Raw genomic sequence first — 143,722 nt, forward strand, 5'->3', positions numbered from 1 at the left:
ACTAAGAGTGTAAGAGTGCCGTGACACTTTTTTTTTTCTTTAAAATAAAATATCAGCAATGAAAAATGTATTGAATTTTCATTCTTATTGCAGTAAAATAAGTAGAAGTCTTATTACATAGGAAGACATTTTGTGGCATGTACATGCATTACAGGTATGTATAGTAAATGTAGAAGCATCAAGTAATCTTGTGAATAGACATGTATGTTGCTCTGGCACACTGCCCATAAGTTACATCTGGGATACACAAGCCCCTGACCCACTGAAATATCACTAGCATAGTTACAGTAGTCTTACAGTATTCTCTTACTATACGTTCCATAAAATAGATACTGTGAAGAACTAGCCATAGCTGCTCTCATGTGGTGCTGACAGGAACTATACACTGAACTCACCAGATTTGCAAGCAGGCCCAGCCAAATAGGGTGTCGTCAGTCTGGGAAATACTGCCCAGAAAGCTGATGTGTGTGTTGCTGAGCAGAGGTCTATCCGCCACTTCTGCTTTAGGCAGTGAATTTCCCATAGATCTCTATAAGTAACGTGGTTACAGTACAGGCACTAAGGGAGGTTTTTAAAGTTTAGCAAAACATAAGTATATGTCACATCTTTCTCTCTCCAATCCGATTGCCTTGCTTGGTGACTGCAATAGGCATAGTAAAGTGCTGGATGAACTTTGGTGCCAAAATTGTTCCCTCTCTTACAAGAAATTATTACATGCACTTTCAAAACCTATACAGTACTAGTCCAGTATATACAGAAAGTTTTCTAACTAATTTTGTATTAAATAATAGGAATAATGAGGACTTTATTTAGATGGTAATTACATGTCTGATTACAGCAAGATTTCCAACAGAAAAGCATGGTATTCTCCAGCAATGGCTTTGCTAATGAGAGGAGAATAAATGTGCACACACCTTCATGGGTTGAGAAGGAAGAAGTGGTGGCTTTCACCTCAACAGTAAATATTTCACTTCCTGTTTGTGAAGTGGATACAGAGTGCTGTGCAAATGGTTGTGCAATGCTTTCCTTACAGGACCTTTATGAGAAACGGAGCTTTTAGCTGGAATGGTACTCTGTTCTCTTAACAGTTTAAACCACAAGACTTTCCCTTCCCCCAACAAATGAAAGTAAGAAGTAAATGGCACAGCAGGTAAAATGCTCCATGCCTACAAAAGGACATAAAGTACACTGTGGCATCATACAAGGCGAGCAACACACAATGTGTCAATACGGGAATCCTTCAAGACTACCCATTTCAATATTTCAAATGTAAGCCCTTTATATTTTGTCTCTTAATGTGCCAATATATACCTTGCAGTCCTCCAATTAATGGTCACAAACTGTAAATGAGTCTCGAGACAGTGGGTCATGCAGCAAGACAATGATCCTAAACACACAAGTCGTTCTACCAAAGAAGAATAAAATGAATGACAAATAGTCAAAGTCCTGAACTTAATCCAACTGAAATGTTGTTGAAAGACCTAAGGTTTTCATGTGAGGAAACCACCAACATCCAAGAGCTGAAGCGGTTCTGTATAGAGCAATGGTCGATGTGCAGAACTGATCAACAGTTACCAGTGTCTAGTTGCAGTTATTGCTGCACAAAAGTGTCACACCAAATACTGAGAAAAAAGTAAGTGAATACTGATTTACGTATTTTTGCCACACGCAGATATGTTATTGGTAGGGATGCACCAAATCCACTTTTTTGGATTTGGCCAAACCCCCCTGAATCCTTCACGAAAGATTCGGCTGAATACCGAACCAAATCCTATATGTAAATTAGGGGTGGGAAGGGGAAAACATTTTTTACTTCCTTGTTTTGTGGCAAAAAGTCATGTGATTTCCCTCCCTGTCCCTAATTTGCATATGAAAATTAGGGTTCGGCCAGGCAGAAGGTTTCCACAGAATCCTGCTGAAAAAGACTGAATCCTGGATTCGGTTCATCCCTAGTTATTGGATCGTGGTATTCAATAAATACATGACCAAATATAATAATTTGTGTTTCATTTGTTTTACTAGGATTCCTTCATCTACTTTTAGGACTTGTTTAAAAAATCAGATGATCACATTCATATACAAATATAGAACATTTTCAAGAGTTCCCAAACTTTCAAGCTTTCTCTGGCAGATGGGGCTATAAATGTAGGGATTGCAGTGGGTAAAGCATTGTTGCTATCACTGCCTCCACAACTGTCATGCAGCTAAGATCAGTGCTGTTCAAGTGAAAGAGTGCATTCCAGGCACACAGAATAGCACCACACTGTGCTTTATGAATATCAATACCTGCTGCCAATCTGGGCATCTATACACAGTATAATATTCACTTGGGTTTAACTGTACTGCCAGTGCAACAATGTTTATCTTTGGTGTTAATGCTGAGCAACCTATATTCTCTTTTGTCATCAAAGTTCAGTCTATAATTAAAGAAAATGTTCTCCCTTGCCTTGTCTGCACCTTGGCTCTTCTTCTTTCTGCCTGTCCCTGCCAGGAGCTGAACAGACTTTCCCTCCAGCAACTCCTCTCTTCACTATTTCCACCACCCATCTTTTCTTTTGAAGGCTGCCATTTCCCTTCCCTGCCTCCTAGTAAAATGATTAGTATGCGGTTAGGTGTATTTTAGGACATATAGTTCTGTGGATATAACTGGCTGGCTGTTTATGTTCTTTGGAAACAGAGAGCTTTTTGTGAAGGCACCAAGCAGTTTACAAGTAGCACACATTTCAGTTACCTCTTTCCCAAAATGACTCAGAACTCCTGAGCTCCCTTAAACAAGAAGAAAGCCGAAGTAGTTACACGTGGGGCCGCCTTATCCCACCAGGAGCGCCTAAAGAATATCTTGTCTGCCTAAGCCAAAAATATATGACCGAGATTGATTTCCTTTTTCCAGCATTTTAATTGTTTTCAGAAAAGTCTGTAGTTTTTGAAGTCCCTCCAACAGTTTTATGTGTTCGACAGCTACAAAGATCCAAACACTTGGGGATTACATATAGAAGCCTGAAATTCTGCCAACATTCGCACAATAAAGAATTTGCATTAACCCTTTATGTTGAGTTGACTGTCGCTTTCAACAGTTTGATATATATATATACTGTAATACACAAAAGCCATGAATATCTTGTAAATTTATCCTTATAAACGATGAGTTCTGATGTCATTTGTGTCACATGACTCACTGAAACTTGTGCATTATAATAAATAAAGTACCCCCAGTTGCAAAATATGAGGATATTAGAAGTCACCTCGGAGTTCCATGACCTGTATAAAAACACGAGGCCGAGGTCATGAAACTCCTCGGTAACTTATAAATATCCTTATATTCTTTATACTTTATTCACTATATATATCTATCTCAAGGGAAAGTTGTGCTCACCACTAATTTTTAAAACCATTAAGCAGGGGTGCAATGAGGCTGTGACCACAAAATACATTTTTAAGACATTTTGTGCCTTAAACTACTAAAAATGCTTTACTCTTTAAACAAAACGGGGATTATTTGTCCATATATTGCTACATATTTAAGATGGCTAACTATTTGCTTATACAAAATACAGGCTGCCTATATAAAAGAGTCTTTTGTCACCTACCCCTAATCAGGAGGCCCTTGTCCCCCCCCAACTTCCAAAGTCCCCCCCAACATCATTTTGTCAGAGCAGCAAGGTAGCCGGGTTGCCTAGGTTTTGCCCAGTACTGGGTGCTAGAGTATGAAAGAAGATATCAGGTTGGTTGCTACACAGGCCTTACACACTCTAACTAATGATAAACCCCCAAGCCTAAGATAAACGGACAGTACAAATATCTGGAAACCTTGTCTTAGTTTTTGTGTAAAACCGCTGCTTTAGATTTAAGCAGCTGGATGCAATTTACTGCACCGCCAACTAATTAAAATTAGTTCCATGAAAAAGTTTGACAACTTTTAATTGTACAGAACAGATGGCGTCATTTGTATTTGGTACAGACATAAAATCCTTCCCACAGGTACCCGCCCGGTGAATGCTTTTGCCAAAATGGGCTGTTTTTCTCTCTTAGTAAAGATTAAAGACACGCTAATTGAAAAGCGTAGGATACATTTTTTGGCACACCTAAAGAAAGAATACAGTACAATTACTCAAATAGCTTTCTGAAATGAAACAAGTACTCTTTTTCATTGCTTTTATCCTATTTTCAGTGTTCCCCTCCCTGCTTAAAGATATAGCATAGGTGATTACATATAAATTATGTACTTCTGTATAGTTTTCACTTACAAAAGAGTTGCAGTGCTCATAGGTTTTATTGCTGTTCTTATCTCTTGCCTAAATCCTTGTGGAACCAAAGGTTCAATTTAACGTTTTACGTTTTTGCAAAAGCATTTTATAATATTTTTAATGAAACTATTACCATTCCTTCATAGGAATTACAGGAGGAAGGGAAAGGGTTCAACCCGATTTTGCCTCCCAGTTACCTACTAAGATATAAACCTAAAAAAATACCCCAGTTAGGGTAATAAAGGGGACTCATTATGTTTTTCTCCTACAATATTTGGGGCGGAATGTATTTTGGGTCAAACAAAAAGATGGTCTGTTAGAAATGTTATTTGCTCATATAGAACACATGTTTACCTGTGAACATATAAATAAATCACCCAAATGCCTTAAAGGAACAGTAGCACTAAAAATGAAAGTTCTTTAAAGAAATGAGAATATAATGTACTGTTATGATGCTCTGGTACAACTGTCGTGTATGCGTCAGAAACTCTTAAAGGGATACTGTCATGGGAAAAAAAATTTTTTCAAAATGAATCAGTTAATAGTGCTACTCCAGCAGAATTCTGCATTGAAATCCATTTCTCAAAAGAGCAAACAGATTTTTTTATATTCAATTTTGAAATCTGACATGGGGCTAGACATTTTGTCCATTTCCCAGCTGCCCCATGTCATGTGACTTGTGCCTGCACTTCAGGAGAGAAATGCTTTCTGGCAGGCTGCTGTTTTTCCTTCTCAATGCAACTGAATGTGTCCCAGTGGGACATGGGTTTTTACTATTGAGTGTTGTTCTTAGATCTACCAGGCAGCTGTTATATTGTGTTAGTGAGCTGTTATCTGGTTACCTTCCCATTGTTTTTTTGTTTGGCTGCTGGGGGGGAAAAGGGAGGGGGTGATATCACTCCAACTTGCAGTACAGCAGTAAAGAGTGATTGAAGTTTATCAGAGCACAAGTCACATGACATGGGGCAGCTGGGAAATTGACAAAATGTCTAGCCCCATGTCAGATTTCAAAATTGAATATAAAAAAATCTGTTTGCTCTTTTGAGAAATGGATTTCAGTGCAGAATTCTGCTGGAGCAGCACTATTAACTGATTCATTTTGGAAAAAAATTTTTTTCCCATGACAGTATCCCTTTAAGAATTCTCGTCAGCACACTTACAACTCAATTTATGATTTGGTCACACGTCGGGTTACCACCGTTTCTGGAACAAAATACCGGCCTTCCTAAATATCTATCTTTTTTCCCTATTAATAACATTGGGATCAACCATCATTTTTACCGGACAGGCTGGATAAAATACTGGCCAGGTGGCAACCCTAGTCACACGATGGCCACATCCATCTGCCAATCTAGTATACTGCAGACAGACAGCACCAGCAAGGGAAAACCTCTATTAAAAACCTTTATTGAAATATGAGCTCATATTTCAATAAAGGCTTGTAAAAGAAGACTTTCCTTGCCAGTGCTGTCTGTTAACAGTATAGTGCTTCAGAAACACTACTATAGTGTATATAAACAAGCTGCAGTGTAGTTATGGGGGCAGCCATTGAAAGCTGAAGCTGAAAAAGCACAGGATACACAGCTGATACCAGATAAGCTCTGTAGTATACAATGGGGATTCTTCAGTAATTTTCCTATCCTGTGCTTGAATTACTGCCCCTATTGCTACACAGCAGCTTGTTTATATTTACCAGTGCAGGGCAACACTACATTATATTTTCAATCCTTTTAAACACTTTCATATTGTTCCTTTAATAAACCTGGCATTCTTGTAAATAATATGACAATCATATGCAAATCACAAAGGGAGTGTTAAAAACTCTCATTTTTAACTGGAGCCACTTCTGTGGAATCTTGGTTGCTACATATATACTGTAACTCACCAGCTATTTCTGCCAATTTCTGGTAGTTGTTTCCGAGAAACAAATTCCACATGTACCAAAATCCTTAATAGCATGAAGTAAAGATAAGAAAGCTTAATTAAGGTTTAGGAAACAAAACTACAGTTCCAAGTACTGTACATCATTGTGTCCAAATTGGAACTGTTATTTGTCATGCTTTTATGTGACTAATTGCACTCTTCAAAAAGTCATAAAAATGATGGTATCTAATTATTGAAATCAAAATATTCAGTAACCTTTCACTACCAGCTTCATATCACACACACATTTCAGCTTCTTTGCATTCTCCATGCAACTGATGTTAGTGCTCTCCAAGCTCCTGGCCCCAGAAATCACATCTGCAGTATTGTTGTCTATTGAAGTTCTATACAATTTCTGGATGTGCTCAAACTATTGATCCATAATTAAAAGTGCAGAATAAGATCCTCAGTGAGTTTAGAAGCTGGCTTACCAGTACTTTATTGTGGGTAAATCTAAAGTTGGCAAAAACATGGACTGGTAGGGTTCTTACAAACAGGTGTTTTCATGTGTGTTAAAACAGGCGCAAGTTTTACGCCACCCCACTATCATTACAATCCAGTTCAGCAGCACTACACAATTCAGGGGGCTGGGGGAAGCACATACACCCTATGACAGGTAATAAGCACAGGGCTGTCATACCCCTGTTGATGCTGCTCTCCCTTGACACTGTCTGCAGTTAAAGTGCGTTTGGGAACCTTCCCATCCACCCATGGGCGTCCGCAGAAAACTTTGCGGGGGGGGGACAAGTAAAATAGTAATAAAAGTATTACAAATATTAATTCTACCAATATTTTGGTGGCAAAGACACAAAGCATGAGTATAAGCCTGCATTATTTCTAGGAGACCTTCATTTAATTTCTCATACCACAGTGTTGCTGGGGGTTTCTTGTAGAAGGAAGAGTAAGACTAGCAGCAGGCCAGTCTTGCATTGACCTATGCCAGTCTCAGGGTCCACAAACTTTCAAGCAGTTTAGGTCTTTCGGAATGGCAAACTGTTTTTGTTCTTGTAATACTGTATATGTATGGCTGTTCCTCCTGGTAAACCCTGTGGAGAGAAGAGGTGTGCAGGGGATACAGCTGAGAGAAAGCAAAGTTATTCTGGGGAGAAATAGAGGAATGTGAGTGAGGGTGGGAGCCTATTAAGTATGTTAAGAGTACTTTGTGGGTAGGAGGAAGCAAGAGGCAGGGGAGGAACAAACACAACACAGGGAGAGACATATCAGCAACTTTCAGTAGGTGTCCGGCAAGAGATCTCGGCCGAGCCCAAGGGTGCCTGATAGCACCCCACCTCCCCCTGCTGGAATACACTGGGCAGCACCGAAACACCCGGCCAGGCAGGGCAGGGCAGCCCTGCAGCCATCAGCTGTGATAGACAGGGAACAAGAACCCCCTCCGTAATCATATAGGGGAGCCTCCCTCCATGGGTGTTCACATATAGGAGCAAGGGGGGGGCACTTTCCCCCTGGAACCTGTACCTCAAGGGATGCTCCACGTGTGATAGGTCACTGACACACAAATGAGCTGCAGGGGGCGCTCACAAGGAGGCAAATTCGGGACCTTGAGCACAGCCTGCGGATTGGGGAGCACAGGGGTCTAGCTGAGCGGCGAGTTACTTATTTAGCGCCCCAGCCTGGTGTATCCTGGGGAGGGAGAGTCCGCTATATCACTGGAGGGAGTACAATTCTCTATGTGATTGGGGTGATAGAGGGCTGCCTAGACTGGTGTATTACACAGGTCACTATATTGAGTTTGGGAGGTAGGGGGGCAAGTCCCCTATAGGACTGGTCTGTTATATAGGGATTGGGTTTATTACAGATACAGAGTGTATATGTATTACTAAGGAGGGAGGGGGTGCTGCCCTGTGTAGGAGGGGAGGAAGGACTACAGGGGAGGAGAGACTACAGGGGAGGAGAGACTACAGGGGAGGGATGTCTTTGCCACCAGAATATTGGTAAAAGTATTATTTGCAATACTTTTATTACTACTTTACCTACTGTACTTGCCCCCCCCCTGTTTAATTTTCTGAGGACACCCGTGTGTGTGGACGCCCATGGTTCCAGGAATATGAATAAAGGTAGCCATACATGTAGAGATCCGCTCGTTTGACAATTTTGCCAAATGAGCGGATCTCTCCCCGATATGCCAACAAGGAGCTGAGTGATATCGGGCTGATCTGATCGTGGGCCCTAGGATCGGATTATAATGTAGCATATACGGGCGATTGGATTGAGGGACTGCATCAACGAATAGATGTGCCCCGATCCAACGGGATTTAACCCTGCTTGATCAACATCTGGCTGACTTTCAGCCATATATCGATCTGGAAATCCTGTTGGAGGACCCTACACACTGGCCGATAAGCTGCCAACTCGGTCTTTCGGCAGCTTTTATTGGCCTGTGTATGGCCAGCTTAATGTAAGAAAATCTCTCTAAAACACAACCTAATTATTCACTGTAGATATGTCCCATGCTATTAAATAACATGTGCCATTCAAACTGGAAATTCAAATAATACAATTTTTTAAACAGGATAAAAACTTATATGTTCTGTAACAATTTTTGAACAAGTGCAATGTGATGTACAAAGAACCAAATGTTCCTTAATGCAAAAAGAAGGGGCAAACCTCGACCTACAGTTAAGAAACAATTTACAGCAGAATGCCTTATTATATTTAGGACAGTATTTTGGGGGATGTACCGGCATTCTCGTGATTAATCCTATTTCTAATCTAAACCCAGTTAGAAATGAGTAGGGGTGACAGTTGCTTTCAATGTCTGTGGATTACAGTTCTGGCAGTTCTGAGGAGACTATTATTCATGAGTCTGGGGAGAGTGCCTGGATCACTGAAAGTATAGTGATATCAGGGCTCCTGTGAATTGATGTAGCAATCATTTTTCCCCAGATGGGAGTACAGAGTTTCAGTATTAAGGTCCACTGGATATGAACCATCATGGGCGCCTCTTTTCAAAAGAATTAGCAGTGATCCCCAACCAGTAGCTCGTGAGCAACATGTTGCTCTCCAATCCCTTGGATTTTGCACCCAGTGGCCTCAAAGCAGCTGCTTATTTTTGAATTCCAGGTTTGGAGACAACTTTTGGTTGTATAAAAACCAGGTGCACTGCCAAACAGAGTCTCAATGTAGGTTGACAATCCACATAGGGACTACCAAATGGCCAATCACAGCACCTATTTGGCACCCCAAGAACATTTTTCATGCTAGTGTTGCTCCTCAACTCCTTTTACTTCTGAATGTTGCTCACAGGTTCAAAAGGTTGGGGATCCCTGGAATTAGTATATTTTTGCATATTAGGGTGAATATGTACTGTATGGTCCATTGTATAGCTGTTTTTGAGATTTTGATAAAACCTTGATAGACTTTCTTGGCTATGTACTCCAGGTTTTAAAAGCTGCATATGTTCCACTATTATTATCCTCTCATTTATACAGCACAAATATTTTCTGCAACATTTTACAGGGCCTGTAGATTTAGATCCTTCTCCAACCATTTTTGTAGCACAGGTATGGGATCAGTTATCCAGAAAGCTCCAAATGTAAACTCCATTTTATCAAAATAATTTAATTTTTTAAAAATGATTTCCTTTTTTCTGTAATAAAACAGTACCTTGTACTGGATCCCAACTCAGATATAATTAATCCTTATTGTAGGCAAGAACAGCCTATTAGGTTTATTTAATGTTTAAATTATTTTATAGTAGACTTAAGGTATGGAGATACAATTACAGAAAGATCCTTTATTCAGGTTCTGAGCATTCTGTATAACAGGTCCCATACTTGTACAGCAATCTTTGCACTTAGTGCTACCACTGATTTGATCTGCATGGAAACACTTTAAACTATCAGATCACTAAGCCGTATTCAGTGCTACTTTGAAATAAATCTTCTGGGATTCTCAAAGGGCATTGTGTACATCATTAATAATTTAAGCCCATGTTGTTCTTTAATTAAACCAGACATTATGAGAGAAACCATATCATAGCTGTTGCTATGCCCCCTGTATGTCATGACAAGGATATGCGTTGATTTATAAGCACTTTGATTTATAAACACTTGTTGGCTCATGGCTAATGCAGGTCCAGCTTACTACAACAATAAACATAAAATAGGTTGGAATTTCTCTAAGTGCTTTCAATGATAGGAGCTTTCATTGTGCAGATAGTTTTTTTTTTTCCTTGAGGGCCTGCAATAATTACAGTAAGATGCTGTGCATAACATTGGACATTTGTAGCTGCAGAAAAAAAATGTGATGATAAACACTTGATTGAATGGACGAATAATACTGGAACTGAAGGAATAAACACAAAGCAAGAATTGACTTCAGAAAACAATAATCAAAATAATTTTTCTATAGATCGAGTCTTGTCTGGTAATAAGGGATCAAGTGTGTCTGCAGGCTTGTTAGGGTGGTTGCATGTCAAACAAAACATCATGCATGGGAGTGTATAAGGGTCTACACAGATGTTTTCGGCGCAATCCGACGAGCTGTGACAAATGCCTGCAACAGAAATAAGGTAAAAGATAGAAATGTCGGATGAAGTTTCAGCGTTGATCTGACGCGACATGACTGTCGGATGCAGACACAGAGGGCAGAGTCGGATCATCGTGTTTTGTCTCAGCGTGTCGGATCGCGCCAAAAATGTCCATGTAGTCCTAGCCTAAGTTGGGCCAATAACCCAAAGGCCAGCCCTGGAATCTACAAGATACTGTATGTATCAAAGGGTATTTAAATTAACTTTTCGGATACAGTGTATTTTTTGTGAATTTGTATCCAAATGTGGACACAGAAAAATACGTTTTTCAAAGTTGATGTCCACTCCAGTAGGCACAGACCCACAGGTAGGGTTGTCACCTTTTCTGGAAAAAAATACCGGCCTTCCTATATATTTATCTTTTTTCCCTATTAATAACATTGGGATCAACCATCATTTTTACCAGCCAGGCTGGCAAAATACCCGCCAGGTGGCATCCCTACCCACAGGGCAGAATAAATTCAATTATCTTTTGCATTGACTCTCTGTGGGACCCGTAAATATCAACCGTACATCACACACATACGCCCTTAGATACTTACGCTAATAAAATCCCTTTGTAAGGCAGGTGTCTGCAATATATCAAGAATATATAAAGCAGATACGGAACTCTGTGTTCTCAACCCTATCCATGTAGCTGAGTTCAATTATAAAAACATTTTGTTCTGCTCAAGAAAATCCCTCAGTTTATTTCATCTTCTAATGAAGAAAATGTGTGCCAGGATCCCTGCAACTGCAGGCAAAGAGATTTAGTATAAGCATTGCACATACACATTCTCTGAATCCAATCAAAGCCATATAAGTAAGTCTGGTCTGGATTCTATTGTCTGTGCTACATTCATCTGTATTTTTAACTCCAGCTATCCCCATACAATTAGATTCTGTATTTTTGAGATAAGATCCTGCTTTTGGCTTTTTCAGGTAACATGATCCAGTCTATGCAGCACAGCCCTTTGCTTCATTTTTGCATGTGTGCTGCTCTGTCTGCACTGGTCTCAGACTTCTTTCTTTCTTTACAAAGCAGCTGAGAAGTACAAGATGCTGACAGCTTCGCTTATTAGTCCAGCTGGACTTCTGGATCACTTACACTGTGTCACAATGGAAAAATGGATGTGGATTGTTAAAATGCTTTTACAAGTTCTGACTGATCTGATATTAAATAAATATCACAGGAATACATTTTATACACTGCTGTGAGAATGTGTTATTGTGCAGTTATACAGTTTAGTTGCCATTTTACTCATTTCAAAACAATGCCAGGTTAAGGCTATGTGGGGACTACTGGCCCTCCCATTCTCTCTTGGGACTGGAGACTTGTCCCTTGTTGGCGTCCTGTATTTAATGAAATAATGATGTGATGGGATATTCCATAGCAGTTATTTAAAAAAAGCAGTGGTAGCAGGCCTGGGCCATCAAAAACCCAACCTAATGTAAATTGGATTGATTACTGCCTAACACAAGATGAAGGAAAATTAGGTTTTTTTTACACATAGACCATTTCTGAAAGACATTTAAGAATGAGTGGGTTGAAAGGGGTCATGCTACCAAACCAGCACTAATACTGTAAGCGACCTGTCATCCAGAATGATTGGGACCCGGGGGTTTTCTGGATAAAGGGCCTTTCTGTAATTTTTTTCTAAAAACAAATGTAAAACATGAATTAAATCCAATGGGATAGTTTTTCCTCCAGTAGGATTAATTATATCTTAGCTGGGATCAGATACATGGTATTATATTATTATTAGGGAGAAAAAGGAAATCATTATCAACTCCCCATTATTTCAGGATAAAGGGTTTCTGGACAATGGATCCCATACCTGCACTACTTATAATAGGCACAACACTATAAAATATTTAATAAAGGTTTTTTAAGGTACAGGATCTCTCCCTGCCTTGAGTGGAATTTAATCAAATTGAATAAAAGATGTGAAGTCAACCAGATGTACAGTGGGGTGCAAGGTGCAAAACTCTTCTTCACTGTAATTTGTTATTTCTAGTCTTAGTCTAAACCCGTTATCCAAAGCTCCAAATTACAGAAAGTCAGTCTCTCATAGACTCCATTATAATCAAATAATCCAAATTTTTAACAATGATTTCCTTTTCTCTGTAATAATAAAACAATACCTTGTTCACTAAAATATAATTAATCCTCATTGGAAACAAAACCAGCCTATTGGATTTATTTAATATTTACATGATTTTCTAGTAGACTTTAGGTAGGAAGATCCAAATTACAGAAAGATCAGTAATCTGGAAAACCCCAGGTCCTGAGCATTCTAGATAACAGGTCCCATACCTGTAGTTATATACACTGAATGGGTCATTTCTGGATGCAAGTGCATTAGCACTAAGGGAGATATACCGATATACTGATTTATCCACATTATATAAAAACATTTTTTTGCATGGATTTCCAGCCTTATTTGGTGGCATAGCAGGTTAATTTAATTTCCAGCTGAATTCCTGTTTTAACACCTATGTAAAGGGCTAACAATACTGAGATAGATGCATTGTCTATTAACAATATGAGTGTCTTGTAATAAAGGAGCAATACAGGTATGGGACCTATTATCCAGAATGACCGTTGGCCTGATCTTTGCATAGTTTGGATCTCCATACCTTAAAAAAAATCATTTCAACATGAATTAAACCCAATAGGATCCTTCTGTCTCTAATAAGGATTAATTATATCTTAGTTGGGATGAAGTATTATTATTATAGAGAAAAGGAAATATTTTTTTTAAAAACATTTGGTTTTCAAAAACTATTTGATTAAAATGGAGTTTATGGCTGGGAGATGGCCTTTCAGTAATTCTGAGCTTTCCGGATAATTGGTTTCCAGACAAGGGATCCCATACCTGTTTATATTCAGTTCTAATGTACCTTACATTCTCCAAAGGTACACACTGTAAATGCAGTGCAGGTAAGGGTAGTCCAGAGAAATCCAGGGCTTTCATGACTAGTGCATAGAGGTATCTAACACCTCTTTTCCCATCTGCATCTGTTTAATATTGGGGGAATACCCTTGTCTATAGTATATATTAATAATTACTTTATAGCCTTAAGATTATAGAGAGCATTTTTACGTTAAAAAAAAACCTCAACTCTTTTGATTTACGTTTCATAATCATATATAGGTTCTCATATAACTCATTGTTGTTCTTGCTGTAGTTCCCTTTTGTCTGTATCTGATCTAGGGATATGGTTTCACATTATTAATCATGCTCACTGTTTAGTGTTATGCACGATACATTTATTTGCTTTGTCACCAGCAGTTATTTTGTTTAAAAAAAGTACTTTCCACAAAGGTTTTTCTTTTATTTCTGTGAAAATGTGTTAACAGTACACATATTTTTATCACATTGTGAATTCCCCCGTAGGAAATTGTGTTTTATGTGTGCTTAGTCTATTACCACGAAGGTGAAATATGTTACAGCTTGCTGATTCCAAATTTGACACCAACGTGAAGTTATTTCAATGTACTGTGCTTCTACCCTGAGCATTATAAAACCCACGTCCCTGCTAGATTTGTGCACTGAAGTTACAGACGTATAACAAGTTACAATATTAACCCTGTACTAGGTGCTAGTCCTTTTCTATTCTAGACTTAGACAAAATAAGGTGGCTTTTTTTTTATGTTGCATTTGCTTGAATTCCAGTTTCAGATGCTTTAAACTGCAAATGTCCCAGGGTGCTTTGGGGTAGAGCACAGCACCACCATCTTTGTTTATATTGCAACTTTTTCCTTGTACTGCCCTTGGCGTACATGTGCAATATAGCAATAATAAATTGGCACCCCAAGTGCACATGTCTTTCATTGTTTTTTAAGTAAGGATAATGCAAGAGTTATTTCAGTTATACTCAACAGACTATCTTATGGCCTACTGAGTTACCTACTAACGGAAAGGAATGCTTATATTTTAAAAACTCTCATTTGTTAATGGCAATGGAATATTGAATTATTCAATTTTAATTATAAAAGCAATGTAATTATACAGGTGTTTAATTGCTCCAATGAAGAATTCAACCTCCGTAAAGGAATTTTGCTTTCATTTTTAGACTGTAGAATAGGGATCAAAACTAAATGGTGATTGGTTGCTGTAGGCAACTGCAACGCTAGTTGGTCTTTAAATTAAGTATTTATTGTGTAACAGTGTGATGTGTAATAATGTAACTGTGTACTTGCAATTTGGCATCTTACACATGGGTGTTTCTGCTCATGTTCCCCTGTGGTAGATCTTTCATGCATTTCAAAGCAGTGGAATGCAGACCTAGTCAATGTGGTGGTGGCTGCAATGTTGAATACCAGGCCAGAGGAATGCACCAAGTTGAGTTCCACCTGCGTTCAGTGTGATCTTCTAGGAAATACATTAAATTCAGACAATTGCATAGTAAAGTAACTCTCTCAGTAACTCTCAGTAAAGTGACTCTCTGAAGTAAGCCTACAGGAGCTGTGGCAGCCTGGTTCAGACTTAGGGGCACATTTACTATTGGTCGAATATCAAGGGTTAATTAACCCTCGATATTCGTCCGTCGAAGTAAAATCTTTCGACTTCGAATATTGAAGTTGAAGGATTTAAAGTAGCCAATTCGATGGTCGAAGTAGCCAAAAAAATACTTCGAAATTCGAAGTATTTTTTATTCTAATCCTTCACTTGAGCTAAGTGAATGTGCCCCTTATTGTTAAAATAGGGGGACCAAAAGAGTGTAAAACTGTGGTTGCAGTGACATGATTTAATGCTGCCAGATTTGGGTAACTTTTTTTATTAGAGGAAAAGTTAACTCATACGCCAATAAATAGATACTCAGACTCTGCAGTCACGCAAGGTATCGGTTAGTTATAATAAAGAAAAGAAAAGAAAAAAGGAACCTTTTTTGGTAACTGTATCAACGCTACACCTCTGTATTTCACCCACCTCTCTCCGCGATTAGTTTCAGTTTGTTATGCAATTTAAAGGAAACCTTAATTGTTACAATAACCCAAACAGAAACTATGTTGACAATCTTTGGAATGAACTGATAACACCAGATTAACACGTTACAAAGTTGCTTATTGTTTAAAGTCTGGTGAAACTGACTCTTCTCTGCAGAATATGACAATTCATATGCCGTATTCACCTTCAAACACCTTTAACAATTGATTCTAATAAGACCCTTTACACTTGGTATTGTCCATTATTTTATTCCAGTTTAACCCACACGGTCAATAGCCAGTTGAACTAAAGATTGGGAGTTCGTTACTCCCTATTCAATCACTTATGATTAAAGGTGCCGTTTGTCTTGTGAGGATTCAAGTTCATTCAAAGATTCAATTCACTCTCGATATTCTTAACCAGATTTGGGTAACTGTCTTTTGAAACAAAGTTCTGGCCTAGGCTATACCAATAGTGCACAAAGGTTGTGTTGTTGTTAAAGGGGACCCGTCACCCAAAACAATTATTCAAAATCCTATTTTATCACATTAGTCAAGCAAAATTAACTTTAATTAGACTGTAGAAATTATTTGAATCTTGTTTCCTTCAGTCTGGGAATTCAAAATGATAGCAAGCAGGCAGGAGCCATTTTGTGGACACTGTTTTTAAGGAAAGCCTTGTATCATCTCAGAATCTTGTTTGTGCACCAAAATGGGGGCCCTGATGTCCATCCCCATGTCCTGGTTACACAATTAAATGGTTAAGAGAACGGGGGTAATGTGGGGAGAGCAGTGACATGTAGGAAGTGCTGAATGGAAAGTGAAAGTAATTGTCTGCCCCGCCTCTATGCCCATGGCATAGAGGAGGGGCAGACAATATTTGATTGACAGCTGAGATTTTTAAATGAGCTTACAACAGCTATGAATGCTTTAATAAAAAATAGAAATTGGATTTCATGTTTAATTTGAAAAGGACTTTTATTATACAGATTTTTGTGTCTGGGTGACAGGTCCACTTTAAAGGGGTTGTTCACCTTTAAATTAACATTTAGAGGCACATTTATCAAGTGTCAAAACTCGATTTGAGTTTTTTCTCCAAAAAAAATTTGAATGTCAGGAAGGCTACAAACAGTTCCAGATCACTGCACCTCTCCCATTGACTTTGACCGTAATTTGGCAGCGTTTAGGTGGCAAATAGACGAAATTTGTATTCTTAAAGGGTCAGAGTATGATAAATCTGATTGCTAGGGTCCAAATTACCCTAGCAACCATGCACTGATTTGAATGGGAGACTGTTATATGAATAGGAGAGGGCCTGAATAGAAAAAGTGGCAGTAACTTTTGCAGCCTTACAGAGCATTTGTTTTTTAGATGGGGTCAGCAACCCCCATTCGAAAGCTGGAAAGAGTCAGAAGAAGAAGGCAAATAATTCAAAAACTATACAAATTTTTAGAAGTAAAAATTGATATGAATATGTTATTCTATAACAAAGGAAAAGTTATAGAATCCAATCCTTTAAAGCCAATAAAGCAAATAAAGAAAAGCCTCTGCAAATGACAGGTGTAAGAAATGCTTCTCATGCTAACTCTAGCACTGATACACTTGGGCGAGGATGAATACTTTGCACATTGTACTTAATTTATAAAAGTCCCTCTGCCAATATTTTTGCCTAATATGGAAAGGGGCTCTTTCAATATTTGGAGCAGATGGGATAAACAACAATAAAATAATCCCATTATCTGATATTCAGGAGCGTTGGGGTATTCACCCTAGAGACATATGGGAGTATAATCAACTACATGGGTAGATTTAAACTAGTAAATCGTTAAACCTTATACCATTTGGGAACAAGTATTATCAGCATCATTGGAGGTAGATAAATTGCTGTCTAAAACATATAAAATTCTCTTAAATTCCTCCACCCAACCTAGAAGCTCTTTTTGTACTTTGTGGATAGTGAATTAAATATAAATGTACTGGATCAAATGTGGGATCAAATATTTCAAGCGATTCATAAATCGTCTAGAGGTTCGAGGATAAGGGAAGCCTCGTATAAATTGGTTACTAGATGGCACTATACACCGGCTAAATTGAGCAGAATATTCCCTAGCTCCTCATTAATTGTTGGAGATGTAATAATGATAAGGGAACACACTGTCACGAGTGTCTTACATGTTCGGGCTTAAATTCCTATTGATCAAAGTCATTAATAAGGTAACTAAGAGTGAGTACGGGACAGAAAACCATTCTTTGATTTTGTTGAATATTCTCCCAGGGTTAAATGAAGTAGTTACAGACTCACTAACACAACATCTACTTCACTCGGCTAAAGCATTAATCCCACTAAAGTGGAAATCTACAACCGTGCCAACTTTTTCAAATTGTTAAAAAAAGTTAAAGAAATTAGACGCCTGGAAGAATTAACCCATATTATACACAATAGTAGTATTAATTGACGACCATGGATAGAATATTTAGATGGTTTGGGAAAAGAATCATATGGGCTATGCCCATTAAATAACAACTAACCCCATGACATTCTGACACTCTGATATTCTGTGATTTTAAATATTTCTTTGTTTCCTAACGGTAGAACATGTTTTTCATATATTTACTATCAATACCTTATACTACAGAGTTACTTGTAGGATAGCGTTTGGGAGTCAGCTAGATACTATCTATAAAAGACGTGACGTTATAATGTATGGAGCAGCTAAAACATTTGTGTTTTCCTTCCCCCCCACTTTTTTCCTCTTTTTCTTTTTTTTGTACCCCACCCCTTATTTGTACTTAAAATGATAAATAAAGATATTACAAAAAGTCCCTCTACCATGTTTGAATTATTGTTCAATCTTTACTGCTTTATACAGCCAAGCTGGCACTGTTTTTAAACTAATTTGCTCTTTAGTCTAGAAAGCCAGTTAAGTGGGAAATATGGGACATATTTTATACATACTAAGTAGTCCTAGTCCTAATGCATTCGTTCTTGCTCTCTCATATACATTGCCAATTCTCTGAATATCCCAACCATAATAGTCTCCCTGGTTTTATGTACTTATCTTTAGCAATATTGGTATATGTCTTTTCCCTGACCCAATCACAGGCTCCTACACGAACTGTATGTGGTTCTCTTACATGATTTGACTTCACACAGGCACCTTTCATCAAACTTTTTATAATAATCTCTAAAAATTTTACACTTTTATATTTTCGCAATGCTGCTGGGAAGAAATGAAAACATAAGCAGATCCTGTAAAATGTAGTAAAGGGTTAATGCTCTATTTTCCAGAAAAAGAGAACGGTCCACCCACATCAGGGCCCATGTTACTGGTACCTCTGCAGGCCAGTTATCTCTGCATAGATAGCGTCCACTTATATGTATATGATTAATGATCTTAAAACTGTGACTGTGATTTTTTCATTAGAATATACATACATATATATTATGAAAAGCACAAACTTAACTAAGTCAGTTGTGCTTAACTACACCAGATTTTATATTTTTTTTTCGTCTGCATCAGTCAAAGAAATCCAGAATAATCAAGTTATTTTTCTTCGACATTTTCTGAGGCCAGTTTCAGACAGGGTTGCTTCGGGCTAAATGCTAAGCATTCAAATGCAATTAAAGATAAACATGAAGGCTGTTTTGTGCATCTCTGTGGAACTACAGCATTGTGTGTCACACTGAATTATACGATTCAAAACAGACGGCTGGGCAGAAGCCAACACTTCAGTGATATAATTAGTGGTACCATGGGTGGCTTCTAAATATAGACTGGATTCGGGGGAAATATTTATTGAACATGATGATTAAGACTTCCACTCGCATTTCTTTTCTTAACCCTTTTGTGGGTATAAAGCCTACTTGGTTTTCTTACCAAAATGCAAATTCATGGTGTTTTTCAGCTCTATCGGTGTGGGCTTGATTTCTGATCCTCATTAGTTATTGGTTATTCATGAAATCAATTGCACTGAAAATATGTTCTAATTCGCTAAAAAGTTTTATTTAAAAGTTACTTTATTTAAACCACAATACAGAACAAATCAGTATTTTAACACTAATGTATTGCAATAGTATGATAACTTTTTAATGAAGATCTTCTAAAAGAAGCAGAACCCTCACAGCTATATATATATATATAGTACATCCCTTTGTACAGTTTGAAAGGAAACCATGATAGTATGTTTGTGCATGCAGGGACCATCTCCACACCCTCTTGAGGCTCACAGTTTTGTTGTAATCAATTCTGGAACTTGAAGACCCTTTTTATTCCATAGTGGATGGTGCAGATTTCTGGAAAGCAGAGGGATATCAAGTCCCATAACCCATCACTTTACAGTAGGACTAGGAAATTAGAGAATGCAGGGAAATCAGCAGTACCGTGCAGCAGGCCCAGATTAGAGGGGTTATTTATTATTTATTTATTGAGCTCTGAATTTTTCTGGTTGGATTTTTAAAGGGAAAATACCTTTTTTTTTTCAGAGAAAAAAGCGATTTTTTCAGGATTTATTAAAGTCCAAAGGCTATGGACACACATGTGGAGAACGATATCGGGTTCCAGTTTAGGCTATGGCGATTCCACTAGCGTATTTTACTCAGCGGTTGGCTTTTTTAAAAACCGCGACACGTACCGCAGTGGTTCTCCACATGTGTGTCATAGCCTAAAAGTCTGAATAAAAATGTTTTCCAACTCAGACCTGCAGAGTAGAAGTCAATGGCAAATATCCCATTGATATCCTGTTCTGCGCTGGGTTTCGTACATTAATCCGAAGATTTTGTGGTTTTTGGGTGTCAAATCCGAATAAGTTTCTTGACAAATCCAAAAAACCCATGGGCTTCCCTGTTTCTCTGTCCTGCACATTTTGAAGCTATACCTAGCACTATACCAGGGCACACTTGTTGGAGGGGGCCTTTGTCTTTCTCCTGCAGCCAATGTGAGGCTTCCTTTAGTAAAAGAGATCTTTAAAACAACCATAGCAGTAGCAGCTCAGCATTAGAGGTGGCAGCACACACTGTGAAACATTTGGCAATTGCCTTGACTAATTTACCTTTTTTCAGTAAGAAGAGGGGGTGCATGTCTTATTATGTATAATTGACACTATAACCCTATAATCAAAAATGTTCCATGGATCTACCCTGTATTACTATAACTGGAAAGTTACAATTATAATAATGTTATTTTACATTGTTATTAGTTGTGACATTGTTCTTGCATAAGAAACATTAAAATCAGTTTTTGATCTCACTAATAAGAGTGGTGCAGTTGTGCAGTGCCAGAGCACTCTCTCTAGAAATCAGTGGGAAAGCTTCCCAGACTTAAGCCTATTCTTTAAAAACCTGGAGAACTGGGTGGTATATATTACCGTATGCTAAATGAAAATATATCCTGAATTAAGCTATGTTTAGCTTTATGTATTCTCCTCATGTCGGATATCTGCAAGTCAAGCCAAGCCAGATAACTGTACCCACTCAAAAATATGAAAAAGGAACATCTTCCGCAAAGCATATGACCCATTAAAATGTTGTTGAGTTTTTGTCTTTTCTTGGTTTAATTAATGATTACTGATTTGTAGTGCAATGTGTGGCTATTGGCTGGTTGTGTCTACTTTGATGTGTGAGGTGCAGAGCAGTTCAGTACAGGGAATTGCTGTATCTAAAACTGCATTGACCATAAGGTAAGTAAAAACTGTAGCTCCCTTTGCATGTTATGACTAAAGGCATTCAGTGCTGCTCCAGCTGAATCCCTTACAAGTGTACACTAATCTTCCACTCAAATTCTGCCTCTTCACACACAGGTGAAAGTCATACTCACTTGTGAGCAATGAACTAGCCACTGCATATTTGCAAGTCTGGTATTTGTTACATAACTTCAGTGGGTGCAATTATGCCTGCATTCTGGGAAATAATATTACATTGAGGCTTAAGGCACTCTTGCACTCTTTAGGCTGAGTCACACTGGGCTGATTCTCTAATAATTCTATTGTTTCATTATACATTTTACAAAGGGAATAAGTTTTACCTGCAACTTACTAGCTGCTTTCAAAATAAAACTCCCAAACTTGGCTGCCCTTTTATTAGACACCAGTGGGATCACCTGACTATCGCTGGGAAGGGTGGGAGCTACAACATGGAGCTGGTCACTGCTCCTGTATAACTATAACAAACAAGGGAAAGTTGTGCTCACCACTAATTGAGCATAGGACTGGCCAGATTTGGGATGACTTTGACGTAGTTGGCCAGCTTAAATATATTGCAATATATGGACAAACAATCCCTGTTTTGTTTAAAGGGTAAGGTATTTTTCAGTAGCAGTATGCACAAAATGTCTCTGTCTTAAATATATTGATAATGGGCTGAGTGCAGAGGAATCTTGTATTTGTCTACTGGGCTGATTCTCGACCTGGGTTTATCCACAGGCCAAGAATCAGCCCAGTGTGGCTGTTGCCTTAGGTGTTGCTTCCAAAGCCTCAGGCAAGATGAATAATGTGCAGCTGAAATGCACTCTAGCACAAGGAGGTGGGGTTCTAAAGATTTTTAATCCAGTACAAGATTCAGAGCTCTGCCTGCAAAGTTCATTGGCATATGTGCAAGTATGTGCATTGGTCCTATAAGGAGTGCACTTTTGCACCTGTAAGTGCCTGGGACAATGTTAAATGGGGCCCTTATAGTAAATATATATATATATATATATATATATATATATATATAACCAGCGAAGAGCCAGCACTCTCGAATAAAGTGTTTGTTTGCCTGGGTGCACAGTCAATATAATATCTCCATCCATCCAAAGAAGATCAGCACTCTCAGGGCTTAAAAATATGAAAAAGGTTTTATTGAAAACAACACAGCATAGGACTAACGTTTTGGCCTTGTCCAGGGCCTTTTTCAAAGTGCTGAATCTATCAATGTACATTGATATGTATACACTTCAACATTAGCTCACATATTTCCTCATATATGTACTCCTGGGCTATGATGGGTTTTGACGCATAATTGGATGGCATATGAATGTTCCACTTACCTGGACAGGGGAGTAATCAGTTACCATTAACAAAGCTTATGAGATTTGAGCATGGAGGTTGTGTTTGTCTATGTATTTTTTCAGCAGCATTACATGTGAGCTAGGGGTCACGAGAATATTATATAGTACTTATAAATTGATTCAGTAATAGAGGAGATAGATCATATGTTAGACCCTCAGCACCATTCAGAGATTGACACATTAGTAACAGCATGAACCAAGTGTTTCTTTTAACTAATCTGTGTATAATTTGATACAAAGTATACTTGCTATATCAACAATGCAAGCTGTTTTCATTATCTATTTTGTTGAAGATAACACTGTTACAATATATCTTGTTTTTAACTTGCTTTTACTTTGTACTTATATTGTGTAACATGAAAAGGATTTTAGTATAGCATAAAGATTTTAGTGTTGCAACAAGAATGTAATTTGAGTAGTACAGCAACAGACTTGGCTCAGATGCTAATTAAGTTATACCACTACAGCTGTTGTTTTTCCCACCAGTTAGTAGTTATAAGGCATGTACATTGATAGATTCAGCACTTTGAAAAAGGCCCTGGACAGGGCTGAAACGTTAGTCCTATGCTGTGTTGTTTTCAATAAAACCTTTTTCATATTTTTAAGCCCGGAGAGTGCTGATCTTCTTTGGATGGATGTGTGTATATATAGTGGATAATGTACCCCCTATTGTAATTTATAAAGTTATTATGTCACCGAGGAGTTATGTGACCATATAAATGCACGAGGCCGAAGACCGAGTGTTTTTATACAGGTTACATAACTCCCAGGTGACTTCTAATATCTTTATAAATTTCAGTAGGGGGTACATTATGCATTATAATCTACATTTTGTGTGAAATGTTGGGAGGGGAGTGGAGGGGGTTGGCGTCCAATTCTGGTTGCCGGCGTCCAATTTGGGCGTGCCGGCATTCAATTTGAATGCGGAGGCGTCCAATTTGGATGTGCGGCGTCAAATTCGGTGGCCAGGGACCCCTGTTATAAATGGTGCATTCTGATGTCAAAACACACCATTTATAAGGATATAATTTACAGTCTGGTCCCATAGGGAAATGACCAAACTGTAGATTATATATATATATATATATATATATATATATATATATATATATATATATATATTGTATATAATTATATAAACTTTTATGTTAGAGCTTGCAATTTAGAGATGAATGTACATGTGAATTTTTAGCTCCCTTTTTCTGGAAATTACACTCTAGTATTGTTGATCTCTAACAGTGTTCCTCTCCTAACAGCTCTATTCACCCACTCACTTTTTATTTTGTTTTTCTCAGGTTATTGTCTCATAGGCCTTTCTTTGTTTTGCATAATTCTGCACTATGGCATGTCCCAAATAATAAGGGAAGTTTTTTTTTTACACACAATTATAAACACGAACTCAACATCAAACTCTTTATTTAGCTTGCAAAGCCTTGATTCCCATATTCGAGACCAGACCTGCCAACTTCTGTGTTACCGATGGCCGGAATTTTTCTGGCCTATGTGTTGGAGGGTCGATAATGGAAGGCAGTGTTAACCACTCCCTGTTTTTAAACCACACCCATTTAGACCACACCCATGTTACCACTGTAACTTTTTTGACTATGCCCACATTAAAGGTGGTAACACACCAAAAAAAAAAACAAATGGTTGGTGCTCACAGCAGGGATATCACTCATCACTTATGTGACACAAGCAGAGTAGGGCACACACATGGGAGCATAGGGCAGGAAGAATATAGCACACAGGCAGCATATGGCAGGCAGAGTATGACACACAAGGAGCACAGGGAAGGCAGAGTATGGCACACAGGGAGCATAGTGCAGGCAGTGTATGGCACACACTGGGGGAATAGGGCAGGCAGAGTATGGCACACACAGGGAGCATAGGGCAGGCACAGTATGGCACACACAGGTAGCACAGGGCAGACAGAGTATGACACACATAGTGAGCACAGGGCAGGCATAGTATGGCACACACAGGGAGCATAGGGCAGGCAGAGTATGGCACACTCAGGGAGCATGGGTCAGGCAGAGTATGGGATTAGGAAAGACAAAGGGGCTACACCCCGAAATGTTGCATCCGCAATAAATGAGCAAGGGGTTTCCCTGCTAGAAGTAACCCAAGTTGTGCCAGTGTTTTCTTGCTTTTCAGGCAGAGTATGGCACACACAGGAAGCATAGTTCAGGCAGGGTATGGCACATACTGGGAGCATAGGGCAGACAGAGTATGGCACACAGGGGAGCATAGGGCAGACAGAGTATTGCACACACAGGGAGAAAAGAGCAGGACGAGTATGGGACACACAGGGAGCATAGGGCAGACAGAAAATGGCACACACTGGGAGCATAGGGCAGACAGAGATTGGCACACAGGGGAGCATAGGGCAGGCAGAGTATGGCACACACAGGGAGAAAAGGTCAGGACGAGTATGGCACACACAGGGAGCATAGGGCAGGCAGAGTATGGCACACACAGGAAGCCAGGCCAGGATTTGTGGTGAGGCCACAAAGGCCTGGGCCTAGGGTGGCAAACTATTAGGGGCGGCATGCCGCCCAGCCGCTTGCTTAGGAGCACTGAGGACACGCAGCTCCCCAGTGCTCTGGCGCGTGCACTCATGATGGGGGTTGTGGGCGGCAGGCACTAGGACTGTGCGGCTTAGGGGCGCGCCACAGTGGAAATCCATCCCTGCAGGGAGCATAGGGCAGGTAGAGTGTGGCGCACACAGGGAGCATAGAAAAGGCAGAATACAGCAGGAGACAGGGAAACCTATCAGGATTCTAAGGTGGACAGTTCATACTATGCTACATATAGTGACACAATGCTGGTGACCCTCCATCAGTTTGTATGAGGTGTGAACAGGTGAACAATGGGGGCACTTTCAGTGTGGGTCTGAGGCGTGAACAGTACAGGGATTTAGGGGTGTGATCAATAGAGGTGTTACAGGTGTGAATAATGCAGGGGGATTACAGGTGTGAACAATTCAGGAGTTTGCTGTCTGAATTTGAGGTGTAAACAATGCAGGGGCTAGTCAGTTTCAGTACTAATACCTTTTAATTGTTAATGATAACCATTAAATGAACCAATAGTGTACATCTTTGGAAAATGCTTAAACCTACTACAACTTGACTATACTAAAAAGTTAAAAGATTTTTTAAAACAGCGAATCCAGTGCCCATGGGAAAGAGGTAACACACTTAAAAGACCAGGCAGTTGCTGGCAAACTACAAGATGTTGATTGTGCTGGAACTGAGTATGCTTTTTGTTATAAGACCCAGGAGAGACAATAGCTCTTCACAGCCAGGGACCTATTTGATGCAAGATGTTTGCCAATGAGAGTCCTGTCTGCTTTGGGTACACCTGACTCCCTGTTAAGGCTATAATCAATGGAAGCATTAAACACTTTTTTTGCACTGAGAGTGAGGAGGTGCACATGAAAGACTTTTAAATAAAGTTATGCCCCCTTTAATGAGAGTTGAGCCTGTGCCCTGTTCATTTTATACATTCAACCCTGAGAAGTTTTTTTCCTGGTTTTCTTCCAATATGTGGTGCCAAAAACTAAGCTTCCATGTCTAAGAAGTCATTCTGCATTGTTTCTGTTTTATTGGTAATGTTCTTTTCATTTATATAACCCTTTTTTCTAACTGCTCCTCGGTGGGTGTAGTGCCTGAATTTCTGTGAAATAGCTTATCCAAATGCTGTATGCCAAGAAGGTTTTAGATGAAGCAATCTAGACTGGCTGTATATTTCCACATTAATAGTTATACAGGGTGGCACTTGTTAGATGCAATAACATAAACATTCAGCATTTAACAATGCATTTAGAAGGCAAGTTATCAATATATTCACTGTTACAAAGTCAGGTTTAGTATTGGGAAGGACCTTAAAGGACTCTAGAGAAAAACAATGTCAGAATGACATGGTCATACTATTTAATAGTATACAGTATATTGGAATAAATAGACATCCTATAACTGAGAATACTGTATTTAAAATACAAATAAGTGTCAGCAGCCATCCTACTAGTAATTTTCTGATGCCCTTTTTCTTCAAAAACAAAAATATACACTTGGAATCTCTCTGCATGAAATGTCACTTGAATGAGGCTCAGCATTATAATTTAGTGTTCACTAAATCAACATTTCAAAGAAAATGATACTGACCAGACTTCATAACTAAGTCAGCCATGGAATTCAGAATGAGGTGAAAAACCACTGTAAAGTCATCTGCTGTAGGAATATTTCAAAATAAAACATATCAGAATGGAAAAAGATCCAGGTTGGTCTTCTTAATCAATACTTTCTAATGTCTTTCCAAATAGTTTCCATTGGAATTATAACATATAAGCTGGAGGACTCTACATTTAAAATGATATGGTTAATGTGATACTAGAGTCAGTACACATATTTTAACAACCACAAATGTCTTAAAAATTTGTGGGGGGTTTTTTGGTGTGCTCTCTGCAAGTTCATGGTTAAGTTAATGACACACAGATCTACTAGTAGCAGCTACTTGCTGTGGCGACAAAATGCCAAAAATACCCTGCCGTGGACAATATTGAAAATTTCCTCTGCTAAAACACACACATAGGGGGTTATTTACTAACCCGTGCACATTTTCACCATATTTATCAATACATTTACTTGAAAGAACCTGGTGAGGGAAAAGAATTGCTAAAATAGTGAATCATGCAATTTTTTCCGGATTTGTCACCCGAAAACTACAATATTTTTAGATTATCAGACGAAAACCATGAATTCTTCAGATTATTGTATGAAAACCAGTGCAGATGATTATATCTTCTAATTTTAAAATGGAAATCTGCCATTGACTTCTACATGACCTCAGCAGTTTTGAGATGGTCTTTTTTATTCTGACTTTTAGCAGCCTCTGGGTTTAATAAATTTCGAAAAATTCAAGTTTTTATTGTGTTTTCCCCAACCAGAAAAAATCAGACTTTAATAAATAACCCCCATCATTCTTAGAAGAGACATTTATCCATATTGTCTGTTTTGTAGCCGTGACAAGTAGCTGCTACTACTAGCTCCATGTGTCACTGCCCTTATACCTGTCAAATTTTGTTACCCAAAGCACAATTCCACTGCTTTTATCCATTATAAATCCCTAATTAAAATAGCAGAAGGAGTACCCAAGGGCATGCTGTCTTTGGTTAAAAGGGCATTTAGGTGACCCAGCTTGTTTCTATAGAGAGAGAGCGCAAAGGAGCAAAGTACCGTGCAAAATTCATTTTTTTTTTGCACCAAGTGGTTAATATTTACACTTGGAGTAGGGTGTCATGTCACTCACCTTGTGATGTCAGTCTTTTTTTTTGCCATACACAGTTTATCAGGGATCGGGGAATTCTGTTTGTCTTTCTGCAACTTTGATGAAGGCTGTGAATGCAGCCCAAATATCAGTTCCACATTTAAAGGGGACCTGTCACCTTAAGACAGATGTTAGCCAAGCAAAATAAACTTCATTTACACTATAAAAAATATTTCAATATTGTTTTTATTTAGTCTTAGAATTCACAATCACAGCCAGTTGCCATTTTTTAGACACGATTATTAAGATAAGCTTTGCATCATGCCAAAATCTGGTGAGGATGGGGAATGTGAGACGTGCAGTGGCATGGAGGGAGTGCAGAATGGAAAGTAAAAGACCCATCCCTATGCCTAAGGCATAGAGAGGGGCAGGCAATATATGATTTACAACTGAGACTTTTAAATGAGTGTGTAACCGGTATGGATGTTTTAATAACAAAAAGAATTAGGGTTTCATGTTTAATTTGAAAAGGACTTTTATTATACAGCTTTTTATGTCTGGGTGACAGGTCTGCTTTAAATAATCTTCACTTTGTTTTAAGTTATTTGAGTTCAGTACTTTGATCCTTCGCTACACATTATTAATTTAGGACTGCACCCAGGCTGATATATTTATCCTTTAGACCTTAGTGCCTTATTTTTTCCTGTTTTATGACCACGTAAAGGCATGAGACTGAAGGTTGAGTGCTTTAATACAGGTCAATGGAACTATGGAGCTCTGAGGTTTAACAGGAGCTTTGGCTTTAAGCTCAAGAAAACACATGTGCATGCATTTAGAATGGTGTTGCTTTAGTGAAAGTCATTCAGCTTGTCATAGTAGATAAGGCCCAGAGTGTGTTGGAAGTCTAGATATCCAACATATGAAAATCTGAAATAGCTCTGAAATCACTTTTATTTGCATCTTTATTCCCAAGTATTAATTTGATAAACATGGTTTAATATAGAATAAATGGGACTTTTGGTGATAGAGAATTCATAGTATTTGTGCCATTTTAAATTCGCATCTGGGCATACAGGTTTGTAAACGTTTTCCTGGCATAACCATCGGGAAAGTTGGAAAATTAATTTGGAACACGTAATGCTCTGTCTGTACATGATATCCCAAATGACTGTGTATACTAAATACTTCTGCATTCAGTAGACTCCTTACTAAATATAACTACTAATGTTGGGTGAATTTGTCTCGTTTAGTTTTGCCACGAATTCTGCGAAATTCGCAAAACTGGTGAAAAATTAGTGAAATGTTGTTTTTGACACGAAAATTTTCAGCGTCAAAAAAAAACTTTGACGCCAGCGTCTAAATTGTCACCGGCTTCCTAATTGTTTCGGCCAGCAAATTTTTGCTGCAAATTCACAGACTTATTCGCCAGTGGTGAAACAGGGGAATTCACGGCAATTCTTTGCCCCTGACAAATAAATTCGCCCATCACTAATAGCTACATTATACAGGCTCTGGGGACAACATTCTGGCCAGAAATACAATGAAGTAAATTTGAACTGCTGACTAGTTCACTAAGAACCTGAGAAACTTCCAACGAAATGTGTTGTATGTGTGATCAGGCTTTGCTGGATCCCTGTTCTTCAAAATAAAACAGGGTCTCTCACTCACACCTGATTGTAATCCCATGACTACAAAAAACACCAGACTCTGATTTCACCTTCAAATTATATGATAATCCTATGGATTCATTTACTTCAGAATTCTTTTGAATCATTTTTTAATAAATACATGACCAAATATAATATTTTTTGTTAAATGTGTTTATCTGGGTTTTCTTCATGTACTTCTATGACTTGTTTAAAAACCAGATGATTTTTTAGGTAACAATCAGGCCCGGATTTGTGGTAAGGCCACAAGGGCCGGGCCTAGGGCAGCAAAATATTAGGGGCAGCATGCTGCCTGGCCTCTTTCTGAGGAGCACTGAGTATGTGCAGTTCCCCAGTGTTTCAGCACATGCGCTTGCTGGGGGCAGGTGGGCACTAGGACCGCTTGGCCTTTCAACAATATAAGAAAATATTAAAGGGTTCGCAACCTATTAAGCACAACTACATTTTTTAATTTAGGAGTTTATATGGCATGTGCTGCTTAAGCACCTAATATTCTTGGGTAATTATTTTTCTGTAGTGATTCCTGCCTTAGCCTCATCCTTTGCTACATTACAGTTTCTAGGCACCAGTAATTCATACAGTGTGTGCCTGAAAATAACCTGTATAGTAATGCAGAGTACAGAGTTATGGTATAACGACATACTGCATTATTTGTATATATGCAGTTACTTACTGTAGTAGGGGAGCTGTTCTTTTGGGCACTGGTGATGGTCTTTTCCCAAGCAAGCAACATGGCAGCTCTTTCTAATGTAACACAAGAAAAATGTTTGTTTTGTGAACAGTTAGCTATCCTCTAGCATTTTACTTTCCTTACAGTAGGATTTTGCACCAGTTCTGTTGGGTGGAAAATCTTTTGCACCTGCTGTTTAATATTGCATAACATGCGGTGTTTGACACTGTCCCACATGCCACTCCTGGTGGATAAACCAGTCACATTGCCAAGAGCTCTTTACCCCAGGTAGCTAGGGATGGGCGAATTTAAACCGTTTTGTTTCACCAAAAATTCGCTGCCGGTAAAATGTCGCCGGCACCCATTAAAGTCTATAGGCGTCAAAAAAAAAGTTTGATGCGTGGCAAATTTTTTTTGACGTTTTTTTTTTGACACACAACGCCATAAAAATCTATGGGCGTCATTTCCACAGCAAAACAAGGCAAAAAAATTCTCCCATCCCTACAGGTAGCGCTACCTTTTCTTTGGATAGAGGCATTAGCTCCCATGTTGCAGGAACATGATCAACACCTGTCCTCACACAGGGGACACACAATGGAGCCATTCCAATACCCTTACTCACAGAGCTGGTGTAGGCATCCACAGCACCTCACAGAACTATGCAATTTTCAGGCCTAGCTCCAACACTCATTCAGAGTGTGAGCAAACCCAAGCCTATTTCACAGGAATCCATTACCAGGGCTTTACTTTCTCTGCTACCCCTGAGCTCCAGACATCTCCTTCCAGTCAAGCTCCACAATACTTTGGGCCCCATATCCTGAGCCCACCAAGAGTCAGTTCACCCTTGGGGTAACCCATGCTCCAGCCGCATACAAACCCAACTGAGGGTGGAAGGGAAAAGAGTCTTAGCACATGGGAGGTCTGCTTTATAAAGATATTTCACAAGAGTGACACTTTCTGGCCAAATCTGGAAATGCCAGTGCTCACTTCACTTGGGAAAATGAATCACTCCCCCTCCCATATCCAATTTAAGCCCAACACATAGCTGGCCACAACAGGGGATTGCTTACCATGTGTTGATTTTCAGACCATAGGGGAACTTTAAATTACATACCACCTGCTGTAAGATATTAGGATATTAAAAGTGATTTGGTGTTCAATGACCTGTATAAAAACACTTGACTTTTGGCCTTGTGCCTTTATATGGTCATGGAGCTCCCTGGTGACATATAACATCCTTATATTTTCAATAGGGGGAACATTATTCCATACATAATAAACAAAATTTACATGATATATTATTATAAATCTTTATTTATGTGGTACAGGATATCTGCTGTTTAAGTTAAAATAAAATTATGAAAAAAGCCTATCATTATGGTATACTAGGGCTTATTTACAAATCTGTGCAAATTGCCTTTTTCATTTACAGCTCCGCACACTATTCACCAAAGCACAAATAAAGTTGGATCTAGTTTCATGAATCATGTGACAGCAATTGAGGGACCTTCAACGGGCCATCTCAACAAACATCTGGCCAAAAATTGATCGAGCAGGTTTAACTTTCCCATCAGATTGGGGACCAGTGTCAGATTGGTACAAGGTGGAAGGTACATGTAAAGGTGCAAATACCTTTGTTAATAGCATGCATGTGTGCGCACTTTATGTATGCGTTTGTAAATTGGCCTTTTTTTGTCCTTATCTTTTTGTTTGAGACAAGGATTTTAATATAATAATTTAAAGCCGTTCTTGCAAGGAAATCATTCTTCCAACACAGAACAGCAGAATCATGCAATTTGATCGCCTAGAAAAGAAACTATTAGAGTTGAGGTGAAGGTCACAGCCAGAACAAACTGCCAAAACTGCAATGTGGGTCTTAAGGTTCTTATCACAAAGCAACAGTTTTTCGGTCTTCATGGAAAAAAGGAAACACACACACCCTTCCACTCTTTTGTGGCAAAAACAAAAAAAATTATTATCAGCTCCTGTGTGCAGATCAGCTTAAAGCATTACCCATAGTGTTCTACTTATAAACAGGTTGTCCTGAAATTCTATTAATAAAGATGATTTCTGAACACACATTCTCCCCCACAGAAAGTCCTGAACAGGCACGCTAAGGCCCTGAACGTTATTTCCCTCTGGTTTCAATTCCTCTGCCTTCTGCTGTGCAGTTTCAGTAAGTTGCCCACAGATTAACTGTTGCTGCAAAACCAGAGCAAATGCGTGAATTCTGTGGAAGCTATAGCAAACCACGTCCATTTACATAATAGAAGAATATTTTTATTATACTATATAATAGCAAGGACACCATGCAGCATGTATGTGTGTTTTACAGCAGCTAGACTTTATTATTATTATTATTATTATTATTATTATTACTAGCAGCTGCTATTTGCTTGTATATCTTTACACAGTTCAAATACATGTCTAATAATAATAACAATCTCTTAAAGGACCCAGGACTTTCTCGTCAATTCTGGTTAACTATACCCCTTTGAACTCCCAGTATGCCACTAACAGCTGGAGGGCCAACAGCTGTATGCCATTGATTCTGATAACCAGTAAAGCATAGTGTAAATATGGATCATATGAGAAACTCTAATATACAGCTACTAGGACTGGTCAATTTCAGCACAATTGTGTCTGATTTATGTTCAAGCAAAAGTGCTATTGTGTTTTTTTTGTTGCTTTGGATGCAAATAGGCATCTCCCTATCTCCCAATACTAGCAATTATGCTAGTATTGTGGGGACAAGTTCTCCACTGTGGGTAAAAAATATAGCGACTTGAATCCAAAATTGCATTTTATACACTGCACTTACATTGTAAATGAACCAAATTTTTTTAATCCCAAAAGGAGCACTGGTTTGGGATTTAATTCCCCCTACCCACTACCCTACATAGTCCCCCCTTCCCTGATTCCCCCCGCATAGGTGATTACCCCTGAAAGTGCCCCTAATTCATTACTCACGTGTAGGTGCAGAGTAAGTGAAGCAGAGCTTCTGGCTCTTTGGTATTATTCTGGTTCTCTTCCTTCCCTTTGGCAATTTCCGGCACTTTTGAGGCATTTGCTACGAACCAGAAGACTGCTCCAACTGCGCATGCACCAATATGGAAGACTGTTCCAACTGCGCATGCGCCATTATGGTGTTCACTTCCCCGAAGAATACAGAAGAGCCGGAAGATGGCACCCATGAGCTCCGCTGTGCTTAGGATATTGTGCAGCAGTGAAAGGGAACAGCTTTGGATATATCCCATTCGAGCTGTAGCCTTAAAAAGGTCTTTGATGTGCATGTAGTGTGTTTTAGTACTTGCCATTATGCAGTATGGCCTCTTCTTGCTAAAATTCTAAAAAGAAAAAAAAAGTAATTTGGGGCAACCCCTAGATCCACTGACCCTGAGATTTTACAACTTATGTTATGAGTCATTTGCATTGTGGGAAACAATCCTCTATTAAATACTGTTTCACTTAAAGAATAGATTAATATCTCGTAATTGCCGGGAAAGAATATATTGCAATAAAGCAGAAGTTTTTTGTGAAGGTTGTAGTAGCCTGTGAAGCACGCCTAACATTTTTATATGTGATAGATTCTCTCATGCTTCCATCCTAAAACCGTTTTGCCTTCCAGTGAATTAGGAATGCAGAATCACGATAGGTTTCTCTTAAGGAATTTTTTCCTAACTTCATTTTTCAGTTTAGGACAGCACCCTTTAATCCAGATTACTTGCAAACCAATACCTTTCCACTGCTTAACCCACATCCCCCGTTTGTCTTGTTCCATGAGTGACACTCTGTCCAGAAGCTTACTTCATTATACTCTAACATTTTATATCACCAACACATGGAAGGATAATTAAATGTCTATGAGTCAGTTTTATTAGTCTGAGCACTGAGCAACAACAAATAACCTTTTACATTATTCCATTGACCAGCATTCTGACATAGATTCTCTCATGTGCTAATATGTCTAGGCATGTTTGCCTTCCTCTGCATTTGTTTCTCTGTGCTTTCTAGGGATGTAGCGAACTGTTCGCCGGCGAACTAGTTTGCGCGAACTTCGACTGTTCGCGTCCGCCGCAAGTTCGCCAATAGGCGTTCGCGTCAAAATCGTTCGACCATTCGACCATTCGATCGCTAAAATCGAACGATTTTCGTTCGATTCGAACGAAAATCGTTCGATCGAACGATTAAAATCCTTCGATCGTTCGAATCGAACGATTTTCGGATGTTCGAAGTTCGCGAACAGTTCGCGAACTGTTCGCATTTTTTGCCGGTGTTCGCGAACACATACTCGGCGGTTCGCTACATCCCTAGTGCTTTCCTATGTTTCTTTGCCTCTCCATGTGTTTTACTTGGTTATGTAATAAAAGGCAGTAAATCTGTGCATGCCTATGAGTAAGTGCCCCATTAAGCATGAAACGTTTAAGGCTTCTCTGTCTCTCATGTCCAAATAAATGTTTTATATTTTATATAATTATATTTGCTTGTTTTTATTAAAACTCACATTGTTTTGCTTTGACTAGGTGCAACCCATAACACCCTATCAGCAGGTAGCATTTAATAGTTCTGTATTTTATTAGTGGCTATGGATTGGTGCACCTAGGCAAGCTTGGTGCCTTTAATTACATACGGGAATATAATGTCCTCCTGCTGAGTAAACTAATGCCAAATGTTAGGCACTCTCAGTAATTATATTTGCTTACCTGATACCATGTACCCATACTTCTGTAGAAGCTGATAAGTGATAAGCTAAGTGATTTGATCACTGGGGGTTGGCTAAAGTTTTGACACTCCTCAGTGACTTTAAATTTAGTTCTCCTTTAATTATGAGTACAGGAAGGTCCATTAAGTGCTAAAAAAAAGGGTGTAGTTCATAGCTTGTGCAAATACATAAAGGGATAATAACCCAAGACAATATAGGGTGGAGAGGGTCCAAGTTTTTTGTTTGGGGCCCGAGTCCATGAAGTTACACCCTCTGTAAACAATTCTATGAAAATAACTAATATCTTACTGTACAAAGTGACTTCTTTTTCATCTTGTGAAGCACCACATATAAACACAAACAGCTATGTGTAAATATGCTTACAATACAGGGGCACGTTCTTTACAAACAAATCTACATATGCCAGACAGAATACAATTTTGAGGGTTTTTTGCCTTAGGTAAAGAAAGCAGCAACAAGAAAAAGATAAAAACATGCAAATTGATACTCACAGGAGGCTAACACACAGCTCCATGACAACTTGGATAAACAGAGAGACAAGAAAGGATGTAGCTTATCTAGGGACTACAAAAACATAGAGAAATCTTAAATTGCAGATTAATTATAACACACATGGGGATGGTATACATGCCTTGTCATTGAACTGTTATTAGCATATAATTACATATAATATTCTATTATAGGTAAACCAATCTTGATCACACAAAAAAAATCATTCAGTAACAAACATCACGTTATGTTTGTGCTATAACTTAATCCACCATAAATACAACAGATCAGGATGGAGACAAATGGAAACTATGACAGGCTCTTTCTCACCAACATACATAGCAGTCAATGAATAATGAGACTCAGCTAGTTTGGTTATTTCATCTCTTAGGGGGATTCCCTCTGCAATCACCGCAAAATGCAAATATGTAGAATGTTCATCTAATTTTAAACAGACCAAAGCATATGGTAATAAATAGTAAGCATATGAAACTTAAAGAGGAGAAACAATAAGGGGCAGATTTATTAAGGGTCGAAGTGAAAATTTAATTAGAATTTTGGAATTTTTTTGGGTCAAAACTCTCAAATTCGAATTGTGAATTATCCAAACTCGATTCAAGTTTTAATTTGAATTTCGAGATTTATCATACTCTGACCCTGAAACCTGCCGAATTACTGTATAAGTCAATGGGAGAGGTCCAGGGATCAATCGGGTAATGTTTGCAGCCTTCCTTTTAAGAAACTCAAATGTCAGCAAGGCTGCAAACAGCCTTTTTAAAAGGCTTTTTAAATTCGATTTGTCTTTTTCGGGTTGATTCAATTTGTTCGAGTTTAAAAAAAAATATTTTAATAATACATTTTGATTGTTCGAATTTCAAATTTATGGGAGTTTATAGGAGTTTTAAAAAACGAAATCTGACCCTTGATAAATGTGCCTCCAAATGTCCAAGTCATAATGTACCAACATTGTTGTTTTTAAAAAAGGTCCGAAATTTATGTGTGTTGTTCTTCGTCTTTATGATGTTCTCATGAAATATCCATCATGATCCACAATATTTGGTTATTTCATGTGTTTGCAAAAAAAAAGCCTATCATTGTCAATGGAGAATTGCCTCCATGCCTTTTTCACAGTGTATGTCTTTACACTCACCAGATTAAGGTTCTTTCCTGTATGTAGTTACAGAAATGCTTGCCAGTGTTGCATGTTGCATATATATGGATTAGAGGTGGAGAGGACATAGGTGTCCCGTGTCTCACCCCATAGCATACGCATCATTTAGATATGTGCACTATGAACAACCATAGCAGGAGAGCCCTTTATTAAGTTAAGTGCAAGGTACAGAGCCAGTTGTGTAACTATTATTGGCCAGGTCCAGTGGCATAACTAGATATTACTGGGCCCCAGAGCAAATAATTTTTCAGGCCCCCAAAATGTCTAGAGGTTTAGCTGTTTTACCAATATTTATCGAAAATTGTACGGTATATGAATTAGGCCCCCCTGCAGGCTCAGAGTCTGCTTCTTCTGTAGTTACTCCACAAAAAAAAAAGTCCCACCCCTCTCCTTGTCCAGCGCTTGCCCGCCCACCACTTGACACTCACTTACTGGCTAGTTTAACTTCTTTTATGAGGGGGACTACCATACAACAGACCCACCCCCAAGCCCCGCTGTTCCCTGGGCCTCAGTGCTGCTCTGGGGTCTGCTGTATGGTAATGACTCCACTGTGCACAACCACTGACCTGGACACTAGCGCTCTTTGCATGGCACAAAAGGAAAAACTTGCACATGTGTTTGGAGCAATAGTAAGTTAACCCATAAGACTTATCCATTCTCTTGTTTGTAGTACACTTAGAAGGTTTTACTGAAATTTTATGTTTTAGCACTTTGCACTTATGTATTTCTTGGTTAAAATAAAGGGATAATTGCCTAGTTAATAGTACTGACCTATAATTATATCATTGTCTACCATAATTTTTGATGTCTAAATTATACGAGGTGTTCTTTTAGTAACAGAGTTTGTATTGTCCCATGTGATAACATATGTGTTTTTATTCGGTAGGCTGTAGAAAGGTTTAGTGAATGGCAAATATCTCCTGTGAAATTCTGTGCTAATCATAGTTTTGACCTTTGTATAATGAGATTGGAAAATACTATGAGAGAAGAGTTTTCTACTCTATTTCCCACACTCACTCACTGGATTTTGCACCCTATAACTTCCTGTCTTCAAAAGAATGAAAAACTATAGAACTGATAAGGTGAAAAACCTTTTGAACTAACCATAGTTCTAATTCAAAAGTACTACCAATGTAATTTTGAAAAGTACTGTTTTAAAGGATATAATTTGCAACATATTTATGGCTTTTGAATATTATTACAAAATTAATATTTGACTTTGGCAACATCATCATCATCATTTATTTATATAGTGTCAGCAAACTATGCATCACTTTACAATAATATTTAAAGGAGAAAGAAAGGCTAAAATTAAGTAAGCTTTATCAGAAAGGTTTATATAAATACACTAGTAAACCCTCAAAGTAATGCTGCTCTGAGTCCTCAGTCAAAAGAGACACAGCATTTCTTTCCTTCTATTGTGTACACATGGGCTTCTGTATCAGACTTCCTGTCTTCAGCATAAACCTCCAGGGCAGGGCTTGAGCATGCTCAGTTTGCTCCTCTCCCCCTCCCTCCTCCCATCCCTGCTGTAATCTGAGCTCAGAGCTGTAAGTGAGCACGGAGAGACTCAGGCAGGAAGTGATGTCACACCAAGCTTATATGGCAGCTTCTATCCTAAACAAACAGAGACAGTGTCTAGAGCTGTTTACTCAGGTAAGGTAAAGCATTCTGCAGAATAAATATAGCGTTCTAGCTTGCACTATTGTGGCTAATCTGTTGCCAATAAACTGTTTTGGAGCTTTCCTTCTCCTTTAATGAACAAGGGACTCACAGAGGTTTTATTAAAAGTGACTCTACAGGGCAAGACTCGGCTGTCTTTCGACACCTAAAAGACAAGGGACACTCCTTTAAAGATAGCAAGGTCCAAATATTGGATAAAGAAGACGCTGGTTTGAAAGAGGCATGAAAGAGACGATTCATGTCAAGGTGGAGAAACCATCCCTGACACCACCTGTCTGCTACCCCGGTAGTTTCAGAACACTCCACTCCACCATTGAGGCGAGTTGAGACACTAGCCTCAGGCGACAGTGCCCCCCCTGCCAGGTGGCAAAAAATGGTAATTTGGCTCTTATAGTGCAGAGAGCACAATTGCGCTCTCTGCACTAGCGATGTGGACCACCCCCTCCGGCGCACTGTGGATCAACCCCGATCCCTTCCGGCGTAATGTGGACCGCCTGACCCCCTCCGGCACTGAAAAGGTGAGTGCCGTGGGGAGGGGTGGTTGGTGGCAAAAGGAAGGTCGTCTCAGGCTGTAAAATGCCCAGGATCGCCCCTTGAAACATTGTTTTAGAATTTTATTAAAAAGTTATTACTCCTTAAACCTAAAGAGTATGGTCAGCAATTCAAATGTCTCTTATAAGCTTGCTTAGCTATTGACTGCTGGAGCAGGGTAGTTGCTCGGGTAGCCTGCAAGACAGTGCTGATACACAGTCCACTCCTGATGAACAAATTCCATTCTGACACTTGGCAGAATATTTTTTTTTTATTACCAATAGCAGATGTATGGGATACTTGATGGGGGAGTAATTCTAGCCCTAAGCTAATCACTGACTCTTATTCATGCTAATACTAACGGTCAAAGTTCAAATGTACTCTTAAATAAATATAACCCTTAATCTTCAGTGAAACAAAACATTTTTCATGAAATGAAAATAAAAATGTAATTAATGCACCGATGCATTCAGTCAGTGCAACTCTCAGTCTCCCTTGGCATGTTTATCTGGTTGGAGGCACAATGGACAACCATATAATAAGTCCAGTCTCTGTTATAAGTAGATAAGTCCACATAGCAACATTTTGTGAACGATTCTGTTTCTGTGTGTTTATTTTCTTGTTTATTGCCTATATATATTGATGAATACATGCAAAGTAGTGGCAAAAATCATGCAAAATGTTACTTCTTTTTGTGTATTGCCACCTCTTCTGAGCCATGAAAGGAACAGTTCAATAGTAGATTTGCCCCGAGTTTTAAAGTTGATTGTAATGATTTAAAGAGATACTGACACCTTTTATCAAATCTATCATAACATTGTCTATGTTATTTATAACTGCCATTAAAGTATTTGCCTAATGCTTTTACATTATCTTTCTTACCCCCCATGTTCCTCTATGATGGGGCTGGCATATTTGTGCAGCAGTGGTCCGTAAGCATTAGAAACTCTAACAGACAGGTTAAGAAGGGACAGTCAGGTTGGCAAAACAGTCAGGTTTAGGAACTTCAAGTAACAATTACTTATAAAAGCAGACTTTTCAGTGAAAAACGATCAACATGACCTATAGGCAACGTTCAGGGGGTTATTTATTAAAGTCTGAATGCCAAAAAACCCAAAAATTTGTGTTTTTTTACTATAAAATCCAAATTTTTAGTGAAAAAAAAACCTTGAATTTTTTGGGAATTATTATACCCGAATAATACTAATATGAATCTGAAAATCCGGCATCTCCGAACTGCCGAGGTTGCATATACGTAAATGGGAGCAGTCCCGAAGATATATTGATCTGTGCTAAGTTTCATTCAATAATCCAAAGAAAAAGTCTGAGTTTTCATGCTGAAAATCCAAAACATTTGTACAATCTGAAAAGTCAATGGCAAATGATCCCATTAACAATTTGAAGATGTTTCTTGCCTTCATGATCTTCTAGGGTTTTGGGCTGGCTTTCAGCCCGAAAAAGTCACATATTTTTAAACACAGGCCTGCATTCATGAGTCTTTGGCAGATAAATCCAAAATATTAATTTGCATATGATGAAATAAATAAGTTTGACTTATTTGCAAAAAAATCACTGAGCGCAGAACTTTATTTTTTATGTTTTGATTATTTTTTGTTTTTCCTGCACCAAGGCAGTTATTTTTTACATTGGTTGTTATGCACCCCTGTGTTGTGTTTAAACAAATATACACATATATATAGAATTTGTATATAAGCAACTCTTTAAGGCTGGCTTTAGATACTAGTTATTTTCTCAGAAACAAATGTGATATATATATGATGAAATTATAATTATCAGGGAAAAACACTGGGTACTATACCATCTGTTGCTTGAACTGCAGCTCCTTTGGTAAATGATCTCTATGGGACACGTTCTACAACAGCCAAAACAGACATTCTTGCTTATTCCTACTTAATGAACTTCTCAGTGCAAATGGGAATATGTTTATGTTTACAGATAACTATAGAGGAAGGATTCAGTGGTCAAATTGAACATATCTTTTTCCTTCCTACCTGTTTCCTACTTTGCTCTTTGTGTGTATAAATCTAAAGGAAGGCTTAAAACCAATTGTTTGTTTTTCTAAATATACATATTTCCTTGTGGAAAAACTATAATGGTAATGGAAAAGGCTTGTATGCCGCATAATATGCTAATATTGGTGAGTTTATTTAATCATGTGTTTTAAAAGCTTAAGGAGAATGATATTGAAAATTCAATTTAAATACATTTAAATTAAAATTAAATAAAAGAAAAATGGAAACATTTGATGTAATTGGCATAACCATTCATGGTTGTATTTTGTGTGCCTGAAAAAATTCTTTTACATTTATTAAACTATAGTGCGACATGTGTGCAGTGTGGTTTCGGTCTCAAAGCAGGAACTGATTATTATTATAATTAGAAAAGCACTTCATATTCTGTTGACATTTAATATAATCTAGTGTTGCAAATTATTTTATGTCACATATTTACCAAGTAATCCATGTGCACAATGTATAGACCAAGTACATTTAACCATGACTGTGAATCTCTATCAGTGTTTGTCGATCCTATGATTGTTTCCTTTACCATTGGTTCCTTGCTCAACAGATGCCTCAAAAGCAAAATACAAAAAAAATCCCATAACCTACATAACTGATTTCAAAACTTGGGGCCGATTTACTAAAAGTTGTTTTTTTTCCCACAAATCGTAAAAAATTTTTTGCTAGTAATTATCTGAAAAAATTGAATTTTTATTGTTTTTTTCCTGTTCATACTTTTTAAATTCATATCTTTTATAACCTCATAACATTCATGGTTTTAGAGGAATAGAGTTTAATCATGCTTTCAATATCTCCACAGCCACTAAAATTCGACCTTCAATAAATAGGCCGCTGAACAACTGAACTGTATGGCTAGAAAAGAGAAACCACCATCCTAGATATGGGGCTTACTTAGGGTTGCCATCTGTTCTTGTATTTTATCAGCCTGGACTTGGCCAGTACAAATTATGCTCAATGTCAATGCTATTAACAGGGAAGAAAGCTTAAAATTAGGGATGCACCGAATACAGAATTCTGTTCGGTATTCATCCTTTTTCAGCAGGATTCAGATTTTTCCGAATCCTCATGCCTGGCCGAACCCAATACTTAAAATCATATAAATGTTTGTCTTTCACCCTTTCTGCTCCTAATTTGCATATGCAAAATAGAATTTGGATTTAGTTCGTATTTGGACAAATCTTTCACAAAGGATTCAGGATTCGGCAATATCCCAAAGTAGTGAATTCTGCATCCCTAATTAAAATACAGGAAGGCTGTTTTTTTCCAGAAAAGGTCTGAAAAACTGCAACAGTTACCACAGCCTTCATTTTTCTTTTGGTTGACAAGTCTACTACTGATTTACTTGTCCATCAAATACCATTGTATTCTACCTAGTTCTCCTTCACAATGTTGTTTCTAAGTCCCATGCTCTACCATAGCTTATATTATTTTTGTGCAATATTCTGCAGAATTCTGATCAGAATATTTTATAAAGGCGATGTATACAGTAGGAATTCAGTGTGCTGTGCAATGTACTGTAGTGCATCTTTATGTAATGTATTGTAAGGATAATGGGTTGTAATGGGGTAGTTTCATGTACATTATTTTTTTTAAAAAAATATTAAAGGGAAGCTAAGGGCTTTGCAGTAGTCTGAAAAACTAAAACCACCTGTGTATTTCGTTGAGGCCACAGAAAAGATAAATTATGTGATATGCACTTTGTATAGTGACCCTTCTTGCCAGAAATCCTGCAAGTTAAATCAACTTGCCAAGAACAGAATCAAGCCCATTGTTTGATCTGCTGCATGTGAGGTTTGAAGAACCAAAAACAGATGGCGCTCATTTACAACTTCATTCCAAATAATGGCCACACAGTCTATTATTCATGGTGTAATGGAGTAAATATAGTAGTAAACTCATGTTATCCATATTTAGCATTTTTGGAGAATGTTTTCTAATCATAAATATGATGCAATATCTTGGCTCCTTATTTACTTCAGTTTTGTTATGGTAAAATAATCCATATGAAAATCACTCACAGCCTAGACGGCTTATTTTCACAAACTACAATGAATGGCTGCTGAAGACAGAGCCTCTTAAATGAACCTCAATGTAGAGGCTGACATGAGCACCATAATGTAACAGCTGAATTGTTATTGCAAAGGCCTATATAGATGTTACATGCAGGGGGGGGGGCAGGGAACCGTGCATCTGTCATTTCTGACATTTTCAAGAGCTATTACTGATGTAAAGCTAAACTCCTTTGGTGCCAGCTGTATAAGAGCTCAATATGAGATATGGGATTGTCAAAAGGAACCCTTTGAGCAAGAACCTGTGTTAACTAACTCTGCTAATTCCACATGGAGGAACTATGGAAAAACAAAACAAGATCCATCGGACTTATATTACAAAATGACTTCTAAATAAAGAAGAAGCAGAACACATTTTAAGTGCAAGCCCAATATTACACTCACATTAAGCTGGGGAATATATGTATATGACCTACTGTATAAGGGCATGACTACTAGTAGAAATAAAAAGATCTCCTTCCAGCTTAACATTGCCTATTATTGACTGCATACATGTTGCTGCGCACGTTTGACACAGTTATTAATGGTTTCCACTGATATCAATAGTGAGCAATGCTGTTGATGCAGTGTCAGACTGGCCTACCGGGATACCAGGAAAACTCCCGGTGGGCCCAGGTGTCAATGAGCCTCTTGCTGCTAAACATTTGGCCTATTTCATGGTCATTCCCTATTTATTTATGATAAAAAGAGGCTTAATAATGGAAGAATATAGCATATCATGTAGAAACTAGGAGAATAAAGAGGTTGTGTGAGGAGAGGAGGTATAATAGTTTGGAAAGCAGGCCCTCAGTCTAAGGTCTCTGGTGGGCCCCTGGCATCATAGTCCGACACTCTGCTGATGTAAGATATTTTTGCATTGTACCTACCACTGCGATTATAATATCCCATACTGAATGAATGCTTGGCAAAAGTGTTTTTTTTTTTCTCACCCTTTTGTTTTGTGAACTTGGTGCCTGAAGAAGACTTGTTTTTTCTGGTAGTAAACACATGCACACCAATTGTCCCTAATAGGTGGGGCAGGCAGTCCCAATTTATGGACCATAAAGGAGATTACTAGTAAGTGACCATGGTTTGTAATATGTATGGGACATGCCTAAAAAATAATGGTGCTCTTATCAGATTAGGGGCATGGTCTAAAGTGTCCAGCTTTTAAAATTAGGAATGTTAGGAAGTACTTAAACACAGACTAGCGTATGTATGAGACCAATAGATCAATGTATTACCAATGTATGATGCTCTGTACTTATTTAATAATACTTATTGTATTGTGTTATGGCCCTATGTGGGCAAGTTGTAAGTTTGACTAAATGAAAAAATAAGAATAAAAATATAAATAAAAAATAGAGGCTACAGCCTAGTGGCCCGGTGTGACCAGAGGTCCATCTAGATTTTTTTCAATTAGTATTTCTATTTCCTTTAATATATCTTTTTATTTGTGCTGCTGGGTCCAGTAGGTCACACCTGCTGGCAAAAGGAGGCATCAAAGGTGTGTTTGAACTAAGGTGTAGAGAGCCCGGGTGCAAGTGTGTCTAGATCTTCTTACCAGCAGTAGCCTAGAAGGGGAAACTGTCTGGATGGAACCTAGGAGCCCCACATGACATTAATCCACCACTGCCTAAACGCCTTTTAATAAGAAGCATTGACAAAAGCCTCAGATGTATGGCTACTTACTAAATGTACCACACACTAATATATTTTAATACAGATATAGGATCCATTATGTGGAAATCTGTTATCCAGAAAGCTCAGAATTATGGGAAGGCCACATCCCACAGATTCCATTTTAATCAATAAATTATTTTTTTTAAATTTCTTTTCTTTTCCTCTGTAATAATAAAACAGTACCTTGTAAAAATGAATCCTTTTTCGATGGAAAACAGTACAATTGGGTTTATTTAATATGTAAGTGATTTTTTAGTAAACTTAACGTATGGTGATCCAAATTACAGAAAGATCCTTTATCTGGAATGAGCTTTCTGGATAACAGCTCCCATAACTTTATTTAAAATATTTTTGTTTTTTAACAATAAACCTTTCATTTTTATGCAAGTTCAAATTTTGCTATAAAAAGAAATTGTTGCAAACAAAAAAGTGATTACCTGTGTCATTTTCAGAGAAGACTGAAAACATCTATGCTATATTATGTAACTCTGATTAATAGCAAAATGCAAGTGGTGGGCATGCTAATATATAGTAGGGCAATCACAGTTATAATTAGGATAGGCATGCTTAAGCATTCTTCCTATGCACTTTGAAAAATAAGAGAGCTGTGTGTTTAATATTAGTATCATCCTGTCATTCTGTACAGGAGCTTGCTGTTGTAATGTTATGTCAGATACGTAACAGGTCTGAGAGCAAGTGGAAAAAGAGCTACTTACAAGGGGAAGTAAAGGGGTTTTCCTTGCAGATGTGGGCAGCTCAGGGGACTGCTTTTGCAAAACAAGCTATGGGATCTGTTGGTTACAGGTGCACATGCTGAAATATAAGATGATAAATAAAACATAAACAATTTTTTAATGCAATTGTGTTTTGCTTGTTCTTAGGTTTTGTTCTTAGGTTTGCCACCTTCACTCTTTTAGTAGACACATTAGAATAATGTTTGATTTATAACTGCCTGTTTAACTAGATTGATACTACATGACTGCACAGAAGCCTTGGCATTATACAGAGCTGGCACTTGGTACTAATATGCAAAATGTTTTAAAGCAATGGGGAAGTAACCCTACTTTTTGTTCACAACAGAAAGTGATGCAACAACAAATGAAAGCAGCCCACCACTACATACAGTTAAGCAACACATTGGCATTGTAATTATTCCTATTGAATTATTCCTATGACCTGGAGGAGGGCACTGAAAGTACTGTTTCTATTTTTGCTGATGATAAAACATTGTGCAGAACTATAGGTTTCATGCAGGAAAAAATGTTGATTTGCCACTTTGCAAAGTGATTTGACTAGAAAACTGGGCAGCAAACTGGAAAATGAGGTTCAATGTTGATAAAGGCAAGGTTGTGCACTTTTGCAGAAATAATATAAATTCAAGTTATACAATAAGAGGGTTATTTATCAAAGGTCGAATTTTGAATTAATGTGAATTGTTTTTACTCTAATAAATTCAAATGTACTCACAACTCGAATGGGAGGTTATTTATGAAAAAAACTCAAACGTCTAATATTCGATCGAATAATCCCAACCCCAAAAATTCGAATTGAATTGAATAGAGTCCCCCGAAAAAAAACTTGAATGTCAGGAAGGCAATTAACATACTCAAATGGTTCAAGGGACCTCTGCCAATGACTTGTAAATGAGCTTGGCGGGTTTTAGGTGGCAAATATTCGAATTAGAACTGTTTCCATGGTCGAGATGTGGTAAATTTCACAATCACATTTACTTTCGATTTGGTGCTTTTAAATTTGAATTTGTGAGTTTTGACACAAAAGAAAATTGAAAATTCTAATTCAAATTTACCATTCAAATCTTAATAAATCTGCCCCTAAATGGCAGTGTGTTGGGAGTTTCCTTAACTGAGAAATATCTAGGGGGTTTTGTGGATAACAAGTTGTCTAATTCTGGGCAATGTCATCCTGTGGCCACTAAAGCAAATAAAGTTCTGTCTTGCATAAAAAAGGGCATAAACTCATGGGATAATTGATTCATTTTTAATTTTGCCTCATTATAGGTCCCTGGTAAGGCCTCACCTGGAGTATGCAGTGCAGTTTTGGACTCCAGTCCTTAAAGGAGAAAGAAAGGCTAAAATTAAGTAAACTTTAATAGAAAGGTCTATATAAATTACACCAGTAAACCCTCAAAGTAATGGTGATCTGAGTCCTCTGTCAAAATAAACACTGCATTGCTTTCCTTCTATTGTGTACACATGGGCTTCTGTATCAGACTTCCTGGTTTCAGCATAAACCTCCAGGGCACGGCATGAGTTAGTTTGCTCCTTTCTCCCTCTTCCCCACTCTTTTTATCCTACTTCCTCCCCTCCTAGGTGTAATCCGAGCCCAGAGTTATGAGTGAGCAGGGAGAGACTCAGGCAGGAAGTGATGTCACAGCAAGCTAATATGGCAGCTGCTATCCTAAAGGAACAGAGAGAGCTTCTAGAGCTGGTAAAGCATTCTGCAGAATAAATATAGTGTTATAACTTGCACTATTGTGGCTAATCTATTGGCAGTAATCTGCTTCAGTAGCTTTCCCTCTCATTTAAGAGGCTATAAATAAGCTGGGAAGAGTGCAGAAATGTTCAACTAAACTGGTTAGAGAGATGGAATACTTAAATTATGAGGGTAGATTTTTCCCAGAGCTTCCAAACCAAACTGGATGTGGTTGGACGGCATGCCTCCCCTAACATCCTGCCAGGGTCAGTTTGTGTATGTATGGATGCTGGGTTTCATTTGGAGGGGTTGAACTTGATGGACTTTGGTCTTTTTTTTAACCCAATCTAACTATGTAACTATTATAGCTGGCAGTAATCAAACACTTACAGTCAGTGAATGTTCCCACGTGTTAATTTACATCTGAAAATGGCGGACATATGCTGCAGATATGCGCCTTTTCATTAAACCATTAAGCGATTTCCTTTCTTTATTCTTCACTAGTAAAGACTAGTCAAGCTAATTGCATAAAGAACTGTTTGACATATATATATATATACATATTTATATTTATGTGTGTGTGTGTGTTTCTTTTGATCATTTATTAGTTTAAATATTAGAATATCCTGGTAAAAGGACATTCATCTTATGTCTTTTAAATTCAGGTATGTTTCTCAGTGCCTTATTTTTCCTTCACCCAAATTGTATTTACAAGACTGATTTCCAGTCAGGGGAAATTACATATTAGGGAATGTGTGCACTATGGCAACGCTGCCCTGTTATTACCTTCTGGTTTTTGGTATTCTTTTTAATTTAACTTGCCAATTGCAACAGTGCAATCAGTAGGGTATACTCAATTCTGAACAACATGTAGGTAAACCTCACAAATCCGTTGTAATATTGTTATAATTCACACAAAGAGGTCTAATGTTATTCCAGATTGGTATCCCTCAGCAGCCTATAAAGAATTAGCTTGGTCAACAAAATTAAAACATAATGCTGACTGATAAAATTGCGCTTTATTTGACAGTTTTCCCCATTACTTTTGAGACAGGGGCCCAGGGAATGTGCATTAAAACTAGCACTTCCATTATGTAAGGCCCGAAGGCGCAGTTGAAGTAAGGACCAAAGAGGAGGCAACAATCCAAGATCGCGGTACAGAAAAGGGTTTATCAAAGAATGGTCGTAAAACAGGCAGAATGGTCAAGACAGGCAGTACAGATTCAAAGTCGATAACAGGCAAGGTTCAAACACGGATAAGCAAGACAGAATATATCGCACCCAGGAACTATATGAAATAGACCTATAATTGGGCAAGGTCAGGATGGAAATGAGGGTCTTTATAGTCCAGTCTATTGGCGCCAAAATTGACGCGCTGGCGTCAGACGCAGACGCCAGCGTCCCCACGCTGACGCCTTGACGCCGGCGCCCGATTCTGACGCCGGCGTCCGTTCCGTCGCCGGCGACCAATCACAGGGCAAGAAGGAGATGATGCAGGATGATTGCGACCACCCGGAGCCATGTGCAGGGAAGAGGAATCGCCATTTTGGACGCCATCTTGGAGCAGGTCAGTAGACTCCATTACAGTACCCCCTTCCTTAGGGGGGGCCTCAGGACCACCGGGACCAGGACGGGAAGGAAACTGCCTATGAAACCTGCGAACAAGGATGGGGGCATGGACATCAGACTTCTTCACCCAAGAGCATTCCTCGGGACCGAAACCCTTCCATTCGACAAGGTACTGGAGAGCGCCCCTGGAAAAACGAGAGTCCAGAATCCTGCTGACTTCAAATTCTAAATGGTCATCGATAACAACAGGAGCTGTGGAAGAAGAAGAGGGGGAAGACACTGCAGGTTTAAGGAGAGACACATGAAAGGCATTAGGGATCCGCATCTCGGGAGGAAGAAGAAGACGAACTGCCACAGGGTTGATGACCTCGATGATGGGAAAGGGACCGATGAATTTGGGGCCAAGTTTAGGAGTGGGAATCTTGAGGCGAATATTCCGTGTAGACAACCAGACCTTGTCACCAGGAGCATAGGGTGGGGCGGCAATTCTTTTCCTGTCGGCAAACTTCTTTTGAGAAGATGAACTCTTTTCCAGATTAGCAGTGGTGGCCTGCCAGATGGCCAGCATATGAGCGGCTTGATCATTAGCAGCAGGAACATTTGTGAGTAAGAGATCCTGAGGGAATGCCAAAGGATTCCGGCCATACACACAGAAGAAAGGAGATTTCTGGGAAGAAGAATGTAAAGAATTGTTATGGGCAAACTCCGCCCAGGGAAGAAGGTCCGACCAGTCATCTTGACACAAAGACACATGGCAACGAAGAAATTGCTCCAAGGCCTGGTTAACACGTTCAGCGGCACCATTGGACTGAGGATGATAAGAAGAAGAAAATTGAAGAGAGATATTTAAAGCATTACACAGTGACCTCCAAAATTTAGACACAAATTGGGGACCACGATCGGACACAATTTCTGCTGGAAAGCCATGGAGGCGAAAAATATGTTTAATAAACAGTTCGGAAAGTTCAGGAGCAGAAGGCAGTTTGCGGAGAGGAGTGAAATGAGCCATCTTACTGAATCTGTCGATAACGACCCAAATGACAGTGTGGCCGGAGGAAATGGGCAAATCGACAATAAAGTCCATGGCGAGGTGAGTCCAGGGTCGAGATGGGATGGGCAGTGGAAGAAGAAAACCCTTGGGAGGAGAATGTCCGGATTTAGACACAGCACACGTGGAACATGAGGAGACAAAATCTTTAACGTCCTTTCTTAAGGTTGGCCACCATACTAGACGAGATAAGAGCTCGGTCGTCTTCTGAATTCCAGGATGTCCGGCCTGTTTGGAACTATGAGACTGAGACAAAATAGCAAGACGAAATTCTGGAGGGACAAAAGCAACACCAAGAGGAGTTTCCGCAGGAGCAGAATCTTGAGCGGACAACAATTGGGAGGCACAGGAAGGGAACAAGGCAGCAATAATCTTGATGGAGGGTACCACAGGTTCAGGTTCCTCGGACACAGAATCTTCAGGAATAAAGCTTCTGGATAAGGCATCGGCCTTCCTGTTTCTGGAGCCAGGACGAAAGGTAATGACAAAATTAAAATGGGAAAAGAAAAGTGCCCACCTGGCTTGCCGGGGATTCAGGCGTTTGAGGGTTTGGATGAACTCAAGATTCTTATGGTCGGTAAAAATTGTCACAGGAACCGAAGAACCCTCCAGTAAGTGTCTCCATTCCTCCAAGGCTAATTTGATGGCAAGTAGTTCACGATTCCCCACATCATAGTTCTGTTCTGGGGCAGAAAATTTTTTAGAAAAGAACGCACAAGGGTGGAGTTTACCGTCAGAAATGGATCTCTGTGATAAAACTGCTCCAGCTCCGACATCAGAGGCGTCAACTTCCATGAAGAAGGGATGTAGGGGTTCTGGGTGCCGAAGAATTGGAGCGGAAGAAAAGGCCTCTTTGAGGGACTTGAAGGATTCCAGGGCTTGAGGAGACCAGTGTTGAGGTTTGCCCCCCTTACGAATCAGGGCCAGAATTGGAGAAAGTCTGGAAGAAAAATTTTTTATAAACTGTCTGTAATAATTGGCAAAGCCAACAAACCTCTGAATGGCTTTGACACTGGTAGGAAGAGGCCAGTCCAGGATTGCAGACACCTTGGCAGGATCCATCTTGAAACCTAGAGGAGAAATGATATAGCCAAGGAAAGGAATAGACGAGACTTCAAAAGTGCATTTCTCCAATTTAGCAAAGAGATTGTTCTTCCTTAGTCTGGAGAGGACTTCACGTACTTGGGCACGATGTTCCAAAAGATCTTTAGAAAAAACAAGAATGTCATCCAGATAAACGACCACACATAGACCCAACAAATCCCGAAAAATATCATTAACAAACTCCTGGAAGACCGCAGGAGCATTACAGAGACCAAAGGGCATGACCAAATACTCATAATGTCCATCACGGGTATTAAAGGCGGTCTTCCACTCGTCCCCTTCACGGATCCGGATAAGATTGTATGCCCCCCGAAGATCCAGCTTTGTAAAGATATTGGCACCCCTAAGCTGATCAAACAGTTCAGAAATAAGAGGAAGAGGGTACCTGTTTTTAACTGTGATCTTGTTGAGTCCTCTGTAGTCGATGCAGGGCCGCAAACTACCATCCTTTTTCTCAACAAAGAAGAAACCTGCTCCGGCAGGGGAGGTGGAAGGACGGATGAATCCTCTCTGAAGATTCTCCTGGATGTATAACTTCATAGCAGAAGTTTCCGAAGGAGAGAGTGGGTAGGTGCGGCCCCTGGGGGGCATAGAGCCGGATAGAAGTTCCACTGGGCAATCGTAAGGCCGATGGGGAGGAAGAATCTCAGCAGAAGACTTGTTAAATACATCGGCAAATGCTTGGTATACAGAGGGAAGAGAAGAATTAGAGGACACAGAGGAAATTTTGACAACCGGAACAGTGGGTAGGCAGTTCTGTAAACAAAAAGGACTCCATCTGGAAACTTGCAATGTGGACCAGTCAATGACTGGATTATGTACACATAACCATGGCAGTCCCAGGACAACCGGAGTGGAAGGGCAATCAATGAGGAGGAAGGATAGTCTCTCCAAATGCATGGTGCCCACCTTAAAAGAAAGTTCCTGAGTAGAATGTGAGACGAAGGCAGACGACAGAGGACGATCATCAATCGCCAGGACACGAAGAGGAACTGCCAAGGGTTGGAGAGGAATGAAATGACGTCTTGCAAAGGATCGATCCATGAAGTTTCCTGCAGCACCGGAATCTAGAAAGGCTTGTAAGGAAAACTTTAAAGAGCCAAACTGGATCTGTACCGGAAGAAGGAAACGTAGAGTAGAGGAATGGGGAGAATGACAAATCCCACCCAGGTAAGTCTCCCCGAGCTTACCTAGGCTTTGGCGTTTCCCGGCTTCACTGGACACTCCTGGGCAAAGTGGGCTTTACCCCCACAGTAAAGGCACAGGCCGGCAGCCCTTCTCCGGAGTTTCTCCTGTTCGGACAGGCGGGCCCGCCCAATCTGCATGGGTTCTTCAGCCGGCAAGGAGGAAGAAGCAGAATCCATAGGAGCAGGAGGAAGCACAGGGGAACTGGATTGAGAAGCAGGGGTCTCTGGAAGCGGGGGGCCAAAGAAGGTTGGAACCGGGGGTACCTCTTTGTACGCTCTCGGTCGAGTTCAAGCTGGAACTCCCTCTGCCGGGTATCCACCTTCACCGCCAATGCCACCAGATCCTCCCACCGAGAAGGAATTTCCCGGGAAACGAGGTCATTCTTAATGCGTATAGCCAAGCCGTTGTAAAAGGCCGCGTGGTAACCATCGTTATTCCAGGAGGTCTCTGCCACCAGGGTACGAAATTCAATGGCATACTCGGGAACTGAGCGAGTGCCTTGTTGAAGCTGGAACAGTCGAGCCGAGGCTGCAGTAGTACGACCAGGAGCGTCAAACACCGTCCGGAGTTCTTGGAGAAAGGCCCCGGCGTTGTCGATCAGCGGGTCTCTCTTCTCCCAAAGGGGAGACGCCCATTCCAAAGCCTTCCCCTGCAGACGGGAGATGACAAAACCAACCTTGGCTTGCTCGGAGACGAACTGGCCTGGCTGCAGAGTGAATTGAATTTCACATTGGTTAATAAAACCACGACAAGCTTCTGGGTCTCCGCTGAAAAGAGGTGGAGCGGGAACACGAGGTTCAGACACCTGGAGAGGAGCAGGAATGGCAGGAACAGGCACAGCCGCAGGAGCCGCTGGAGACATGGCAGTCAATTTCTCCAGGATAACATCAATTGCCTGGCCAATTTGAGACTGCTGGGCTTCATAGGATTTCATGCGAGAAGCCAATCCCCGAATGGCCCCTCCGACATCGAGGGGTACTTGGGCCTCCTCCGAGGGGTCCATGCCCCAATTATACTGTAAGGCCCGAAGGCGCAGTTGAAGTAAGGACCAAAGAGGAGGCAACAATCCAAGATCGCGGTACAGAAAAGGGTTTATCAAAGAATGGTCGTAAAACAGGCAGAATGGTCAAGACAGGCAGTACAGATTCAAAGTCGATAACAGGCAAGGTTCAAACACGGATAAGCAAGACAGAATATATCGCACCCAGGAACTATATGAAATAGACCTATAATTGGGCAAGGTCAGGATGGAAATGAGGGTCTTTATAGTCCAGTCTATTGGCGCCAAAATTGACGCGCTGGCGTCAGACGCAGACGCCAGCGTCCCCACGCTGACGCCTTGACGCCGGCGCCCGATTCTGACGCCGGCGTCCGTTCCGTCGCCGGCGACCAATCACAGGGCAAGAAGGAGATGATGCAGGATGATTGCGACCACCCGGAGCCATGTGCAGGGAAGAGGAATCGCCATTTTGGACGCCATCTTGGAGCAGGTCAGTAGACTCCATTACACATTATACTTAAATATACTATTACTTAGCCTTTAGAGTGCTTCCACACCCCTATTTTGTACATTGTATTGTTGCTGAAAGCTGTGGCTGAGCTTCATGTGGTTTTTAATAGCACTCCATACCCCCCCTTAAACTAATGGGGCCCTATACTTTTAAAAATGGGCGTTGGTTGGACAATTCCTCTCCCTTAAAAGCCGCATACTGGCGGGGGAGGATAGATCCTTTTTACTGAAACCAAGGTTCAACAGACACTGATTACACTGAATGCTACTATGCAGTAAGACTTTTTATACTATGGCTGAAAGGCAAACAAGTTAGGGACCGCCATGTGGGGTTTACCTTGACGTGGTATGGTGGCTTTTCAACTTTATGATCATAACTTTGTAACTAAAAACCCCTGTTTTGTAAACTTACTTTTGAGACAGGGGCCCAGGGAATGTGCATTAAAACTAGCACTTCCATTATACTTAAATATACTATTACTTAGCCTTTAGAGTGCTTCCACACCCCTATTTTGTACATAGTTTTCCCCATGATGTCATATAAAGTAATCAATCTAATGCTACACTGTTGACATTTAATCAGATAAAAGCAGCACATGAATATTAAAGACTGTATGGCTGCATTTCAGATAGGGTTGATCTGGAACATTCTGCTGGCTTAGATGGGAAGGAGAGCATTACATGTTCCTACCAAATAACAGCAATCGTGCCTGTTTAAAACAAAAAAGGTGGCACTTAATTTATAGTGTATATGTGACTTCATTCACCTGTGGCCAACTAAGTAAGGAGGTCATCCTCATACCTAAACATGTTATACTAATTATTATTATAATCCTAAATATATTGTTTCCTATTTAGGTGTTCAGCCTTCTTAATAACCTGTTGAGAACTTTTGTGAGTGAATGCATGCATCTTGTTGTTGCTCTTCCTCTGTCTCCACTACCTTCAGGTATCTTTTCCAGTGATCTGGGCTTCTCCATTAGAAAACCACCTCAGTCTAGTTATTTGTGCTTTTAGGGATGGCCTGTTTAATTTGGTCAAAGATCCATTTCACTATTTCAATTTATCCACTGATTCCTTACCATCCATAGAAGTTTTCATCAAGGAATCCATGCTTTTTCTGTCCTGAGTTTTTATTGTCCAGCATTTACATTCACTGATGTAGTCAATGAAACACACTTTGACATCCTTCTTGTGTTCCTTGGCTTTTTCCCATTATCAAACATCAATATTCCCGGCCTTTGCTTAATCCAGCTTCAACGTCTGCCTATTCTTTTTAAATTAAGGGCTGTAATCTGCGTTGAATTATTTTACTGGCATGTGATACAAGTGAATTGTGAAATAGTTTGCACTTTCTGACCTCTTCGAATATAATAGGAGTCAAATTTGTTGGACTATTTCATATAGTACAAAATTAGAAACAAATTATATTTTATTATATGACTGCTTGTAGTTTTTAATGTGAACTCACAGTTCGGGATTCGGCCTTTTTCAGATGGATTTGGATTCGGCCGAATCCTTGTGCCTGGCCAAACCAAATCCGAATCCTAATTTGCATATACAAATTATGGTATGGAAGCGAAATCACGTAACTTTTTGTCACAAAACAAGGAAGTAAAAATGTTTTTTTTGTAATCATTTAAATCATGTAAAACAATAATGTAGCACCAGGTCACAAGTGATACTTAAAGGAAAGCTATACCTCCAAAATGAATATTTAAGCAACAGATAGTCATATTAAGTGACATATTAAAAAATCTTACCAAATTGGAATATATATTTCAGTAAATATTGCCCATTTACATCTCTTACCTTGAACCACCATTTCGTGATGGTCTGTGTGCTGCCTCAGAGATCATCTGACCAAAGATCAGCTCTAAATCTAACAGGAAGAAGTGTGGAAGCAAAAGGCTACAAAATAATGTTATCTTTAAAATTAGCCCCTTTATTTGAGGTCTCTATGTTCTCTGGTCCTTGTCTGTGTTTCAAATGAGGGATGGGCGTGTCCTATGGTCCCTGCCAGATGCACAGTAGGAAGGGGACAGCCAATCACAATCCTGCAGCCACACAAGCAAAGACAGGCTTCAGTTCCCTATCAGGTCCTACTAGCTGCTGATTAGTTCCTATCCTACAGTGCAGTGATGCCGGCTCCCCTGCAGAGCCTGGGAATTCAGGGAGCAGGAAGTGGAACAGATGGGCGGGACTAGAGGGGTTTTTGTAGAAATTTACAATAAAGTAACCAGAAACACAACTTTATAAAGCACATTCCTTCTATATCTAAAAGAGTTTAATGCACCTTCTTGTTTTTTACATAAAATGTCTCCTTTAAAGCAATAATGTGCAGACATATATGAGCTGCTATAATGTGTCCTATATGACTTTGGGGTAAACCCCCCATTCTTTCATTTCCTGAACCAGAGTATTAAAATCAACCATACCTTACATTAGATAAGAATTTTAATAGGCTCATTATTCAATCTAAATTGAATAATCCCTACAAAATCTAACCAGCCCAAACATCCTAACTTTAAAATAGACTAGACATAGGAAAAAAAACATTCAAGATGAACCAGAGTATTAAAATCATTCAAGCTGAAAGATTCAGTTCCATCCAAAATTACAAAATGTAACCTTTAGATTATCATTAGGCCAATTAAAAAGCAAATAACCATTCTGTACAAAAATGTCTGCACATTTTGAATAAAGAGAACATTAGTAAGCGAAATGACTCAAAGAGAAGCACTACTTTTTAAAACCCTATTGACTGCATATGTTGCCTAAATTTTGCAATTTTGTGATTCTTTAATTATTGTGAGTTTTTCGGCAAAGCAAAACATTTATCTTTTTGATCAGTCTTTCAGTTCAGGTTATACATGATTAAATAGAAAGGCTTGTTCAAACACCAATATTCAGTTCAGACACCTGTGTGTGTTTTGGGTAACTGTCATTCTGATACAAAAGGGCTCAAATATTATATGTCTGGATTTGTAGTCATATCTACACACTGCTTGGTTATTCATTAAGCTGGTAAGTCAGTACTGACAAAATGTGATTGTACATGGTGAGATACTCAACTCTGAACTTCCTGCCAATTGTCAAATCATGTTTCAGCTCTTTCTTGTCTGTACTGAAGTAGTTAGTAAACCATAAATTAGACACGAGAGGATGAATTAGGGATATAACAGTTAGAAAGGTTATAGCAGCAAAGGCAGCTGCACACCACATAGGGACAGGGCAAGACACTAGAGTAGACATGCTGGAGACAAAAATGAGAGTATAAGGTAGGGGACATAGAAAATGTGTAAAAAACAGAACCAAATTAAACTGCTTGTTGATCCAAAGGAAGGTTAAAAAAATTTGAAGCCATAGCCATCTCTAATTTGCCTTGAAGGGGGGGGGGGTCTTCCTTCCTGATTCCTGTCAAACACCCACCCATTTTCAAATACAAGAAGAAGCTTGTTGTTTGCCCAACACAAATATGACGGTAATACAGTGATGGCTGCACACATAGGAACCAAAATAATCATTATCACTTGTCATACTACAGTTGTATAGCATGTTATCACCGTTTTTGCACCCATGTTATTGCCTAATGTAGTCAAGATGATCCCTAATGTAAGAGAAAGCAGAAATGTGGCTTATATATTTTATTTTGCTTCTTTAGGTGTTTCTTTTTCTTCTATAACCTAGAGCAGGGGTCCCCAACCTTTCTTACTTTTGTGCCACACACAAATGTAAAAAGAGTTGGGGAGCAATGCAAGCATGAAAATTTTTTGGGGATGCCATAAAAGGGCTTTGATTGGCTATTTGGTAGCCTCTGTATGGATTGTCAGCCAATAGGTGGCTCCATTTGGTGACTAGAAGGTTATGGTGCAGATTGTACTGTGAAATCTGTACACAATGTTTCTGCTTCATGACATGTTTATTTCGGTGCTCATCTTGACTAGAAGGGAGAGAAAAAGACGCACTTGATGCTTAGCTGTGTTTGATACATTTAAATAATATAATGTAACTCTATCTACATGATAAAATATACATGTTAGTACAATAGCCAGGGTCATATGTAAAGATCCATGAACCCAGTGCTTCATTAAAGGGGTTGTTTACCTTCCAAACACTTTTTTTTAAAATTCAGTTATTTAAAAAGAGTACACCAGTAGACTTTCTTTAATTGCTAATTGATTTGACTAATGTTAAAGATTAAAGTTTCATTAATTACCATCTCATGTCTCCCAGCAGCAGCTGGGGGGGGGCATAATCCATACGTTCCATTAGTTACAGTATAAGTGATACAATAGTTGCTAATGCTCTGGCTGCTCTGGCAGGGAATTTTTTTCCTAAACATTTTGTTTTTTATATTTATAGGCACCACTGGGCTGTATCTCTAAAACTGACACCATAGGTAGGTCCCACAGATGCATACTGTATATTGACAGCAATGTAGAAGACATAAAGTTGGTTTCTATCATAAAATATTGTAATAGTAATTATAAAAGTCTATAGGTTTGTGGTGTTTAAGATAGGATCATGGGCCTTCTTGACATAACAGCTCGGCTTTATTTTCAAGACAGGTTATCTGCAACAGGTGTTATGTTGATGTACCCAGTTCTAAGGGATTATAACACGATTTGGGGTTTTGTGCACCAAGGCTCTGCAGATGTTTTCACAAACCTGCATTCTCTCTCTTAGATTTCTGTGACCCTAGCTCACTTTTTTTGTACAGTGTCTGGGGTTGTATTCTGCTTTTAAATGCATTGCTTGTGCCTCTTTCTCTTTAATCAAAGGCGCACATACATGTAAACGGCAAAAAGCATTCATCCATCTTAACAGATCTGGACAGGTGTTGATTCAGCACTAATGTTTGGGTGCTTTCAAACTATTTTACTGTGATTACATTTTACCTGTCATATATGAAAAATGTATACAAGTTGCATGAATAAATCACCATCTCCAAATTGCCATGTGTTTTTTGTTTTTTCCACAATTTCCTACAGAACTTACACTACGTGGTTCCTCATCAGCAGGACACCCAATAGCTTCAAAAGCAGGACTTTGTAAAATGCAGAAAAACAAAAGTGCTATGAAGGCAATATATATATATATATATATATATATATATATATATATACACACATACATGCACAGATTTCCATGAGTTATATGTCTACAAAATCCTTTTTTACAACAGCATGTATTTGATCCACACCTAGTCTCCCGCAGTTGCTTTCGTTTTCTTGCCATCCATCTATGGTGGAAAACAAGCACAGCCTCAATCCAGCTGTGTTTTTTTGGCAGTGTATTTAAATAATGATTTACACAGCCTCAGTGCTTCAATTCCTAGCCCTGTGTTTCCACTGCCCTATCTCCCTGTCTGTGTGTGTGTGTGTGTGGTGCGGTGGGTTGACGTCAGTCAGTTGCTAATGCTGTCCCACCCACTCACGCCTGCTACAGTCCTGCCTGCAGTCCCAGCAGTGACGTATATAGAGTCAGGTTCCATTAATAACCTTTTCATTTCCAGAGAGCATGTAGACCAAAGCATATATAGCCACCCACTACTTCTTCTTCTTGTTATCTATTTTAATTGTCATTTACTAGAAAAATACTTCACAGTTCCCCAGTTTCAGCCCACAAGAACAGTCCGAAATGTTGAGTTTTCAAACCAAAACTATACAGTACATTAAAATCATATATGTTCTTGCAGTAGTTACCTGTTCAATAAATGGTTAAATGACCAAGTCACTACATATGTGATGTGTCAGATTACATACTGTATATATATCAGGTACTGTATATCAGGTAACAGATGCACTCCAAGACTTCATAATGCTGTGAAAATAAATACTTTTTGATTTTCAATGTTTTGGTGTCATTTCGAACTTTATACTGTACTTATATAAATCAACAAAGTAAAATTTAAAGGAGCAGTATACCACTTTTTAAACATTATTTTCAATGAATATTGAATGAATGAACCTTTTTTATGCCTGTTGTTTAAATGCATATGTACCGTATGGTTAATGTTTTTTTTAGCTAGACAGACAAAGGGGGCTTGTTACTAACATAATAAATAATAATAAATAATAAATAATAATAAACATGAAATAAATATCACCAGTTATGTTGGCGATCAGATCTTTGCTTTTGTTTATTCACTTGTAGGTGACTGTTCAACTGTAATTTCTGATTGGTTGCTATGGTAAATATAAAAACGAACACTTCCTCTCATCTGGGAACCTCCCCCCCACACACATTACAACCACACATGGTGATCATTCGCATGCAGGGGGTGGTGGAGCTCCTGGCTGGTTTGGTGTTGGCACTGACAACAGATAAGTTGTCTCAGTACAAAGAGCAAAGAGTGCCTTTCCCAGAAGTGATAACAATCATGAAAAATTATGGGTTTTCCTATTTTTTTAGTAGTAAACTGGACAAAATCTGAAAATGAAATCAAAGTGACATTCTACTTCCTGACTTGTATGAGTAAATCATTTGCCCATGAAGAAGCTTTCCCCTTTTGCACAAAGGCTTCCCTGTTTTGATTGTCAGGAGTTTTTCACTCCTTGTATTGGTTATTGGTTATCACGGAAAGGGCCAAGCCAGCTGGGCACCCTAGGCAACCTGGCCAGCCACCTTGCCCGCTTACAACACGGGGGAAGGTGGGGGGAGCGTGGTGACATGTAGTGGCAGGGAGGGGGATTAGTGTCCAAACTAGGAGCACGCACATGTTTCTTCTTCCTACCTCTAGTTCTGACCCTGTTGCTTGTTTTTGTATGTGCTCTTATACACCCATCTACACAACACTGCAGAAGATGCTGGTGCTTTAGAAATATGTAAATAGTAAATAATAATAATAATAGTGATGATTAAAATAATAGAAAAATAGTATGTTAAGCACCAAAAGGGAGTAAGTTTAAGTTTGGACAGATCAACTAAAATTAAAGGATCACAGGATGGATTTTCTTCACTTCCATACATCCCCAGACTGTCCAGTCATGTGGTTTCACACATGCTTAAAATCTCAGTGAAACCATACATCAAAAAATATATATGCCTCTCGACTAAAAAACATACAGAAACTCCAGCAAGCTGAGTAAATTGCTTGGCAAGCCGCTTCACATTAACGATCCTGGCAACCAGAGGTGATGGTCATCTACCTGCACAACTTCTGTTAATGTTTTACGTTGTCTACTGATATAAACATACTTGTGTATAACAATGGTATCAGTCCTTATTGTTAATTGTTCAGCTAAATATTTAACTTTCTCAGCTATCAATCAATTTAAAATCAATAATAATTTTTTAAAAAAAACACACCATATTCATTTGCCATATTTTCTTTCTCATCAGGTTGCTATAGAAATGCAAATATAATCGTTGATTTGCTCAGGAGGTCTAGTATCTAAATCACCTGCAGACATATTCTACAGACTTCAATCATCTGTCACTTTTTTGAGCAAGTAATCCCTAGATGTGTAGAATGCAAATGGATGAACTGCTTTTGTCTTGTCTCCACTTGCTTCAGCAGCAGGTTATTACCTTGAGACAATCTCCCATAGCCAGAAATTTCCAACAAATCCATTATGAAGGATTTTGTTTAAGAATGTAAATGCCACTTTAAGAGATGCTGTGTAAAAGGACATAGTAAGAGGCAAGAAAAGTAGCAACATTTCAGATTCTTTAAATAGAAAAAAAGCAGCAGGGAAAAACCTCAAGCTACAAGTATTGATGCATTTTGCAGTCCCGTCTCTTATGGAGACCTTACTTGCAACAATACATTAAGGTATTATGGTCTATTCTGCATTTACTTTATTGCAGGTATGGACTCTTCAACAGTCATTTTAATAGAAAAACCTGCAAGGTAGCAGCTGAAGGTATATGCAGCATAAGAACATATAGGAATCACATGGGCTGTTCCCCTTTCCTACTTTTCTTCAGATCTGTATTTTGGGCCAATGAATTCTATTTGTTCATCCATATGTATAGCAAGAGTGAACAGTATTTGACCATTCAGCCCATGGGCTGTTGGGTCAGGGAAAGTATATGTTGCACTAGCATATTTAACTTTACTGTAGGGTTATACAAAGAAACCTGCTTTGTATACAATGTTCTCTATGCACAATTTTCAGCTGTCCTGTGTCTTATTTTTCAGTTTTTAGCAGTTGAGGGGGTGGGAGAGGAGGTTGTTTAAATGACAGTCATGGCAGATTACATTGGTGTTAAAAATTATGAAATTATGAAAAAAAATAAATGCCCCAAAGTTTTCAGGGCAAACTATAGGAGGTATGTCTATTTTTACCTGGCTTAGATGTTTTCCACTTGAAGGAAATTAAAGCGTCCTCTTATATCTTAGTGAAAGGACAAATTCGTCAGTAAGACGGATCTGTGTGGGCAGCGGAAGCTTAGGGATAAAATAGATTTATCTTTACAAATGAAACATAATGGAGAAATACTAAACACATTAGAAGGAATGCAGTATATATATATATATATAACGTTTCGGCCCACATTAGGGCCTTTCTCAAGTACGAAAGGCCCTAATGTGGGCCGAAACGTTGGATAGGCATTAAATAAACACATTTATTGTTCACGGAAATGGAGTGATGGTCCTTCAATTAAGATTTATGGCAAACTTTGACCATTGCACCCAGACAGTGACTTTAATCCGGTAAGAGTGCAAACACTGTACACGAAGTATATATATATATATATATATATATATATATATATATATATATATATATATATAATACACAAATATACACGAATATCTTATAAATGATATCCTTATAAACGGTGAGTTCTGATGTCATCAGTTATAAATGGTGAGTTCTGACTTCATTTCTGTCACATGACTCACTGAAACTTGTGTATTATAATAAAGTACCCCCAGTTGCAAAATATGAAGATATTAGAAGTTACCTCGGAGTTCCATGACCTGTATAAAAACACTCGGCCTTCGGTCATAAAACTATTCGGTAACTTAGAATATCCTTATATATTACAAGAGGGGGTACTTTATTCACTATATATATATATATATATATATATATATATATATATATATATATATATATATATATATATATATACTGTATATATATATATATATATATATATATATATATATATATATATATATATATTCAGTGAAAAAAGACCGCACTCACAGGACTTTGTATGAAAAAAAAGCCACAAGGGCTGTGATTTTATTCCTCAACGTTTCGGCTATCAAACTCTAGCCGTCCTCTGTCTTTCTGAAGCAGCTCTGAGGGGAGTTCAACGACCCTGTTCTAAATTGATACATTTTGTTGATACGTTTCTTATCTTTGTCCTTGCTGAGCAAAATCCCTGTGTCTCATTTAAGGCAGAATTGATAAAATAGTTGCTAATATTCCAAAGAAGCTTTTGAAAAATGTATCAACTAATGTAGCAAATTGTAACAGTTCAGAATCTACACCTGAATCGCTGATCTGCCAGACTGAAACACCAGACAGGAACGTTAAACATCAATTTTGGAAAAACAGTCAAAAATAAAAAATGGAAAGCAATTGAAAAAAGTCTTTATTTCTGGCAAACAATTTGAAAACAACCAAACTAAAAAAGTGTTTAGAAGGTGAACAACCCCTTTAATATGAGCAAAGCAATTTTGATGTGATATGTGCTGTCACATTTTTGTCTGTGCCTGGAGCAAGCACCAATGCATGTCTTCCTCAGCTTGTTCCAAATAGTAAGGTATTTATAAGGGGCAAGCCACTACTGCCCATAACCTTTTAGTCAGGGCTGCAAGCTTCGTTGAAAGGCCCCAGAGTCTGGGTTTATTGGCCAAGTCATATTTAGTAAATACTGTAAATCTGCTCAGACAGATTCATTCTTTCCTTGTGGGTCTCTCTTACCTCTATTTTGCCTGACGTAGGGGCCTTGGTGCTCCAAAGCTTGCAATGTATTTATTGTTAGCCAATATAGGTATCACTTCTACAATACTTTTTGTATTTGTTTGTTTTTATTTGTTATTATCACCTCTCTACAATTCATGGCAATGGCAGACAAGGAAATTTGCCATTAGCATGTCCCTGGAAATCTGCTCTACTTGTGAGCAACAAATCTTCTGAAAAAATTCTTTACCAGTAAATTTGTAATACTGGTGATTTAATAATACCCTGCAGGTGGCAACCCTATGTGTGTCCCAGAACTACTATGTTTAGCAGCTTCTATAAGTGTGTGAATAGGAATTAATGTGTACTCAGTTTGTGATTCTATTGCTTAAAATACAGATGGAGCAAACATTATCTAGATAGTTAGATCAGATGGCTCTCTGTGCATGTTTTTATGCTGGGTGCTGTTGTGTAACAGTGTGTCATGTGATCTTATAAAGAACCCTTGCTCCATCTTTATAAGCAGATGGTTTTAAAGAAAAACATTTACAATTGTATGTGGCATAGAAGATGCAACATTACTAGACTTTGCCTTACTACATAGAGGGATCTAAAACTAAGCATTCAGATTTAAATTGTAGGATTAAAGTATGAAAAATAAAAAATCAGACGATGTTCTGGCCATTTTGACAGAAAGCAATCATACAAAAGTTATTTCCTGGATGTAGTAGTGGCAGTTACCTCAGGGTACAAATAATAATTCCACTGGAGAGCTGGTTACAATGCAGTGTTGTGTTTTATTGAAGATGCATAAGCACTACATGTTTCGGACCTCTAGGGTCCTTCCTCTGGTGCAGTTGATCTCATGATTGAGCGATTGACACAACTACACTAAGGAGATATCCAATTTGTGTTTGAATCTTGTTAGTGGCAGTAACCCTTGGATATTGTCAGAAAGACACATGCAATGATATAATTGTTACCCGACAAAAATTTCCTAACCTGTCCAAGACAAATCGTTTTGTACAACTATAACTGTGCATATATCGCCAGCTTAAAGTGGTGGTTCAAGTGGCTTAACTAGATATTACTGGGCCCCATAGCAAATTATCATCTCAGGCCTCCAAAATGTCTTGAGGTTGACCTGTTTTACCAATATTTATAAAAATTGTATATGAACTAGGACCTCATGGGGCCCCTATTCCTCCTGGGCCCCCGGTCCAGCTGCAGGGGTCTACATCCCCTGAGTAGTTCACCTCTACATTAACTTTTAGTAAGTTATAGAGTGGCTAATTTTTAATTAGTGTTCATTTTTTCTTTTTTATAGTTTTCTAATTACTTGCCTTCTTCTTCTGACTCTTCTCAGCTTTTAAATGGGAGCCACTGACCCCATCTAAAAAAACAAATAAGGCTACAAATTTATTGTTATTGCTATTTTCTATGAATACTCTTTCTATTCAGGCTCTCTCTAATTCATATCCCACTCTCTTATTCAAATCAGTGCATTGTTGCTAGGGTATTTTGGACCTTTGCAACCAGATTGCTAAAACTGCAAACTGGAGAACTGCTGAATAAAAAGCTAAATCACACAAAAGCCAGAATAAAAAAAAATGAAACCCAATAGCAAACTGTCTCAGAATACAACTCTCTACATCATACTAAAAATTAATTTAAAGTCGACCAGCTCCTTTAACAGCCTGTTTAACACAGTTCTCCACACCAAGTAATATGTCAGATTATTATGTTTATTGAGGTAAGACTAGGTCTCTTGGGAAAATTCCCCCCAATCATTAACTGTCTCATTAGCCAACAAATTATTAATTTAATCTATTACAAATAATGTCACTGAGAACACATTCCTATTCATGTTGTTTCTTCCACAGCGCCAAGAGGGGTCTTTCATGTGAACTACACACGTACAGTTGTCAAAACAAATGCCTGTGCCTTCATTTGTGAAATGCCATAATCACCCTCGTTGACACCGCTCTAAAAATAGTTTCCAGGCATAAGACAGATTCTAATTTGCCCTGTCTTTGTTGGGCATTCATTTCCAGCTCAGGGTGACCTTCTGTTTTCATTTTATCTTATCACTTTGGGTAACCAAGGAAACATTGTGACCTTTTACCTCTGCCTGTTATATGCACACTTTTAATGGGTATTGCGAAACCTACAAAAAACAATGGGGCCACAAAGGAAAAAAACAGTTTTCACACTGTTTGTGAAATATTATTTTGATACAGACATTTAGAATTAATATTCAAAGTAGGGCTCATTTCTCTACTGCAAGGCAGAATGCAAGGTGCAAAGAACAGGTGGAACTTTTTTGCATTTTCCACCCTGCCTACCAACCTGGTCCCTAACATCAGTATTCATTGTAACTTCTCCCATTTTAGTAATTTCTGCCATTTTGTTATCTCTGCTCTTTCCCCCAATTACCTGCATTGTATGGTCTATGTGTTGTCAATAGCCAGACAGGAAGAAAGACATATAATTCGCAGTGGCGTAACTACCGGGGGAGCAATGGGTGCGATTGGGCCAGGGCCTGCCGGTAGCTCGCGCGCCACTCTGTTCTGCGGCCATTTCCCCTCTAGTTACGTCTCTGATAATTCGTATATGGAAACTAAACCTTTTCTTGTTCCCTGATTTCTGACCCTGATACACAATCTGACTCTATGAATGCCTATGAATGAAGAGGGAGGAGCTAGCTGTTGTAGCCTCAGATCTGGTAGTTTCAAGTTGATCCAGGGACACCAAAGAGTTCCCTTCACCATGTAAAATAACATGGTATTAAGAGAATCCATGCTCACCCCCCATCTCTTGTACTTACCCAGTTCATATACCAGACCCCCTTTTAACAAAATACACAACATGGGTAACATTGGATCAAAGAAGGCCACATCATTTATTAACATCAAGTCCCCTGGCAGATGGCCCATGCAAAGCACCACAAATTCTGTCCTGACTCCAGTCTCAGTCTTTTTACCACAACTAACCCAGAGGCAACTCTCCAGCTGTCCCCAACACTGGCTCAGCATGCACCACCACAATTCTCTCTCTCTTCACTATCCTTCCCAAGACCACAGCCCGGGAAGGACACCCCAAACTGTGGGAACCACCCAATTTTCTTATCTTTACAGCATGAGCCATCACCACTTTGACCTGCTGTGGCTCCGATATTCCCCATTTTACCCCCCACCCTTCCTGACCCTATACCTCATGGCTTATAATAGGGAGGCGAGGTCCTCTGTCAAAAAAAGCTGCTGCTCTCCTAACTTTTTATTTCATCCTTACCCAACCTACTCTGTAACCCCTAGCAACTCCTGCCACCTTAATCCACCAGTGGGCTAACTCAGACACCAGAAACATTTAGAAATTAAAACTAATTGCAAATTAGAATATCACTCTCTATGTCATACTAAAAATGAACTCAAATGTGAACAACACCTTTTAATAAAAATTGGAAAATTCTTTGGGCCTCTACAGCAGCCCTTTTTATGAGTGCCAAATCATGTCCACTTTAGGAAACGAATGCAGCTATTTATAGAACTAAGGTCTGTGTTTTTTTCTTCAGTCATGCACAAATGCCAGGCTACATGAGACTTTGGAACTGCATAAGGTCTCAGCTATATTATGCCTCTTGCTAAGAAGCAAGCCTTTGCTGGTAGATTTGGAAGTGGTATAAAGTGATGGATATTCCTCTTGCTAAGAAGTGAATGATTGCTGTTAGATTTGCAAGTGATGAATGTGAATTAAACTTGGTTATTTTCTGTACATTGAGGGTGGTGGCAGACGTGCAGATTTGGGTGACTAATCTCCCCAAAAAGCCTTCCTGCCGGCAAGAATGTGAATCGTCAGCGGGATGGCATACGGATCTCTTCGGTTTTCCGAAGACGCCCAATTTTTCCTTCGGAGACAATTTCGTTCGACTTGAAAACCGAAGCAATCGGAACACTATCCCGTTTTCGTGAGATTAGACACCCAAAGAAAGGAGATTTGTCACTGGGCGACTAATCTTCCCCGAATCTGTACATCTGCCACCACCCTTAAGGGTAGACAAAATTACATATCACATATCTCACACAGATTAAATGTCAGTAGAACAATTGGATGCTTGTATAAATGCTTAGTAAAAGGCATATCATCCATCTTAATACTAAATATGTCCCTTATAATGTTTATTTACTTTAAAATTTCTTGCAAATTTCTATCCCTCCTCAACCAACCACAGCAAGCAATGTTTTTGGCTAACCCTCCATAGTTCTATGGATCATTCCTTGGCACATGAAAGGTGTTTAAGAAAAGGTTGATCCAAATAAAATCTATAACTGTTGCCCAGCATGTGATTTACAATTCAAAATAAACACAACATGTTGGCACAACCACTGGTGAAATTATTCATCAAATCTTATGCACATTCACCAATAAACAAATGAATAAAACATTTCTGCAAAAACTTACATTCTTAAGGATACAGCTCTCTTGGCTTTTAACCCATATTAGTTCTCTCAGTGAGAGCCATTTCAGTCAAAACCACTACGCAGCTGTTGTTGCAAAAACCCTTAAGAATAAATAGAAAGTGGTTGAATTTTACTATGGGGAGCTGTAATTTCACACATATAAATCTGCCCCACATATTTCTGAATACACCTACTTGTGGCAGCAATCAATATGGCACCACCCATCCTATGACACTTCCCAGCAGCTGCAATTAACACTTGAAAATGTGCTAGAATAGAGGAGGCATCTTGGGGCATTTTAATCTTCACCACAAGTAAAGTTAAAACAATGCTAAAACAAAGCACAAACCCCCATATGTAATATCTGGCACTACGTTTGCCCAGGAGCAGCAAGCCATAGCAACCAATAACAGGTTTGCTTTTAAACAGGTGACCAGGAAATGCTACCTTCCGATTGGTTGCTATAGGTTACTGCTCCTGGGCAAACTTAGGGCCTTTTATTACATAACCCCCATAGAGTGTTATAGTTTTCTTAAAAAAAAATATTAAAAAGCAAGTATTAATTCCCCACAGAAGGTAGAGCTACCTTTTGAGGCTCTTTATTTTGATCTGATTTGCTCCAGGTTGTTCACGCTTATCCATCACAATTATCAAATAATGCAAACAGTGAATATCATTTTTTTTCCTACCATTAAACAATGTCACATAAAGAAACAAATTTTTCAGAGAGTAACATTTCAATGTGTTATTCAGTAGAATGAGAGAATAGACAGTGTATGAATAATTTTGCAAGGCATTGTATATACTGTGTTTATATATATATATATATATATATATATATATATATATATATATATATATATACACACACACGCACATCTTCAAATTTTCAACACGCTCAATTATTTAAGAGTAATCCGATGTGTCAATTCTCATTACAGAAAAGATGCAGTTACTGGTTAGCAGTGGGTAAATTGTCTGGTGACTTCATGACTGTAGTGGGTAAGGGTGGAGGGAGGCAACGGCAGAATAAGAAGTGTGACATTTCAGACAGCGGCATGGCATCTAATGTTCAGCAGCCTGAGCTTCTATGAGTCATTTTTTACTCTCACGCCTGCACTGTGTTTGGGGGCTTGGCTGGAACTTCTGCCCTTGTGTTACTGACAGTAACCAGAACGTTTTGGCTTTTTCGTTTCAAGGAAGTCACGAAAAGCCAGTGATAAAGCTGTTTGTAGAGGTCAATGTGACAAAGAACCCACTACAGTTTTGTGAAAGAATAAGACGATAAGAAAATCAGTATTAAAATAGTGACACAAACTTGCACCTTAACTCAGTGATTTTATTACACTATTATAACAGCACAAGCGAAACCTAAAATATATTGGATCTTTAACACATAAAGTACATTTATCTATGAAAATTCAGATAATGTTTATGCACTGTATTTACATAAACCCAACCGAAGAAAAAGTGTGAATTTCTGTTCCCTATACATTTGCTGAGGATTATTTTCTCTAGTGTTTTATTAGCTCTGCCAGCATGAAAGTAAATCTTCTGTAGTGCTCAATTATATATTGATTGAATGTATTTTGATCAGTGATTTATTATGTTTCCATTTTTAATCCACAAGGTCATCTAATTTCACTTGGATAATTTATCATAGTGATCATATCAACCGATAAAATTCATAGTATCAGTACTATCCCATTTTATGCCTAAGGGCAATTCTGAACCCCATGCTGCCTTGAGGCACCCCCCTCCCCTTAGATTATTTGCACTTCTACAGGGACTAGGGGGGACCACATTGCTAGTGCAATTGAGAGAGAAATTGCATTTTCAGCACTACAAGAGCCAAATTTACAGTTTAAGGGTGGTAGTACACGTTAAGATTCAGGGGAGATTAGTCACCCATCAACAAAAGTTCTTCGTCTACTAATCTCAGCGGGATGGCATTTGGATTGCTTTGTTTTCCGAAGTCGTCCAAAGTTGCCTCACGAGGCAACTTTGGGTGACTTCAAAATACCAAAGCAATCCATATGCCATCCCCCCCGGTGATTCACTTGACGGAAGGAAGGCATTTCTGGGAAATTAATCACCCGAAGAGAAGATTTGTTGCTGGGCGACTGATCTCCCCAGAATCTTAACGTGTGCCACCACGCTTAAAGGATAACTAAACCCCCTTTCTAATAAAAGCCCCTACCCTCCATAGTCCCTCCTCCCTGCTCACGCTGCACTGCAGTTAAGTAAATACTCCTAAACCGGTAATTACCCCTTGTTGCAGAGTCAGCACTGTGAAGCTCACGGGGGCCATCTTTAGTCGCTTCAGTAATCCACAGGTATTCTTCCCACTCTTCGGTAATTTTTGTCACTTTTTGTGCATGCACAGTTGTAGTGAACCTGGGAAAATGCTCCAACTGCACATGTGCCGATACGGAGCTTCCTTACTGAGATTACCGAATCGGCTAAAAATGGCCACTTTGAGCTCTGCTGCGTTGACTCTACAACAAGAGGAAATTACTGGTTTAGGGGTTTTTACTTGTGTTAACTGCTGTGCGGGGGTGAGCAGGGAGGGAGAACTATGGAGGGTAGGGGTTTTTATTAGAAAGGTGTTTAGTTCTCCTTTAAAGACAAAACTGTGGCTTTTAAATTTACAAGGAGCAGCTTTTTGTTGGCCCTGGTAACCTGCTGTCTGAGGCAAGGGTCTCAGCTTAGTTCATGGCCTTTTTGGCCACTGACAGTTATGGCAGAGGCACACGGCAGATTTGGGGAGATTAGTCACCGGGCTACAAATCTCCTTTTCATCGGGGCGATTAATCTCCCCGAACTGCCTTCCCTGCCGGCTTGAATGAAAATCACAGGCGGGATGGCACTCTGAGCCATTTGTTTTCCGAAGTCATCTGAAGTTTCCTCGTGAGGCAACTTCAGAAACGATGCTTCCACAGATCTTTAAAGGATGAGTACAGGCCATGGGAATATTATTTAAAGTACCGCTCACTGCACGTTATTTGCATTGTGCAAAAGGAGCCCTAAATAGGTAATAGGTATCTCTCCCCAGGCACAGACTGAGTGAATCTGAGCGATATGCTGCTCATTGGATATAATAAGACAGAGGTCTTAATGGAAGTTACACTGGTGTATGGAAAAGTTGGTGTTTAATATCGTTTATCTATATCACGTCTGCAATGGCTGATAAGTATTGGCACTACCTAACATGATCTTATTCAATTCATGTTTTTAGAGATTTTCTGGGGTTTTTTTCGAAAATTCGCCAGCTTGACGTCAGTTTGGAACATCGCCGGTTTCCTAACGGGTGCAGGAGTCACTTTGCTAGCGAAGGAGATAAACGCTAGTGTTGCTTCACACTCTAACGCCAGGCGAATATTCGCTCTGGCGAACGGACCTAACTCCGCAAATTCACTAAGATGCGGCTTTTACTGAACGTTACCTCGCCTGCGAAGCTGTCGCTGGAGAATTTTTACCAATTAGGGAATTTGCCCCATGCCTCCAAGAATGTGTATAAAATAACTGCTCTCTGTGATATATTTTTGCATATAATTTATGTATAATTTTAGTATAAAAATATAGGGAACTCAATCATAGTAAATTTGAGATACAGTAGAAGTCAAATATATGAAAACTGAACATGAAAGGTTTGATGATAGCATAGTGTAATGTGTTGCATTTTTATTATGTGGAGTTTTATTGAAATGGATTTAAGATGGCAAATAGGGGCTAACCATCCCCATAATAGATTTACATGTGAATGGGCTATGAGACCTCAAATCAGATTGACACAGATGCCATTTCCTTCTTGCCATCTGCATTCAAATGCATTAAGTCTGCCCTTTACTTTAAAAGTAATAGGTCTGAGGCTTGTCTCTTGCCACTCCTACATGTATACTAATTCCCACCTTTAAGGAAATAGATGTATCTTTTTCCTCAGTATGGTAATACATATTAAATATTTGACATTTGACACAATCTACTATGCCACATTTAGGGGGTTATTTACAAAAATTCCGAAAATGTCTATTTCCTTAAAAAACACTTGGACCAAACTCCTGTGCACATTTTTACCATATTTATCAATAAATCTACTTGAAAAAATCTAAATTGAGCAATTTTTTTCGGATTACCGCCTGAAAACCACAAATGATCTGGATTATTGTATGAAACTCAGCGCGTTTTAATCACAATATCTTCTAATTGTAAACGTGACATCTGCTTTTGACTTCTATATGACTTTGGCAGGTTTGAGATGGAGTATTGTATTTTTTATTTGAACTTTTAGCAGAATCTGGGTTTATTAAATCATGAAAAATTTGAGTATATTTTTTCCCACAAAAAATGGCGTTTCCCCTTTTAAAACTCTGAAATTAATAAATAACTCCTTTAGAGATCAGTCGCGCAGCTGAACACTAATACCTCATTAAAAAGTATGACTGTCTACTCAAAATAGTCACACTGGGATAATGGAAAACTGTTTGGAAGGCGATAAAAAAATTATGGCTGTGCATAGGAGGACTGGAAAAGAAGAAAAGTTGTAGGTATTCTGCCTCTGCAAGTATGGGTTAGGTAATGCTTTCAATCTATCGTCTTTTTCCATTGATCTTATTGGGGTGAGGCTCTCTGGTGGCCCCCAGGTACCCCAGTCCAACAATGATGGGCACCGTTTTTTAGGGACTAGCACATTAGCGTCAGAGCTCATTAGTAATTTCTCAATCATACACCAGGCAGCTTATTAGGTGTGCTTTAATATCAGTTTAACACTAAACCAAAGTATTTAACTATTACTTATCAGGTTTAAGTAGCATTTATTTTAAGGATTAAAAGATTAATTTACTAATGAAATGTGCAAAGCTAAAAAACAAGTGCAAATTGTCATTTTTTTACCCACAATGCACCATTATAGCTAAAATTTATTTATAACAGTAGACATGCCAAATAGCACACATTGCAACCCTCCCGACTATATGCATCAGCACCCACAGCGGTCTAACCTCACCTGAAACCAGAAGGGTGCAATAGAGAATTATGGATAACAGGAATTCTATAACATAGTCTAGACCTGGGCTCATGACAAGCAGCAGACAGCATAATCTGAACAGTTGTCAAATGTCAGGACAGTGCAACCCAATAGACAGAAAAAAAAGCAGGAGCACAAAAAAACTTGGTGGGATACAGGGCTAAGTCTCACAGTGACCTGCACCCCATTGTTTTATGAAACAGCAGCCTACACTGTACAGCAAGTTCCTCACTGATACCAGCTACATAAGATAGGGTCTTGCTGAATAACTTATTCATTCATAAGCACCCAAACTTGCAGAGTTTTTATAGGAACAAAAATGTTTACTTTCCTCTTGTTTACACAAGGTGGATGTTAAAGGAGAAAACTTACATGGGCACTAATATAGAAAGATTGTTCATAGTTACGATTATCCTGTTTGGATTGTATTTATATTTCTTTCAATTCATATGTGACATATACAGTTTCTGTTTTTAGGAGGGCTATAATGTGACTGCATAGTCTAGGGAACATCTTCCTAGGCACCTCTTATTCTTGGTTGACTGGGCGGCCAATCCATATATTTATTGGTTTTCATATGTTTACAATTTGCAGGTGGGTGGGTTACACTTGAAATTTGGAGTCAAATTTATCAAAATGCTAAAGAGAACTTACCACAGATCACCAGAGAGGAATTTCTCACAGGACTGACTTCTGCTACATCCTTTTAAAAGTCAGAACCAGAAAAAAACAATGTGACAATACTGCTTATAATCATAATTACAAATAGCCTTACAACAATTGAATCATTTTAATGGAAGCAACCCTGACACCAAAGGGCAAATTCACTAAGATGCGAAGTTGCGCCAGGCGCAACTTCGCCGCACTTCGCCAGGCATGGTTTCGCCAGGGCTCCGCAAATTCACTAAAATCCAAAGTTGCGCACAGGGGTAGCGTAAGGTTGCGGAGTTGCGCTAGCGTTGATTCGCTATATAAAGCGAAGTTACGCTAGCGAAGGCTAATTTGCATACGGCGCGAAATTCAAATTTCAATGGAGGAACACGTATCTGCACTACAAATGCCTAGAAAACCTTCAAATCAGCAAATAAAAATTTTATTTTGCCCTACACATGTGCCCACTGTCTAGGTAAGTTGCCATGAGTCAGGAAATGTAGGGGGGAGGAAGGGGAGCCCCAAAAAATTTTCGATCTTTTTCAGCCTATCAGCCATCATGTAGAAAACACGCCAGCGTTTTCTGGGACTTTTTTTTAAACAATCCCTATCTACTCTATTGCGCTTCGCCAGGTCTGAGGTGGTGAAGGAAGTCTAGCGTAAAAGGTAGCGTTCAATACACTGCGCAAGTTAGTGAATTTGCGTAGTTTCGTCGCTAGCGAAACTTCGCCTGGCGTAAGGTTGCAAAGTAACACTAGCGAAACTACGCCAGCGTTCGTTAGTGAATTTGCGCAGTAGTGAAAATGCCAAACGCTAGCGAATTAACGCTAGCGTTCGGCGCTTCGCGGCTTAGTGAATTTGCCCCCAAGACTGAAGACATGCAGGGGTGACATGCCACAACCTGATGTCTCATAGATGGAGAATCCACGGAGACTGAAGTCATGTTGCTCGGACTTGCTCCCAGAAATAATGATGACTTCTGGTCCTCTGTCAAGTATTGGGGCTCTTTGTTGGGGTCCTGAGGATCCTCCACCTCAATTTTTCAGTTGTAGTATCATTTAAAAAAAATTTTACTATAAAAAAAAAATGTAAAGGGAACAACTGTATTCACAGTAGGGTGACACCAAATTGGCAAATTGCTACCTCTCAATAAATATTCTCTTTATTTGTCTTTTATAATTCTTATAAAGTCTTTTACAATGTTTCAGTGGTATAAATAGTCAGATGAGACAACAGTAAGAAACAGACAGAAACTGCTTTCAGTTGCACTTACCCCGAAGCCTTTGAAAGCTGTGAAACTTTTCATTAATGCGTAATAGAAAGTTATTTAAGTGTTGTTTTAATTCATGAAAAACATGTGTTTTTTTAAAACCTTGTTGCATTCTCAGGAAAAAATTGTCTGCCAAGAATTTGTGCTTTTTGGGCAATTGTCGGAGAGCACAATGGAGAGCAATTTGGGGCATTCTAACTCTGCGTGTTTGGTTTACTAAAAATGAAATGTCCTAGTGTGCCTTTGTTTTAAAAGCAAGAAACATTTATCCAGCAGCTTTAATGAATCATGTACATTGTTTGAAGTTAAAAATATAAACTTCAGTGGATCGTGTCCCTTATGCATGTTAAACAGGGTAGAAGTTTTTACATTCATTGGAAAGGGCTGAATATTGTGACTTTACTCTTTTATGGGGATGCAACTTCATTTTAAATATCAGCCAGGTCCCAATAATACAAACACCAGGCTTAAGGGGTTATTAGGTAGCAGTCAGTCCATCACACACACACATTAGGGCAGAGTTGCTGAGATCTGTCTAGGCAGGAAATGGCTTGTCTACCTGCCCCATGTGTGTAAGCAGTTTGTTAGAATGGCAGAGACTGAACTCTCGCATATACATGCTCTGGCCTGCATGACAGAACACTCCCAAGTTGATCTTTATTAATTATCCATCTTAGCCTGAGGCTTAAAATGCATTTCTATGTGTGTAGGTCTCTGAATCTCTGGTTTATTGAAGAAGCCTTTATTGTTATAGTGGGTTGTAGAAGGTTTCAAAGATTGGTTAGAAACTAGGCCAAATTAGCACATGGTAATGTAAACTCTTTTGCTATGCATTAAATTAATAATTTTTCAGTTTGGCCAAATACCAAATCTTGCATAAATGATTCAGCAGAATGAATGAAATCCAAACCCTAATTGACATAATAAAATGTAAAAAAAATTGTCAGGTTCAGTTATTTAGAGATGTAAATAGAAGGGTTCCAATTCGGTTAAGGAGGACACCTTGGATAGAGTCCTGCAGCGTGTCAGTTTCCTGCAGGTTACTCACAAAAAAAAGCAGGTAACCTATAGGTTTCAGTTAGGGATTTTGGGTGCGGGGATTGCGGGTCTTATCTATAGCAAGTTTTGCATCTTTAAACTTTTGTTTCTGCCACCCACTTCTGTTGATGTTACTTCTAGTTTGCAGCAGCAACAGCACTTCCTGTTTAATGGTAGTCAGCGGGTCATGGATCATGTTGCGGATAAGACAGTTCTGGGTCGGTTAGCAAGTCCAAGCATGTAAAAATGTGGGTTGTGGGTGGGTTTACCCAAATCTGAATCCTGGGATTTTGACATATGATTCATACTATCCCTAGCATAGGTCCATATTGCCTATAACAATTCTCATTTGTGAACTGGGAGGCCTATATTTCAATATTCTAATTTGTGTAGTTTTAGAGTTTTTTCAGCCTCAATTAAACTAATATTTTAAAAAAGCATGAATGTCTACTTATTTATTAAAAAATCTGAATATAAACAGGATGAACAAATACAAATGTGGAATAAATTAAAAAAATAATTCAAAAACCTCAAAATCCTTGTTTTCAAAAGAATATTCGTATGATTATAAACTAAAAAAACATAACCTCTAAAATCAAAATTTTAAAAGTACAGCTCTCATTGACTTCTACACTAGCTCGACCAACTTTTAAATGGAGACGTTTTGTACAGGTATGGGACCTTTTATACAGAATTCTCTGGACCTGGGGTTTTCTGGATAACGGATCTTTCCATAATTTAGATCTTCCTACCTTAAATCTACTACAAAATCATGTAAACATTTTTTTTTGCTTCCAATAAGGATTAATTGTATCTTAGTTTGGATCAAGTAAAAGGTATGGCTTTATATTTACAGAGAAGAAGGAAATCATTTTTAAAAATGTGAATTATTTGGCAAAAATGGAGTCTATGGGAGGCCGCCATTCTGTAATTCAGAGCTTTCTGGATAACAGGTTTCTGGATAATGGATCCCATACCTGTATTACAGTTTTTCTAATGGTTTTCATAGTTCAGAGCAGTGATCCCCAACCAGTGGCTCGGGAGCAACATGTTGCTCCCAGTGACCCCAAAGAGTGCTTATTTTTGAATTCCTGGTTTGGAGGCAAATTTTGGTTGTATAAAACCCAGGTGTACTGCCAAATAGAGCATCCTGTAGGCAGCCAGTTCACATGGGCTACCAAATGACCAATCACAGCACTTATTTTGCACTAACCAGGAATATTTTCCTGCTTGTGTTGCTCCCCAACTTTTTTTTACATCTGAATGTGAGTCACAGGTAAAAAAATGTCGGGGACCTTTGGTTTAGAGTAATTAGTTAAATACATGTTTTTTAGCACTAAAAGTTCAGTTCAGGGGGAATAAAAAACATACCAACATAAGTAGAACAACCCCACAGTGTGTATTATGTGGAAAAAAATCAAGCTTGATAAAGGGCCTGGTTGGCTCGAAACGTTGCCTTTTTGTATGCTATGGGCTAAATAAACTCTGCATTTGAGCACTTTTGCAAATTTAACAGTGTGCTGCTGGATTTTTTTCCATGTATTGATGTGACCCTAGGACAGGATTGGGTCTTCTAGTTCAGCACCTGACACAATAACAGTGTTTTTCTGGGAAGTACGGTAAGTGCTCCATGTTTTATGACAGTGTGTATTATCTAGCACATTTAACAAACTTCCCTTTTCCAAGTTATATGTTGTAAATTGTTGTAAATTTTAACAGCCTCACTGGTGTTCACACAAACTAAAGTTTCAAGCACTCACAGGTGTGGACATACACAAATCCCAGAATCTTCTGTGGTGCTTACGCTTGTCTCCTGGGAGGGGGTTCCCTCATCCTCTCTCTAGTACTTTGTGGAGCTCTCTCCAACTCTTTAACTCAGGGGATCACACTCTTTTCCCAGTTACACACAAATCTCCTTTCACAGCCCCTCACTCTTCTTCACTCAAGGAGGTCTCAAGGGGGAAGCACTGAGGTGTAGTTTCACACCTCATTTTAAAGGGATCCTCTCATCGGAAAACATGTTTTTTTTCAAAACGCATCAGTTAATAGTGTTACTCCAGCAGAATTCTGCACTAAAATCCATTTCTCAAAAAAGCAAACAGATTTTTTTTATATTCAATTTTGAAATCTGACATGGGGCTAGACATTTTGTCAATTTCCCAGCTACCCCCAGTCATGTGACTTGTCCCTGTACTTTAGGAGAGAAATGATTTCTGGCAGGCTGCTGTTTTTCCTTCTCAATGTAACCGAATGTGTCTCAGTGAGACATGGGTTTTACTATTGAGTGTTGTTCTTAAGTTGGCCATAGACGCAAAGATCCGATCGTACGAATCGTGGATTCGTATGATTTTCGGACCATGTATGGAGGGTCCCGACATTTTTCGTCCGTCGGAGATCGGTCGATCGGACAGGTTAGAAAATTTCTGTCGCCTGCCGATAATATCTCTGCGTGTATTGCCGATCGTACGAGTTTCAGTGGGAGACTGTCACTAGTGTTGTCAGACATAAGTATCGTATGATTGCTGTCAGGGGCAGAACATTGGGTGATCTGTTCTTATTTGATCGGAATGGTAAAGACTTTGATCTGAATGGTTAGTGGAGGGTCGGGAGATGGGAAAGTCCGATTGTACGTTGATTCGTACGATCGGATCTTTGCGTCTATGGCCAGCTTTAGATCTACCAGGCAGCTGTTATCTTGTGTTAGGGAGCTGCTATCTAGTTACCTTCCTATTGTTCTTTTGTTTGGCTGCTGGGGGGGAAATGGGAGGGGGGTGATATCACTCTAACTTGCAGTACAGCAGTAAAGAGTGATTAAAGTTTATCAGAGCACAAGTCACATGATTTGGGGCAGCTGGGAAATTGACAATATGTCTAGCCCCATGTCAGATTTCAAAATTAAATATAAAAATTCTGTTTGCTCTTTTGAGAAATGGATTTCAGTGCAGAATTCTGCTGGAGCAGCACTATTAACTGATTCATTTTGAAAAAAAATTTTTTCCCATGACAGTATCCCTTTAACTACAACTTAATTAGATAACTACCTCTACTTAGGCAGCTGCAAAACAAATAACGGTGCGTGGAATGGAAGGCCTACCCTGCTCTCCTCCATTCACTCCAGGGACCTATTATCCAGCTTTTCCTAAAACAGTACACAACTACAGCCATGCTTGCTGCAGCAACACACACTTTCCCTGGAGTTTAATATTCACCAGCCTAACACTGGTGAAATGTACACAATATTGTGCCCTTTTACACACATATTTTACACTTAGTTTGGATCAAGCATAAGGCACTGATTTATTGTTACAGAGAAAGAAGAAATAATTTTAAAAAATTTGTATTATTTTTATGGAGTCTGTGGGAGACGGTCTTTCTGTAATTTGGTGCTTTCCGGATAATGGGTTTCCAGATAATGAATCCTATACATGGACCATTAAGAACCAGACAGCTCAGTTACAACAATTTAGAACAACTCAAGGCTTGTGTAAGGTTTTTTATTTTACTCTTTTGCTAACATTAATATCAATTTCAGAAAGATGCTTCAAAAAGGGTGAAACTATATATTTTACTCTAATTTAATGTCCCATTTAGCTTTACCTAGGCAGCCCACCCTCAGATAAATGTTTAGTTCACCTGTGATCAAACCGCAAACCACATCTACAATCCAGTCCTCAATCAACAGGATTTTACAACAGAAAAAAACAGATTTGTCATATACATCATAGATATTATTGTCCAATTTAATACAGTGTAGATCATTTCAATAAAATCTGATATGCCAAGATTTAACCCTTACTCAACCGATGCCAATATATTGTTAGATTCAACAATTGTGCAATACTGTTTATTTCCAGTTAGTACAGGTAGACAACCCCACTCTCCGCAAGATACTGTATGCATTCCAGACTTGCAGGCTTGGGCCTCCATTCCATTTAAAGATCTTTTATTTTTTCAGCTGACTCTTTTCAGAGCAGCTGTCAAGAGCCAAGAATTTGAAACCTAAATCTGTTTTATGGGCGGAAGACAGTTGGAGTACTTCAAAGCTACTAATTAAGAAGTATTCTCTTCTAGATTCCATCACTGTCCTCGAGAAAATAGCAGCTGTAAAATATTAAGGCTGTTTTAATGTTGCTTTGGAAAGATTTGTGTTTTGTAAGCTTTTACACTTTCTTGAATTTTAAGTAGGTTTATTATAACACACACACACACCCCTCATTTGAAACAGGGAGCTCCAATAAAGGGACTATTTTTAAAGATATTAATTTTTAGCACCATGTAAAAGCAACAGCATATATTACTTATAATTACCTACAAAATGAGTAGTTTTTCATGTATCCTATATGTCTCCTTTCAGCACAGCACCTCCCCAACAGTGTCATGACACACATGCACCCGCATCTGCACAGAAAGAAAGTGTATAACACTAAAACTAAACGTTGGGGGTGGGGGAAGCAATCCAGAGACGCAGGCTGGCTAAAGAGACCGGAACAAATGAAGAGAAGTAGTTGCTGTGCAGGAGAAGGTCTGGGAATGTAGAGAAAGGACCGGGGCACAAGACTGGAGGAATGAGGGAATAGGGATCGCTGGAAGACACGCTCAGGCAACTAGGCACTCCCCGTACACGTGTCTATAAATATCCTCTGACGTATCTGCTTAGGCGAGTTTTTTTTTCTTTCTTTCTTAGGTTAAAAAAAAGGCAACACGTGACACACTTGCCACCCAATTAGGATAAGCGTAGCTCTGCGAGACACAAAGGGGTTAACGAATGACCTCAACCCAGCCTGCCTTGCTGCCTACAGGACACGCCCACTATGCAAACGGAGCTATAGCTCACGTCATGGCGGACCAATCTGCTTGTCGGTAGGTGACATCATGTTGATGGGGAGGGTATATATAATTGAACTGGGGGAGAAACAGTTTAGTGTATAGAGAAAGACCGGAGGTTAGCAGCCTTAAGCTTTGTAAACACAGAGGAGGCAGCTATCCCGTTACTGGCATGCTTGTAGGAACAAAGCGACAACTCTGAATCCAGCCAAAAACCTGGAACTTTATGAAAGCGAAGGACTTTTTGTTCAAGTTATAGCTGGGGTTCTCGAAAGCTGACGGGAAGAACATTTTGCAACGACGCTGGCGTCGCTGGCAGCAGTGAAAACAAAGAGGGATCCTGTCAGCTGAGGGGGACACAGACCTACAGGACTGTAGGACACAAAATTGCTTTATGACTCTCCCAGACATTGGATTATTCTCTGTATGGTTCGCCTTGTTGTAATGGAAGTCCCTCACGGGATGTCCCACTTTTAAGCGAAGAGAGGGGGGCACTTAGACCCTTTTGGGACAGTCTGAGAGTGAACAAAGGCTCCTTGGATTGATTTACACTGCTCCATTACTTTGTAACAACATACTGTAGTCTGAGTGGGTGGCAAGAGGAAATCTTGATTCCTTTCAGCATTTTCCCTTTGGCAAAGCATCAGAACTTTTGGACTTGTAGTCAAGGGGTGTAGGCAAGAAGGGGTACATTGTCCCCTACACACCCAGTTATACTTAAGTTTGTCAGGGGATGATGGAAATACCCTTCTATCATGATGATGTGTTGAATGTTCATCAGGCTCCCCAGTACACTTCTGCTTTTGACGCTATGATGAAAAAGGATCTGAACCTTAACCTGAATGACCAGGTTGTAGCTAATTTAAAGCCACATCTCCGTGATGCGGATGGCATACTTACATCCCCTGATCTTGGACTACTGAAGTTGGCTTCTCCTGAACTGGAGAGGCTTATCATCCAGTCAAATGGCATGGTCACCACCACACCTACTACTGGCCAGTTTGTGTACACAAAGGTGGCTAGTGAGGAGCAAGAATTTGCAGAGGGCTTTGTGAAAGCACTGGAAGATCTCCATAAGCAGAACCAATTGGGGGTTCAACCAAATAGTTTGGATATAAGCTCAGTTCCTGTTGGACCTAGCCTTCAGCCTCCACCAACATCCGAGTCTCCTATCTATGCCAATCTTAGCAGCTACCCCAGTGGGGCTATGGGAACCACTGTCAATTATAGTACTGATACTGTGCCATACCCACCACCTCCATCAAACATGATACAGCAACCAGCACCTCCACCACCCAGATTGCAGGCTCTGAAAGATGAGCCACAGATTGTACCAGAGATGGCCAGCTTTGGGGATAGTCCGCCAATGTCCCCTATAAATATGGACACCCAGGAAAGGATCAAAGCTGAGAGAAAGAGGCTGAGAAACAGGATAGCTGCATCTAAATGCAGAAAGAGAAAGCTTGAGCGAATCTCCAGACTAGAGGAAAAAGTGAAGAGCCTTAAGACACAGAACACTGAGTTGGCATCTACTGCTAACCTGCTGAGGGAACAGGTGGCCCAACTAAAGCAAAAGGTCATGAGTCATGTCAACAGTGGCTGCCAGCTTCTGCCCCAACAGGTCCAAGCCTACTAAGCACTAAATATTTCCTCTACTATTCTGACCTATCCATTGCTTTACCTTACACCTCTAACAAATTTATTCCAATTTTAAGAAGCTCACTAAGTATAATTAGTTGGGACTTTGTCATTTTTGTAAAGATTATTGACTCAAATGACCAAAGACTGGGGTGGCTATACTTTCGGAAGCATCAAACCTCTCCCATTACTACTGACCATAACCAAATAGCATCATCTAATGTAGGGTGACCTTTTAAAATAAATGTAAACACAACCATAGTGGAGGATCATGGTGTTGGAATGATATTAGGACTGCATATTTCTTGAGACTGATAGTTTTGAGATACAGTGTTGCTGCAGATGTTCTTTTGTTTGTTTTTCTTCATGTAAACCATCCTGACTTTGCATAGTACAGATTTACAAATTTACCCCATAACACAACCTTAAGGAAGATTGAAGAGGCTTAAGACAACAGTGACTACTATTATATAGAGTGCATAATTAGCATGACTTACAGGATGTTATGTGGGTTAAGGTTTTGTTTCTTAGACCCTAATCATACTGCTCACTCCAGTGTTCTCTCTTGAGCTGTACAGACAAGTTCATTCATGCAGTAATGCCTATATCCAGAACATGTTTAAGACAAACTTGGTTGGATGTAAATGCCAAGTGCAATCAATGCTGATTTAAATATATATAAACTGCCTTAAATGTTTACAATGTTTCAAAAGCAGAGGACAGCATAGGCGGCAATAGCCTGCATTGAAACTACTTAGCTACTGGACAAATCCACACATCAGGGAAATTCCAGTATAAAGTGTATGAGTGCACTATGTCTGCATCTTCTAGGCCGAGCAATACTTTGTATGATAATTTAAATGTAATATTTTACAGAACTTTTGGTTGAAGTGTTCAGTTTGCTATAATTAAGTTATGCTGGGAACAATGTTTTCAAACCGTTTTTTTGTACTACACATTCCAGTATATACAGTACTCCAGTGCTCTTATATATAATAAAGTATTGTTAAAATGAATTGGCTTTGCTTGGTGGTTTTCCTATGACATCTGTTGGACCCGGCTTAGTCAAACGCACTTTATAAAAAGGTGTTTTTTGTTATAATGTTAGTTTTAGCAAGGCAGTAGAACGATCTTATGTGTATTTGCATTTGTTACCAAAGGTTCATATTATATGTCTTGGTGCATTAATGGAGGTAAGATATAAAAAGAGTTTATCTATACTGAAGGGCACATAGGATGATTAAAAATGCTATATTAAATTAAGGAATTTTATTTTTTCAGGTACTACAGGTCTGTGACCCAACTTCTATGTACAATATGTTATATACAGTAGAACCCCCATTTTATATTTTTCAGGGGACCAGAAAACAAAATGGTGTAAATTCCAGGAAAATGTAAAATCAGGGAAATGTATTATGCATAATATATAGGTGGGACCACAAAACAACAATGTAAAATGAAAACTTAAAATCAGGGGATGTAAAATGGGGGTTCTACTCTAGTTAATGTGTCTTTATCCTCAGCACACATGATTGTAGTTGGAGTATTACAGTACAGATCTTTATATATATATATATATATATATATATATATATATACACACACACACGTTGTACTATAGTATACAAACTATAAGTGTATATAGTATACAGTATATGTATAAAAATAATTTGATATTGGTTTTCATCTTTTTTTATTTGTGGGTTTTGAGTTATTTAGCTTTCTAATCAGCAGCTCTCCAGTTTGCAATTTCAGCAACTGGTTGCTAAGGACCAAAATGCCCTAGCAACCATGCATTGATTTGAATAAGAGACTGGAATATGAACAGGAGGTGACCTGCATAGAAAGATGAGTAATAAAAAGTAGAAATAACAATACATTTGTAGCATTACAGAGCATTTGCTTTTTAGATGCGGTTAATAACCCCCTTCCCATTTAAAAGCTGGAAAGAGACATGAAAATGCAAATAATTAAAAAATATGAAAAAAAATAATGAAGACCAATTAAAAAGTTGTTTAGAACTGGTCATGCCTTCTCAGCACACTGAGAGAGACCTTTTTTTTTTTTTCCTGTCCTACCTTAGGTAGGTGTGCACCGTAATGTTTATGTTCTAAAAGGGCTCAGTGCAGTTCTCTTTCCCCATCCTATAACATTCTACAAGTTAACTTAAAGGTGAACTGCCTTTTTAACTCTATGGAGCATATTTATCAAAGAGTGAATTTAGAGATTGCCACAGTCTACTAGAATGAAATTTCAAGTGGATTTTGAAAGGCTTATTTATCAAAGGTTGAACTTTCTCTTTCATCCATTTAACCTATCAGTGGCGCTAAGCGTGCCAAATCTTTTGACAATGAACATATTATGGCCACACCCCCTAATGACCATGCCTATTTTACTAAATTTAGCAGGTTACAAAAGTTTGAACCCATTTCTGGGAGTTTTAGGGCCATGTTTTATGTGTTATAACAGTTTTGCTAATGAAGGTGAAATTACTGTGAGTCTCAGTTCTCCCAAGAGACCTGCTTATGTTAAAGGGTTTGTTCACCTTCAAACAACTAGTTAGTTTCAGATAGATCACCAGAAATAATGACTTTTTCCAATGACTTTCTATTTTCTATGTGTGACGGTTTTTCTAATATTGAAGCGAAAGTGTAATTTCTCTCCTTTTGAAGCAGCTCTGGGAGGGGGGGGTCGCCGATCCTGTAAACTGTTCTAAATGGATACATTTAGTTGATACATCTCTTATCTTTGTCCCTACTGAGCAGAATCTCTGGGTTTCATTACAGGCAGCTGTTAGACTTGATACAATTGTTGCTAATACTCCAGAGATGCAGCTGAGAAATGTATCAACTCAATGTTGCAAAATTGTAACAGTTTAGAATCTGCACTTGAATTACTGAGCTGCCAGACTCAAACACCAGAGACCCGAACATTCACCTTTAAACTTAGATTTTGGAAAAAACGTAAAAAATAAATAATGGAAAGTAATTGGAAAAAGTCTATTTCTGGGGAACAATCTAAAAACAACTGAATTGAAAAAAGTGTTTGGAAGGTGAACCACCCCTTTAATGGGGTGGTTTACGTTTAAGGTAAATTATTATGTTCTAAAACAGCCAATTCTAAGCAACATTTCAATTGCTTTTCATTATTTTTTTATAGTTTTATAGTTATTTCCCTTTTTTATCTGACTCTTTGCAGCTTTCAAATGGGCGTCACTGACTCCCTTGTAAAAAAACAAAACAAAAACAAATGCTCTGTAAGGCAACAATTGTATTGTTAGTGTTATTTTTTTTTTTTTTACTGATCCTTCTATTCAGGCCGTCACCTATTCATATTCCAGTCTCTTATTTAAATCAATGCATGGTTGCTAGGGTCATTTGGACCCTAGTTACCATATTGCTTAAGATGCAAATAGAAGAGCTGCTGAATAAAAAGCTAAATAACTCAAAAACCACAAATAATAAAAAATTAAAACAAGGTGCAAATTGTCTCATGATATCACTCTCTATATCATACTAAAAGTTATCTCAAAGGTTATCAACCCCTTTAAATGGTTACATTTATATCTTTTCTTATCTTAAATTGTCACAAATGTATTGAAGTGCAGCTGCTCAGTGTTCTTATTTTAACAGGGTTGTTCACCTTCAAACACTATTTTCAGTTCAGTTGGTTTCAGATTGTTCACCAGAAATAAAGATTTAGCCAAATTCCAAGTACTTTCTATTTTCTATTTGTGATGGTTTTTCCAATATTGAAGTTTACTTTTTTTACCTTATAAAACAGCTCTGGGGGGGGTGCCAACTCTTTTAGGGACACATTTACCTAGGGTCGAATATCGAAGGTTAATCAACCCTCGACTGCCGAATTGAAATCCTTCGACTTCGAATATTGAAGTTGAAGGATTTAGCGAAATTCGATTAAATCCTTCGAATCGAAGGATTGTAATCCATCGATCTAAGGATTATCCTTCAAACAGAAAAACCTTGGAAAGCCTATGGGGACCTTCCCCATAGGCTAACATTGGCCTCGGTAAGTAGATAGCTGCATTTTTTTTATTTTTTTTCAACTATGGCTTCATTGTAGCAAAGGCTTGCTGTCATTATAGTATTGATTGCTGGTGTCTGTTTGTCATCTAGCTTAATAAATGAAACTCCAAGCATCTCTTGGCCTTTAGGATTTGAGATTTGTAGTTCTAGAACAGCTGGACAGCTGAGGTTAGGGCAGTGGTTATCAGACGTTTTCAGCTGATTCCCTGTTTGAAGTTCAAACGTTTGTTCAGAACTTTTTCCTTATAAGATAACATATGTGCATTGTTCAAGAATATATGTAAAGTAGGAAATAAGTGTTTCAACTCAAATTTACCATAACTTTCTTGTAAAGTGGGCTTTGAGGTGTATTTAAGAGAGCAAACAGGAATTCTTCCCACTGCTTTAGCCCCACAGTTTGGGAACCACTGGGTCAGACTTTCTTGTATATGGTCACTTATACATGAAATTGTTATTGCTCTTAAAGGACAAGGAAAGTTAAACTAAAGAAGTAGCTAGAAATGTTGTGCATGATGTTTTGGGTTTCTGTATCAGCCCAAGGCAACTACAGCCCTTTAGCAGTAAAGATCTCCAAAGATGCCCCAGTAGCTCCCCATCTTATTCTCTGCACATGCTCTGTCCTGCTGTCAGTTACTGAGCTTAGGGACTAACTCACAATATACAGTACACATAGAATATAAATGTCACAATATAAGGCTGGTTAGTAATTAATACAGATAATTACTACATGGCAGCACAGAAACCAGTGCAACTAGCATCAGAATTTAATAATCAGCCCTGTAACATCATCTTATATTACAGGCAAACCTCGTTTTCTGCTTGATAATTAGTGACGACCCCTAAGCTTAACTTCTCAACAGCTGCACAGAGCTCACTGAGCATGTGAGTGTCGCAAACACTTTCACAGATGGCGACCCCCTATGACAAGCTTGAAGTCCTGGATCATTTCTGCTATTGACAAACTGGTGCAATAAGTTCAGTATATAAAACATGGTAGTTTTAGCCATATTAATTTGTAGGGTTTAGTTCTCCTTTAAACAGATTTTATATTTAACTGTATAGACGCAAATTCTTACATAGTTTGGTTTTCTCTTGCCATTTATGGGGAATGCTGTCATTTTTTATTTTCTTGTCTTTAAAAAGTCTTGGCAATTGTGGGCACATTTTTTCAGCAAAATTTTCTTACATTTTTTTTATGTTCAGGTTGCCTGTAGTTTAGGAAAAAAACATGCAAAGGCACTTTGTAGTTCTTTATATTATCAATAAGTATCTACAACACCTTTTGTCTGTCACTCCTGTTTTATCAAGGACTACACACAACAGCTAACTTGTCCATGTGATGTGACTAGCTCTGGAAATTGCATTGGCTCTCAAGAGGTGAACCCCTGCAATGTCACATGTTGGGAAGGGACATGACAATTTACTTATTTGGTGAGAATCGTGTTGCTAAATATCTGTCTGATGTACTTTAGCTACATCCATGACCACACACTTTACACGGCTGTTGCTCTACGCACAGCCAAGAACTTAACATCAGAATACACTTTTCCTGGAGTAAGTGTGGACACATATCCATTAAAAATATAACCTTTCACACAAAACCTAACTTTTCATTTTATTGCAGTTTATCTGGTACAATGACATAGCTTAAGTTGCAGAAATAAATTCCAGTTGTATTTAAAACATGCTGGACACAGAGAGTGCACACCATTGTGATTATTTTAGTCAAATGTAATATGGGAAGTTGTACCTTCACCATCAACAAATACTTTAAATTTAAATCTCCATTCCATGGATCCATGCCAAAATAAGAGCTGCAGTCTGAATTGTATCCTGCTGTATCCTGCAGATTAATTTTCATTGAGTCCAAAAATGGGTATATAGAAAAATGTTCTGCCATGTTTGGTCATATCAAATACTTTTTGAAAGGTTTAAAATAGATTATTAAAGTTGTAGGTTTCCTTTAAAAGCTTTCCTATCCATCCACATAATCATCCCTATTCTAATGAAGCAAACTCAACCTATTTGCCTATTTTCTCGTTCATAAGGTAATAAACAGCAGGTTGTTTATAAGCCCCGTTTTGGACGTTTGAGCTGGATATAACAAGCAGGCTTCAGACTGCAACTTCCATTCCAGGAAATATAATTATAATATACTGTATGTACCTGTGGTTTTGATTTACTATGTTACATTTGACTAATACTGATATATTGTACTGACAACAACTTCTTGTGTAAAGGCAAAATAATAACTTAAGGGGCAACCTTACTGATATGGACAAAGTTTCAGAAAATTCATGTTCATGGTCTTTACATGCTACCTAATTTGGGTAATATGCATATACATAGTAAGCTCAGACTATTCAGAAGTCATCTTTAGATTGTTTTTTTACATTCATATTTAGAATGTTCAACGCCAGCAGAATTTCACATTTCATTTGCACTCAGTGCCAGACATTTTTTGAACATTTTGTGCTCCCTCATTTTAGGGGCATTTCCTGGTGGTGAATTTTTAGTTTACCTAGGAAAACTATACATTTTTTGGGAGAACCTGAGTGTGTATTTTTACTTCTGAAACAAGATTTAGTGCTTTAATTACCAAAAAAATAACAGAAAACTATATTTTATTTTATGCACAAAAAATCTACTGATTTGGAAAGCCTCAAGTGTCTCGAATGTGCCAATACCAGATATCTACATCATAGATTTATGGAGATTTCTGTCTTGTATAAATCAAAAACACATTGCACTAAATTACCACATTTTTAAAGCACTACAGTAGAATATGGCATAACTTTGCAAAGTCAAAAATCCTGGCACAGTAAGTTTACCCCAGGAAGCCATATATTTTTGGAAATGATACATATTGTTGAATCCAAAATGGGTAACCAGGTCTTTCTTCTCCTAATTAACAAACATCAAAATTTTTCTGAACTTATCGGTTTCTATGAAAATTCTGAAAAAATCATCTCAAAATATTCACTTTGCAAGTGTGTTTCTCTCACATACAGTAGGATTAGGTACAAAGAAATAGCATCCTTAATATGAATTCAAGGGGTCCACTGAACAGTTTCATGTCCATTGTGCATAGGAATTACCAAAGTATTTGTTGTTTAGAGACCCCAAAATGAAGTTAGGGCATGCAAATTGCTCTGGAAATCACTTCAGATACTGAATAATCTAAACATTTTTTGCATGGTAAAAACACAAAAAATACATTGACCTCCAAAAGCCATTAATTTTTAGAAAGTACATATTTGGGAAAATCCAAAATGGGTAACCACGTTTTTCTACTCCAAATTACTGATTTGCAATGCTTTCCCAAAATTGTCAGTTTTGATGAAATACCTGAAAATCGCCTTAAAGCTTTCACTTTGCAGCATCTTTATCTCCCACATAGCATTAGGTACCAAGACAAAGCCTCTTTAAATATGAATTCCCATTGTGCATTGGATTACCAAAGTATCTGGCATTTTGAGACCCCAAAATGAAGTTAGCGCATACAAAATGTCCAATAAGTCACTTCAGCTACTGAATAGTTAACACATTTATGGCATTTTTGGGGGGCACGCTGGATGGTCTGGAAGCAATGGTATAACTACCGGGGCTGCGGGGGACTGCATCCCCTCTGGTTCCACCGCAGAAGTTAGAACTATGCAGTTTCTGACACACACCCTATCCGCCGGTAAGAAAATTTCTGTCTGGAGAGGGTAGGGGTGAGTTAGTTATGCTACTGTCCGGAAGCACAAGCAGCAGCAGGACACGTAGTTTGCACATGTCTGATACCCCAAGTATCAAGTGGAATGATGGTAGGTCAGCAGTAGCCATAGACAAAGCAATACAGAAGTGCAACCAGCTACTATATCCTGATCAAGAAAATTCACAAAGGTATCCAGATAGTAATCCTACCTATATACAGGGCCTTATTTACCATATAGGCACCTGAGGGTCTCTGTCTAGGGCAGCTGCTTTAGGGGGACAGCCCTTGGGTGCCATGGTAAAAAAAATCCTAAAAAAAGAAATCTCCCCTGCCACTGACAGATACTTCCCTACTAAATCCATCGAACCAAGGTGGGGGTGAGGTGTAGGGGGTACTTGGCAGGCCTGTGAGCCAAATATAAGGTAGAGCTTTGTGTTTCACCCAGAGTTAAGTTGTGGTTCTTTATGTAAGCTTCTCTGCAATTACTACCAGGTCCACCTTCCTAGTAATTCTAGTTACTAGTGTTTGCAGAGTAGCATATATGGATGCAAACATGGCTGTATTTAGGTTCGCTGCCACCTTAGTCACTGGTGTGCATGATGTCACTTCCTATAAACGTCACCTCCGGTTTCCACTTTCACTCAACCCCCCAGCTGCTGCAGGCTTTAAACAGTAAATCTCCCAGGGTGGCTGGAGGATTCTTTATTTTTCTTTAAAAAATGCATTCAATTATGTAGGTAACTGAGGGAGGGCTTCCCCCAAAAGCGGCTGCCCTAGGCACGGGCACTCGGCTGCCTATAAATAAATATGTAACTTTCTGGATATCACAATAAAGCATATTTCAGTGCTATAAAGGTCTAAACTTATAAATGGAGAAAACAAATCGAAACCATCATAGGGGCAAATTTACTAAAGGGCGAAGTGGCTAACGCTAGCAAAAATTCACCAGCGTAACATAATTTTGGCACTTCACCGATTTACTAACGGCCCCTAGCATAAATTCGCTAGCAAGGTAGATAGACTCTAGCCGTACTTCACATCCTTACGACAGGCAAAGTTGCGCTCTGGTGAAGGGACGTAACTATGCTAATTCACTAAGTTTCGGATTTTACTGCGCCACACTTTACTCAGACCAGGCGAAGTGCAATAGAGTAGATAGGAGCTTCTCTAAAAATAGTTAAAAAATTTTCTAAGTCCCAAAAAATGCTGGCGTCTTTTACTTTTTTCTGGGTGATAGGCTGAAAAAGATCATATTTATTTTTTGGGGTACCCTCCTTCCCCCATAAATTTCCTAACATATAGAACCTAAACTATACAGTGGGCACATGTGTAGGGCAATATAATACCTCTATTTTATTTTATTAAGCTTCCCTGGGCATGTGTAGTGTAATGTATTTGCTGCAGCATACTGTATACGTCCATTGTACTTTAATTTGGCGCTGTATGCAAATTAGGCATCGCTGGCATAACTTCGCTTTGCTTGACGAATTAACGCTAGCGCAACTTCGCTACCTTTCGGCTCCCTGGACGCAACTTCGGATTTTAGTGAATTTGCGCTGCCCTGGCGAATCTACACCTGGCGAAGTGTTGCAAAGTGAGCGAAGCCGTCGCTGGCACAACTTCGGAGCTAAGTAAATTTGCTCCATAGTGTAGTAAATGTTAAGATATGTACATTCAATGTGATCCACTCATACCATGATGAGCAAAGTGCTTGTACAAACTATCATAAATATTCATCACTAAATATATAAATATGTTCAATTTCAAAGTCCATTAATAATTTGAAATATATATATATATATATATATATATATATATATATATATATATATATATATATTATGTCAATATATTTTTTCAAAGAAAGAGGATGCAGTACTTATTGTATATGATCCACTCATACCATGATGAGCAAAGTGCATCATAAATATTCATCACTAAATATATAAATATGTTCAATTTCAAAGTCCATTAATAATTTGAAATATATATATATATATATATTTTATATATATATATATATATATATATATATTATGTCAATATTTTTTTCAAAGAAAGAGGATGCAGTACTTATTGTATATTATAGTTAAATTAAAAGGAAGAAATATGCTATAAGAGAAGGATAAGGTTCAGGTACTTCATTTAAGTACAGTATGGGCAGAGCTCCCCTGTGTAGTGTAGAGCTGCATTTAGTGTCTTGCTGTTTGAATAATTCAATATAGTGACCTCTCTTTACTTGCCACAAACAATAATTGTGTGTTTTTATTTCCAAGATATTTTGTGGTTACTGTAATTGTTAATTAAAATGGTATTTAGGGCATGTTGGTCAGTCACTATTACATGCTTTTTTTTGTGTGAACATATGCTGCACAGTTTGTTATACTGTGGAGTATTGTGGCCCTCTAGTGACCATAAGAAGTTAAAAACCAAACAAGTTCTATTCCATACACAGTTAAGAGCAGAATGGCTCTCTCCTGCATTATGTGAAATAAAGGAAGATGTTTCTTGCACGATGTACCTCATTCCCTCTTTTTTATAGTTGTTATAAGTATTACATATAATGCATAAAGTAAGTAGTATATATATATATATATATAATACACAAAAGCCATGAATATCCTGTAAATTATATCCTTATAAATGGTGAGTAGTGATGTCATCAGTTATAAACGGTGAGTAGTGATGTAATTTCTGTCACATGACTCACTAAAATTTGTGTATTATAATAAATAAAGTACCCCCAGTTGTAAAATATGAGGATATTAGAAGTTACCTCGGAGTTCCATGACCTGTATAAAAACACTCGGCCTTCGGCCTCGTGTTTTTATATGGTCATGAAACTCCTCGGTAACTAATAATATCCTTATATTTTACAAGAGGGGGTACTTTATTCACTATATATATAAATCAGTAATAATAAATCAATACCCTGTACTTGATCCCAAATAAGATATAATTAATACACATCAGAGGCAAATCAATCCTATTGAGTTCATTTAATGTTTAAATTATTTTTTAAGTATACTTAAGTTATGATCCAAATTATGGACCCTTATCCAGAAAAAAACAAGTCCCTGGCATTCTGAAAAAATGACGGGCCCCATACCTTGGGATCTAAACTCAAAAAAATGAACCATTTATAGTGGTCCTCTGAGATACTATAATAGCAGTAAACTCTTAAGCTCTTTGAACTACAAATAACATATTTATTTTTTGTTTCCAACCATTTTTGTGGCAGGTTTTTATGTGACTGGCTTTTTTTCACATTAAATGAACACTAACATCAAAATAATAAAGTGTTTTAAAGTAATAAAAATATTATGCAGTTTTGCCCTGCACTGGTAAAACTACTGTGTTTGCTTCAGAAACACTACTATTGTTTATATAAATAAGCTGCTGTGTAGCAATGGGGGCAGTCATTCAAAGAAGAATAGGCTCAGGTTACACAGCACATAGCAGATAAGCTTTGTAGAACAAAAAGATTATATCTGTTATCCACTATTATACCTGTGCCATATAGCTTTTTTTTAATTTCCGCCATTGCTACACAGCTTGTTTATTTGAACTATAGTATTGTTTCTGAAGCAAACACACCAGTTTTACCAGTGCAGGGCAACAGTACATGATATTTTAATTACTTTAAAACACTTTAATTTTTAATTACTGTTCCTTTAATAACATGGCCTGTCTGGTTATTAAGTGTAAGAGATAAATGTTTCTTTTCTTTGAGTGTAGTCACAGAACCAGTATAGGTTCACTTTTTGTCTTTTGCACTCCTTTTTTTAAAAAAATTTTTTTTATTGATTTTCTTTTTTATTGATTGACACAGCAAAAGTTCAAGAGTGAACTAACACAGAGAAGGCTACATGCCTATCGCCATTGAGTTTGTTTACACTGTACATTCTATAATTTAGTTAATGCAGACTGGCCTCTTCCGTTGTAGGCTTGTTCTATCTTCCATCAGCTGTGCCTTATTTTAACAAGGGGGGTAGGGGAGGTGGAAGGAGTGACAGCAAGAAGGAGAATGGGAGAAATTAAAAAGTGGGTGGAAAGGTAAAGTATAGGTGGGAGTTTAGTAGGAGAGAAAAAAGAGAAAGGTGAAGAAATGTTGTTCAGCTTACACCATCTAAGAAGCTCGGTTCCAGGGTCGGACTGGGGGGCCCGGGGCCCACCGTGACTTCTGGTCCAGGGCCCCCATCCAGCCCCCCTGGCCCCCTACTGTGATGGGCCAAGCTTGGCGTTACTGTGTTAGGGCGCCGCTCAGTGCGCATGCATGAATGACGCCATGCACGAGCTGCGGCGCTCATCGCGCATGCGAAAACGTTTTTCCCCCCAAAATTTAGATATCGGGAGAGGGGGTCTGGCCTATGGTTATTTCCCGGTGTCCCGCCGGGCCAGTCCGACACTGCTCGGCTCCCTACGAGTTCTGCCTAAAGTGCCTTATGTTACGTTAGTAGTCCCTTGCTAAAAGCTTTCCAGGTGCTGGGTCCACGAGTGCCACTCCAACTCCCCCTCATAGCTTCTATCCAAAGGAGCATCTCTGATAGCTTCCATCGCCCCGATCCATTTCACCTTAGTGATCAGTGCTTGCAGTTCTGGAAGTTGTGCTTTTTTCCAGTTTGCTGCTAGTAGTGATCATGCTGCTGTTAGGATGTGTGTGTCTAGTTTACATGAACTCTGGGTGCGTAGGTCTCTTATCCTCATGCCCAGGAGGAATGTATTGGGAGCTGCTTGTATGGTACAATGAAGAACCTCGGAGAGCAGAGACCCTCCTCCAGAATTCATGGGCTATTGTGCAGGTCCGCTAGCTATGTTGAAAGGATCCCCATTCTCCACACCCTCTAAAACATGTTGCAAGGTCTGCATTTCCGCTGAGTTTACTGATACGTGTGGGGTTATAGTACCATCGGTATATGATGTTATATGCTCTTTCGCTAGAGGTTGCGCATATAGATTTTTTTGCCTGTATCCCATATATGTGACCGGTCTTTTTTGGTGAAGTAATAATTTCTTAATAACTAAGGCCAGTGGCGTTTCAGGGGCTGCTGTTGCCACCCGATGCTGCATCGCTAGTGCAGTGAGCACTATTGTGCTGCACTAGCACAGCTGAATTCCCATGTTAAAAAAACAGAAATTCAGCTCCCTGGTAACTGGCCCCTCCATGCCACCTGAGGCAAGGTTCTCACCAGGAGCTGCCCTGACTAAGGCATTAAGCAAAAACTAATAAAACTTGTGAACCTTAAGAAGGTAGAGGCAGTTAGGACCCAGCTATCACAAGGTAAGCATAGTCTGACCAATGTTTTTGCCCAGTCTGGGTCTAGATTGGGATAATGTTGGCCTCTTTGCAAACAACAGGGACTATTAATGTAGGACTATGCAAGTCCTATGGGAAAAGACCATAGCAATGCACCAATGTTGTCCTAGTCTTTCAGGATATTCTAACCTGCCTGCTAGATATTTGGACAATTTTTGGCCTGATATCTGTTAGTAAGTGGCCAAGATGGCCCCATACACAGGCCAAAAGCTGCAGACTCTGTCTGGAATGGCTGTATCTCCAGTTTACATCAGCCTGTGTAGGGCCAAATTAACCCTACTCTTAATTTCCTATCCCATGGTCACTATCTCTTTGGTGAGGCTATTATTTATCCTCATTGCTACAAGTACAATTGTAAGCTATTGTGCACTAACCTAAATCATTTTAACCTATTTGCTCAGTGATATGCCATCTTACCCTACTCCAACTTACTATCCCACAGTCACTGTCCTATCCCAGAGGCTATTATCCCCACTGCCTTAAAAGGCACTTTCTTATCTTACTCTAATCTTCTTTCCCACAGCTACAGTCCCATCACAGATGCTATTATCCCCACTGCTATTATAGGCACGGTGTTTCCCAATTATACCTGCTATTCCACAGCCACAGTCCCTTCCCAGAGTCTATTATTCCCACTGCTACTATAGCACCATCACATCCTATTATAGATGCTATGCTACCCTATAGTAACAGCACCCCAAGTACCCTATTGTATCCTATTATATATCTCACAGAAACTGTTTTATGTTACTGAAGGCACCATGACTATAGTGAATGATTTTCCTGCCTGTAAACAGAAAACCTCACTCCCTTACCAGAAGTTATGATTAATTTTAGAGCTAAATGCACCATTTCACCCTATACTTGCGATCCCACAGTAATAATCTCAACCCAGTTATCAACATCCTGCTCTACTGTACCTGCTATCACACAATCCCCATAGATACTATAACCACCATTTCAGCCAAATTTTATTTATATCCTACGTCATTTATTTCTCCCAGTGGCTCACAAATACACTGAAAATGTACAGACAACATTCATAAATGAGCCATAACTAGTGTAACTGACATTTCTTAATGGATTTTCTGTCAGGCAGAACTGTATTAAGTTTCCTTTCAATAAATTAAGACAAGTTTGTTTTTTAACAAGATTAAGGGACTTTATTACTGTAACTGATTGCAGGGCAAGATTGTGATGTTAACTCTTACTCATGCAGCAGGACTTCTGAACTAATCTTAATTATGCCATACTATACTGTATAATATTTGCCTTTCCAATTAAAAACTGATGCCTGTTTTTCCCTAATTTGAAATGATTGTATTTGAAATACGATTTCATGCAGTTTGCAGGGAGTGAAAGATCTCGGTGGATTACAGTAAGTAGGAAAGAGTTAAGGGCAGGTATTACCTAGCATTAGGTTACACCTGTTCACATCCTTCCCACTAGGATACACAGACGTGTTGCAAAGACATTTGGCAAACACATGCAGTCTAAACTTTCACTTTTCTTCCACCATGGCAGGACCAAGAAATCTACTGCTGCTGCAGCTCCTCTTGACTCTCCCTGTGGCATTATATAGAGCAGGTAAGCACAACAGCTCCCTATCCTTACTCTTGAAAGCATGATCTCAGTTCAAGAGTAGTTAAATAGTTATGACTTATACAGAAGCAGCAAATACCAGAGCAGCAAGTATTGTAACCTGTTGTTTAACCTTCTGCTTTTATTGAATATTCAATGGAGTTCCTCCTGCAAGCACCAATATTAGTTATTTTTCTCCTGTAAATACTAAAATGCTGTTTATAGTCTGGTATTTTCATTGTACATATTTTAGAAATAATGATATACAAACAGCAATGCCCTATTATGATATTGCTAAGATTTTCTATCTGCACAGTAGAAATAGTTTTTTGTGAGTGTCTATTGCTATAGCTTTGTGTATATAGAAATATGTTTTTCCCCCTTAAGCCTGTATAGTTTCCCTCTTTCCTCCAGACCTCACTCTCTGTCTTGGGCTCATTTACAGTGGGCAAATTTACACCAGTGCAGATATCCATGGTAAACAATCAAGATTTTGCTGTCAGTGTTTTACATGCAGCTGGCATATCAGTGCTAATCGGCAAGTTTTGTTTATTGCTCAGGTGCTTATTTTCCCAGTGTAAATAAATTAATGTGTTTATGAAAAATGAGCTGTGCTGAGTTATTGGTGTAATTGCTGCTCATATAGTAGCTTGATGTTTTTGTGAACTATTTTTTAATAAAAATCATGGAATCACATAGGCCATACACAGGACCTGATAAAATCCTAGGAGTACCCTTCATATAAATAAAGGATTAGAAATAATATTCATTTATGAGCTGCTGAGCAAAAATCCTGAAACACTGGGCTGCCCAACTCAAATTTGCTGCTTAGGATATCAATAAAAGTACATAGATGACACCATTAGTTTAATACAATTCAGACTGCAAACATATCTGTGTATATCTTACAATAAGCTCCGTTCCAAGGGAAAAGTCAGTGATTGCTGATCTGTCAATTAGGGAACCCCTTTTAAAGTTGAAACTCCTAGATTTAGCCTTTGTGAATTTTGAGGGCACTTACCAACACTTATGGCATTCATCATAATTGCTTTAATACTATTTTATACTATTGCTTTAATTTTTAATTAATATTGATAAAAACAGAGATTATGGAATTAAACTGTCTAACACAGTAGCCAAACAACAGACTAGTTGGACATGCACATGCATGATCAAACTGGTCAATAAAGACTTTGAATCGCTGAAATCATCACGGAGGGGCCATTGGAGGTTAAAGGAAAACTATACCCACAAAATATATAATTATATATTTCAGTAAAGCAGCTCAAATGGCAAACCCTGCTTAATGTAAATACACAATCTTCATAATAATATACTTTTTAGTAGTATGTGCCATTGGGTAATCCTAAATAGAAAATTGACATTTTAAGAATAAATGGCCAATGATTCACGGTACACACAAACAAACCATACAAGTTAGGTCACATGAGCCAATTAATGGACAATTTTCTGCTTTCTGGTATAGTTAGTGTTTTATGACATTCCTGAAAATTACATCATAACTTGGATTACCAAAGTATGTGTCATAAAGGAACACCAACAACATAAATCAAGCATATGAATGTTCATCATTTGTAACAACCCCTAACAATAAGCTGATGCCAGTAAAGTACAGTATATAGCTTTGGAAAATACACATTCTGAGTAATTCAAAATGGTTAAATATATCTTTCTACTCTTACCAAACTCCAAAGCTTTGCTAAATTGTGAAATTTCTGAAAATCGCCTGAAAGTTTGACTTTACAGCACTTTAGGTGTGCGTAGGTGCTAACTTGTGCATCCAGATTGTATCAGGTAAACCACATTATGTAGCATGTATACGCCACAACATGAAAATAGTACATTTTATGTGTCATAAGAGCCCCTATCAATAAACTGACCCCCCAAAAAACATATATATTCTGTCGAGTTGGAAATGTTGGATGTATACAAAGAGTATGTTTTATGCAGAGACTCCAAAATCAAAATATTGCACTGGTAAATACGCAAGTAATCAAGAAGAAGGCAAATGAATACAGCACAAAAAGTCATCAAAACAATCATTTTAGAATAGAGGTTGAAATCCTAGTTTCACTAGTTATGGTCTGCAGTGATTGTCCCGTGGGCAAAAACAACACTGATTCAGAGCCTAATGTCACTATCACCATTAACATTGCCGAAAGGGATAACACAGTGAAATCAGAACCAATAAAACCTTGTTCAGGGAAATAAAAATGAAAAGTGTGATTATGAATTTAAGGGGCACATTTACTAAAAATCGTTCGACTATTCGACCATTCAATAGCCGAAGTACTGTCTCTTTAAAAAAAAACTTCGACCACCTACTTCGCCACCTAAAACCTACCGTGCACCAATGTTAGCCTATTGGGAAGGTCCCCATTGGCTTTCTAGCCAATTTCTGATCGAAGGAAAATCGTTCGATGGATGGATTAAAATCCTTCGAATCGTTCGATTTAAAGGATTTAATAGTTCGAATAGCGCTAAATCCTTCAACTTCGAAGTCGAAGGATTTAACTTCGACGGTCGAATATCGAGGGTTAATTAACCCTCGATATTCAACCTTAAGTAAATGTGCCCCTAAGTGTCTACACTGTCAAATTGCATTTTGTCTGTGTGCGTCATGTGAATGTGCAAAAACTGCCCATCCCAAACTGTTAGTGTAAATATAAGAGAGTGAGTTGTACCACTTTTGTTTGTTAATCTAATATTTGTTTAAAGCACCAGTCACTGTGGATCACCTACTTATCATCCAAGAATGCCTGTTTTACTGTAACTTTGGAAATGGGGTATAAGTCCATACATCATGAGAGCACTAGAATAGGAATGATAATAGTGCTACTAGGGTAATTTACCTTTATTAATACAAACCGTAAGCTGTTGTTCCATGACGCAAGAGTTTGACTTCTATCTCATTGTTGTAAGTGCTGTAAGTGCTAAGCAATAGTTTACTGATTGTAGAAAAGCTGCATATGAGGAATACAATCAAAGAGCTGTCTCTAAACTCCACAAATGGAAACATGTGGAGCAAGTCCAGTTGTTTTTTGAATTACTTATATTAGATATACCATGACCTGGATGAATGAAAATCTTCATAGTCAAAATGGAAACATGATTTGTTCATTTGTAGAAATAAGCTTCTGTCAATAAAGGAGGCTGTTATACCTGCTGTTTGGCCAGTTGGAAATATCATGTGTACACAGAAAGCAACATGCCATGCCGTTTGTTTGGCATATTGTTCCATTCCTGTCAAAGATGTGTTGCAAAATTATTTTTTAAAAAGTGAACGAAAGGGACCCCTGGGAATTTGGAACAGGTAAAACAGCTGTCCATGGGAAAAAGTAGGGACTTTAGGAATTTGGATGTGCAGGGATAATTTACTTTCGGCTGCATATTATTCGCATGCCTTGTGCCTCAGGAGGTAGCAAGGTGGGGATGGTGAGGGCCAAAGTGAAAACCAGTTGCGCTTTAAGGTATGCTGGGGCTCTAAAGGGTTAAGTTGTCTGTGGAAGTTTCCCTTTTCTGCTGATGACAAATACAAATGCAGTGGTAAAATAAACAAAAAAATGCAAAGAACAGTAGGGTAAAAAAAACATGCCTCAAAAAAAAAGTTGATGCATGCACAATTGTAAAAAGATAATTTTCATTAATAGAAATACAGATTCAAAATAATTTTATATAAATTACAAGAGGTTTATGTTTTGAAAATACACACATGCGGCTTACTATATGTAAATATTGCAAAAGGCAATTTTCTGCATCCCGTGTTGTTTGTTTTCAGCATGCTAGCCCAGGGGGAAAGCATTTTGATTATTTACTGAAGGCACAGACAAAATTTATGTACTGTTATATTTATATGTTCAGAACTCTGCCCAGAAGACACAATGAACACACAAATTAAAGCAAAAGGCAACTATTCTTAGGCCAGCGAGCAATAAAACACAGGATTTACGTGCAAAAATAGACAGCCTATATTTTGTAGTCACTGTTAGTTATGGGCAAATTTATTCGCCAGGCATGGTTGGCGCGATTTTTCTTGTTTTGCCGCCGGCGAATGTTTTTACGAAAAACTGCAGCAAAAATTTGGTGGTGAAAAATTTGCGCGCCAATTGACTTTAATGCATTTGGACAAAATAGTTGTGTGTACCCTAACCCTAACCCTGAAAAATATTTTAGCCTGCATATTAACTTTCTAACTGCCCATAGTTATCTGTTTCTTTGGCAGATTTAGGGAGTTATTTACTAAAGTCTGACTGGTCGGAGTTTTAAAGAGGAAAACACAATTTTTTTGTGGAAAAAAACCCTAAAATTTTTTGTGATTTATTATACCCACGAGGATGCTAAAAGTTCGATTAAAAAAAATACTCCATCTAAAACCTGCCGAGGTAATGTAGAAGTGAATGGCACATGTCCCTTTTACAAATGGAAGATATCATGATCTACACTGGGTTTTGTATGAAAATCTGAAAAAGTTGTGGTTTTACTGCGATAATCCTAAAAAGTTGAAGTTTTCAGGCGTCAAATCTTGAAAATTGTAGAATTCATATTTTTCACAATTTTATTGACAGTTTATAGAGGCTTTTCCCGCACCGTATTTTTCAAATGATTTCAGGGTCGGACTGGGGGGCCCGGGGCCCACCAGGACCGCTGTCCAGGGCTCCCCTCCGGCCTCCCTGCCCGCCCCTACTGTGAAGCTCGCCAGTGTATCCCGCCGGGCCAGTCCGACACTGAATGATTTTATTGATTAATAAGGTAAATTGTGGGTAGGAGTTTGGTCGAAGTTGTTTTAATAATATAATGAGAACATTTCGGATTTTAGTAAATAACCCTTAGTGACCCAACACTTAGGCCAGATTGGGCTGTCTTTAATGTTCAGCCTTCAATGAGTTGTTCACTTTTAAGTTAACTTAATATGATGTAGAATGGTCACTTCTAAGCAACTTTTCACTTTGTCTTCATTATTTATAGTTTTGGAATTATTTGCTGTCTTCTTCCGACTCTTTCCAGCTTTTTATTGGGGGTCACTGACCCCCATCTAAAAAAAAAAAACAAAGCTCTGTAAGGCAACACATTTGTTGTTATTGCTATCTTTTATTACTTACCTTTCTATTCATGTCCTCTCTTCTGTATATTCCATTCTCTTATTTAAAGCAATGCTTGGTTGCTATGGTAATTTGGACCCTAGCAACCAGATTTAAAAATTTCAAACTGGAAAGCTGCTGAATAAAATACCATCTGAATTCACTGCACAATGTGTTCTGTGGCCAACAAACTAATTATATTTTTAATAAGGCATCAGGATAAATAGCAACTGTAAGACTGTAGTTACACAACACTAAAAGCAGTCAGTTAATGCAGGGCTAAAAGGCTTTGACAAAAACAAGCCCATGTCTACTAGTCCGAGAATCCCAGTAGCGAATAGATGTGCAACTGAAATACAAGAAGTGATTCTCAAGCTCTAAGGCTGATACCCTCTTAGGGGCCTGAGCAGTAGCTGAAAGGGGGAAGTATTAAGGCCTCATGGTGAAATGCAGGGATACATTTTACCCCTAATATCTTATATATATAGATGATTTTTTATTATGCACTAAGGTGGCATTAACAAAAAAACTTTGAACTAAAGATGAAAGAATTCCATATATTATATAAGTGCTTACACCACACCTCTTGTGCCTTGTGCCAGTAGGGAAAATCCCATGCAGGGTGCGGTATTAAAATCATGATATTAATATCCATATTCTTTCAAACTGCAAGTATGCACTGCAGAGTGCAGTATTAAAATCATTATATTAATATCTATATTCTGTCATACTATAATTATGCACTGATAGCTGACATAGATAAAGGGGCCATAGTTCTTTCTACACTGTTTTTGTCGATAGACAGCCATTATAAAGGGTGCTATTTGGATGGCTATAGAAGAATACATTAAGGGGCAGATATATCAAAGGTCGAAGTGAATTTTAAAAGTAAAAAACTTCGAATTTCTAAGTAATTTTTGGGTACTTCGACTAGGGAATAGTCCAACTTCGATTCGAATTTGAAAAAACTTCGAAATTCGAAGGTCGACTTTTTTTCAAGTTTAAAAAGTTTAAAACTTTGACTTCGACCATTCGCCACCTAAAAGCTGCCTAAGTGCTGTTTTAGCCTATGGGGGACCTCCTACAACCTGTATGGAGGCAATTGGGGGAGTTTGGGAGATCGAAGGTTGAAGTTAAAAAAACTTCGATTCGCAGTACGATCATATGATGGAGTTTAAATGCTCATTCTAAGTGCCTTAAAAAGCAACATTCTGAATAGTTTAAAATGGCATGAAAACATCTATGTTAATATTTGGCAAAATACACATGCACCAATATTAACACAACAGGCATCGTTAAGATATAATTTCTCTTTCAGTGAAACACAAAGTCGCCCCACCCATTTTACCTTCAAGAGAGTATTTGATTACTGGGAAGCTTGGCACTCTGTACTGTATAAGGATATTGCTATTGGTCTTCTGTTATCCTTCTTGTTTGTTCTTAGTTATCCCTTACACTTTAACAATTGATGTCAGCTGTTCTGATCATGTTTCACTGGTTTAATGCTGGAGAACAGAAGGACTAAACCATTATACAGAAACATGATAATTTATCTAGTTGGGACAAAAGGGCCCTTATACTAAGGATATGGACACAGGTGCTGGAGCCCACAACTGTGCCCCCTACCCACTGTGCTCTATTCTTTTTTTTTTTTAAAACCAACATACATGAAATCATGATAATCTGGCTCTGACTCACACAGAACATTCTGGGACCTGAAGTCCCTCTGCTTTCCATGGTGGACAGTGCATGGATTCTTTGAAAAGCACAGGGACTTCAATTTTAATAATAACTTCAGATGGAACAAGGTCAGGTAGGACTTGAACTGTTCTGCTAACAGGTAACCAGGGGGCCAGGGAAATTGTCCATGTAAGACCATCATGGTTTGCACTCATTCTAAGGAATCATGTATTATATATCTTTGTTAACAAAATAAATAAATATATTATGTCATGTGAAGCACATACACAGTGCAATTGTTACTGGGTTTGCCAGTAAATATGGAATACCCTCTTGTTTCACCCCAGATCTGCCCATTTCTTGTTTAAACGTGCCTTCTCTATCTAGAATCCAACTCCACAACACAGTCTACCCCTTTGCACCATCAGCCATCCATTTGCATTATCAACCCTTCCCTCTTTACCCCATCGGCCAGAAGCATAACTATAGAGAAAGCAGGGTCTGTGACTGTGTGTGTGTGTGGGGGGGGGGGCAGGAGGTATAGGGGCCCCATGAGGCCCTAATTAATGAGTAATTTTAATATATATATATTGGTAAAACAGGACAACCTCTGGAGAGTTGGGGGGGGGTTAAACTTATTAGCTGTGGGGCCCAGTAACATCTAGTTATGCCACTGGCATCGGCCCACCCCTTCACATCATCAACCTCCCCTGCCAGTATTTAAGGGTGAAAAGTGTGACAAGCCTACCTGACTTTGTATTGAGCAGTGCTGGGACTGCATATTTTTTATTTCAAGGAAACTTTGATAACATAACCAAATCTATTTTACTAAAGAGGGAAATGTCAACACGTTGTTTTGCTGCTCTTACTCCTTGAAGAGGGAAATGTCAACATTTTGTTTTGCTGCTGTTACACCTGCAAAACTGCATTTTTTCTTTTTCTTCTTTTCTGGTAATTTCTTATTCTTCAGTTTAGTCACCTTAATCCCATGTTAAATAGAACTTGTAAACACATGAATATATGACAATGTTTTATGAGAAGCATGGTCTGAATCCCACAGACCAGAAGTCACATCAAAAAAACAGTCTTTAAGCCCTCCTTTGCTAAAGCTGGAGTGAGCCTTTATCTCCTACGCTAAGGGTCTTCAGACTCTTCTTCGGTTCAAGGCTAGGGAGAGTCCATTTCCCCAGTTCTGTTTCTTCCAAGGATAAGTTTTCTTTGGTTCAGGGAGGACTGAAACCTAATGACCACATGGTCCTTCCCTAGGTCTGTGGGGCAGCATCCTAATGGGCCAATTGCTTCCTCAAAACGCAAAGTATATAATAAGTACATAAATAGTTTAATAATAAAAAACGTGTTTACCAGTAGCCAGAATTATAAGTATTTTTTCTGTGTCAGCCAAACGCCATGCATGAGCAGTGGGTGCAGCATAAAATCATTTAAAAAGTGCCATGTGCTAAAGTGCCTTGCTAGTGCAGAGTAAGCCACACCACACTGTACAGTTTTGGGTTCCCTTGGTTTGCTGTCCTCAGGGCACGGTGTACCTTGGGCTTTCATGCTGCCTAATATGGATGCTACACTTGGGGGCCCATTTACTTAGCTCGAGTGAAGGAATGAATAATAAAAACTTAGAATTTCGAATGTTTTTTTTGGCTACTTCGACCATCGAATGGGCTACTTCGACCTACGAATACGACTTTGAATCGAACGATTCGAACTAAAAATCATTCGACTATTCGACCATTCGATAGTTGAAGTTCTGTCTTTTTAAGAAAAAACTTCGACCCCCTAGTTTGCCACCTAAAAGCTACCGAAGTCAATGTTAGCCTATGGGGAAGGTCCCCATAGGCTTAGGTAGCTTTTTTAGGCCAAAGAAAAATCGCTCGAAGGATTTAATCGTTCGATGGAACGATTTTTCAAAGGATTTAACTTCGACAGTCGAATATCGAGGGTTAATTAACCCTCGATATTTGACCCTATGTAAATCTGCCCCTTGATCTTAGTCAAAAGGCCAATATGTATTGTACATCAATGCAAGGCATACATATCTTTGTTTCGTGAAAACGTGTACTCCAGGTTGGAGTTACTAGCAATGAGTTTGCATGTGTCATGGGGAGAGGCCCACTTCTCCCAACTTGGGCAAATAAGCCCTGGATGTTTCAGCTTTAATTTTTTAAATTGTGACACCTATATTATATTCTTCTATTTTTTTCACTAAAGAAAAGTAAAATATACAGTATTTAGACAAGGAGGTTATTACAACATTGCAAGTGTTGTCAACAATGAGTATTTTTCGATGGATATGCTTTCTTCTGTAAAACCTTAGATTGTGTACTCTATATGGTCTAAAATCAAGCCTGTCCGATTATTGGGCATGTAACTAACATTAAGTGCTAGGATATTTTTTAAAGTAATTTTAAAAAAAACAGCCACCACTGTGGAAAAATCACAGGTCATTAGTAGAGCCCAAAGTCTTAATATTTTCACCCAGTTAGCAAGAAAAGTAATCAAGGCATATTTAAAAGTAAGGCCTTATTTAAGTGCTGCAGTGATATTTATTAATTCAGCACACTTCACTTGTATCCACCCATGTTGTACATGACATTTAAAAAGTTCATGAAGTTAGACCCACCCATGGTGTTTAATTTTCTTAGCTGGAAATTTCTCGCTTTAAGTTCAACTGTAGAGGAACAATACTGGATTTTCTGCCTCTGTCAGTAGCGTGCCCAGAAGCTCCCCCAATACAAATTTTCTAAAGGTACTAAAATGTCCTATTATTTAAGCTTTTAGTGATGGACAGTAAAAGATGGTTTATTTTTTTGTCCAGATGTTTCCCCATCCTCCTATAGGAAAATGTGGGATCTTGCCTGAGCTTCTAGCCACACGTGAGTCTTATTTTGGTCATATAGTACAAAGTGAGAAAAAAAAAAAATTTGCATTAGTTATTTAAAGTTTAAACATCTACAGATGCCCAACCAGTAGCTCTGAGCAAAATGTTGCTCAACAACCCCTTGAATATTGCTCTTAGTGGCCTCAAAGCTTTTGCTTATTTTTAAATTCCTGCTTGGAGACATGTTTGGTTACATAAAAACCAGGTGTACTGCCAAACAAAGCCTCTTGTAGGCTGCCAGTCCACATAGGCGCTACCAAATAGCCAATCACAGCCCTTATTTGGCAGCTCTGGACTCATGCTTGTGTTGCTCCCCAACTCTTTTTACATTTGAATTTTGCCCACAGGTAAAAAAAAAGACTGGGAACCACTGATCTATAGTATGTCCAACTAAAGTCTGAAACTGGAAAAAAAATTAAAATCTGCCAGCTTTAACATATTATTCTTGTTTCTATTTTTTTTTTTAATTTAAGAAGAAACCACCATAAGCCAAAGCACCATCACTGTCACTGCTCAGTTCAACAGCTCCACCCCAAACCTTAATGCTACAACTTCAGCTGTGTCCAAAGCCATCAACAGCACAGAGGCAGTCTCAGGTAAGGAAAACAACTGCCCATAAAATTAGTATGTGGAACTTTTGTGGATAAGATGGTGGTTAGACTCTTGACCAGTGCGCAACCATTATTTATATGATAGTGTAATATGCCCTTATTAAAGGAACACCAAAAAGAGAGACAGTTTTAAAGTAATTAAAATATCATGTATTGTTGCCCTGCACTGATAAAACTGGTCTGTTTGCTACAGTTCATATATTGTTCATATAAACATTGCTGTGTAGCAATGGCAGAAATTGAAAATGGGCTAAATGACACAGGTTAAATAGTGGCTAAAAGATAACATCATTATGTTTTACAGAGCTTATCTGCTGTACAACCTGAGCCTTTTCTCCTTTGAATTGCTGCCTTCATGGTTGCACAGCAGCTTATTTATATAAACAATAGTAGAGTTTCTGAAGCTAACACACTAGTTTTACCAGTGCAGGGCAACACTGCATTATTTTTTTAAATACCTTTTATATTTTGATGTTACCGTTCCTTTAATGATGGTGTGCACAGGCCAGTGTATAAATACACTGTAGTAGCCCTGTTGTCACAGGTAAATACACAGGTCAAATATTCATTTTCAGTTCCTCACAGATACGCTGCCGTATTAGCTATCTTAGCTATCAGAATTTCGCTTTGCTTTCTATATATAACTGGCTAATATGGTATGTTCCTTTGCAGTTTCAGTACAAAACAGTACAAAATCTCCTGAGAGCAATACCAGCAATGCTTATTCTACGACCAGTAGCCCTACAAAAGGTACATACAATGCCACAGGTGAGTGATCATACTTGACTGTAGAAGCTTCATGTGTGATGGCAAATCTTTTTGTTTTACATGAATATATTATAGCAACTAAGTAGATACATTTTTTTCAATGAATGTGTGTGTTCTTTACAGTGTCATTTTGCTGGGCTTAAATTAAAGAGGTAGATCATCTTTAAAGGGATTCTGTAATGATTTTTATGATGTATTTTTATTTATAAATTACACTGTTTACACTCTACAATATAAAATTCCTTTCCTGAACCAGCAAGTATTTTTTTTAGTTGTCCAGTTGGCTATAATGAAAAATCACCAGCAGGATGGCACTCGCTATGCTTGTTTTTTGAGGTCGCCCGAAGTTTCCTCGTGAGGCAGTGCTGTTCTTAGATCTACCAGGCAGCTGTTATCTTGTGTTAGGGAGCTGCTATCTGGTTACCTTACCATTGTTCTGTTATTAGGCTGCTGGGGGGGGGGGGGAGGGTGTTGATATCACTCCAACTTGCAGTACAGCAGTAAAGAGTGACTGAAGTTTATCAGAGCACAAGTCACATGACTTGGGGCAGCTGGGAAACTGACAATATGTCTAGCCCCATGTCAGATTTCAAAATTAAATATAGAAAAATCTGTTTGCTCTTTTCAGAAACAGATTTCAGTGCAGAATTATGCTGGAACAGCACTATTAACTGATGCATTTTGAAGAAAAAAATTCCCATGACAATATCCCTTTACGTTAACTAGTATGTTATGGAATGAATAATTCTATGTTGATTATTTGCCTTATTCGTCTCATTCTTTTTAGTGTTTTTAGTCTTTTTAGTCACTGGCCTTGGCAGCCAAAAAAAAAAAAAAATATAGCTCTGTATATCTACATTTGTATTCTTATTGTTACATTGTATTACTTATTTTTCTATTCAGACCCTCTCCTATACATATATCAGAGTCTTTCTTTCTCACCACTAGGGTTGCCACCTTTCCTGGAAAAAAAATACCGGCATTCCTATATATTTATCTTTCTTTCCTAATAATAAAACTGGGATCAGTCATCAGTAAAATACCGGCCAGGTGGCAACCCTACTCACCACTGTTTGGTTGTTATGGATATTTGGACCATAGCATCCAGATCCTTCCTGAAATTCTAGACTGAGGAGCTGCTGAACAAAATGCCAAATATTTAGAAAAACACTAAAAATACATTGAGAGTGTTAAAAAATATCACTCTCTACATGATACAAAATGTAATCTAACAGTGAACAAACCCTTTATCTTCTGTACTTTAACAAATTTGTTTTATGCTGATTGTAGTTTACAGACACACTTTGCAGTAAAATGCTGTAATATCAAAGTCAAAAATGGCAAAAAGCACCTTTCATTCATTTGACTGACACTTCCACTTCCAACACATTAGAATAAAGTCTGCCGTCACCCATAGCATAAATATACCCAAAGTAAATGGGATTAATTTTCTTCAAGTAGGACAGCCTACCCGTTAGGCTTTCTGGCCTAAAGATCCAGATCATCTTGTGAGGCTAGAATTGATCAATATCTTGTGTTTATTTACACATGAAACATTTCTCTCTTATAGAATCAACAAAATCAAGTACAATATTTATTCAGAACAATACCAGCACATACAGCACTGTGAAACCTGAAAACAGCACATTTAACTCTACAACAGGTAAGTGACTTAAGATGCTTTCATGTATCAAAAGCAATGGCAAATATGAATGACCTATGAAGGATTCTGCAGGAGCTTCATGAGAAAGGTGATACCTAACTGAAGATTTTAAAACATTTGTTTGTCTTCCTTATTTTATTCTTTTCAGAAATGTAAAGTTCATATTATTTATTATTTAGGGTTTTACTGGGCCCCCTACAGTCCTGGGCCCTCCTGCAACCGCAGGGTCTGCTTCCTCTGTAGTTACGCCCCTGATCTCAACGCTCCATAAGACCCAGCCTTTCCTGCCTATTGATCCTGATTTTCTAGTAAGATTTGAATGTATCTCTACTTTTTTTTACATATAAAAACATATTTGCTATTGTAGAATCGACAATATACCATACGGACAATACCAGCCACGTGTTTCCCACATACAGTACTTTGAGACCTGAAAACAGCACATCCAATTCTACAGGTAATTGAACTAACACACTTGTATGTAAAAAAAACAGTGCCAAATGTGACCAATTATGAATTAGAACTCTGCGAGAAACATTCTTTATTAGCTTAATGGTTTTCCCAAAAAATAGGAATAAAGGCACACTCACTGCAATGCTTCTGCAAAAACTCAAATCTTTTTAAATTTTATTTCTGGTGAGATCTCAGCAAACGTTTCGGGGGCCAAGCCCCTTATCAATTGCTTGGCCCCGAAAACCATAAATAAAAATGAAAAAGATTTGAGTTTTTGCAGAAGCATTGCAATGAGTGTGTCTTTGTTCCTATTTTTGTGTATATCTACGGAAGCTCTTATCTGCAGCAGGGCTTATATTGAGCACCTCCTATCAAAATATATATATATATATATAGATTACTTTTCTGAAAATATAAAAGTGGAAAGAAGTTTTTTGAATTTTATTAGCTTAATGGGCAGAGGAAAGGTAATACCCACATTTAACATTTTTAAGCATTTTTTTGTCTTTTTTATGTATTTATTTATTTTTATGCTTTTCAGGCACTAAACTTGTTTATTGTATGTTAATAAATATCATACATTTTCTTTGACCTCAATTAGACAGAAAATTATTATAAATAGGCATGAGCAAATGTTTTCACCTGATATACATTTAAGTTTTCATGAAACTGCAGAAGAATTTCAATGGGCATCTTCCATCATTTTGGCCTCAGGCCTGACCCCTGCTAAACCCTACACATCATACCTTTATAACCCTCTGCAACCCTACACCAATAACAAACACATATTTGCTACCCCTTGTCTCTGTACTCTCCTAGGCTGCCACAAAAGTACAACACACATAATTCCCATCTTAAATATGGTTCCCTATTTACTAACCCTGTCATCCCCCTGTCATTTTCCCAGTCCCTGGCTCACTCCCAACAGACATTCTAGAAAAACTAGCTCTGCACTCCAATACATTTGGTGAAAGAAAAATGGTAATTTTGTGTTTTTTTACATGCAGATTTTTCACAAATTATAAACCTTTTTATGGCACTAAAATATTACCCCGTACTTTACAGATAATGCAGTTATAATTATTACTGAAGCATGCTAGTAAATCCATTCAGCCAAGATCACATTACCCATTTCACTTACATAGGAAGATAACTCACCACTTGTCAGACTTACCGAACCAGGTAGGACCACGAATATGAGGGAAGCAGGAGCAAGATGAACAAGAGGACTACCCCTACAGCTTCCCCACCAGTACACCCTTGATTTGTACTAAGGGAGACTAATGAGGACGTAGTATGGGAGCCTATGGTACTTGGTAGCTTGCACCCGTCTGTGGAGTAGTGGGTTGATGGTGAGCTTCAGCTGTAATACAGTAAGAGTAGGATTAGCTGAGAACGAACTTAGCTGGACTTATTCACAAGGAAGTTGGTACAGCAGTCACCTCTACGTCAGTCGTGGACTGGGTTGAATAGTCCGCTGGTAGAATGGTAAGCTTGAAGGTAGGAAACCGCTCACTCCTTACGTAGTAGGTTCGGTTGGTGCCTAGTTGTACCACAAGCAGGCTTCCCAGGGAATGAGATAGGTGAGAACCAGAACAACAGCTAGGTAGCAGTAAAGTTCAGTAACTTGATTGGCAGAGGTTCTTTAGACAGAACAAACACAAGTCCAGTAACAATAAACAGGTAGCAAGGACGAAGGGTTAATACTTAAGGCAAGGTGAGTAGCCAGGCAGAGGTCGGCAACGAGTAATCAAGTCCAGCAAGGTTTCAGGAGGGTTAATACTTAAGGCAAGGTGAGTAGTCAGGCAGAGGTCGGCAACAGAAGGTCCAGAAGGCAAGGCAAAGTTCCAAGGGTTACACAGAAGCGAAGTCAAGCAGTAAGCAGGGGTCAGCAACGGTAGATCAAATAAGCAAAGTTCAAATAGGAGCAGGGAATCACTTACTTAGAGTAGGTAAAACGATGTCCGAGCACTGAGAGACTTCCAGCGTGGGCAGAAATACCGGCGCCTGCGTCACCACGCAGCGCCCAACGGCGCACTTGCGCCTGCGTCACCACGCTTCCTAGACGTCATTGAGGCACATGCTGGAACGCAAGCGGAACGAACCTGACATTGCCCTCCCCTTAGGAACGGCCTCTGGACGTGAGCTTGGGAAGGTTTGCTTGGATACTTCTGATGGAAACTTCTTACCCGATCAGCAGCATGAACATGGTCAGCAGGTTCCCACGAATTCTCATCGGGACCATACCCTTTCCATTTGATGAGATACTGGAGCTTCTTATTCCTGATTCTAGAGTCCACAATCGCTTCAACCTCAAATTCTTCATGATCGGAAACAATAACCGGATCAGGAACCAAAGACCTCCGCCCCACAAATTGATTTGGAAACACAGGTTTAAGAAGGGCCGTATGGAATACAGGATGAACCCGTAAGGACTTTGGAAGTAGAAGTTTAAAAGTAACAGAATTAATTTTCTGAAGAATTTCAAAAGGGCCAATGAAACGTTGAGCCAATTTCTTCGTGGGACATTTAATCTTAAAGTTAATGGTTGAAAGCCAGACCTTATCCCCAACCTTAAATTCTGGCTCAGGAGTTCTCTTCTTGTCGGCAAAATATTTGAAGTTCAATTGAGCCTTACGTAAATTCTGACGAATAGTCACAATGTTCGAAGAAAGAAACTCAAGTCTCTCTTGGGCTGCAGGAACTGACACCAACTGAGGCACTCCTGGAATCATTGTTGGATGAAACCCAAAATTGGCAAAAAACGGGGATTGCTTGATGGAAGAATGGACGGAGTTGTTGTAAGCAAATTCTGCCATTGGAAGAAGCGAGGCCCAATCATCCTGTAGGAAAGTAGAAAAACATCGTAAATACTGCTCCAGAGTTTGGTTCGTTCTTTCCGTTTGTCCATTCGTCTGAGGATGGTAGCCTGAGGAAAAAGATAAACCGATTCGTAGCCCCTCACACAACGCACGCCAGAATCTTGAAGTGAATTGTACTCCCCTGTCTGACACAATGTCTTCAGGGAGACCATGGAGGCGAACAATCTCTTGGATGAAGGTTTTGGTCAATCCGGAAGCTGAAGGAACGCCACAAAGAGGAATAAAATGAGCCATCTTTGTAAGTCTGTCCACCACCACAAATATAGTGGAAAAACCTTCAGACAACGGCAAATCCGTGATGAAGTCCATGGAAATGGAACCCCAGGGGCGCTCTGGTACTGGTAACGGGTGAAGAAGCCCTACAGGCTTAGCAGCAGCTCCCTTGCACCTCGCACAAATTTCACAGGAACGGACAAACTTAGCACAGTCACTACCCAAAGTGGGCCACCAAAAATGTCGACGAGCCAAGTCTAGAGTTTTTCTTAGACCAGAGTGTCCTGCCAGTGGGGTGTCATGAACAAAACCCAAGGCTTCCAATCTAAGTTTGGACGGAATAAAAGTCTCTTCCCAAAATAAAAAAGACCTTCTCGTGTTTCCAACACAGGGCTGCTGGGAATAGAAGTTGGAGTAGAGAATTCTTTTATCCTTTGTAAAAAAGAGGGTTGGAGAAGCAAAAAGAAATTTGGTTGAAGAACAGGATCTGCTTCAGAAGACTGTGAAGATTCTACAGAAAACATCCGAGACAAAGCATCCGCTTTTACATTCTTAGAGCCTGGACGGAAAGTTATATGAAGCTGAAAGCGAGAAAAAAAAAGTGCCCAACGTGCTTGCCTAGGTCTGAGTCGCTTGGCAGACCGCAAATATTCTAAGTTCTTGTGGTCAGTTAGAACTAAGATTGGATGTGCGGCCCCCTCCAGGAGATGCCTCCATTCTTCCAAGGCCCACTTGATTGATAAAAGTTCTCTATCAGCAACATCGTAGTTTTGCTCTGACCCGGATAATTTCCTGGAAAAGAATGCCACTGGATGTAATACACCCTGAGGAGTAGAACGTTGTGAAAGAACAGCTCCAACAGCAATTTCAGAAGCGTCAACCTCTAGGACAAAGGGATGAGAAGGTTCTGGATGCATAAGAACAGGTGCAGTGGTAAAAGCTTCTTTCAGTTGATCAAAAGCTGATTGAGCTGCAACGGACCATTGAAACTTAATTTTCTGTTTGGTAAGGTCAGTAAGTGGTCTAATGATGCCAGAAAAATTGCGTATAAATTTCCGATAAAAATTAGAAAATCCAATGAACCTTTGAACCGCCTTGCGGTTATCAGGAGTAGGCCAGTCCAGGATAGCCGAGACCTTCTTAGCATCCATAACAATACCACTAGTGGAAATGACAAACCCCAAAAATTCAATTTGGTCCTTTTCAAATTCACACTTCTCCGCTTTAACAACCAAACTGTGAGAGCGTAGGCGGCGGAAGACTTCTTGCATATGGATACGATGTTCCTCTAACGAAGATGAGTAGATTAAGATGTCATCTAGGTATGCCACTACAAAGGTATCCAAAATGTCCCGAAAAATGTCATTGATGAAGTGCTGAAAAGTTGCAGGGGCGTTACATAAGCCAAATGGCATGACGAGGTATTCGTAATGCCCGTAGCGAGTACGGAAGGCAGTCTTCCATTCGTCTCCCTTCCTTACACGGATAAGATTATAAGCACCCTTCAAATCCAGTTTAGAAAAATAGTTGCCGAACGTAACCTCTGGAATAATTCGTGAATAAGAGGAAGAGGGTACCTGTTTTTGATTGTGATTTTATTCAATTCACGATAATCAATACAAGGCCGCAAGGAATGGTCTTTCTTTTCGACAAAAAATATTCCTGCTCCTGCTGGGGACGTAGAGGATCTAATAAACCCCTTCTTGAGATTCTCGTCAATATATTCCTGTAAAACTTTAAGTTCGGGTTCTGAAAGAGGAAAAATTCGACCAAAAGGAATAGGTGCACCAGGGAGCAAGTCAATAGGACAGTCGTAAGTTCTGTGTGGCGGGAGAATGTCAGCTTGTTTTTCATTGAAGACGTCAAGGAATTCATGATACACTGTTGGGACTATGGACAACAATTCCTGGTTTCCTTCAGACACACAAACTAAGGCTTGGTGGCGGACTGGTGAACTCATCTGTACACACTTGTCGAGACAAAAAGACGAAGAAAAGGAAATCTTTCCTGAACCCCAGTCAATAGATGGATTATGAACCCTTAACCACGGTAGCCCAATAATAATTGGAAAAAGAGGTGAAGGAACAACATCAAAATGAAGAACTTCATGATGGAATTTATTTATTGACACATTTAAAGGTTCAGTTTCAAAGGAAATAGGTCCAGAATTAAGGGTGAACCATCCGCCATTCGGATCACCATTGGTTGTAGTTTAGGTCGTAGGGGAACACCATGTGTGCGAGCAAAAGAAAAGTCAATGAAACAGCTACTTGCCCCGGAGTCAATGATGGCCTTCACTGGTAACTGTCTTTCTTTCCACTGTAACGAGAGCAAAAGGGAAACATGGGCATTTTTAGATTGTAACCCCGTTCCCAAACCACTCCCACGGGAAGAAAAATTACCGTCAGGGCGAAGAGGGCATGCCCGCAATAGATGGCCGGTCGCACCGCAATAAAGACAGAGATTCAAACGCCTCCTTCTCAATCTCTCCTCAGGAGTCAAACTGGGGCGAATGAGACCCAACTGCATTGGTTCTGACTCAGGGATGGAAACGGATGCAGAAGAGGTACCTGAAAAGGGTGCCTTAGGTACCACCCAGGAGACTGGCATGGAAGACTTCTCGGTACGTCTTTCTCTCAGGCGTCTATCAATCTGGATAGTAAGCTGGATAAGCTCGTCCAAGGGAATAGGTACCCCCCACTCTGGCCAATTCATCTTTTAGCTGAGTAGATAGGCCTACCCAGTAATGATGCCTGAGAGCCGACTCATTCCAGGTTGTGTCCACAGCCCACCTTCGAAATTCTGCGGCGTAATCTTCCACAGGCCGTTTCCCTTGAGCGAGGGCCTGTAAAGCAGCTTCAGCGGTTTCTGGACGCTGTGGATCATCATACATGGAGGCCATAGCGGCAAATAAAGTCTCAACGTCCTTCAAAAGAGGGCTATTTATCTCCAATAGACGGTGAGCCCAAGTCTGAGGTTCACCCTGTAGGAAGGAAATAACAGCCCCCACTTTGACTTTTTCACCAGCATAAGTCTTAGGTTTCATAGAAAATAGGAGTCTGCAGCTGTTCCAGAAGGCCCGAAACTGTTTACGATCTCCACCAAACTTCTCAGGTAAATGAATCTTTGGCTCTATATGTCCAGAAGAGAAGTCAGCGTCATCCGCAGGAAGTTCAGTTAGTCGGGCCGAAATACTCTGGTAGCCACCTTGCAGGTCCCGCACGGCCCTTGTCAAGGAAGCCATCTGCTGGGAGAGAGTCTCAAGGATACTTGCTTCCTCATGTGGTTCCTGTAGATATGGCTCGGACATACTGTCAGACTTACCGAACCAGGTAGGACCACGAATATGAGGGAAGCAGGAGCAAGATGAACAAGAGGACTACCCCTACAGCTTCCCCACCAGTACACCCTTGATTTGTACTAAGGGAGACTAATGAGGACGTAGTATGGGAGCCTATGGTACTTGGTAGCTTGCACCCGTCTGTGGAGTAGTGGGTTGATGGTGAGCTTCAGCTGTAATACAGTAAGAGTAGGATTAGCTGAGAACGAACTTAGCTGGACTTATTCACAAGGAAGTTGGTACAGCAGTCACCTCTACGTCAGTCGTGGACTGGGTTGAATAGTCCGCTGGTAGAATGGTAAGCTTGAAGGTAGGAAACCGCTCACTCCTTACGTAGTAGGTTCGGTTGGTGCCTAGTTGTACCACAAGCAGGCTTCCCAGGGAATGAGATAGGTGAGAACCAGAACAACAGCTAGGTAGCAGTAAAGTTCAGTAACTTGATTGGCAGAGGTTCTTTAGACAGAACAAACACAAGTCCAGTAACAATAAACAGGTAGCAAGGACGAAGGGTTAATACTTAAGGCAAGGTGAGTAGCCAGGCAGAGGTCGGCAACGAGTAATCAAGTCCAGCAAGGTTTCAGGAGGGTTAATACTTAAGGCAAGGTGAGTAGTCAGGCAGAGGTCGGCAACAGAAGGTCCAGAAGGCAAGGCAAAGTTCCAAGGGTTACACAGAAGCGAAGTCAAGCAGTAAGCAGGGGTCAGCAACGGTAGATCAAATAAGCAAAGTTCAAATAGGAGCAGGGAATCACTTACTTAGAGTAGGTAAAACGATGTCCGAGCACTGAGAGACTTCCAGCGTGGGCAGAAATACCGGCGCCTGCGTCACCACGCAGCGCCCAACGGCGCACTTGCGCCTGCGTCACCACGCTGCGGCGCATTCGCGCCTGCGTCACCGCGCGCCTTCCTAGACGTCATTGAGGCGCATGCTGGAACGCAAGCGGAACGAACCTGACACCACTTATGCTGCATGGCTCTGTTGCCTACCAAAAATACTACATCTAAACATACAAATTACAACAAACTATTTGCACAAATAAGAACAATAATTTGCATTTTGCAATGTAATATTCTTTATATTCCATGTTATTGCATTGCAAATTTTATTTGTGGATTGTGCAATTGTTTCATTACATGCGCTGCGCACTGGTGCAAACTATAAAATTCCCAATCTTTCTTCCACTGTTGGAAGTGGTCACTAAGCAGTTTCTGGGTTTGCAAAAGCTATTTTAAATTTGCACAAAGGAAAATTTGTTCTCACAAAAGAATTGCAAATAGTTTTTCTGTAACCGACTCCCACATTACTGATTAATTTGGCCCACAACAATTGCAATTGACCTGACCAATGTTACATTCATTTGGCCCAGGCAGTAAAGTTGATCTGCCTATATCTGGCAAAGTCCACATCCAGCTTTTATTCTCTTGCTAAATGTCTTAGCTTCTTTTCATTCTGCTATTTGCCTAACACTAGATGGCGATAATCTACTGTGTAATTAAAAATACTAATCCACACCTGCAGGCTCCAAACCATCCTTTTTCACTCTGAATGTACAAATTGTCTGTCTTCTTTTTCTCAAAGTTACATTTCTACCAGGATTTCTTTAGATTAAATGTTAAAAATGACTTATACATTGAAGTACATGTCCCGAAAGCACTATTCATTTTCCTTGCTCTTAAATGAGCATGACTTTCTTACAGTCGTTTCATTATGATCTGACCCCAGGGATATAGTTTTCTAATAGAGCATGCAAAATCATAGAGACCATATTAATGTCTGTATTTCCATGCAGGCCTTCCATGCATAGATTGTGAGAAATCACATTGAATTATAATAAATAATAAATATAAAAATTAATTTACTATAAATGAACCCATTTTTAGTTAAGGCTCAATAATGACTATGTCCAACTGAGTGTTGTTGTTGGAATGGCTAATAAACATGTGTTTCAATGATTCTAGAGTCCCAGATATGGAGAGACTTCACAGAAAACCCTGGACTGGTCGCTGTTATTTGTATATTTGTTGCCATTCTCTGCATTAGTCTTGTGGTGTTCATAGTCAAATCGTGTCAAAATAATGGACCGCAATTCAAGAGACTGGATGAAGTGCCAATGGTATGTAGGGGATTTGTGATCGTTATACTGTATGTAATTAGGCTGAATGGATCAGTACAGAATGACAGAGAAGGATCTACTGGAGATAAGTCTCGTTGTGCTTTACTTCAGTAGGTATCTTCTCCTGAGGACCAGGTGGAACAAAGCAAAGCTGGGTCACCAGTCTTTGATGCACTGTAAGAAAAATCCAACTGTTCCTAAGTTATAAGTTATTGATCCTAAAATATCACAATTTTTTGAGACTTAGAGCAGAGCAGTAATATGAATACATCAGATTGAATAACTGAGATCAGAAAGTTGCAGTTACTCCTGAATTGTACAGTTCACATCCAATCAATAACTACACATGCTCAGTGATGCCCAAGTCAAAAAAAAGTCAGCCCACAGTTCACCATGACCCACCTGCTCTCAAGCCAAAACCCACCGACCTGGCATAATGTACTTTGCAAGCAGGGCAAAAGAATTGGCGTTTGCTCAGTTGGCATTTTTCTGCCAGAGATGTATTGTATCATATGACATTATACTATAAAATGGCACTAAATGTAAATGAAGATGGCATTTCTGTATCTCTACTACACAGCCCTATCCAGGTAAGAGCATCCCCAAGGCTTTCTTCACAGGATAGAATATATAGATGGATTTGCAAACTATGTAGAAGGAGGTAAAGCCCCAAATGAATAGTAGATACGTCGAAGTAGACATAATTATACATTGAAGGACATGTCCCGAAAGCACTATTCATTTTCCTTGCTCTTAAATGAGCATGATTTTCTTCACTTAGGGCCATATTTATAAAGATTGGTATTGATTTTATGCAAATGTGTAGCCAAGTCAGTGTAAAGTTGGTGTTTGCTTGAAAAAGCCATGTCAGATTAGGGATTTTTCACCCACAAATTACTTTTCCCCTTTTGTCTCATTAACTTCAGTGAGTTACCATAGTTCAGTCCCGGACTAGTAATCTGTGGGTTCTGGCAAATGGTTCAAATAAACTGTGGAGTGCTACCACTAAAAAGGTGTAGAAACATGGGGGGCTCAGAATTTTGAGCTCAAGAGGGGACATGGGAGGGTATATGTCCACTTGCCTGAAGCAGATGTAGTTTTACAGCAGCAGGAAGGAGAGCCAGGCAGGCAGACTTTTCTTACACATAGCATCTGAAGTGAAACAATGCCCCGGTTGGACTGTGCATAATCCAGTTCTCTGTTCTAAATGTTTATTGATCACAAATGTTCATTGGATGAAACCAGAAACATTGAAAATGGAAAAACTAGGGAGAAATGGAGCATAGAATTGAAAGAAGGGGGCAAAAGATGATATTGAAGGTAATTTAAGGGCCGTGTATTTGTAACAAATTTGGAGCTACATTTTATTGCTAGCAGTATCCTAAACACCTGCTTGTCCTTGGATTGAGAAAGGGCTCACAGACAATGTTCCTGTTCAATCTACAACTGTTCATTTGGGTTGAGGTCAGGAATCTGTGCAGTTCAGCCAAGCTCTTTCACTCTTAACCAGAGCGGCAAATGTTGCACAGACCAAAACTTGCCACCTGTCTGGATTTCACCTGGACAACTCGGTTTTTGGAAGGGCGGTCTTGGTTAAAACTGTCCAGATTAGGAAATCATGATATGGCTCTGAGGTAAATAATGCTGCAATCAGCCAATCACCCATAGCTGCTTCATAGCCCTGTCCCCTGATGTCACTTGCCTGCCCTCTATATTCTGTATCACGGACATGACCCCACTATGTCACCACTCTGCCCCTTCTAAACTTAGTTTACTTAGCATAGTCGGAAGGTGGCAAACCCCAATTTAACCTTTTCAGCAGGATTCGGATTTGGTTGATTCCAAGTGCCTGGCTGAAGCAAATTTGAATTATTAAAACCATGAGAATTTTTGTCACACAAACAAGTTAATTGCTATATTTCTATTTTCTACTCTTTTTAAAGCTTTAATTTTATAGTCTTTATAGTACAGGATGGCGTTAAATTCTTTATGAAAGATTTAGGATGCGACCAAATCGCAAAAAAAGTGGATTTGGTGCATCCCAAGTCACTGAGGGCTGTAAGGGGGTTTGCTACATGTTGTAACTACTAAAGTGCCACAGGCTGAACAGTCCTGCTTCTTATATATGATCGGGTACCATCATGTCTTTTTGTTCTTGCAATTTAACACAAATAAAGATGGTTCTTGATCATAGCAGTTTAGTAACTGATACTGTATGTATCAACATGCTCATTATTTCCTTTCTTAAGTTTGTTAAGATTAACTGGCGTATATAACTGGTATGAATTTCTTGTTCTATAGGATGGAATAAATGAAGAATCTCCATTTGCCCACTACCCTCCGAAGTGAATCTGCCTTTTGTGGACATTGGTAGGATTTTCCTGCTGCTGATCAGAAGATGTTTACATAAAATGTCATTTCCCCAGGCCTTGTTTTTGTACATGCAGCACATAATAACTGAGGATAATTTATTACACCCTACCCACATGTCTATAAGATGCATTATTTTTATTTAAAAAGGAATTTTCTTGGAGTGGGCTTGTTTCTATTTTCTAAGGTCCATGTGTAACAGGCTGCAAACTACAATAAACATAAATGAACGTGCTGAGCTGGTACCACTTCATCCTACTGTAGCTGATCCACTACCTCCATACACTTCTAGGAGTATACTGTATATCAATGCTTTATATGGATGAAATATTTAATTTCTATTAGTGCTGAGAACTTGTGAAGCTGCTGAAATTACAGTTAAAAATATCTGTGCACGAATGTTTAAACCTAAGGCCGATTGGTTGCTATGAATACTAGACCAATAGAATTTGCCACAATTCCTCCAAGTCCCATGAAAAATGTCATATGGTTCTGTCCAGTGTCCTCTCACCTTTACCAAGGGTCTCAATTTATACTGCACTTATACCTCAAGCCAAAAATGTTGTCTTTCAATTTTTTTTCTATTCCAATAAAATATACACTTATTTGGCACATTTATATACCTCTATTATAGCAGTTTAAATCTAATGTTAGCAATGGATACATACAAAAATGTATTTTTTTGTTCTAAAATTGATTTGTATTATTACATAAATAAAATATCAGTTATTTACACTTGTTTTTCACAGATTTCTTTTTTTACACAAATAACTAATGCCTCAGTGCCAAAACTACAGTAGGGAAATATACAGCATGGGACCTATTATCCAGATTGCCTAAGTTTTTCCAGATAAGGGATATTTCTGTAATTTTGAAAACCATACTCTAAGGCAATGATCCCTAACCAGTGGCTCATGAACAACATGTTGCTCTCCAACCCCTTGGATGTTGCTCCCAGTGGCCTCAAAGCAAGTGCTTATTTTTAATTTTCAGGCTTGGAGGCAAGTTTTATTTGCATAAAAACCAGATGTACTGCCCAACAGAACCTCCTGTAGGCTGAGCATCCACATAGGGGCTTCCAAATAGCCAATCACAGCCCTAATTTGGCACCCCTGGGAAATTGTATATGCTTATGTAGCTCCCCAATTCTTTTTTATATTTGAATGTAGCTCATGGGTGTAAAAGGTTGTGGACCCCTGCCCTGCGTTTACTTAGAACAAACAAAGACCGTGGGAACTAGCTTTGCCATATTTTGGAAGTTTTCCTAATACTGGATTCCTAGCTGTTATAAGTACTCAAATGGGCAACCTGCTTAAATAAAAATCTCACAATTCACTGATTAGATCCCAAACAATATGCCAATATTCTAAACCCCTTGTAAACCTGTTACACTTACTGCAAAATTAGGCAGCAAAGCGAAGGAGAAGGGGGGGGGGTGTAGCTTGCTTTGATTTCATTGAGTCTATGCACACAGTGTCGGACACAGCCAGCGGGACACTGGAAAAAAACCCGGTGGGCCTCCGCCGACCCAGACCACCTCCTCTGATCTGCCGGGCCTCCCATAAAAAAGTTTGCTCTGCGTCGGCGTTCTTGCATGCGACTGGCGTAAAACTTGCGCACCTGTGCAGAAGGGCACACGCTCATCGGAGCGGCGGCATGTGGGGAAGTTGGTGCGGGCTCTGCAGCAGTGGGGGCCAGGGGTCCGCAGGGGGGCCCTGGACAGTAGCCCCGGTGGGCCCTGGACCCCCCAGTCTGACCCTGTATGCACATTTGACAAACAGATGAAAGAGGGGTAGCTGTGAACATGAATGACTAAGGCAGTGCTGATGCTTTACAAATAATTAGAATCTTGTCAGGGCCATAATTATATATAGGCACCTAAGGGCCTGTGCCTAGGGTGGCAGCTTTTGGGGGGCAGCAATCAGGTACCTATATATTTGAAACATTGGTTACCCCAGCCACCAAGGAGACGTTCCACCTAAATCCAGATGTGTGGGGGGGTGAGGGGTACAGGGACCAGTGTGGGAACCACAGAAGTGGCGTTTTGGGGAAGTGACATCACACGCATGGTCATTCTGCATGTTGGGGGCAGAGCTGACTAGGGTGGCACCGGACGAAAAATAGAGCCCTGTTTCTTATGCAATACATTGGAAAAAAATTTGTTTTTAATTATTTAGAATGACAATACATTTGATCGAATAGAAAAGCTCATGAAGTCTCTTATCCATTACAAACCTGTAGATTGCTGTCCCTCAATTATACAAGTAATAGTGACCAGAACTGTAGCCTGTGTAAAGTGCAAAGGCCTTCATTCTTTTAAGATAATGCCTTACCTTCCTGGTGAATGCAGAAATACCAGGACCATGTAATTATCCACACAGACACTTTAAAAAAGATCCTATTCACATTCTCTGTACAGTATATTCAGACCATTTTTAAAATTGTGGTCAAGTAATGTAACAATTAGGGATGCACCGAATCCACTATTTTGGATTCGGCCGAACCCCGGAATCCTTCGTGAAAGATTCGGCCGAATACCGAACCTAATCAGAACCCTAATTTGCATATGCAAAACGGGAAAACGTTTTTTACTTCCTTGATTTCTGACAAAAGGTCACGCAATTTCCCTCCCCGTCCCTAATTTGCATATGCAAATTAGGATTCGGTTCAGCTGGGCAGAAGGATTCAGCCGAATCCGAATCCTGCTGAAAAAGGCTGAATCCTGAACCGAATCCTGGATTCAGTGCATCCCTAGTAACAATGGGCAACTAGTTCCTCTAGTATAGAAATGCTTTACATGTTCAGCTGGTTCCAAAGGCAGCCCTTTTAACTAGGATCTAGTATCTTTGTATACCTGTTCAATTACTTCTAATTTCATTATAGTTTATTCATTTTGGCCATTAATTTTGTTATTTGTTCTTGTATGTAAGGCACATTGCTTCTTTATGGACAAAAATAATACTTTTCTTAATAAAAAGTCCCTAAAACTACCATGTATTAACATGATGTAGCAGCTTCTCTCTATGACTGTCTTGGAAGACGCTTTTGCTTTAGCCTTACTATAGAGTAAACATTCCAGCACATCAATGAAAAACCTGATTGCTGTACATGGTAACAGTCTTCCAAAACTATGGTACAGAGCTGGAATTTTCATAAACACTGCCAAGAAGGCAAGATACATTTTTATGATGATTGATTATGAAAAGGGAAAGATGTTTGCAGACAATAATTCCTCTTGCAATGGGCTATGCTTTGTATAAACTTTAGTATTTGCCAATGTTAACTCCCAGAAGATTGCTCATGTGCACAAGGAATTATTGGCATTTATAGTAAATACATTCACTGTTTATAAGTACTGTTTATCTTTCTTTTATTTTCTTTAAAGGGGATCCGTCACCCAAAAAAATTATTCAAAATCCTATTTTATCACATTAGTCAAGCAAAATGAACTTTAATTACACTATATAAATTATTTGAATATTGCTTCCTTCAGTCTGGGATTTCAAAATTATAGCAAGCAGGCAGCAGCCATTTTGTGGACACTGTTGTTAAGACAAGCCTTGCATCATCTCAGAGTCTTGTTTGTGCACCAGAATGGGGGACCTGATGTCCATCTCCATGCACTGACTGCACAATTAAATGGTAAAGAGAACGGGGGAATGTGTGGAGAGCAGTGACATCTAGGAAGTGCTGAATGGAAAGTGAAAGTAATTGTCTGCCCCACCTCTATGCCACTGGCATAGAGGAGTGGCAGACAATATTTGATTGACAGCTGAGATTTTTAAATGAGCTTACAACAGCTATGAATGCTTTAATAAAAAAAGTAAATTGGAATTTATGTTTAATTTGAAAAGGACTTTTATTATACAGATTTTTGTGTCTGGGTGACGGGTCCACTTTAAAGGGGAACTGTCACCCAAAAAAAAATATTACAAATCCTATTTTATCATGTTAGTCAAGCAAAATGAACTTTAATAATTTATAATTTAATTACACTATATAAATTATTTGGATCTTGTTTCCTTCAGTCTCTGAATTTATAATTGTAGCAGACAAGAGCCATTTTGTTATTAAAGGACCAGTCACATCAAAATTTTTTACAAAAAAATTCATTACAATACATCGAAAAAATACATCAAGACCAATTAAAATTTAAAATAGAAAATCCTTTATTAAGATATAACTTACAGAAACTCCACTTCCTGTCTTCTACAGAAACGGCGAAAGGGCGACATCCATCCTGTTGTGCTTGATTGCTCTTCCCTGGCTCTTCACTGACAGCGTGTTGATCTCCTCCAGCTCTTCAGAAGGCCGCAGCAGTGTTATTTTGCCTGTCCCCACTGTAACATGGCAGACTGCCAGCAGGTGATTGGAGCCATCGTGAAGGCAGCAGTTGGTCTTGGCAATGTGCGGAGAGAGCCGGACAGCATTGGGCAGGGTCCTGCCATTCACAAACATACCAGCCAGCTGGTTCACCTTCCGAAGGCAGGCTCTGAAGAAATGCTGCTCCCTTTACTGATCCATACATTGATTGCGCGTCTCCCCAGCAGCCCACAGCAGCAGGCAGAAGGAATATTCTCGGTGCCAGGAGGGTTAAAATAATGCAGGGGCAGGGGCTTCTGGGTTACCCTTGTATGCTGGCGGTCTGCTATGTTACAGTGGGGACAGGCATAATAACACCGCTGCGGCCTTCTGAAGAGCTGGAGGAGATCGACGAGCTGTCAGTGAAGAGCCAGAGAAGAGCAATCAAGCACAACAGGATGGATGGTCGCCCTTTCGCCGTTTCTGTAGAAGACAGGAAGTGGAGTTTCTGTAAGTTATGTCTTAATAAAGGATTTGCTACTTTAAATTTTAATTGGTCTTGATGTTTTTTTTTCGTTGTATTGTAACAAATTTCTTTTTTAATTTTTTTGATGTTACTGGTCCTTTAAGGCAAGCCTTGCATCATCTCAAAATCTTGTTTGTGCACCAGAATGGGGGACCTGATGTCCAGTCCCATGCACTTGCTACACAATTAAATGGTAAAGAGAGAGGGGACTGTTGGGAGTGCAGTGAATGGAAAGTGAAAGTAACTCCCTGCCCTGCCTCTATGCCTAAGGCATATTGGAGGGGCAGACAATATTTGATTGACAGCTAAAATATTTAAATGTGTTTACAACAGCTATGAATGCTTTACTAACAAAAACTAATTTGGATTTCATGTTTAATTTGAAAAGGACTTTTATTATACAGCTTTTTATGTCTGGGTGACAGGTCCACTTTAAATTGAATTGAGGGTATGAGAGCATAGCTTATTTTATGCACAGAACACGTCTCCTTCTGTGTGGGGCAGAAGTACCTTATTCTCCATAAAGATCAATAGACATCATTAGATTGTATTGATCTACAAATGCCTATGCTACCCTACAATAGTTGTGCCATGTACTATAGTTTCCACAACTACAGAGGAAGCAGACCCTGCAATCTGGGCCCTCCTGTCCCCTTGGCCCCAATCTGCTTTCTCTATAGTTACACCACTGTACAGAGAATTCTATAAGATTCGTTGCAAACAGAAGAACCATAATCCTAAACTCTGAGGAGTTAATGCAGAGTTTCAAATGAGCTCCAGTAGATGGCAGCAAGTGGTAGCCATATTAGTTCTGTCATATTCTATTCTGCATAACAATATTATAGGGGATCCAAATTCAGAATCAGCACACTTTGCTACTACAGAGTAAAATAAACCAATATATCCCAAACTGAGTTAAAACAGGAGAGCTCCCGCAACAACTGTCCAATAAGTCTATTAAGGAAAAGTCTACTATATCCTCTCCGTGTCTAACTTTCTTCTTCTTTCTTGCTACACTTCCTTCTATGTTGTTTATTAATGGAAAATTAATAAAAAGTTACTATTAAAAAAATAGAGAAGCCAATGTGAAATGATCAGATAGCAGGGAATAAGCTTTATCATTATAAACATGCTACAGAAAAAAACAATGATCTTTGATGTTGCAAAGTATCTTATTTTGCTATAAAGTAATTTTGTTTTTTATCCCATCAATCACTGTACAGGGAAACAGTTGTAAATATCCAACTGATGCTGTGATTTACCTTATGTAAACTTTAAAAGGTATCAGAACTGAGATTAATTGACCCCTGCATTGTTCACACCTGTAATCCCCTGGCCCCTGCTTTATTCACACTTGTAACACCTTTATTGTTCACACCCCAAAAACCCTGTACTGTTCACAACTCAGACCCAGTTCACAACTCAGACCCAGTGTGCCATACTCTGCCTGCCCTATGCTCCCTGTGTGTACCCAGGGCCGGATTTCTATTTCGGACAGCCATAGGCCGTCCACAGTACATCTGCTCCCCCGCCCCCCTCAGGTGCGTATACGCACGCGCACACAGTTTTGGCACACTTTCGGCACTGAGGACTGCACGCACAGGTAGGTAAAGTTTGTATTGAGCGTAGTCCTCAGTGCATTAGGAAATTTATGCAGCTGGGCCCTGGAATCGCGGCACCTTAGGCCTGGGTCTTTGTGGCCTCTCCACAAATCCAGGCCTGTGTGTACCATACTCTGTCTGCCTGCCATATGCTACCTGTGGGACGTGAGCCTGGTAGGGTTTGTTCTGGGGGTTTGTTAGCATTTGTAAATTGTTTTTAGGGGCCCCTAAGGTGTGCTGGGGGGGGGGTGCTGATCTATCCACAGTGGATAGTATGACTTAACTTTTTTTCACTTATGAGTGATGAGTGATATCTCTGCATTTGTTTTTTTGGTGTGCTACAACCATCAATGTGTGACATGGTCTTAACATTTCTTGTGATAACATGGATGTGGCTTAAAAACAGGAAGTGGTCAACAATGGCTTCCATTATCGGACCTCCACCACGTTGACCAGAATTCGGGCCCTCAGTACCACAGAAGTTGAGCAGCCCTGGTATAGACCATTATGCAGCTGGTCTGTTGTCTGTATCACAAGATATATAACTATGGAAAGACCTTGGACTGTCACATACATATTACATGGATTAGCGCAGTGTTTACAGACAGGGGCAATTCTTGCCCTCCTGGGATCCAGGTCGCTAGTGCAGAGAGTGGTTTGATAACCAGAAATTCGGCTCTTAAAGTTACCACATTTTCACACTTTCAAAAGGAAGCCTGAGGTCATTCACCCCAGAGAGGTACCAAATATATTTGTTACCTAGTGTTGAGCCAGATCCCTGGAGCTCAATCCTTTGAGAGATAGTGGTAGGCCATTGAGTTGAGCAGCTGAGGCTATATACAACAAGGACGAAAGAAGGGATCAATTCTTTGGAGGTACTTAGCATAGAGTGCATCCCTAGTGTAAGCTGTCTCTATGAGCCAAAGAACCACCTGATCTGAATAAAAAGAAATAAGATGATAGGTAATGGGAGAGGGCAATGCACTCCTGGTATTCTTTGTATATTTGGATTCTATTATTAAAGGGGATGTTCACCTTTGAGATAACTTTTAGTATGATGTAAAGAGTGATATTCTGAGACAATTTGGAATTGGTTTTAATTTTTTATTATTGAAGGTTTTTGAGTTATTTAGCTTTTTATTCAGCAACTCTTCAATTTCCATCTTAACCAATCTGGTAACTAGGGTCCAAATTACCCTAGCAACCATGTATTGATTTGAATAAGAGACTGGAATATGAATTGGAGAGGTCTGAATAGAAGGAGTAGTAATTAGAAGTAACAATAACAATACATTTGTATCTTTACAGAGCATTTGTTTTTTAGCAGGGAGTCAGCGACGCCCATTTGAAAGCTGCAAAGAGTCCGAAGAAAAAGACAAATAACGATAAAAATATACAAAAAAAATAATGAAAACCAATTGAAAAGTTGCTTAAAATTGGCCATTCTATGAAATAATAAGTGTTACCTTAAAGGTGAACCACCCCTTTAATGTGGGAATTGTGTGTCCCACATTAACTGGACTCAAACTGGAAAAGCTGTGCCAGGACTGTAACTAAATCTCCCATTCCTTGCAATAGTAGTGTGTTTCCTAAAAGATATTAGCACCTGCAGTGCACCACATTACAAGCTGATAGTAGCACTACGGATAGCTGTCTAGTGACCTGCTGTGATCCCTGATGTTCTAATTACTGTTACTCAGCTGTAATGATCAAGACATCCTGTGTTCCAAATCCCTATCCCGTTTACCAATGAAATGTAAATAAAACAACTGCTGGGCTTTTTGGAATCCGCTAACTTCATTCATTCACTTATATTATCCCTATTATATATAAGAATGTGCAGATTGACTAAATAGGATTAAGAGATTAATTACAGGCCTAGTACAATGTGCAACTTGCCTGATTTCATTTGCACAGCTGGAAACCTTGCTTTAATAAACATGCCATTATTAATTTCATAAACACCAGTTTACAGGATGTGCAACACATTTTAAATCAACAAATTGGCATGCCAGAGTTTAGAATATCGTTTTTTTCCAGTGCTAATGGCAGTGACATGTTTATGAAGTCAATTTATCTTGGAACTTAAGTGCATGTCGCTGCTTAGTTTCTTCCTCGTGAGGCAACTTCGGGCGACTTTGGAATACGAAGTGCCTCGTGTGCCATGCCACAAGAGATTTTTCATTATAGCCGGCGGAAGACAGGGGAAAGCCATTCGGGGAGATTAGTCATCCCAAAGAAGAGGCGATTAGTCACCAGGTGACTAAATCTCCCCGAATCATCAGGTGTGCCCTTACCCTTACAGTAAGGGGCCAATTCATTAACTTTGAGTGAAGGAATAGAAGAAAAAATACTTAAAATTTCTAAGTGTTTTTTTGGCTACTTCGACCATCGAATGGGCTACTTCGACCTTCGAATACGACTTCGACTTTAAATCGAAGGATTCGAACTCAAAAAATCGTTCGACTGTTCGACCATTCGATAGTCGAAGTACTGTCTCTTTAAGAAAAAACTTCAACCCCTTAGTTCACCCCCTAAAAGCTACCGAACCCAATGTTAGCCTATGGGGACCTTCCCCATAGGCTTGGCTAAGTTTTTTTGGTCGAAGGATAATCCTTTGATCGTTCAATCGCAGTATTTGCGCAAAATCCTTCGACTTCGATTTTCCAAGTCGAAGGATTTTCATTCCCAGTCGATTATCGAGGGTTATTTAACCCTCGATATTCGATCCTTGATGAATTTGCCCCTTAGTGTACTAATGACAAGCTTGAAATATTATTGACACATAGGAATCACAACATATTATTACTATCCTTTGTTATACAGAGCAGACATAGGACATTTACAGAGAAAATTTATCATTGCCATCAATACCTGCCCAGGTGGACAGTATTGGACTGACAAACAGCACCTTAGTTTCCCAGTTCTTCACCTAGCGCACATATCAGTGTTTCCACATATGTTAACAACATTTCAAGCTTTCCGTGTAGTAGAGAATATAAGGTCCTCCTAAATTTAAGGTGTCTGTTCGTGCCTGCTTATATGCTCCTGCGGAATGTTGCTCTCTCAATATTTGAGCTTCTAATCCACATTTATAGCAGGTATAGAGGATTTTGTATTGATACAAGTACCCATGTGTTTATCATTCTGATGGACCCAGTATTGTACACGAGTTGCACTGGACCTTTAAAAAATGAGCCATTTTGTATGAATTTCTCATTTTGTATGTTTTTCTGACTCAGGGGTGCTTCGCCAATGAGGTGAGTTGAGGCTGTTGCCTCAGGCAGCAACACCCCACTAGGTACCAGGGGCAGCAAAAATGCTGCTCCTGGTACTTTAAGAGCGAATTTCCGGGGGACGGGGGGCAGCAGTAACTGCTGCTGCCTCAGGCGGCGGAGGGGCCAGGATCACCCCTGCTCTGACTGGATACATATGCTGTTGATGAGATGTATTTCTAAACTGGAAGCACTATGTGTACCATATATGCGTATGATAACATTTAAAACTATATGTATGTATGGCCACCTGGCGCTGCAATGGTGTCAATTGATGTAGTGTCCAAATCTCATGTAACTCACTAAGAGAACCCTGGAATTATCAGAAAGTGCAGGTTGATGGTAAATCGATATGTGTACTTGCACTTAATTCATCAGAGCAAGGCTGACGCTCAATGCAAGATTAAAGGGACATTTATCAGTGCGAGTACCGAAACAAACAATGGCAATGCATGCTAAATGTTGAATTCGTTTGTGCACTTTACACACTGAACTTGCGATTATAAATGAGGCCTTAGATCATAAAAAGTTGCACCAAAATAAATCAACTAAAGTTTGTTATTAACTGACTTTCAGTATTTGGTATGTCGGCCATGCCAGAGTGTGTTGTGATGTTTTAGCAAATGTTACAAGAAAAATGTTGCTTTTTAAATGATCTCAATGCTGTTTAGTGGGTTTGAGGTCTGGTAACTATGGAGGGAAAGCCATGCATCTTGACCCTCCTTATTCTTTGGGTTTCAGACAGGCCATACTGAGAGGAGGACTCTAAGTAACTTTGCATTAAAACGTTAGCTTTCTTTTAATTAAATGTTATCTCTTCAATCTGTATTTTCTAGAAGTGTCCCAAACTTTTTGTAACCTTGTTTCTGTTGCGTCCCTTTTATTTCAGTACAGATAGGCAGTATTCCCTCCTAGACCAGGAGGGAGGACCTATAACACAGCCAATCAAAGTTAATCATCACCTATAAGACCACCTGACATCCTCCTCACCACTGTTATTCTTTGTCCTACTGGACAGGGAGGTAGGAGCTCCTTCCTTACTCTTTTGGGGAATGTTGATAGAATTAAAATACAGTTTTTGTTGTTATTTTAACTTTTATGTGGACAAAGAGGGATGACTCTGATGCATAATATGCAAATTGTTGCTTAATTTGAAGGAATGCAGCTGTAGGCATACCCATGGTCCTAGCCCTATGCTGAATTTGCCTCCCAGCTGTATGCTCATCGATGCACAAGATTTAAACTCAGGCTTACTGTGAAGATGTACATGTGTGGGCATAGGAAGTACAGTATGTGTCCACAAGTTTGGACAAAGAGGCCATGGGTATAGTTATGGGCTATCCACTGTATGCTTAAATGCTCAGCTCACTGGTAAGTCTGTATGCTAATTAGCTAATTATGCCCCTTAACCTCTGCCATCTGGTAAGGTGAATGTACTACTCTGGGCCTCTTTGTTATGGTGCATTTCTATGAGCTATAGGTTTTCTCTTTAGATATTTCATTCCTATCTGGTGGGCTTAGGTGTGAGCCCAGTTGTAGTTCAAATACACCTACTGAGTTTTGTTGGGGTTGCATGTGTATCAAGGGTTGCAAGCACAGTGCTGGCCTATGTGCATTTGCTTGTGCAATAGCTGCCATCTGCTTTGCATGCACTGCAGCTGGTTTTCACATCAATGACTGCAGACGTAGCTGTTTATTTCGGCATGCACAGTAGCTGCCTTATCCAACAGTGGTTTGCATATGGGGTATCTGGCTTGTGTGCTGGTAAATTGCATGTGTGGATTCTAGCTTGTGCAACATATAACATTGGCATTGGTTGGCTTGTGCGCTAGAGGTTCTGTGCATGGTGGCTGGTTGGCACCAGTGTTTTCAGGCTGCTTATCGTACTTAGCATCAGCAGTTGCATGTGCGGTACTTGAACTTGGCACCCAAGATTTCCTGGTTCAGCAGCCTCTTAAAAGTGAGCTGTTTCAGTGTGTGGTAGCAGGGTTGGACCCAGCATTGCATGGGACTTGAGTCTTTAGGTGTACTTGCATTGTAGGGGGTTTTGCTTGCAGGTCCCCAAAATGTCTAGAAGTTGACTTGTTTTACCAATATTTAATAATGAATTAGGGCCTCATGGGGCCCCTATACCTCTTGGGCACTCAGTAGTTTCAGTAGTTGGAATTTGTAGCTCTTGCTGTCAGTTGCTTACCATGTCCTGGGGCTTTCTTGTACTTCTGGCTTGTAGAGCATTTTCATCTGTAATTTGTAGGGCTATACATTATATCAGCTTCCTTGTTTCATGACTGCAATGCTGGCTTTGTTAGCAACTGTTTGTTTTTTTGTGTCATTTTATTCCCATCCTTTTTGGTTTTGGTGCATGGCTTCGGTAGTTCCCACCTGCACTGACATGGAACAGATGCAGAAGAATATGGGAATGTCACCACTGCTCCTTTTCTGGTCCATCTAATGAATACAGAGCTAGCAGCAATTTATTCATATTGGAAGTCAGGGTGCAAAATGCTAAAAAAAAGCTTGGGGTTTGTCAAAAAATCATCAAACAGTTTGCCTGTCATATTAGCAGATACTACAGGGATGACCATAAACCTACAACATTTCTAGTCTGCTTTGGTTAAGCTTTAATTCTCCTTTAAGCTTTTCACCCAGCCTTCCACTTCATTATTTTATCACTTTAATTTAGCTGCAGAATGGAGCTGGGATAGTTTTTTTTAGCACTCAGGCAAACAATTAGACCTTAAGTTGCTTCAATAAATATCTTTCTTTATTGTCAGTGCTTTTCTACCAGTAGCAAATTAATCTGTTTGTTCTGGAACAATGTAATCCATTTGTGCATAACTAATGTATTCAAATAAATATCTATTTCATAAAAAAACTTCTCAAAGTGCATTACTAAATTATGTATTCTTAATCAAAATCAGGCAAGTTTCCAAACAGTGGCCTATTTCTTATTATAAAAAAAGTACATTACTATATTTTTTTAAGTTTGTATACTGCTACCACTGCCCTATAGAAGATGCCCATGGGGTGGGGGCAACCACTGGGCCTGCTTCTTCATAGTTGTAGAAATCCCCCAGCCGCTCTCATACCTGAAATCTTGTTGGCAGCATGAGCTGGCAGGAAGCGGGACATAAGTGGGCAGGTGGTAGTTTGCTGTACACACTGGGACCATCAGAAGATTTGGGGGGGGGGGGTTTGCAGAATAGTAGTTCTACCACTGTCTGCTAATACCATGAATGGAGCTACTCTATGCAGCGGAGGATGGATAGTGAGGCAAAATATTAATTTGCTGATGCAGAAAATCCCCTTCTGACCTTCTCTGTTCAATTCTAATGCTCCTGTAACATGTGAACAACTGCTTATATCATGAAATCTAAAAAGAATTTCTGTAAATTTCAAAAGAGATCAGAAATGCACTCTGAACTAGGCACACAGCACTTTGTGTATATGTTTAGCTGTGGTCTGTTCAAAAGATGGCATCTATGCGTTTATTTGTCCTCTCAAGGTTGATTTGATAAAATTTCAATAAGGAACCGCAAGAAGCGATTGAGTAAGAACTATATAAAACACACTGCTATAAACTAGCCTTGGCAAGAGATTCAATGTCTCACTCCCTTCAAGCAGCTCAGATCTAAAGGGTAAGGCAAAAAGTTCTCATAAGGGAAAACATTACTGCAAAACCTTTAGTCATATCTCCATATAATTCCCACATTTTCCAAACCACAGCGGCATATGTAGACTGTGTCCAAACGCACTAGTTTAGAAATATTTATAATGATGTTTATTCCTTGGCATAATCTCTTGCCAGTACTTAGGAAATTAAATTGTTTAACATTCTGGGCACATTGCTAAAGGGGCCTGTCATGCATATAACATCTTTTTTTCAGTAACCAGATAGCTGCTGAAATGGAGGGCTGTTGAACATCATTTTAAAAGTTAATTTAACTGGGGCGTGGCCGGGATGCTTGGCTGAGCAGACGTGTGGTGCTGTAGCTCCGTGATCCTGACTTTATCCTGCTAACTGCCTTACTAAATTTTTCGTGCAACGCTGCCAGATTTCTTCGCTACTACGGTGGGAGTTCCATGGCAAAGTTTTTGATGGGGAAATCAGGCCAGAGACGCATTGATGGCTACACTAAACCACCCTCCACGCCGCGAGAGCCCAAACAAAATAGCGCCAAAACCCCAGGCCCAACCACACCGGTCCAGGGTGAGCCGCCAGATCCGATAATGGACGCAGCTGGACCGGCCACTCAACTCCTCCTGCAAGCGATTGCGGACTCGAAGGAGGCACTTACTTTAAAGCTGGCGGATACTAGCACGACACTCACGTCCAAGATTGACGAAGTGTGTATAGATCTCTCCCTGCTGCGCCATGATTTGCAGGCAGTGCGGGACCACACCGCCGAGGCTGAGCGCCAGATCAGCGACTTGGAAGATGTCACCCGCCCTCTAGAGCGCCAAGTCCAACAACTACAAGGGGATTACCACCAGATTATCTCCAGAATGGACGACCTGGAAAACCGCAACAGGAGGTCCAACCTCAGAGTGGTCGGTCTCCCCGAGAACTGTGAAGGGGCCCAAGTGGAGGACTTTATGGAAAGATGGCTACAGGAATCTCTCACACAGGCCAAATTTACACCGCATTTTGTGGTTGAAAGGGCCCATCGGGTGCCTGCCAAGCGACCGCCGCCGGGGGCCCCTCCGCGGCCTATTATCCTCAAGCTTCTCAACTTTAGAGACCGGGACATCGCCCTTCGCGCTGCAAGAGACCAGGGGGAAATCCTTCATCAGAACACAAGAGTATCGCTCTACCCTGATTACTCCTTGGCGCTGCAAAAGAAAAGAGGCACGTTCACAGAGGCCAGGCGCAAACTGCTCGAAAAGGGATTAAAGTATGCCATGCTGTACCCTGCTAAATTGAGAGTCCAAGATGGTGATAAAGCGCTCTTCTTTGAGGCCCCCAAAGATGTCAATTCGCTGGCTGGAACGTCAAGTGCCCACGGCTAACCAGGCGTCTGCCCAGCCTTGAAGCCTACTCAGGTCGTATACTTGTATTTGTTTGCCACTCTTACCAGGCCCGCACAGTGGAGGGAATGCGGCCTAGGTTTGTTGACTGTTGTACTCTGTTGATTTGCTGCGGGACTCCCACCGTTGATTATATGGGAACAAGACTAGTTTAGGCACAATCCTGCATACAGTGGCCCCTACTGATGATCGATTGGGGTTGATTGTTCCACTGCAACCCCATGCCACATCTGAGGCAGTATCGATATTTGCCTTTTCAGGAGCTAGACTTTTACACCCAGCACCGTTTATTACATCTGGACTGTTTGCTGTGGACTGAGCTGCTGGTCTTACACTTACCGCACATTGTTATTGTTATGGGTTAAATGTATCCCCAATATAGGGTAGGGATACCGGGTGGGGTTTTTTTTGCTTTACTGGGGTTTTTTTTATTTCAGGTTGGTTATACTGTTTGCACTGTACAGTCTAATGTGTCTACGTTGTCACTATTGCCACCATATCTGTTTCTCCACTTAATATGGCTCTACTTCAGCAGCCTATCCGGGTAGTTTCCTGGAATGTACGCGGCCTTAATGACCGCATAAAGAGATCATTGGTCTTGGATTATCTGAAAAAATCGGAGCTGACTTGATGCTGCTCCAGGAAACCCATCTAGTGGGTCAAAAAGTCAGGGCGCTGCGGCGCGCATGGATTGGGAGTCTCTATCATGCCGACTACTCTACCCACTCTAGGGGGTGGCAATAATGGCATGGAAGTCACTATGACTTGAGGTAGAACACCTTATTACTGATGGTAAAGGGCAATACATTCTGCTCAAATGTAAACTTTATGGTCAATGCTTTATTCTGATTAATGTGTATCTCCCTCCTCCGTTTGCCTTGGCCTTACTTAATGAGATTATAGCTAAAATTGCAGGAATGGGTCACTGGCCCACACTGTGGTTGGGGATTTCAATGCAGTCCCAGACCCCTTACTAGATAGGCTTCGGCCGCTTCCCCAGGATAATTTGAGTTTGGCCAACTGGATGGAGGGGGTGGGCCATCTGGATGCTTGGCGGGCCAAGCACCCAGAGTTGAGACAATATTCCTGCTTTACGGTAGCGACCTCGGCCCTCTCCCGCATAGATCTGGCTTTAGCTAATTCGGAGGCCCTCCATTACATTCAGGCAGCGGAATTCCTACCTAGAGTTTGCTCTGATCATGCCCCCTTACAGGTTACCCTCACCTTCCCTGGCCCAAAAAGCTTTCGAATGTGGCGTCTAGCTCCCAAGTGGATCCACAACAATAATATCCGTGAGTCCTTTGCCCCTCTGCTTACAGAATTCTGGTCCACAAACAAAGACTCTATCCCCAGACTACTTACAGCTACTGGTGAGGAGCTACACAACCCGCAATCCATAGCCAATGCCTTTGGGGAATTTTACGATGGTCTGTATCAGTCGAGATTGCGGCCTGATCTCCCAACTTCAGAGTATCTATCACCGCTACCCTTTCCCACCCTGACAGCTGAACAACTCTCCTCATTAGAGGGTCCCATCACAATTGACGAGGTCAAGGTAGCTATAGGCAGCTTCCCCAACAACAAATCCCCTGGACCTGACGGCCTGCCCATAGAATGGTACAAAACGAATGTCGATGCCTTAGCCCCTGCACTAGAAACCCTATTTAATACCTTCTCGCCACAGACTGCCATCCCACACTCTTGCACTCAAGCCATCATATCGGTATTGCTCAAAGCGGGGAGGCCCAGTCATTGCTGCGATTCCTATAGGCCGATATCTTTATTGAATGCAGACATCAAGATTTTTGCCAAAATTCTGACTGTCAGGCTCCAGGGGGTCATCAACCATCTAATTCACCCCGATCAGACGGGCTTCATCCCTGGCCGGGCCACTGACATTAACATCAGACGTTTGTATACGAATCTCCAAACCCAACATGAGAATGCTGGGGCTAGGGTGGTTGTCTCCTTAGATACCGCCAAGGCCTTTGACACAGTGGAATGGCCTTATCTCTGGGAGGTCCTGCGACGCTTTGGGATAGGTGATAAGTTTATAGGCTGGATTCAGGCATTGTATAGATCCCCGACTGCAGCAGTTAGGGTCAACTCCTTCCTCTCAGACACTTTTCACTTGCACAGAGGTACTAGGCAAGGATGCCCCCTGTCCCCCCTCCTTTTTGCTTTGGCAATAGAGCCTTTGGCTATACAGATACGTAATGAGGTGACTATTAGAGGGCTCAAACTAGGGCAGTTGGAGTAAAAGGTGTCATTATATGCGGATGACATGCTGATATATCTGGCGGATAGGGATGTAGCGAACGTCGGAAAAAAAGTTCGCGAACATATTCGCGAACTTGCGCAAAAACGCGAGCGGTTCGCGAACGGTTCGCGAACCCCATAGACTTCAATGGGAAGGCGAACTTTAACATCTAGAAAAGACATTTCTGGCCAGAAAAATGATTTTAAAGTTGTTTAAAGGGTGCAACGACCTGGACAGTGGCATGCCAGAGGGGGATCAAGGGCAAAAATGTATCTGAAAAATCTGCCTGTGTGTGCTTGGAAGAGATAGTGTAGGGGGAGAGCTGTTAGTGATTTCAGGGACAGATGATAGTAAGTTTGCTGGCTAGTAATCTGCTTGATACTGCTCTGTATTGGAGGGACAGAAGTCTGCAGGGATTTGAGGGACATTTTAGCTTAGGTAGCTTTGCTGGCTAGTAATCTACTGTTCTCTTTAAACAACTGCCATACGTTGACCTTGTAGGCATTGTTTGCCCAGTTTTTTTGGACGCAGCCACTGAAGCACAGTTGCCAGAAAAAATATGCCATATAAATGCTGAAAATAGTCATTTTTCGCCATTACGTAAAATATATTATGGCTGCTTGAAAAAAGTGACTCCGGTGTTTTTTCTGGAGACGGTAATATTATGGATATTTAGACAGAATGGGAACAAGGTCACACAGCTCGATGGCGGGTTGAAGAAAACAGTGTGCAAATAATGCCTACAAGGCCAACGTATACACTACTACAGCGGTGGATACGGATTACGTAAAATATATGAATGCTGCTTGAAAAAAGTGACTCCGGTGTTTTTTCTGGAGACGGTAATATTATGGATATTTAGACAGAATGGGAACAAGGTCACACAGCTCGATGGCGGGTTGAAGAAAACAGTGTGCAAATAATGCCTACAAGGCCAACGTATACACTACTACAGCGGTGGATACGGATTACGTAAAATATATTATGGCTGCTTGAAAAAAGTGACTCCGGTGTTTTTTCTGGAGACGGTAATATTATGGATATTTAGACAGAATGTGAACAAGGTCACACAGCTCGATGGCGGGTTGAAGAAAACAGTGTGCAAATAATGCCTACAGGGCAAATAATGCCTAAAAGGTCAACTTATACACTACTACAGCGGTAGTAAAATAAAAAAAAGTAAAATAAAAAAAAATGAATATTAAAAAAAAAAAATTAAAGTTGGTGCTGCTGAACTACTAGGAGCAGCAGATTAGCACACCAGTCCCACTCCCCAACACTGCTAGACTAATAGCACTGGGCTCTTATAGTAGTAGTAGTAGTAGTAGTAGTAAAACAACAAAAAAATAAATAAAAGCAGTCCTTACAAGGACTACTGTTATTGCAGCAGTCAGCAGATGAGATCAGAAGCAGGACAGCTGCCCACTGCAGCTACATACAGAGCACTGCAGTAGAAGGTAGATTACTAGCCAGCAAAGCTACCTAAGCTTAAATGTCCCTCAAACCCCTGCAGACTTCTGTCCCTCCAATAACAGAGCAGTATCAAAACGATTACTAGCCAGCAAACTTTCAACTGTCCCTGAAATCACTAACAGGCAGCAGCTCTCTCCCTACACTATCTCTTCAGCACACACAGGCAGAGTGAAAAAACGCTGCAGGGCTTCGGTTTTTATAGGGAAGGGGAGTGGTCCAGGGGAGAGCTTCCTGATTGGCTGCCATGTACCTGCTGGTCTGGGGTGAGAGGGCAAAAAAAAGCGCCAACAATGGCGAACCCAAAATGGCGAACGTCGCGCGACGTTCGCGAACTTCCGGCGAGCGCGAACACCCGATGTTCGCGCGAACAAGTTCGCCGGCGAACAGTTCGCGACATCTCTACTGGCGGATCCGGAGGAGTCATTGTGTAATTTGCTGCAGCTAGTGGATACGTTTGGGGGGTACTCTGGCCTGAAAGTGAATTGGGATAAGTCTGTCATCCTCCCGATAGATAACGTTCCTCCCTGCCCCACCCAAGTCCCTCTTCCGCTACAAAGAGTCCGCTCTTTTAAGTACCTGGGTATTGAAGTCCGCACTGAGCTGCGGGACTTTATGGCAGACAACCTTGCCCCGGTGTTGCAAGATTATCGAAGGAAAACGACCGTCTGGGCGACTCTCCCACTGTCTTTGGTGGGGAGGGCCAACCTAATAAAAATGATCTACTTGCCCAAGTTTTTATACAAGTTGCATAATTCTCCCGTTTATATCCCACGAGCGTGGTTCAAACAACTTGACAAAATCACCACTGCTTTTCTCTGGGCGGGGTTGAAACCCCGTATTAGCCTTGCAACCCTCCAACTCCCGACAACAAAAGGGGGTCTGGCGCTACCCAATTTTTTGCTCTACTATCATGCTTCACAACTGGTTTATGCTCACTGGTGGCTGACCCAAGACCTATCTAACCCTGCTCTTTTGGCAGAGGCAGCCAGTGCCACCTCATTAGAAGCCCTGGCCAATCACCTATATAGGGGGGAGCGCTCTCTGTTTCCCTCTACTCCCTCCATGGTGTCAGTCATCAGGATTTTTGGGATCTACCTAAAACGTCTTTACCCTCAGCCTAATACCTGGTCTCCAGGTACCCCTTTATGGGGAAACAGAAACCTCCCACATCTGTGTAATTTTTTGCAGGCTGAACTCTGGGCCCAGAGGGGGATCAAATACTTGGCCCAAGTAATAGAGGGGGGCCAGCTCAAATCCTTTCAGGAACTGCGGGCATTGCACCAATTACCCTCTCACATGCTGTTCCGCTACATTCAGCTCCGTCATGCCCTCAGGGCACAGTTCCCCTCCATGCCACTAGACATCTCACAGAGCCAGCTGGAGCTCCACCTCAGGAGACCAGCCCTACTGAAACCTGTCACTATGATATACTCGATTCTGGGCAGTTCCTATACGACTCTCCTAAACGGGCTCCGATTGAAATGGGCTGTAGATATCCCTGAATTGGAAGAGGGAGCTTGGGAGGACGTCTTGGGCCAGGTCCCTGATCTCACTATCTCCAACAGAGATAGATGGATTCAATTGAAGTTTCTCCATAGAGTGTACTTAACTCCACAAAGGTTGGCAAAGATCTATCCAGGCACCCCAGACACCTGTTACAAATGTGGGGCGGAGGTGGGGACCCTCATACATGTGTTCTGGTCCTGTCCTCTTATTCAAAGATACTGGGACCAAATCCTTCGGTTCCTCGCAATGAATTTCTCCCTTCCATTTATTAGATCCCCGGAATTGTGTTTGCTAGGTTCCACGGGTCCCCTAGTGCTGCAGTCCTATCAGAGGCTCTTTTACCTGCAGCTGTTGTACTATGCAAAAAAGACCATCCTTCTCACTTGGAAGGACACCAGCCCTCCCACACTTGTTCGCTGGAAAAAAGTTATTAATGACACACTGCCGCTGCACAAGGCTGTCTACCTAGCTAGAGGCTGTCCTGATAAATTTCACGCGATCTGGGGTCCCTGGATTGATCTGCTTCCCACGGCTGCTCCCTAATATAACTCCCGGTACATGACTAATGTAAGACTAGATGATCTAACTTATGGAGTGACCTAGGTGGCTTTTGCTGTGTTTCATCCGTGTCGTTGTGTATGAGCTTTTTTTTTTCTTTTGCACTGATTGACAATGTGACCATTTCATTATGCTTTATTTATTTTATACTTCAACCTTAGACTGTACTATGTATGTTGTATTTCTGTTTTCCTTTTTTATTTTATTTCCCTTTTGTAATGGTTAAAATTTTTCTTTTTTTTTTGAAAATGCAAAAATAAAACCTTTTAAAAAAAAAAAAAAAAAGTTAATTTAACGTTGAACTACCTGTTTTAATAAAAAGAAAAAAAAAATCCCATTTTTCATTTACATTTTTAAAATGAAAATCTGTACAATTTACTATATAAGAGATAAAAAAAAACATCAGATTTGGTTTCATGTAGCTGACCTGTAAATGAATTGTTCTGATTGGTTGTTATATGTTATTTGACTGGTAGAATATTTTGCATCTGTTTCATAAATTCATCTTTAAGGCAGTAGAAGAAATACGTTGGATACTGTATGTAGTACAAAATGTGGACAGACAAAGTAATATTGATAAAGCTCACCAGTGACAAAGTGGTATTCGGCAGGGCCGGAACTAAGGGTAGGCAGAAGAGGCATGTGCCTGTCGCTTACCCCTGATCTGAACCCTTTTCCCCCACAACTCTTGTCTCTGGCATGCCTCTGTGCACGCTACTCCCCTCCCCAGAGGTTGCCTAGGGCGCCTGACCAGCTTGGTCTGGGCATGGTATCTGGCTGCCCATGCGTGAAACCCACAAATTGAGGAGGTGCTAACATACCATGAAATAACAGCAGGGACTCATATGTCCGACGATTAGGTGTAGTACAGTATATAAAAGTAAACTTTGTATAACATATGTAAGTTACAAGATATCCTTAGGCGTTTCATGCACAGAACACTTAATCATAGGCTATGAGCATATAATCTATGGTCTAATTTACATGTGTTTCAGAAAATATTTATTTTTCATTTACTATGTCTGCTCATGGGATCTGTGGGTGTCTGCTATTATATCTTTTAATGTAGAACAGATACAAAATGCCAGTTAAGGCATTGAGGCTAGGTGCATGGTTTGGAATAAGTCTACTCACCAATAGGAACTAATCAGCAAGTACATCCTGCACCTGGGCATTATTTACGCCTTTTATAAAAATCTAGGGGATAGAGAGATATATTGCCAGAGCAGAATAAATGAAATGCAGTGTGTGAAAGTATAATGCTTCAAGTCAAATAGGCAGTTAATACACTGTGGGTGTTATTCCTACTACAATGAGAAATAAATATAATATATTTAAAATACCTATTTTCCTTCCTGAACAGTCTGAATGTAATGAAAAACAAAGGTTAGCGTTGGTCAGCAGGAATAATATTGGGATCTTCCTTTATTTTATGAGATATTCACAGTGCATGTGGTTTTAGATTTATTTATATAGCATATAGAGGCCTCACCACATGGAGTGAATGTCTGAGTGTCTAGTTGTAGTTCAACATAGACATACACAAGGAAAATCCAACATTCACGGAACTGCATATCTAGTGATAGTTTATTGTGATCAAATACACACAGACACATATATATATATATATCACTCTCTTTCCCTCACTATATGTTGTTTTGTGTGTGTGTGTGTGTATATATATATATATATATATATATATATATATATATATACACACACACACAAAACAACATATAGTGAGGGAAAGAGAGTGAGAAGGAGGTGGGCATTGTGCACATTATCGACTATGTTGCTTTAACCAAAAGACTGACCTTGCACTCCTTTGAAAGAGAGTGATTTATTTCTAGAGAGTTATAAAAAAAATCCCATGCAGAATAAATAAACATTATTTCTAATGGTTTCCTGTCACATAGATGACAGCGATAGAAACTGCATGCTAATGAAATATTGACTGTGTTTTTATGGGCTAGTTTTTACTAGGAAATATTTACTCATAACTAGCTATTAAAACCAATGAGTAAAAGTTTGTTGAAATGAATTTCAATAAATTAAATTAAGGTATAGGTAGAAGTTATTTTGAGGAGTATCCTTTTAGCGCCAGTGTCACGTTTGGCACCCTATATCCAGAACCCAAGCTAAGCTCCCTGGTCTCGGCTCTCACTTCTGCCTTTAACCACCGCCTTTCACCTCGGGAG

The 143,722-nt window shown here is 39.5% G+C and overlaps 3 protein-coding genes across 3 annotated transcripts in view; all 3 read left to right on the forward strand.

Moving 5' to 3' along the window:
• lsm4.S (LSM4 homolog, U6 small nuclear RNA and mRNA degradation associated S homeolog) overlaps positions 1–68 on the forward strand; it is a gene marked incomplete at its 5' end in the record, with an annotated part of 18,678 nt that extends 18,610 nt beyond the window's left edge. The window contains 1 exon segment of the mRNA NM_001094985.1: positions 1–68. This exon segment is cut by the window's left edge and continues 1,273 nt beyond it.
• A 38,699-nt stretch (positions 69–38,767) lies between these two features.
• XB22169526.S (A-agglutinin anchorage subunit-like S homeolog) lies at positions 38,768–121,613 on the forward strand. Its single transcript, XM_041578361.1, has 9 exons — positions 38,768–38,857; positions 80,639–80,669; positions 96,859–96,921; positions 107,061–107,180; positions 107,868–107,963; positions 109,534–109,626; positions 109,994–110,083; positions 118,471–118,625; positions 120,927–121,613. The coding sequence occupies exons 1-9, from the start codon at positions 38,768–38,770 to the stop codon at positions 120,972–120,974; spliced, it is 786 nt and encodes a 261-aa protein (XP_041434295.1). The 3' UTR covers positions 120,975–121,613.
• jund.S (jun D proto-oncogene S homeolog) lies at positions 80,755–83,287 on the forward strand. The gene is given in 1 exon segment (NM_001093966.1): positions 80,755–83,287. A coding segment is annotated over 1 exon segment (900 nt). The 5' UTR covers positions 80,755–81,369; the 3' UTR covers positions 82,270–83,287.
• Positions 121,614–143,722: the final 22,109 nt, after the last annotated feature.

This window comes from Xenopus laevis, chromosome 1S (assembly GCF_017654675.1).
Source record: "Xenopus laevis strain J_2021 chromosome 1S, Xenopus_laevis_v10.1, whole genome shotgun sequence".
Taxonomy (NCBI): Eukaryota; Metazoa; Chordata; class Amphibia; order Anura; family Pipidae; genus Xenopus; species Xenopus laevis.

What these genes read in the sequence shown, in the direction of transcription:
- XB22169526.S (XM_041578361.1), top strand. Translation starts at nt 38,768, where the DNA reads ATGTGGACCACCCCCTCCGGCGCACTGTGGATCAACCCCGATCCCTTC. An exon ending in CCCCCTCCGGCACTGAAAAG is followed by an intron (nt 38,858 to 80,638) that starts GTGAGTGCCGTG and finishes ACGGAGCTATAG; the next exon opens with CTCACGTCATGGCGGACCAA. An exon ending in GACTGGATGAAGTGCCAATG is followed by an intron (nt 118,626 to 120,926) that starts GTATGTAGGGGA and finishes CTTGTTCTATAG; the next exon opens with GATGGAATAAATGAAGAATC.